Here is a 121,408-nt window from a genome sequence, read left to right as displayed (position 1 = left end):
TCTGCCTCAGACGCCGGCCCCTCCGGGAGCCTCCCTGCAGCCACACTGATGAAGGACCCAAACAGAAGGAAGCCTCTGGCTGCTATTTGTGGTGACTTTCCTTCCACCCCAAATCCATTTGAAGTGTGTTCAGTTCCTTAGCGAATAAGTTATCTGAGCCACTAAATGGAAAGGAGAACATCTTCTAGTAGGCTTTGCAAAATGTCTCTTTGACACGTAGTCGTGTGGGGCAATGGATGGGAATCAGAAGCTGGCGGCAGGCCGAGGAAGTGTGCATCAACGGTCATCCCACGGAGCGGTCACTGCCGTGAAGCGCAGAGCAAACCCCACGAAGTAACGGCAGCGTTTCCCGTTGTGAAAACATACGTCTGAGCCAACTCCAGGACTTGCCCAGCAAATGTTTTATCGGCCGGAGAGGAAAATGTTTTCTGAAATAGTTACAGTTCCAGACGCCCTAAAAGGTAACCTTCCATATTATGTACACTTATCTACACCTCCAACACAAAAAGCTTTTCTTCTAGAAAAGGGGCATCTGTTGCATTTTGTCTGCCTGGCGCTTTGCCTTTTTGGAGCCCTGCCCTGCCCTGAAGGGCTGAGAATCCCACAGCACGTTCCCCGCTGGAGCTGTGCACACACACGGTCAGGAGTAGGGCTGAGCCCGCCTGCCGAGCCCCTGGTGTGAGGACGTCACCTGCACTGGCAGCGCTCTGTCCCAGCCGCTCACACAGGAAGCATTTACTGCATGCAGGAGAGCAAAAGGCCCAGTCATGGTGTGGCCAGACCCTGAGGCCAGCACAGGTCTGAACCGACCAGTGACTGAAACCAGGACGTTCCTGTTTGCAGGGCGTCTGTATGTGCAGGAACACAGCACTGAACACTGACGAACACAGCACTGAAATGAACAAGTCTCTGGGCAGTCCCTGGGCAATGACATTACAGGGCTGGTGCTCTGTCCCAAATGCAGGTGCATCGGGTTACCTTGGTCATGCTTGCTTTCAGGGCCTCCCTGGGCCCGCAAGTCACAGAGGAGATCCCACCTGGCTGTCCTGGGCATGACACCCCCTGTCTGTCCAGCTGCACCCACACCCTTCCCAGGTGGTCCTCAGCTCCAAGGCTCCCCCATCAACGCCACTTATACAGCAGTTCTCCTGAGCTGGGCCCACTTGCCTGGACCGCAGTCGCCCCTGTAGCAGCAGACAGCTAACAGAGAGTGTTGTTCCTCTCTCCCCTCCTAAGGCCAGGAGGGAGTCTGGAGTGGCAGCGGCAGGGCTGGAGCAGGGCCAGGGCACACAGGCAGGCCGTCAGTTAGGACCTGCTGAGGGGCTCCCACCCACCATCTCACTTCCCTGTCACACTAGGCACCAAGAGTCAGGAAGTCTATGCTGCTTGCAGATGAGGAAAAATTTCTTAAAAGTAATCTCTGCACCCAACATGGGGCTTGAGCTCACAACCCTGAGATCGAGTCACACACTCTCCAGACTGAGCCAGCTGGGCGTGCCACAGAGAAGGAAATTTGTGGTGGAGAAAAGTGGCCGAAAATCGCTCTAAGTGGAGGAGGTAAATGTATCTGTCCGGCTCAAGGTCCCTCTTCCCACCTCCCCGTCTGTCTTCACTGCAAACTCAAAAAGACCAGGGCCTTGGACTCAGGTGAGTATAACTCCTTTCAGATGAAGGAGGAGTTAACCTGGCTAGGGTAGGCACCCTTGACCGGAAGCAGACACTGTTCTACGTAAAGATCCCTACAGCATTCCACAAAACCATTTATATGGGGGTGTTTGGCACAACACCCCTTGTAAGTCACAGGCTGCAAAGGTGCTCCCCTAGGGGGCCAAGCAGGGGAAGTAACCATCTCGGTAGCCCCCAGCTGAGGGGGTCTAGGATCTGGGACTTTTGATTTTAAAACTGGGAACATCCTTGCAAAGCTAGGGAGGAGCCCAGAGGACTTACCCATGGAAGGACTTTCACCTTAATGAGGTCCCACCACCTTCATTCACGACAGTAAGTAGTGTTCTTCAAACTTTCTGAGCACAACCCACAGTAATAAACATATTTTACATCACAACCCAGACCACATTCACAAAAATAGATATTAGAGAAATAAGGAACTCAAGCCAATAAAACTCTGATATCTTCCTCTGTTCTAACCCACATCATTAAAAACCACTAGTTAACAAAACACTAACTTTTGCAAAATTAAAAACCCGACTAAACCAGTGGGTTGCAAAACATGCTCTTAAAAAAAAAACAAAACCAAAAACCTTCATTAAAGTGTGACTGGGGGTTTCTGCTTCTGGACAAAAGACAGCAGCAGAGACCAGATTTACCTCCCTACCTAGAACAACTGAGCAAGCAGACATATATATAAAATAACAGTTTTCAACACACTGGACATTAGGCAACAAAGGAGTGAACCCTGGGGGACAGGAAATAAGTGAGGTGGCCCTAGGATTGCCAAGGTCACTGCCTAGAGGGAGAGACGAGGTTGCCATGCATGGAGGACACACGCAGAGCCAACTGCCCAAGTAGGAGAGGGCGATGCAGAGAAAGAACTTCAGAGACCTGCAGAGACCCCCTCCAGTCAGCTGATCATCACAAGGAGACAAAGGGCAAGACGAAGCTATGATGTTCGATAGGTTAGGTATATTAAATGCACTTTTAACTTACCATACTCTCGATTTATGCTGGGTTTATCAGGATGTAACTGCATCATAAGTCAAGGAATGTTTGTATTAAAAAGACATAAGACCTCGTCAATGACCTCAGCTTCTATCCTAAGAAACTAGATGAAGAAGAGACAATGAAATGCAGTGTAAACAGAAGAAAGAAAATTATAAAAATTAGATGGATAATGATAAAATAGAAAAAAAAATAGAGAAATATCATTAAACCAAAAGCTGGTTACTTGAAATAGAAACACTTGTTGAATCTCTAGCCAGAAGGATTCAGACAAAAAGAGAGAAGACACAAATTATCAATACTGCGAATGAGAGGTGTCATCACTACAGACCTACAAATATAAAGGAATATTATGAATAACTTCCTGCCAATATGTTCAATACCTTGGATGAAAAGGCAAATGTCCTCAAAGACACAGACTGCGAAAGTTTACTCACAAAGAAACAACCTGAACGACCTCATTTATATCTGTGAAAGAAACTGAATTTATAGGTGAGAACCTTCCCACAAAGACAATCCCAGGTGTGTATGGCATCACGGACAGCATTTGTCAGCCATTTAAGGGAAAAATAACACAAATTCCATACCAACTCTTCCATTATACTGAGTAGAAGGAAGCACTTAACAACTCATTCGATGAGACCAGCATATCTTGGGTGCCAAACCAGATAAAGGCAATTCAAGAGGGGCACCCGGGTGGTTCAGTAGGTTAAGCGTCCGACTTCGGCTCAGGTCATGATCTCAAGGTTAATGGGTTCAAGTCCCGTGTCGAGCTCTATGCTGACAGCTTAGAGCCTGGAGCCTGTTTCACGTTGTGTGTCTCCCTCTCTGCCCCTCCCCTGCTCATGCTCTGTCTCTGTCGCTCTCAAAAATAAATAAATGTTAAAAAAAAATTTTTTTTTAAAAAGACAATACAAGAAAAGAAAATACCCTCATTAACATGGTTGCAAAGATTCTTTTTTAATTTTTCTAAACATTTATTTATTTTTGAGACAATGAGGGACAGAGCATGAAGTGGGGAAGGGGCAGAGAGAGAGGGAGACACAGAATCTGAAGCAGGCTCCAGGCTCTGAGCGGTCAGCACAGAGCCCAACTCAGGGCTTGAACTCATGAACCATGAGATTATGACCTGAGCCAAAGTCGGACACCCAACCGACTGAGCCACCCAGGGGCCCCATGGTTGCAAAGATTCTTAACAAAATACTACATCATGACGAGGCGAGGTTCTTCCCACATTTGAAAATCAATCAAGGTAATTACATATTAATGAATGGAAAAAGGAAAAAAAATGATTGTCTCAACAGATGCAGAAAAAGCATTTAACAGAATCCAACATCCATTTCTAATGAAAAGAACTCACAGAAAATTAAAACTAGAACCTCATCTTGATAAAAAGCATCTATGAAAGCCCTGTAGCTACCATTACACTTAATGGTGAAAGACTGAGTTGTTTCCACGTGGGATCAGGACTAACACAGGGATCCACTGTCACCATTTTCAGCCAACATTGTTGTGGAGATCACTAGACAGTCAATAAGTCAAGGAAAGAAGCAAAAAGTGCACAGCTCTGAAAGGAGATTTGCTGTATTTACAGACAACATGACCATCTATGTAAAAAATTCTACCGAATCTATTAAAAAAAATTGAAACTAGTAGTTTAGTTAAGCACAGTTGTAGAATAAAAGATAAATGTACAAAAAACCAAATATTTAAATACTCAGAAATTGAAATTAAAAAGATTTACAATAAAACAAAGAAATGTAAAATATGTGGGAATGAATTCAAAGTGGGTCATAGTTCTAAATGTAAAATGTAAATCTATAAAACGTCTGAAAGAAAATATCGTGACCTCGGAGTAGGCAAATATAATTCCAAAGCAGAATTCATTAAAAGATAAATAATAAATTGTACTTCAAAATTAAGAGGGAAAAGAGCAGTGTTTCATTGTTTAAAATAATGAAAAACCAAGTCCAGACTGGACTAAATATTTGCAAATCACAGTCTGATACAGGTCTTGTGTCCAGAAGATTTAAAGAACTCTTAAAACTCAACAAATAACTCAATAATTGGAAAAGTACAGAGCCCAAGTAAAAGGAAAAAAAGATGATAAAATTAAAACAGACATTTCACCAAAGAATATGTTTGGATGGCAAAGAGCACATTTAAATCTGCTCAGCATCATAGTCCTAGAAAAACGCAAATTCAAGTCACAAGGAAATACCACCAAACACCTACCAGAATGGCTAAAATTAAGAAGACTAGGGCACCTTGGTGGCTCAGTCGGTTGAGCACCCCACTTGATTTTGGCTCTGGTCATGGTCTCAGGGTCGTGAGATCGAGCCCTGTGTCCAGCTCTGCTTTGACAGCTCAAAGCCTGCTTCTCTTTCTCTCCCTTTCTCTCTGATCCTCCCCTATTCATGCCCATGTGCACATGCACATTCTCTCTCTCTCTCTCTCTCTCTCTCTCTCTCTCTCTCTCAAAAAAAAAAAGACTAACCTTAGCAAGTGTGGGTGGGATACGCAACAACTTGAAACTTTCATATACTGCTGGTGGAAACATAAAATGGAAATTCACTTTGAAAAAGTTTGTGAGTTTCTTAAAAAGTCAAATATCTACCATACAGTCCAGTGTTATTTCCTACATATTTCCTCAAGAGAAGCAAAAGCTTATGCGCATACAATAACTTATACATGAATGCTCATAGTCCCTTTGTTGGTAATAACCAGTAACTGGAAACAACCCAATGTCCATCAACAGGTGAATGCTAAAAAGACTGTGGCATATCCACATGACAGAATACTGGTGAGAAGAAGAAGGAGAAGAAGAAGAAGAAGAAGAAGAAGAAGAAGAAGAAGAAGAAGAAGAAGAAGGAGAAGAAGAAGGAGAAGAAGAAGGAGAAAAAGGAATAAAAAAAGAATAAACTATGTGCAACAATGTAGGTGAATCTGAAAGTGAATTTGCCTAGTGAAAGAAGCCAGACAAAAAAGCACATTCTGTAGGATTCCTTTTATGCAACATTCCAAAAAGAGCAAAGTAGTCTGTAGTGACAAAGTGGGCCAGTGATTTTGCCTGGGATGGAGTGAGGGTGGGGCAGGGACACTCAGGAGGGAGGGATTACCAAAGGGCATGAGGAAGTGTTTTCAAAGTATGGGTATGCTCTAGAGGAATGTGGTGGTGGGTTTACAGGTCTGTACGTTCATCATAGATACCACAAAACTTATTATGTAGCTTATTATATTTCCATTATGCCTCAATAAACCTGCTTTAAAAACAAAGAAAACCCAATATGACTGGTTTGGTCAGCGCCCAGCACACTGCCTTTTAAGACAACACAGCAAGTACTCAACTCACATTTATCGATTTATTGAGCAGATTCATAAATGAACAGCCTCAGCACCTTGAAATCATCACCCACAGAAGAGATGGTGGAAGGAAATGCAGAATTTTTCTCTCCCCACCAACACCTCGTTTCTGACACCCGCACTTTGACCCTAACCCCCACACTTTCATCCCACTTGGCCTTGGCAAGACAAGCCCCTGACTACAGCCTGGCTGACAGTCCATACGAGGTGTCCACGGCACTAGGTCTAACCTGCCCCTTGTAAAAATGAGCTACTTAATCGTGGTTACTTCGAGGTGTATAACACAGTGCCTGACGACTCTCCCCAATTTCAGAAAGCATTATCCAAATTGTTGCTTATCCATTTTCTTTCTCTGCCTTAAAGCAAAGTTTCTGCATTGGTCTTGGGGTTAGCTTGGGTCAGACACCCTCCCTCGCTCCCTATATTTGCTTCCTGTATTCTACAGTTATTCAGGTGAGCAAGTGTGTGTGAATGCATTTTATTAAAGCAAGTCTCTTCATAATGGGTGCTGTTGGGGTTATTGTGATACCAAGTCAACAGAAAGGATAAACCGGGAAAAGCAGCGAGGGGCTTGAGGTCCAGGCTGACAGGTCAGGGGGCCTGAAAGCCTCCTTCCAGTTGGGATCATGCTAACTAACGCCTGGTCACCTGAAGCACTGAGCCCATACTCAGCACGGACCCTCCCAGAAGGACATGAAGAGGCCATGACACTCACTCTTACTGGGATCCAACTCTGAGAGTCCCACGAACTCTATAAACTCTCTTGGGCAAACACACACAAATAGGAAAGAAGAAAGCCACTGCAAACAATGTGTAGGAGTTTGCATACTTCCTGAAATGCATCTCGGGCCACCTGGTTCAGAATCCTAGGAAATAAGAGACGCACGATTAATTAATTAAGGATCTGTGTAAATACACACTGAAGAACTTACTGCCCCACCCAGGTTCTTGAAACAGGTTCTCCTTAAGAAAATTAATGTAGTAAATGCTCTTTCCAAGCCCAAGGCGTCCAGGCTGCTTTCATCCATTGCTGGCTGAGGTGGGAGAGCAGCTCAACTGCAGATCACAGGTGCAGAGGACTTACCTATTAAATCATGCATTCCCTTTGAAGAGCTTTCTCACCAGTGTTCATTCCCCCGACTTTAACGTGTTAATGCTCATTAGCCCCACCTTCAAACCACGACCTCAGGGAATCGACCAGCATCAACGCTTCATTCTCCCACTACAGCAGGACAGGGGAATCTGAGGTCAGGACTCGGGCCTAGAGCCCGCGGCACGACGACCACAGTGACCCACCACGCGGGGTGGGGGTTGGGGGGGCTGTGTCCAGGCCCCTGCCAGCCTCGCTGCCGCTTCAGTCCCCCGGGGGAGCCCTCCGCTTCGTTTTGGTTTTGTTTGTTTGTGTGTTTTTGGCCCCTGAATTTGCGAAATACTCCGGAGAGACAGACAGAAAGTCTTACTTGGTCTCTGAGAAGAAGCACAATGTTGCTTTCAGCCTGAGTATTTACTGGGAAACCTCAATGTCATTCATCATTATGGAAGACAGAGGTTACAAAAGGAAATAATCTCCTCTCGCTCCCTGGACCTCGCTGGGATTTGGTCTGGCCTCAGTTTATCCTTTCTTCCGGGGTTTTAAGTCTTGAGAAAATGTGCTCGGGAATGGGGAATCCAAAAAGGGTGCGGTAGATTTGGGGTGCGGGTGGCGGTGGTGGGGCGGGACGAGGGTTCAGTCTGGTGAGCGGCACCTGGTCACCTGGCACCTGGCTGTTTGTTGCTTCCTTTTACCCGCGACCGGGTCAGGCTCGGCCATCGACTTGAATCTCCTTCTCCTGGACGCACCCGCCGCTCTAAGTGGCCACGTCGTCCGGGTGGGGTGACGGGTCTCCCCGGGGTCTTTGATCTCCGCGGGGCTGGGGTGGGGGAGGGGGGGTGCTGGGAGCCGGCGTGGGTTGGGTGGGCGGGTGCTGGGAGCTGGCGGGGCGGGGTGGGGTGGGGGTGCTGGAAGGCGCGGGGGGTGGTGCTGGGAGCCGGCGGGGGGGGCGGGGGGTGGGTGCTGGGAACACGCGCGCCCCGCCCCCGCGCGGCCCCGAGCCGGGTCCTGCCCGCGCGCCCCGCCCCGGCCCCGGCCGCGAGCGCCGAGGTGCCGCCGCCGCCGCCGCCGCTGCCGCCGCCGTCGCCGGGATGTGACCTTCAGAGCCGCCTGCACGGGATGAGCGGAGCCACCGCCCCGCGGCGCCCGCGGCTCGCCACGGCCTCCCGGGCGCTCTGAGAGCGCGCGCTCCCGGCCCGGTCGCCGTCCCCGGCCCTCGCCCCGCGCTCGCCCCGGCCCGGCCCCGCCATGCCGCCGCCGCCCGCGCTCGCCGCCGCCCTGGGCACCGCGCTGCTTGTGCTCCTGCTGGCCTCCGAGTCCGCGCACAGTGAGTACCGGGCCGGACCCCCGGGCCCCTCCCCAGAGCCCCCCCTCCCCGCGGGCGCCTGCTCCCCGCGCCCCCGCTCTCCCCCCCCGCCCCGGGCGCCTGCTCCCCGCGCCCCCGGGCCCCGCACGCCGCAGCCGCGTCCCCGGGGGGCTGGCGGCCGAGAGGACGGCGCGTGCGGGGCGGGGTTGACGGCGTGTCCCCGTTCCGTCCCCGTTCTCTCCCGGCGTCGTTCTCCCGCCCGCGTCCGGGCAGCTGTGATGCTGCGGGCGCGAGAGGCGGCGCAGTTCCTGCGGCCCCGGCAGCGACGCGCCTACCAGGTCTTCGAGGAGGCCAAGCAGGGCCACCTGGAGAGGGAATGCATTGAGGAGCTGTGCAGCCAGGAGGAGGCCCGGGAGGTGTTCGAGAACGACCCCGAGACGGTGAGCGCGCGCAGTCCCGCTGCTGGGGTCTGGGAACATCCTCCGTGCACGCTGCTGGGGAGCCTCACGGGGACGCCCCATCCCCGCTGCGCAGACAGCCTTGGTGTTAGGGGTGCCGGGGCTGCAGTCAGGTCTCCCAGTCAGGAGTGCTGGAGGGGGGGGCGGGGGGCCCTGGGTCCCACCGTCAAGGCTCCTGCACACCTTTTGGGCCCCATCTCTCCTGGTGACCCCAGGTACTCCCACAGCTGTAAGCAGGTGCGTGAATGGGTCCTCTTGAGACCCCATTACCTTGGTCAGCAGGCCTCTGAAGGCAGCCGCCTTCAGGGAAATGTGCAATAGGCAACACCTCCTCAGTGTTTAAGATGTAAGAGGAATACAGTGGGTAAAAGCCTAAAGGGCTTCCTGCCTCCCCCCTTAGATGGACCGGAAGTGAGGCGTGGGCTGCCCGCAGCCCCTAGATCTTCACCAAGGGGTATGGACTGTGTGCCTGAAAGAGGAAATGAAAGACGTGGCCTCTGGGATCGCTTGCCACAGCAGGTCCCGAAAGCCAAAACGGAAATAGGACCAGGACATCTGTGGGAGGGGTGGGCAGGAGGGCTGGGGTCAGGGGGCCCCCCTGCGAGGGTGCCCTGTGGAGGCCTCCTTCAGCAAGGTGCTCTTTACAAGCAGCTGGTGACTTTGGGAGCCTGGCTGTGCTGGCTCAGGACGTGACTCTATTAATAACGTCCTTGGGGGGTGTGGGGCGGCAGGCAGCCAACAGCAGGGAACAGCCCGTGTGGACTCAGCATCTGTGCAGGAGCCCTGCCCTCCCCGGGAGGGGACCCACGGGACCCTGCGTGTGTATCGGTCCTGGGGCAGATGCCCTTGGAGAGTGCCAGTGTGCAAATCGGATGGGCTTTATACCATGAGGTCAGGGTGACTTCACAGACGTTTTTGGTTCTACCGGAATGTTTCTTCTAAAGAATTCTGGGATAAAATAAACACTGTGTGCAATAAATGGATAGCTCTGTGGGGCCCACAGAGGCTTTGTCTTCCCTGGTATTTCTCATCATTTGACCTGACAACCCTTTCCAGGCCGTTGTGAAGCGAGCTTTGAGGAGATGGCCGGCCCCCAGCAATTCTTGTGCGAGTTGCTGCCGTGGGGTGGGCCTGAGAAGGTTGTTTTCTCCAGGGCCGTTGCTTTCCACGTCAATAGCAGCACCGGTTCAATCTTCCTGTAAGGGCAGCACTGCTGGTCTTTTCTGGCCTGTTTTCCGGTTTCTTTAATGACGAACCTGGTGGCCCAATGAGTCATCCCCTGCAGAGGATTTCTGAAGGCCTAGCAACAGGGCCATGTGCCTGGCCAGCAGGTCCCTGCCCGGTTGCAGGACTGTGTGACAGGTGCAGCGGGGCTCCCCAGCCCCCAGACCTTGTACAGAGACCCTGGGAGGGGGCTCACAGGTGAGAAGAGTTGAAGCTACTGTCCACCCCCGGGGCCACTCCCGGCTGTGCTTGCCCAGAACGACAGGGCCTGACCTGGCTTTTCCTTGCTGCCTGGACACACTGTGTGTTAGCCACAGTATCCTTCTTCCCAGAGCATTAATCCCCTCGCTGATTTTAATTGCTTTTATGTTTTAATCGTAACTTTATAAACATCTGACACAAAGGCAAGAGAAGGAAAAGTGTGTTTGCTCAGGACCCATGATTTTTTTTTCAACGTTTATTTATTTTTGGGGGGACAGAGAGAGACAGAGCATAAACGGGGGAGGGGCAGAGAGAGAGGGAGACACAGAATCGGAAACAGGCTCCAGGCTCTGAGCCATCAGCCCAGAGCCTGACGCAGGGCTCGAACTCCCGGACCGCAAGATCGTGACCTGGCTGAAGTCGGACGCTTAACCGACTGCGCCACCCAAGCCCCAGGACCCATGATTTTAACTCAGCCAGTGCTCTCTGGGCGCATTCCTGCAAGGGAGGTCATGGCCGCCCCAGCCTCCAGGGGTCCTCGTCCCTACAGCAGAGACTTGTGAACTTCTTTCATAGGAAAGCAGTCCGTGGTTTTCCAGGATCCTGTCCTCCTCGCCAGTTCCTGGCGGCAATAGTAACTACATCCTTCTCTTCATTTGCCAGTTTCCCAGGTTACACCAGCTACTTCGGGGTCGTCCCAAGGTCAGCTGGGTTGCAAACCCTTCACCTGAACCTGTACCTTGCATCTTGTGTAGACCGTAGTGAAGACTGTTTGGCCGTTGGCTTGTGGCATGCTGGGAGGAGCCAGGCTAGGGTTAGGAGTCACCCTCACCACCATGGGGGCACTCTGGAAGGGGCCACCCTGTCCTCAGGGTCGGGCTCAGTGGCAGGCATACACAGCCACCTGGTCCTGCTCTGGCCTGCTGGCAGAGAGGGCACCACTGCCCTCCGGTTCTGATCCTGCGGTTCTGGGGGCGCACTAGTGAGCGAGCCCCAGGGAGGGCGTGCGGGAGCTGGGCCCTGCCCCCCAGGTTGGGCGGGCTTGAGCACCTGGAGGGCCAGCTCTGGGCTGCAGATGTACTTTCTGGTGTTTGGAGGCTTGTGCTGGAGTGCTGACTGCTAGCTGGGTGGGCTGTTCCTGCCTGATCCGGATTGTTCCTGACTAGGCTGTCTTTCTCTTGGGAAGGGAAGTGACCTTCACAGCAGGTAGCTGCTAGCACAATGGTTCCTTCCTGATTCCAGCCTTATCACACACCTGTGCTGGAAAGGAAGGGGGCCTGGGGTGGGGGGCTTCCTGACATCCTGGTCACCCTCCTGCTTCCCTCCTGGGAGCAGACAGTCCTCCCCCTCACGCCTCAGGCCCCTGGGGAGTGTCCCAGGCTCCCCATTGTTGCCAGAGCTAACGTTCCTCTGCAGGGCTCAGGGACAGTTGATTCCCTCTCTATCTGTTTCCTCTCACATGCTACGCTCCCCGCTGGCTCGCCCTCTCCTTGCTTGTCCTCAGTATCGCTTCCCATTTACAAGACCCCTTCTGTGCTGGGATTCTCCTAAGCTCACCACTGGCCAGCCCAGCAGAGTCGCCTTCTACTTAAATCCTTTAAGGCTGGCGGGTTCCAGACGCCGGAGGCCGTCTCAGTAATCGGCCTTCGCTTCCGGAAAGGGTTCTGGACAAAAGACTTAGCCAGCCCCACCCTACCTGCCTCCCAGCTCCTGGGAGCCCTCCCCTCTTGGGAACCCGCTCTTGGCAGCCACAACCTGGTGCTAGGAAAGAAACTCCAGGCCCTGGCCTTGACCCAGCACTTCGTTAAATTCGAGGGCAGACAGTATTCGCAGCACGGCCAGCAGCGCACCTGGAGGGCTTCACGTCACAGGTGCATGACCGCCGGCCAGTGCTTGAGCTCACATGTGTCCCCCTTGTCCGTCTCTCTCCATGTCTCCCCCTCCCACCTCCTCCATGTCTCTTGGATGTGGGGGAGCCCGGTGGTGCTGGTGGAGGGTTTTACGGGTACAGTCAGCTTCAAAGCCCTGCAGTGCTGCTGGCCTCCAAGGACACTGTCTTCCTGAGATCCCTGTTTCTTTCAGGACAGCTTGGGGACAGGTACCCCTACAGAGATGAAAGTCTTACCTTCCAGCCTAAGGCCTAAGGGGTCTCACGAAGACCCCAGCAGGAGGGTGGGAGGGAGGAAGAGGGCACCTGGTCACCACTCCCCCCAACCCCTGCCACGACTTGCCTCTGCAATGCGGGTGCCCTGGCTGGGGAGGTGACATACCAGCTGTGACCTCCAGGACAGCCACCGGCTGCCCACCTGCCCCCACCACCACCCCACCGCTGCCTTGCAGGTGGCCTGCATACGCTGCCCCATGCACACACTGCCCATCTCCTTTCTTAGGGTTCTCAAGGGAAGCAGCTCCTGCGGACCGTGGCCTCCCCTCCTGGACCCTCTCCTTCTTAGGCTTTCGCCCCTAGGGGCCACAGGGAAGCTGGTCACGGGCTGGATTCGCCATTGTGGGGCTGGTTCTGCTTTGTCTTGAGGTGGCTGCTGCTGAGCTGAAAGGCCTGGGGCAGGGGTGCCGCTGAGGCAGGACCGGCCCTACTTGGCTGTCCCACACTGGGTTCTCTCCTGGGCGTCTGCAGGCACTTCAGCTGTGCTGTTCAGCCTCTACAGACCAGGCCCAGTGGATGACACTTGGTCCTTGCCAGTGGGCCCAACATCTGCCGAAAGCCAATTAAAGACATTTTGGAAAACGCTGTAGAAGCAAAACAGCCTTCTAAGACTCTGATGCTTATGGTCTGTTGCTTGAGATTCCAAGTAGCTGGGGCCAGGATTTTCCAGACACTTCCCGGGTCATCCTTGTGTTCCAGTCATGCTGACAGGTGACCCACTGTCTTCACACTCGATGCCCCTCTTCCCTGGGGTCGGTGGGTTGGCACTGGGAGCTGTTTCTGTGATGCAGCATCTGTTGAGGCTCAGGGGTTAGTGCCTGACGTTGGGAATGCTCTGTGCCTCTACAGTGCTGGTCCGGGGGCCCCACTGTGAGCTGTGTTCTTGCGAACTTGGACCTTGATGGGGTGCAGTTCATTGGAAGTTTTATAATAACTTTTCAAGAGAACTTGAAGTTCCAGAACAATATCCGGCCTGCTCCCAGTGATCGCACGATGACAGATGTGTTGTTCAAATGAGATAGTTTGAACCCCATACTATCATACTTGTTTCCTCAGACTTCTTTTGTCAGATTTGAGAATTGTTTCTTTCTGGTATCAGTGCCCATGGTAATACACAGTTTTCCACATCTATCCCCCAAACCTGCCACATAGACCTGGTTTGCGCAGGGCTTTTCTTGAAACACTGCTCTCCATGAAAATCACACAGCTGGAATCAGCCAGCCCCTGGGGGCGGGCCTCTGCTTCCACCCGGGGGCCACTGAGGCTGTGCTGGGGCATCCTCCAGGACTGGCATGACGTGGCTGCAGGTGCAGCCGCCTTGGTGACTGGTTTGGACACATGCCTCTATAGTACGATGCTTCAGATTGAAACGGAAGATCCTGTTGGCAGGTTGCTATTGGCAGTTGCCAGGGGCCGGGAGTAGGAGAGGGTGCTTCCCACCTGCCCTGTCTCATAGCAGACCAGCCATTTGTGATGGAAGAGTCACCTTGGGCCCGCCCCGAATGATTGCTGCGGCTGCATTCCTCAGATGCAGGTTCTGGGTTGTCCCACGCACACCCCAGGCTTACCCCGTGCCAGATGCGCGTGGAACATCTCACGTGCACCTCACGTGCACGCCATGATGTAGCATGTCCGGAGGGGCATCAAAATGCACTTAAAATTCCTTTCCCTAAGCCAGAAACAGACAAGAACATTGCAGTAGTGTTCGTCACAAGGTCATAGGACGTGGTGGCCCTTATTCCAGATGCTTGTGAACTGAGGCTCAGGTACCTATGTGGGGACTTGCCCAAGTTCACTCTTCACTGGGAGGACACAGATGGAAACTCAGGTCCCAGCCTCCAAGGTCAGCATGTTAACTCTGAAGTGATTGACCTTCCGAGGCGAGAAGTGTCTACACAGCCTGCTACGTGGTGACGCGCACATGGGCACTGATTCATCCTAAAGCTGGTTATGAAAAGGGCCCAGAAAACCCAGCTTTCCAGCTGGCTCTCACCACTCCCCGGGACTCGGCTGGCTCAGCCCCTGTGCTTATCTCGCTGGTATGTGCTGGGCACCAGGGGCTGGTTCTGGGGGCGTGGGGGTGCGTGCAGCTGCAGGAATCCCACTGCACAGATCCACAGAGCTGCAGTCCCCAGCTTTTATCTGTGCACCTGCGTGTTGTCCCCACAGGAATTTTTAACAACACACGTGCACATTAGCGTCTCAGGAAGGAGGGGAGCGCTGTGGCCTTGGGGGTGTTTCTGGGGCCTGCTCCCCTCCTTGCAGGGCTGACCTGGAGGCCCTGTGGGCCTGGCAGGGGTAGGTAGGGGGTGTCCGTGTTTCCTTTGGTCTCATGGAGTGCTTAAACAGACCCCTGGTTTGGAGAATCTTAGAGGAGATGAACTTGGGAAGACGACAGAGGGATTTTGTGTGAACCACGCTTAGAAAAACATGCACAGACTGAGTGATGCTGGCCTGGGGGACTGAGAACCTGTCAGGGTCCCTGCAGGCTGAGGGGCCAAAGCTTGCCCGTCAATAGCTGGGAATCTCTCCGGAAGCCGTCGTAAAAACTGTGAGACTGTTGTTGTGACTTCCTCCAGCTACCGCAAAGCAGAAGCCTCCATAATGATGATTCAAGTTGATGTGACTTGGATAGTATTTCCCTTAGAAGTCAAGTTTGCTAGCAAGACAACATTAAGGTTAAAGCATTAGTCAGTGTTGTGGACCGCTTCTCAGGAAGACACCTTGTATTTGTATCACGTAAATAAGCAGTTATTGTGACGCTTGAGTCTCAGCCCACTTTGTCAAATAGCGTAAGGAGTTTTGGAAACAAAATTTCGGGCAGTTATTTATTAAAGGAAGTAAGAAATTCTTAATTTCCTGTTTGAAAAGTAACGACCATTTGTTATGCTGCGATGTGTGCCTCCTATTATGTCGTGTGAACTAGATCAAAGTGCTGGGTACTCCACGCCAAAAACACTTACGCACTGCTGATGCTGATGTGTTTGCAAAGCAGTTTCCACGTCCATTAACACGCTGGTGTCTCGGCCCTCCTGGCAGTGAGCCTCCCATTAACCTGCATATGCGTCAGAGGGCAGGAAGAAGGCAACTGCCCTGAAGGTGAGCCGCAGCATCAGGGCCGGAAGCTGTCTGGGTCCCCCTGGCTTACCCCGTCCCTGCAGGGACTGCGCCAGCCTGGGAGGAGCTCGAAGAGTTAAAGTAGTTTGGACATGAAGGCATGTACGAGGTGTCAGTTGCCAAATTCTAGAACCTTCCCAGCTGCATGTGGTCCTGTTCATGAGCTACAAGAGGGCAACTGTGCTCAGTTCACACTGTGAGCCCAGGTGATGTTTCTGTCTTAATAATGTGCATTTTAACCCACTAGGCTTGTGTGGTTTTTGACCATTTTTGGAAGGCAGATTTGCTCTCAGAGCGTCAAGTTTATAGAGAGACCACTAAGAACCCCACCAAGCCTCAGAAGGCCCCGGGGAAGAGGTGCACAGGCTGGGTGCTTGGAGGGCATTTCAGCAGGCTGGGCAGGCTGCCGGGCAAGGAACTCATCGTGGTCACAGCTTCTGGAGTTCCAACTCCAGAACTGACTGTCCCGCGGTAGGAGAGGGGCGAGTGGCAGGTGGACAGCCCACACGCAACCTTGCCTCACGGGGAGGGTGGGCAACTCCCTGATGCTCTTGACTGTTGCCACATGGGAGACTCTGGAGGCACAGACCCCGTGTGGCAGACCAGGGTTCCGGTGGTCAGCATGGGGCAGAGGCAGGTGGGAGGTTCTGTCTGCAGATGGGACTTGTCGAGGATTTCACCAGCCACCTATTTGCTGTCCTTTCTGGTGCTCCCCTTCTTAGCGAAGGGGCCAGATGGGTGACGGCACGATTAAGGAGCAGACGTGGAAGAGACCGTCTCACCGAAACATTGTCCTGTGGTTTCAGAGCAAACTGCTAGGCCTCACGTTAGATGCAAGTGGACCGAGCCTGTCGTTGGGTTCAGGCCTTGAAGATGCTTTGGGCACAGGTTCCTGTGTTTACAAACCTTCAGGGAACAGGAGCATGGGAGAATGCGTCCCAGGGAAGGCCAGGTTTGTTGGAGCACCCAACTCCATTTACGTGAGGGTGTGCGGCCAGTGGGCTCTTGGCCAAGACCAGCACACTGATCCTCCCAGAACCAGGTGCTCCCCGTAGGTGGGGTGTGAGCTCTACACGGGGCCACTTCACTCACGGGCAGTCCCTACTAGTAGGAGTGACGACTCAGTTGTTGAATCACACATGCACCATGTCTCATCGCCTCCTCAGAGAGTAGCGTCCTTGGAATGAATGGTGGAAGAAGAGGTTGGCAAATGGCAGTGCATCTAAGGATCTAAGTTCAAAAATGCATTGGCAGTTTGTAAGCTTGAGGAAACTTAGTACTGATATTTCTGAGTTTTGGAAGACACAAGCTGAGAGCACCGATTTAGGTATTTCTCCCAGTGTGCTTAGCTTTGTTATAAATAAAATCAACAACTCAGTGAAAATTGTAGGACTCTACGTTTGCCTGTTCATTCATTCATATACCCAGCCATCCATGCATTCTTCCTTTGATCCATCCATCCGTCATCCAGCCAGCCAGCCACCCATCAACCACCCATCGATTTACTCATTCTTCCATTCATCTATCCATTCATCTATCATTCATTCACCCATTTAGCAATGGCTCCTGAGGGCCTTCTGAGGGATAGTCAGCACCAGGCCAGGTATCGGGCATATATCTTCCCCTCTGGGATCTTCAGCTCACAGTTTAGTGGCCTGCAGTTTTGCTCACTTCTTTGTATCTTTAGCTGTTTAAGTAAAGCAGAAGCAAACTCCTGAGAAAAATGATTGCCAGGTGACAGACGGCTTCATTTCCAACCTGGGTGGCCCTGGCCTCCTGCTGGCTGGTCTGCCCATTCCCTGCTCCTGACCCCAGCCAGGCCCTCACACGCCTCCTTGTGTGGTCAAAAAGAAAGGGTAAGTTTGTAGGCAACAGATCCCTGGTTCTGAATCTGGCCATCTGAACTGTGGCCTCTGCTCCGTGGATCACTGGGAGGGTGATGCTCATGGGAGTCAGCCCAGCTCCTGAGCCTCAGGCCACAGTTTATGTGTGGCCAACTTGTGGTGCAGGTGGGGCCGGCTCTCTGTTCTGTGTCCAGTGCCCTTCATTCACTGAGATTTCCATAGGTCTTCCTCTTTGGTCAGAACGTTGAAGGACAATTAGAAATGTCTCTTTCTCTTGGGAGAGCGCATAGTGGTTTTAGGTGCATCTGTCTTAGCTTTGCTGTTACTCGGGGTTAATCATCTCTGTCCTAGATTACCAGCCAAATGAGCACCCCTCTCACCCCAAATAAATCAAGCACACAAATTAAGATAAATTGTCACCAGCTTATGGCCCAATGGTTTTGGAAACCACATTCCCATGGGTGTAATTAACTTAAGGGAAGGGCACATGGCTTTTCGGTCAGCGAGGCTCTTCCAGAACAATACAATCGCTGTCAAAACACATGACACATAGCTAGTAATAGGGCTTTGAAAAATGTAATACAGCTTTCTGGATAACATATAGAACAGCTTTCCTGTGGCAGTGCCAAGTTTATGACCATACAGAACAGCTTTCTTGTGGCAGGTGCCACATTTATGACCATACAGAATAGCTTTCCTGTGGCAGGTGCCACGTCTATGACAACTGGGAACTCTGCTCACAGATCCTCAGTGTCTTTAGTTCCTTCGTAGTCTAATTCTTGGTTTTGTGAGTGGACACATCGTGCATCCTAAGTCTTTTCTTTCAGAGCCAGAGCCCCTCCCTTTGTGACAAAGTCTGTGGCCTTTGCTCTCCCTCTAAACCCGGCAGATGTCCCTGTCTGCTTGCCCTCAGCTCTGGGGGCTTCATCTGAGTGCGCCTGGCCTCACTTGCCTTTCCTGTCTGGGAGTGGCCAGTCCATGACTGAAAGCAGCACGGGGAAGTGAAACCAGGCCGTCAGGGCCCTCTGGATGCTGGTGGGGAGGGGTGTCCCCGCCCTGGCTGTGTGGCTCTGCCTGCCAGACCTGGCCTCTGTCACACCTGCCTGAATGTCACCTTCACAACCGTGATACAAGCTGAAATACAAACTTGCTCTGACCATTACTTTTCTTTTAAAGGAGTTAAGAGTCTAAGCCACGTCTTTATCAGAACATGACTTTCTGATGGGTGTCTTAGCAAAGTGTTGTAAACAGCGAGGGAAAGGGACAGGTGAGGTGCCAGACCATGGCGTGAGGCCAGCTAACTGTGGGGGCCCATCACTGCAGATGACACACCAGCTCCTTTCAGTGTGGTTTTGGATCCCAGTGTGCTGTCGGGAGCCCGACCTGGCTTCCTAACCTTGGTTGAACTCCACGACCCGTCATGAGCCTCGGTTTCCTCCTCTCTGATGACGGGGTTAATTGAAAAGACCTTGGAGCGGTTGTGAGGGTCAGATGGAAGGACATACAATCACAGCACCTGTAGTGGGCACCCCTCCTCGGTGGGTGCTGCTGTGTAGCGACCTGGTCCCGTCCAGGGGAGCATCTAGGGCTAAGCCACGCTGTGACTGACCCTCAGTGAGAGATGATGGTGGACGGGTGGGGCCAAGGACCCTGGGGACAATTCCAGCTGCTCTCTGCTGCTGGCCAAGACAGGGCAAGTGGTCCTAGTATTTGGCAGACAGCTGGTATGGTGCAGAGCTCTTAGTTCACGGTCACGGACGGAAAGGACCTTTGCTTCCCTTGCACCCTCCACACCTCGCCCAGCACCAGTTCCTTGTACAAACACAGTCAGTGCAAGTCAGCGCCTGCGTGTGGATGGCCCCACGGGGTCTGCATGCTTCTGGGAGGAGCCCGGTGTCAGCGAGGGTCCAGACAATCTTCCTCCCGGCCCTCCGCCTCCTGTGAGACAGTGGGTCCCTTAAATGACATCCCCGTTGCCGCTTACAGAAGGTCCAGGCAGACATCATTCTGCAGCGGCCGAGACAGCGGCCTGGGCCGCACCCTCCCTCTTCTTCCTCACGCCATGGTCCTTGAGGTGTAAAGTGGCTTTCTGGGTGGTTCTGCCCTGCTGTCACTGAGCCAGCTGTGGAGAGTTCCCCGCCTTCCTCACGCACGTGCCCCGCCCAGGTGCCTGTCTGTGCCCACTGGGGAGGAAGGCGAGGCCCTCCGCCAGCTGCTGTGGGCACTGTGTGGGGAGTGCAGGCCACGCCAGTAAACTGTCGCCCCTTCTTTTTCTTTTTCCACAGGACTATTTTTACCCAAGATACTTAGGTAAGTTTGCATCGCTGCTTCTGTAGTTGTAGAGGAACAGAGGTGGACATGTCACCTGTCAGCTGGGCCAGCCCGTCCCGCAGGTGCTCCCAGGGAGGTTGCTTTACTCACACGGTGAGCTTGGGACTCTTGGAGCATGCGGTCACAGCGCCTGTGTCTTTCACGGCAGCACGATCCGCGTCAACCGCGATCCAGTGCCGTTATTTGCAAACCGCTTCTCTGTTCTGACACCGCTAGCTTGCTGTTTGGGAATGTGGCTGATTTAGTGAGTCTCAGACCTGTTGGTCTCGGGGTGTCTGCACTCCTGAAGTTACTGAAGATGCCGAAGAGCTTTTGCTCCGTGGACTATGGTGGTTGGTATTTGCTGTGTTTTTTAACAGAACTGAGCCCAGTAAGAGATGTTTTTGTTTAATTTGAACAAGAGGAACGGACAGGCAGGTGCTCCTGTCTGCCCAGCAGGGGCGTCACCAGGCAGCGTGGCCCCCAGAAAGCTCCTGAGTGTACTTGGGAGAGAAAGTAAGACGCATGACAGCCAAGTGACCAGGGACCGTCAGAAAGAGGCTCTGGACTTTCCCTGAACTACTCCTTTAATTGATGCTGTTCTAAGATTTTTCTAAGATGTACATCATTATGAGACAGACCTACACCAGGGTCTGTTCCTTCTTAAGTATGGTGAATTTCCTGTTGGCCTTATGTCCTCTTAGCGGTATTCTCTGGGTCTGTGCCATAGTGGACCCTGAAGAGCTGGGGACCTGCCCACTCCCGGGCTCCCTGTTGGCCTCCGCAGGCCTTGCTCCTAGGTGTCTGGGATTTGTTTCCAGGGGCAGAGGGTGACCAGCTGTCCCGGGAGCTGCCTCCAGGTCACCTGGGCCCCAGTCCTCCTGGGCATGACCAAGCACCAGGGACCTACTGAAGGTCCAGGAATGGCTCAACACCCGTTCTGCATGAGTTCCAGTGTCTGGTCCCCTCCTCCAGCTCCCGTGTGAACCAACCTGTCAGACAGCTCGGGGAGGGGGACACTCAAATCATGACTTCCACATTCAGGGTCCAACGGGGGTTCTGCTGGAGACCAACTTGAAATAAGGTTCACCTCTCTGACTGTGGCCAGAAAACCCAGTGACTGTTCCTGGTCCTTCATGCCACCAGAGAGGCCGCAGACAGACCTTTGGACACAGTTCAGCCTTTTTGTGGGAGGCCTTTTCTTGCTTGCCAGCGTTAAAATCTCTAATAACAAAAGCTGGAGCACCTAGGGAATGTGAATAATCTCCTCTTCCAGAGGTGGCTCAGAGACGACTCACGAGTTCTGAGGTCTGTCCTGTCGTCTGTCACCTGTGACAAGAATGACTGACCTGCTTTCCATCTGTCTTACAGACTGCGTCAGTAGGCATGGGCCCCCGCACAGCAAGAGCCCAGCTTTCGCTGCCTGCGTTCAGAGTAAGTCCGCCTCCCTGCTGTTCCTCTCAAAGCCCCGCGGGTTTGGGTAACTTCAGGCTCTGCTGTGGTTTTCCAGGGACCTTGACTAGCCCCATTACCTTAAGGAGCTGCAGCCCCGGCCTGAGCTCTGCTCCTTTTCCACTGAACTTGCCCTTTGCAGCAAGTGAGGTTCGTTTTTCTAAATAAGCAAGCAGTGCTCGCGGTATAAAATCTAAGCCTTTCCTGGGTGTGAGGAGCGAGCACTTCGCCCCCGGCTGTGCCTCCTGGTCAACCGGTGAGGCTCCAGAGGCCCCGGTTACCAGATCTGAGAATATCCTGGGGCCTGTAAACACATACGCACAGTCTCTTGTTTTGCACAAATGCCAGCTTACCACACGGGCGTGCCAACCTCTCTCTGCCCTGAGTGCAGCTCGGCACACATGCACGTTCACGGCAACACCGGCTCGGGTAGGTAGCATTAACTGTGAACTGGGGACTTCTAGGCTACCTCCGGTTTTTGACAAGTACAAACAAAATCTCACATGCATCTGACAGTGTCTGCAGGACAGAATCCCAGGGCGGGACCTACAGCACCAAGCCCAGTGTCATTTCTCATCTTGGGCCTGAATTACGCCAGGAGCGAGCAAGCGCAAGCAGGAGGCCCACCCACTTATCTCTGCCAAGCTGGTGCATTTTTTTTAACTTTTTGGTTTCACCCAGTATAAACGATGAAGGGTGACTCCCAGTCTTTGTGTTTATGTTTTTCTCACCGAGTCAAGCTGAGCTTTATGTGTTAGCCGTTCGCACAATTTTCCCTCTGCTTATCATGCATCTTTTGTATTCTTATTAACATCATGTAAGTGATCACTCAGTAACACTGACTTTTCGCTGGCGAGGAACGCTGTAGCCACCTCAGCTGGGACTGACTCTGGGCCCGGCTCAGGTCTGAGCTCCTCACGGCGAGCTGGCTGGTCGACCCTAAGCCCAGGTGTCTGTGTGTTCGCCGCACGTGCTGGGCAGTTGGGCTCTGGGCGCGCAGCCCCTGCACCTGAGGCCAGGCCTGCCGCCCCCGGGGAGCCCAGGAGGGGAGGACCCAGAGCTGCTCATGGACTGGCTGGCCTGGCTTGTGGTGCTGCTGCGTCCAGCCACCCACCTGTCCATGTGCCGGCCAAGGGCCTCACCCCACTCGCCTGGCCTGGGTAACGGGCCCAAGCCCTGGTTCAGGGGAGCAGAAGAAATGATTGATTTAACTCAGGAAGGCAAGGGAAGGGTGGTGAGGCCGCGTGGCCCCTGCTCCCCTCTGACCCCAGGACAGCGGCACAATAGCAGGTGCAGAGCAGACTGGCTTCTGTCATTTTGGGTACAAGTGCCTGTTAACTCAGGGTGGTCAAAATCCATGCCCATGCATCCTTGGCAACCTGGAGCAGGCTCCCTCCCTCGGCCCCCTGGGGTCAGCTCATGACCTCGGCCTCCTAGGGGTCAGCCCGTGACCTCAGCCTCCCGGGGGTCAGCCTGTGACCTCAGCCTCCCTGGGGTCAACCCGTGACCTCGGCCTCCCTGGGGTCAGCTTGTGACCTCGGCCTCCTGGGGGTCAGCCTATTTCCTGGGATCAGCCCATGACCTTGGCCTCCTGGGGGTCAACTCGTGACCTCAGCCTCCCTGGGGTCAACCGTGACCTCGGCCTCCCTGGGATCAACCTGTGACCTCGGCCTCCCTAGGGTCAGCCCGTGATCTCAGCCTCCCAGGGGTCAGCCCGTGACCTCAGCCTCCCAGGGGTCAGCCCGTGACCTCGGCCTCCCTGGGGTCAGCCCGTGACCTCGGCCTCTCCAAGGGGCATGGTCATTGCAGTTTTAGTTTCATGTCATGTTGGCTTTTTGTTTTTAGCAATTTTTTTATTGTTGTTAATTTGCTAAACCAATTTTTTCTTTTAAATTATGTCTCCAAATTGATGAGATTGCTTTATTTTTTTAATGTTTATTTTTATTTTTGAGAGAGACTGAGCATGAATGGGGGAGGGGCAGAGAGAGAGGGAGACACAGAAGCAGGTTCCAGGCTCTGAGCTGTCAGGACAGAGCCCGACACGGGGCTCAAACCCACAAACCGCAAGATCATGACCTGAGCTGAAGTTGGACGCTTAACTCACTGAGCCACTGTACATCCCCGTAGATGTTTAATTCCTGGGTTTTAGGCCGAGCCCCCCGGCACCCCCGTAAGTATTTAATTCCTGGGTTCAGGCTCCCTTTTCTGGAAATCATAAAAAGTTACCTAGTTATCCATGCTTCCTGACACAGCGTGAAGATCATTGTTTCCAGAGAGGTGCACCCTTGTTCCAACAGCATTTATTTAAAGTCATTGAGTCCTGGGCCATGTTGTACCACGTGAGAGATTTTGTGGCCTTAGAGGGACCGGAATTGTTTGAATAGCAAAGATGCGTTCTGAATGGGCTTGAGGCTCTGGGTTCTGGTGGCGGCTGGGGTGAGGAAGGAAGGGGGGCTTCCTGAGCTGGCACCAGGGTCAGATCTCATGCAGTGGCGGCGCTACGCCCCCCCATGCCCAGTCTCTCTGGACTGTGCGCTATGGTCAAATGTGTCGTCCTCCGTGGGTGCCTGACTGCACACCGTCTGTGCCTCTAAATTTTCCGAAATCTGGGGCAACCTGCAAATACAGTGCGTCCTTATTGGGGTGTGTATGAAGGCAGCTGGGGACAAGGACCCAAGGCCTGTCACTTGGGAAGGACACACGCCCTGCCTGCACCCGCACCCCCACCCCCTGCGCCCCCGGAGTGGCTCCTGCAGGCCTCTCCACCCGCAGCACAGTTCGGGCAACTTTAGGCTGTTTTCATGGTTCCTTCCCGACAGCTGTCTCATTTGGTGACCGTGAGGCAGCAGAGCTGAGTGCTTGACTGTCCATTATTGTCGGAATCGAAGCAATGTCCCCCCAAGAGCCCATGTCTCGGTTTGCCCAGGTGCCCGTGTCCAGCCCTGCTGCGCTCCGGGCCTGGGGCTTTCTTCCCGCCGACGTCTCCACCTTCCGCCCGCCGTGTCCGAAGGGCCCCTTCCCTTTGGCCACAGTGGGCCCTGCACTGAGTGTGTCGTCCAGCTTATAACTCATCTTTATCTTCATTCCGAGATGGAGAGAAAGGCCTCCTGTCGAGGGATCACACGGCTGCTCAGAGCAGCAGGGCCGCGTGGGGGCGAGGGGAACCCCATGTTCTCAAGGCTCGTTCTCACTGGAGGCCCGGCCACAGGGAAGCGGGTGCCCTGGGTGCCTGCAGAGGCTTATCCTCACCCGTGCTCTCAGGTGCACGCCCTCGATCCCACGGGAGTTCGCTGGGCCCCTGCCCGGTGTCAGATGCTCAGATACCACCCCTCCCCCTTCCTTGGGTCCTGGGGCCGTTGTTGTGGGGTCCTGTGGGAGCCCTGCTGCGGTGTCCCCTGGGGAAGTCTGTCTCCACCCTGGACTGTGCGTCCCTGAGGCGTTTTTATTCAAGGAGCTTTAGCCATTTCAGGCAGTTCCATGTGTCAAATGCACACTTCTGAAATAACTGAATCTTGAACCAAACGCGTCAAGTGGAGACACCCTTCTGCCTTTGGGGGCCCCACTGGGCTTGTGCTGTGAGCAGGCAGGCCAGGCCCTGGCACACGGCACACAACCCTCCTGCCCTATCTGCCATCTCTGGGGCTGGTGTTGGGCCTTGCCCTCCCCAGCCCTCCTGCCCCTCCCCACGGGCAGCGTGGGGTCTGCAGGGCTGACCTGCCAGCTACTGGTAGCTGTGGGACACGCCGTTCCCAGGCCCCGTTTCCTCATTCCTGGACCCGATTCTTGCGTGCTTACGGGGAGAAGGCATTTACCTTCCCTGCCAAAAACAACTGTGCAAGTGTCATAAAGCATTTGGGGGTGCTGTGTCCGGTCAACACTTGCCAGTGAGTGTGGCAGGGCCACAGGAGGAGCCCAATGCCAGACTCAGGCCCCAGTTATTTGCACACAATTATGCGGATTCCCCAAGAAGTGGGGCCCTGGTGACAAGGTCACAGACCTGCATGGGACAAAGGGACGCAGCTTGGCAGAGTCTGGAGTCCTGCCAGTGAGGGCTGACAGGAGGCCCAAATGGGCTAGGGGTCACTTGAGCCCCAGGCTGGTGAGGCAGAAAAGGGCTCTACTAGGAATTCATTGCTGGTGACCACAAGCAAGGCCTGGGGCAGAAATGCTGTCCCCAAACCTGGCGTTGGGCTGGAAATGTCAGTCATTTTTTTTTTTAATTTTTTTTTAACGTTTATTTATTTTTGAGACAGAGAGAGACAAAGCCTGAATGGGGGAGGGTCAGAGAGAGGGAGACACAGAATCTGAAACAGGCTCCAGGCTCTGAGCTGTCAGCACAGAGCCCGACGCAGGGCTCGAACTCACGGACCGCGAGATCATGACCTGAGTCGAAGTCAGCCGCTTAACCCACTGAGCCACTCAGGCGCCCCTGAAATGTCAGTCATTTTAAGGAAGAAGTGATAAACAGTGGCCTGTGCCCACCTGGTCAGTCTCCCAGCAGGACAGACACCTGAGCTCTCGGCTCTTGGGGGCCCTGTTGGCTCGTGCAAAGAAGAGGCTGGAAAACCCTGGAGTCTGACGAGCCTCTCCACCTGCCCAGCCGCCACGTTGTGTGGGCTACTCTCTCCATAAATAATGAGAAGTGGGGCACCTGGGTGGCTCAGTCGGTTAAGCGTCCGATGTCATCTCAGGTCATGATCTCACGGTTCGCGGGTTCAAGCTCGACATCGGGCTTTGTGCTGACAGCTTAGAGCCTGGAGCCTGCTTCAGATTCCGTGTCTCCCTCTCTCTGCCCCTCCCCTGCTCGTGCTGTCTTTCCAACACAAATAAATGTTAAAAATATGTATATACATGTAAATACAAGAGAAGTGATTGACCTGATCAGAGAGTTGTGGGGTGCATGGCCCTGGGAAGGGTGACACAGTGACCTGCTCTCCCCTGCGGGCCTGGGGATGGCTGTCAGCTGGCCAGCCTGGAGCCCACAGTCCCCAGGGCCACAGGGAAGCGGTCCAGAGCAGCAAGGTTTTGTCCACACTGCTGAAGGATACCTGCCTGAGGGACAGCGAGTTTGCTGCGGGCACTCTGGGCATCTCCCGCCCCGTCTACCAGCCCTGGCCCTGGGTTTGGACCTCAGCCACAGGCCCAGTGCTGTCCCCAGGCCGGAAGAGGCAGGTGTCCATGCTGGAAGAGGGGAGGGGAAGGCTGGCCAAGGTATGTCGAGGAACCAAGGCGAGAGCTGACCCACACAAGGGCTGCAGGGCCGGAAATCTCCTGGGCCTGCCAAGCATAGGCACAGTGAGAGCGGCAGAGGTCAGCCTGGGCCTCAGTGCTGAGATCCCCTGGAGACCCCTGGCCAGCCCCTCCCACACAGCATGGGCACCCAGGCAAGCCAGGCTGCTCGTGGGCGGGCCCTGCAGCTATGGCACCTTGGAGCTGGGCTTCAGCGGCCTGTGAGAAGTTGCTCACATGCCAAGTCGTTGGAAGGCACTCCCTGCGACTGTCTCAACTAGCCTGTAAAGCAGGTGGTGATTGACAGTCTTGGCCGGCAGACCACCCCCTGAGCAGGGGCCGGCCGGCACCCCTCTCTGGGAGAGCCAAGGCAGCCTGCGCCTGGGCAGTCCCGCATCCGGCCAGGTGGTGTGGGGGTGCTCCTGTGGCCGCCAAGCCCTGCGGGGAGCATGCTGGGGTTTGAGTGGATGGGGCGCCTGGCCGGGGACGGTGGAGATGTCGGCCGGGATGGAGGTTCCTCATGTGACCCTTAAGGTCAGCCAGGGGTCTGTGGGCCTGCTCCCTGGGAGGCCAGAGCACAAGGGGCCCAGCCAGGCCCACCCCGTCCTCCTCTGCTGCCCTTGGCCCAGCGGGCAGGTGGACACTCCCTACAAGCTGACCCAGATCTCCCTGGAACAGACGAGGGCCTGGCCCACCTGCTCCATGACTGTTCTCCTGCCCAGAACTGGGGTCCATGCCTCTAGTCTGGGCCCGCCTCGGTGGACCTGCCCCCCGGCCGTTCCCTCCCAGCTGAATGTTTTCTCCTTTTTCTCAACATAGACTTGCCTGACCAGTGCTCCCCAAACCCCTGCAACAAGGAGGGGACCCAAGTCTGCCAAGACCTCATGGGCAACTTCTATTGCCAGTGCAGAGCTGGCTGGGGCGGGCGGCTCTGTGACAGAGGTGAGGCCCCTCCCTGTGCCCCCAGCCCATCCGGGGATGTGCAGGGCCTGTTCCAGAGGAGGCAGGAGCCCCAGACTGTCCGGGTACCTGGCCCCTCATGGCCGGCCTACCTCCCTCCGGCTCAGAGGAGAAAGGAGAGGAGGGGCCCCTTGGCCCCTCACGTCCCCCAAGAACATGGAGAGGCACTGCTTTCGCCTCCAAGGACAGGGCGCTGTCCAACCTTTGAGAAGCTATCAGGTGCTGGCAGTGGCCTGGCTCAGGCAGGACTGGAAGAAAAGCCACCGTAGGGCTACCCCTGGGGACCCTGGGTGGGGCCTTGTCCAACCTCCCTGTCTGCAGTTTTGGGGGGCAGCAAAGAAGCCGCAGGAAAAACGCCCCAAGACCTGGTGACCTCGGGGACCCCTTCACTGCTGCTCCAAGCCACCCCGGGGCCCTGCCCTCCTCCAGTGCGCACTCGCAGTAGACGAGCACCGCCCTTGGCACAGCGGGGTCTCCTGTGGGGACAGGCGTGCAGGTGCTTGTGCGTCACCTCTGCATGCTCTCCAGCCTCTCTTTGCTCTGTGCCCAGATGTCAACGAGTGCAGCCAGCAGAATGGGGGCTGCAACCAAATATGCCTCAACAAGCCCGGCAGCTTCCACTGCACCTGCTACAGTGGCTATGCGCTCACGGTGGACAGCAGGACCTGCCAAGGTAACGCCCGGGCCGAGCCTCCCCGAGCCCTCCCCGTGCCCTCCCCGTTGGTCTGTGCAGCTGCCAAATTGCCAGAGTCGGCACGATGGCCAGATTGCTGAGGCTGGTGGTCACCTCGCGAGAGGCTGTGGGTCTCTGCAAAGGCGGGAGGGGGGGAGGGGCCTCCGCAGAGCACATGCCCGGGCATGTCAGTGGCCACGGGAGCTGCCGCAGCATCCAACCCGGGATGAGTCACCGGGCTTTCAGCCACTCCCTCTGACCCAGGGGCGGCCCCCATCCACACCCACCCGGCTTGCTTCCCTCTGGCAAAGGCTCAAGCCGAAGGCAACTGCAACTCTCGTCCCTTCTGTCTCGGGCCCCCTGCGGCCCAGCATCCTGCAAGCTGTGGCCAGCCTACTGCACAACAGGGGCACCCCGCTTCACAGGGGCAGCTCTCCGCCCACCCCACCCCACCCTCCAACTCGGACCTGCTGACGTCTGTCACTGGCATGTCCCTGGGAATCTGGGACGTTTCTTGAGTGCTGCTGGCTTGCCCCGGAACAAGATGGAGGTACTGAGGGGGAAGCAGCCTCCGGAGCAAGGGCCCGTCCGTGGCCCGCGCACCTCTACCTGCTGGGGCCGAGGGGCAGGGTTCTCAGGGCCGCGGGCAGATGGTCTGTTTGGACGCCCCCAGGAAATGTGCCGTGTGCTATGGGGGACGTCCTGCATTAGCCTCCTGAGAAGTCCCTGAGTGACCAGAATCTCCCTCCCACCCGCTCGCCAAGTCTATGATGTGTGAGGACTCTAGGGGTCCCAGAGATTCCCTGCATCCTTGCCTTTGCCCCCAGAACAGCGTGTAGGGTAGTGGGACGGGACTCTGCACCTGCTGGGTCAGCGGGCTGCAAGGTGCTGTCCTCAGCATGACTGAGTAATGATTAGCATGATGGCAGGCGCCCCACCTCTGCTGCCAGGTTTCAGGGTGTGCCTGCCGAGTCCGGTCCTCACATACTTCCCTTTCTCTTGGCCATCAACTATTTCTTTGGGGACCTTGGGACCCCCAGATGCAGGCAAGGGAGGCTGTGGGGAATGGGGATCCTTATCACTGTGGAGCCTGGACTTTCCATCTTGTTCTACTCAGTCAGAACCCGAGATACTGGGAAGGAGGGAGTGGGATCGCTGCACCCCACTTCAAGGGCCCCCCAGCAGCATAGGGAATGGGACCCAGGCCTCTCCATCATCTGTCCTTGGCTGCAAGGAGGGGTCCCCAGCCTGCATGGCTGGGAGGTGGGCTGGGGGCCCCCGCAGGGGGAGGGCGATAAGAGCCTGTTTTGGGCCCAAGGACCTCTTGGCCGCAGTGCACACAGTATGGTTGGGCCTAGGCTCTCTGCCCCCCCGTGCCAATGCTGCACACTGTTCACCTGCTTTGGCTCCCAGTCACCGTGCTCTGTGACCAACTGCCCAACAGTGGCATCTCCAATGGGCAGAGTGTTGGCAGGATGTGAGGTGTAGGGAGGAGGGGCCCAGAGGCTGGAGCTCAGCTGTCTGGGCCCCCAGCCCGGCCCACAGTACTGCCAGAGGCTCTGTGGCTGTGGCCAATGGGCACTGTGGGAGAAGAAAGCAAGGTGGCAAGGGGCCACGTGGACGCGTGGGGTCTGGAGCTTTGTCCGCTATTTCCCATGGGGAGGCTTCCCGGCCTGGGGAGTGCTGGTGTGCGGGCACAGGGCCAGGACAGGGGAGCCCTTTCCTGATGCTGCCGCGGGCTCTCGGGTCCTCCCGCCCCGGCCCCTCCGCTGTCACAGGCCCCGCAGGGACTCTGCACACCTCGAAGCCCAGGTCATGAGCTTCTGTAGAGCAACAGAGGCTGCGGAGGCTGTGGGGGGTCCCTGTGGTTTCCTTGGTACCATGGTAGGGCCTCATGGGCCGTGTTCAGAGAGAGCCTGTGCCAACGAGGCATCCTGTGTGCGGAGCGGCCCGGGGCCCTGCAGCCAAGTGTAAGTGCAGAGCAGGGAGCGCGGTGTCCTCCCTGGTGCGGCTGGCATGCCCCACGTACTAAGGGGAGCTAGGTTCCTAAGGTTCTGGACGTGGGGTTGGCCCTGCCTGGCTCCTGAAATGAAGTCCAGGCTCAGAAGCGTCCACACAGCTGGAAACGGATCGGGTGCAACCTGGCAGTTTCACACACCATCTCTCGGGGGACGTTGCTGGCTCGTTCTTGGGGTCGGTGAGCGATGTCTTCCTCATTCTGCACCTGCAAGCCTGCGTTTAGCTGCCCTCGTGAGGAGTCGTGAATGGCGTGGGGCTCGGAGACACACGTGTCGTGTTGCTGTGTAAGGACCCATGGTGTTTGAAGTAGCAATGACACGAGCCACCTGTTCCTTCTGACTCTGGAGGAAATGGGTTTTTAACTGCAGAAGTTTCGTGCTGGTCGTTTGCTGGAGGGGCAAGATGGACGGAACCTCAGGAAGAGCCTTGATAACTTGTCAATACTGTGGTGTTTGAATTCCGGTGGAGAGACCCAGGGTGTGAGTGGAGGCCGAGTTGGGAGATGCAGGTGGCATCCCGGGGGCATTGGGGGGGAGTTGCTCCAGGGACGCAGGGTACCCTCCGTTCGGAAGGCCCCTGGGGTTTTGCTCCTATGCTCCAGTGCTCAGAGCCCTGTCCAGTGTCCAGGACACCGATTGGAACTGCCCCCCATGGCCCCAATGCCTGGGCCTGGGGCTGCAGAGTCGGTGGCTGGGCGGAGGGGGCGTGGGCCTAGTCTGCCCTGGGGGCTGCGCCCCCGATGCGCGGTGCTCCCGCCACAGCATCTCCCCATGGCGGTCAGAAAACCCCCGGTCCAGCATGCTGGTTTTCTTGCAGACGTGGACGAGTGCGCAGACGGCAGGGCCTGCGGGGAGGCGCGCTGCAGCAACCTGCCGGGCTCCTACGCCTGCCTCTGTGATGAGGGCTACGCATTCAGTCCCCAGGAGAAGGCCTGTCAAGGTACCTCTTCCCAGCCGCCCACCAGCACCAGGCGCACACACACGTGCAGGCATGCACACACAACACACCGCACCCACCTGTGAGCACGTGTGCTCGTGTACACATGAGTGTGCGTGCCGTGTGTGCACACATGTGTGCGTACAATACACACATGCATTCGTGCTGCCTCTGAGTGCAGCTCGGCACCTTCTCTGACCTGCCCCAGACCGTACGCCCTGTGCCGCCGTAGCAGATGGGCTTGTGTGTGGCCCTCAGTTCCAGCTACTGTGTCTGGGGACAGCTGGGGATGTGCAGCCGCTCACACCCTCCGTGCCCCGGGGGTGCCTGCCAATGGCAGTGGACCCTTCAGACGAGGACGTGCTTTGTGGCTGACCAGCTGGCTTATTCCAGCGGCTCCTTGGACCTGCCGGGAAGCACTGTGGGCGCCGTGGGGGGTTGGTGCCTCCTGAGTCACATGCTGTGGAGCCCGTAGAGAGCACGCCGCACGTGTGACCAGACAGGTGAGGCTTGCCCATCCCCCTTGTGGCCACAGATGTGGACGAGTGTGCTGAGGGGCGCTGTGAGCAGGCCTGTGTCAACTCCCCAGGGGGCTACACCTGCCACTGTGACGGGCGTGGGGGCCTCAAGCTGTCCCCGGACATGAACACCTGCGAGGTAGTGTCCTCGGGGCGGCCGCCCACTTCGGGAAGACCGTTCTCAGGGAGGAGGGCTGGTGACCCAGGGCAGTGGCGATGCGGGATGGGGGGGGGGGGGGCGTGTCTGTCCTGTGCGTGACACCCCCAGGGCGGCTCCCTACCCGCGGCCCAGCAGGCAGCCTGCACCCAAAGCAGGCCCTGCCCAGTGCGCGTGCAGCCAGAGCCCCCAGACTGGGGGTGCACCCACACCCGCTCATCCCACTCCAACATCTGGGGGGCCCATCTGCCTCCTGCTTATGCACCTGGGTGGCAGAATGGCTGAGGGGGGCTCGACCTGCGACCCTGACAAGCCCTGTGTGGCCAGGAGGGGTGGAACCAGGTGGGCCCCACCTGACACTCCTCGCCCCCGTTCCACAGGACATTTTGCCCTGCGTGCCTTTCAATGTGGCCAAAAGCGTGAAGTCCTTGTACCTGGGCCGCATGTTCAGCGGGACCCCCGTGATCAGACTGCGCTTCAAAAGGCTGCAGCCCACCAGGTGGGAGGCAGCTCGCAGCCCCCTGCGGTCCTGGCACATCCACGGCAGCCCGCTGCCAAGTCCAGGCTTTGGGTCAGCATGGACACCCACCACTGCGGGGCCTGCTTCTGGCGCTGGGGAAGGAGTCCCGGGGTGCCTGCCCGCCCGTGTCGGTCTGGGTCCTATGGGGCCTGTGTGTCACCTGATGATTCTCATGCTGGCCCTCAGGCTGCTCGCTGAATTCGACTTCAGGACCTTTGACCCCGAAGGGGTCCTGTTCTTTGCTGGAGGTCATCAAGACAGCGCCTGGATCGTGCTGGGCCTGCGGGCTGGCCGGCTGGAACTGCAGCTCCGCTACGGTGGTGTCGGCCGAGTCACCAGCAGCGGGCCTGTCATCAACCATGGCACATGGCAGACGGTGAGCATGGCCACCCCCGCCCCTGGCCCGGGCGGCGTAGGGACTCCTGGGGAGGGCCTGGGGTTTGCTCGTGCCCCCAGCCCAACCGGCGTATGGGACTCCTGGGAAACGGCCTGGCCGGCATAGGGACTCCTGGGGAGGGCCTGGGGTTTGCTCGTGCGCTTAGGCACCCGACAGTTGGTGAACACTACACATGGTGGCATGGGCCCCGGCCCCTGGGAAGTTCACACTCTATGGGCCATTCCTCCTGGGACACCTGGCTGTGTCCCCGAGACCATTCTGTCCATTACAGCAGCTCCTGGTGGGGCCAGGGGCTGCCGGTCACCCTGCAGTGTACAGGACACCCCACCTCAGAAAACTATCCAGCTCAGGATGTCCGTGGCGCTGAAGCTGGGGGTCCAGGGCCGAAATCTAGGCACGGCTCCTGCCCAAGTGTCCGCAGCATCCCGGGACCTGCGCCCTTCCCGCCCAGACCCAGGCGCACTCACATACGGGTGCCTCCCTCTGGAGAGTGCCCTGAGCACCCAGAGCCCCAGAGGCAGGTGTCCCACCACTGCCCTGCCTGCACCCCCCTGCACAGCAGCCTGACACACAGGACCCTTCCTGAAGTTTGGAGGGCCCTGGTTGGAAGTGGGCTCTTAGTAAGCACCTGGGAGAGAAAAGCATCCTTTTGCCCTTTAAAAGCTATGTTAAAATAGGACTTTCTGAATAAAAACACTGGGGACATCTGCTAAGGCGTCCACCCTGTTAAGTAAGGCCACCTTCCTTCTTTCCCAAGCTCTCAGCACAAGGGTCTCCGGAGCTGCGGGAGGGGTGCCGACAGCAAAGCCCAGATAAGACCGCGGAGCCAGAGGGACGCGGCCTCCTTCAGGGCCCAGGGAGGCACGTGCTCCAAACGGGCAGCCTGGCCCCTGTGGTCATGGGGCGTGTGGGGTCCAGGGGGGTGGGCGGCACCCAGGTGAGAAAGCTGGGGCATGCAGGGCCTGTGACGGGTGACTGGCACAGCTGCCCCCGCCCGGTGCATGAACTGGCCGCTCAGGGTGGGGTCAGCGGGGTCGGCTCATTGGCAGGCCCTGCAGCCGCCCCTCCTGACCTGCTTTTGCCCCTGCAGCCCCCTCACGGACACCGTGTCCTCCTGACCACACTCTGACCCAAGTACCGACAAGTTTCCCGTTTTAACCAAAAAGGAAACTGATGGACCTCTGGAGGGTTAGGAGAACACAGAGTGTAGAGAGAGGTTTCTACATTCTCCTGCTTGGAAAGGAGGAAAGATGCAAACTTCTGGAGTCCGTGTGAATTCACGCACAGCATCCGGTCCGTGCCAGACACTTAGTTACCTGCTGGGAGTTAGAAACGTGCCCCCTGCCTTTGATGGGGCCCCTGCGGGTGGGAGAAGTGAGGCACCAAAACAGTGATGTCAGGCGGGGTTCCTGCTCCCAGGAGGCAGCTCCCGGCAGGGCTTATAGAGGCGCCAGGATGGGGCAAGGGACACGGCTTGAGGGGCTTCACTTGGAGGAGGAGGAGCGAAGGGAGAAGCCAGTGCTGGGGGCCTTTTGGGAACTGGAGCCTCACCCCGGCTGGAGGGAGGTTGTGTTGGCACACAGGGACAGGGAGGTATGCAGGTGAGCCCCGGGGCCGGGGGTCCCGGGTGAAGGTGCACCCCGCCTCTCCGGCCCTGGTTTCCTTCAGATCTCTGTGGAGGAGCTGGACCGGAATCTGGTCATCAAGGTGAACAAGGATGCCGTGATGAAGATCGCGGTGGCCGGGGACCTGTTTCAGCTGGACAGAGGACTGTATCATCTGAACCTGACCGTGGGAGGCATTCCCTTCAAGGAGAAGGACCTGGTCCAGCCAGTAAGTACCATCATCAGCCTGGAGTCGGAGTGCAGGACCCATCAGGACAGGCGAGCCCACGAGCTGCTGTGTTTAGTGCTTCCCAGGCTTAGGCGGTGGCTTCCCAGAAGTCAGCAAGCATGCGTGCACCGCCTCTCCCTGTGAGAGTAGCTTTAGTTTTCATCTAAAGTGATGATAAAAATGCCTATTTCGCATGAAAAATGAGACACAATGAAATTATTTTTGAGCAAAAAGAACGCTCAAGGGGCGCCTTGGGTGCCTCAGTTGGTTAAGCATCCGACTTTGGCTCAGATGTCACGGTTCGTGGGTTCGAGCCCCGCGTTGGGCTCTGTGCTGACAGCTCGGAGCCTGGAGCCTGCTTCCGATTCTGTGTCTCCCTTTCTCTGCCCATCCCCTGCTTGTGCGCTGTCTCTCTCTCTCAAAAATGAACGTTAAAAAAAACCTTTTCTCTAATTAAAAAACACAGTCAACTTTTTGACAATTTCCAAGAACATTTGGGTTGTTAGTCCTGCTGGGACTTCCACCCAAGTGGAAGAGGTCAGTACTAGTCCACCTCGAAGCTCTGCCCAACCTCACCCTTCCTGCACCACAGCCCACACCCTGGTCGGTAGATATCTCCCGTCACTCAGCGCGTGGACGTAAGTGGCCGGAATCCCGGTAGGGGGTGCCAGTCTCCATTCCACGGGGTCCCACAGTTGCTTATGCCTCCTCATTTTGCAGATACAGGCAGGGGTGACCCGATTTGCTCCAAAGCGTGTAGCACATGCCTGGTGCACTGGAATTGGCACTCCCAGCCCCTGGACTCAGTTTCATAGGTACCAGGTACCACTGCTCACATCACCTCGTCCCATGTCCTCCCGGGGGTGGCCAGTGCTCTGCTCTGGGAGTGAGCGTGCGACCACAGAAGGTGGGCGTCCGTGCACGACGCACAGCAGGAGGACCCGCCGCGAGTGCTGGGCCTCCTGCAAGGAGTCATCGTGTCCAGTGTGGAGCCCTTTAGGGAAATAAGTCATCTTTACAAGTAGGAATTGTTCATCTTTTGGCAGATTTCCACATGCCTGAGCCCAGAGGGCATCCCACGCTCTGACCACGTGGCCCCTCGTCATGGTATCTGGGAGTCTCTGTGGTCCCAGGAAGCCATGTGGATTTCTCTGTCTTCCCAGATAAACCCCCGTCTAGATGGCTGTATGAGGAGCTGGAACTGGCTGAGTGGCGAGGACACCACCATCCAAGAAACGGTGAAAGCAAACTCCAAGATGCAGTGTTTCTCCGTGACGGAGAGAGGGTCCTTCTACCCCGGGACCGGCTTTGCCTTCTACAGCCTCGATTACAGTAAGTGTGGGCTCCCGGGCTGGGGCTGGGCCTCCAGACAACAGGCAGTGAGAAACACACGAGGCAGGAAGCCACCTCGCAGGTGGCTGCTCCCACTCTGGGTCTCATGTCAGCCAGTGAGGAGGACGGGACAGATGGGAGAAGACTGCGGCCGTGCTGGTACCGGGGCAGGCAGGAGGACATGAAGGATCTGAGAGGATGCCTACAGACGGTTCTTGGATGAGATGAGTGAAGGTGTGTCCACACCGGCTGTGGGGAACATGGCTGACTCTGCAGTCAGAGCATCCTGAGGAGGGATGAGGGGCAGCACCCCAGTCACAGGGACCATCCAGGGACCCCGAGGGGCAGCACCCCGAGGTCACAGGGGCTGTCCCGGGGACCCTGAGGGGCAGCACCCTGGAGTCACAGGGGCCGTCTCAGGGCCCCTGGAGAGCTCTAGTGTTAAAGGAGAGAAGAGTGGCACAGCCACCTTGGAGGGCCACAACACAATGAACAACCCGCTCATGCTGACAGAGGAACAGTCTCAGAAACAGACTTTACCTGGGACTGAAGTTCTAAATCTTGTGCGTCCTTAATCGCCAGCTGGTGGGAAAAGAGCTCAGGGTGCCTGCATGAACAGCGTGGGTCAGTGGTGACCGCTGAGTGGTTCTGTTTGACCCTGGGACCAAGGGATTTTCCCTCCTCTCTCTTACTTAGGTTTAAAATTAACCTTGTTTCCTGAGCACATGCGACCTGGAGCCCTAAATTATTGTCACTGTGCCCAGAGAATCAGGAGAGCCAGGTCCCAGGCCCAGGAAAATGCACATGCACGCGACTGTGTGGACCCTGTTGGTGGGTTCATGGGCCCAGGTGCCCCCCCGCCCACCCCACGTCCACAGCCTGTGTGTCTGGTGGCCTCACAGGTGCCTCCCTGCTCCCAGCCAACACTGTGGTCCAGGCGGGCCCCCCCCCCACCCCAGTGCACCCTGGCTCCTTCCTGGGGTCTGGCTCTGTCCTCCCTGTCTCCACGGGCCACCTGCAGACCCTCTCTCCCCAGTTGGCGAGCTGGTTATGTTAGGCTCCCGTCTGCCACCCCCACCACAGACCACATGACCCCTCCCACTGGGAGGCCACGGGGGCCCACTCCTCTGCCCTCAGTGAGGCAGGCTGTCCTCTCAGGACCTTGGGTCACCCCCCACCCGTATCTTTGCTTTCATTGTCGAAAGTACTAGGTGTTTCTGAGGAAAGAACCAGCCAGTAACAACATACACGTTATTCCTTTGGTCTCATTGTTAAACAGGAAGATGTAGAACATCATCATAATGTTCAGGGTAAAATCTGGTATCAAAACATTTCATTACTTTTCTTCTGAGTATCACAGACGTTTTCTGTTGTAACACAGACCTGTGCATACCACGGTCTGTGCACTGTCCACACGGACTGGTTTGGGGCAGTCAGTTCTATGACAGCAAAGGCCAGATGGCCCTTAGAACTCGATGCATCTCTCATAACCTCAGACAGTCGCATCTTAGAACAGAGAAGCCTCCCTGAGAGTCACAGCCTCTGCACCAAGCAGCAGTTCAGGGGGAGACCCTCTTCCCCAAGGCTTCTCAGCACAGCCGTGGCTCCAGTGCCTTGGAAGATTCCGCCCCCACAGTGCACCGGTCCCGTCTCGGGGAAAACTCAGGGCCAGGAAACACTCCTCTCTTCCATCAAGAATAAAGGTGAAACTTGGCCACGGAGAAGATCACTGGTTTTTGTTTTTGTTTTTTGGCTGCTTTTTCCAGTTCTGCGCCCTTTGGATTCAGTGAATGATTATCAGGAATGGACTGTAACAAGCCCCACTTAGGGTCGGGGGACGCACAGATGATTTGCAGTGCTTGTAGTCCAGTGGAAGCAGCCAGGAGCCCAGGTCATGGTTCACTGTGGTGCCAGCCGGCCTGTGGCCAGGGCGCCCGAGCTCCGACAGATACGGCCCCTGCTGCGGCACCAGAGGCCCGAACGGGCTCCTTCATCAGGACTTGGAAGATCTTCTGAGACAAAGGCGCTTACAACCACGGAGCAAAGGGGCTTCTGGTCGTCAGATGATTCAAGTGTAGGGAGGAAATGTGGTGTCATATTTGTCCTCACACAACCACAGTCCAGCCCTTTCTACCAAAATATGTCTTCTGGAACTGTCCACGCAGGACACGTGGGGACATTCGACACGCCTTGGCTCAGGCCCCCGTGCATCGTTTCTGCACCACACACTTAGCACACGTACGACGTCACGTAGGCCGTGTATACATAAGGCGCCTAAGTGAGGAGCCACTCAGCTGAGCTGGTAGAATGGCAGCAACGCTTCGCCTCACACGAAACCGTGTGGTCTGTGGGGATGGAGCTCGGTGCAGCATCTTCCAAGCACCTCTGACCTTGTCAAACCGCCTGAGGGACACAGGCGGGGCGCGGTGGGGTTGCGGGCGATGCTCTGGCCCGTCCTGGGGGGGAAAGCGGGCAGGGAGGGGCAGAAGCCGCTCCTCAGGGGCCCAGAGCCCGGGTCAGGAGCCCCCCATGGGGACGGCCCTCTCGTGGTCACCCCGCCTACCCTCCGCGGCCACCCCCACTCACCGCGTCCTGCCCCACCCGGATCGCCTTCTGATGTGCCGCCCTCACCGCAGCTCGGACGTCCGCGGCCGTCGGCACCGAGGCAGCCTGGGAAATAGAGGTCGTGGCTTGGATCCGCCCCGCCACTGACACAGGGGTGCTGCTCGCGCTGGTGGGTGGCGACCGCGTGGTTGCCCTCTCCGTGGCCCTGGTTGACTACCACTCCACCAAGAAGCTCAAGAAGCAGGTACCACTCGCTGCTGCCCAGGCCTCCCCTCCTGGGCGAGTCCCCTGCTCCTGCCTCGGGAAGCCCTGCCCCGGCGTCACACAGCCCTCGTGAGTCCAACGGCCACACGGCCAGGGCCGCTGTTGACCTGAGGTCACCCGACACAACCTGTGGTCAGAGCCGTGTGGGCCGCGGCCTGGGAGCACTTGTGTGGCGGGGCCACTTCCCACCAGACACTCGGCCGACTTGGCCGTTTAGGACGATGTGCATCAGTCACTCACACTTGTGACCACTTCACTAACAAACTCAGGCTTCCAGTTTCCCTTGCCAGCTCAGATGTGCAGGCCCAGCCCAAAACTCTGGGGGATGCAGGCCAAGCCCCGGGTTCAGCCAACCCTTCACACCCAGCCACGCTGACTCTTGCCATGTGGGACCCACTGTTTCCTAGGGAACAGTGAGGAGGCTGTGGAAGGAGCTTTTATTCTCTTGCCTCTATCCAAAGCATGAGGACCCAGCTGACCAGGAGGGTGCGTGCACACCGAGCCAGCTTGCCTCCCCAGATGGTCCAGCCCTAGGCTCCCAGGACCGGGCAGTAGCAGGGCCACATCCAGACCCACCACCACTGAACACCAGTCCACACACCAGACCTCCTTCCCCAGCCTGCCTGCAAACAGCTTGGCGCTCCCACACAATAGTGCTCACTGTCCGGGGTGCAGAATGAGAGACACCAGGCCAAACTCTGCTGTCACAGCATGTTTCTGTTCCCTGCTTTCGGAGCGTGTCTGTTCCAAGTGTGTTTCTGTTCCCTGCTGTCAGAGCATGTTTCTCTTCCCCGCTTTCGGAGTGTGTCTGTTCCGAATGTGTTTCTGTTCCCTGCTGTCAGAGCGTGTTTCTGTTCCCTGATTACAGAGCGTGTTTCTGTTCCCTGCTTTCGGAGCATGTTTCTGTTCCCTGATTTTGGAACGTGGCTGTTCCAAGTGTGTTTCTGTTCCCTGCTGTCAGAGTGTGTTTCTGTTCCCTGCTTTCGGAGCATGTCTGTTCCGGGTGTGTTTCTGTTCCCTGCTTTCAGAGCGTGTTTCTGTTCCTTGCTTTTGGAGCATGTCCGTTCCAAGTGTGTTTCTGTTCCCCGTTACCGGAGTGTGTGTTTCTGTTCCCTGCTGTGGGAGCGTGTTTCTGTTCCCGGCTGTTGGAGGCTGTTCTGTCTGGTGAGAGCATCCCCATATGCATAGGGCCAGCTGCCTTCTGGTATGCTTGCACTTACTGCCCCGTACCTCCCACCACTGCGTTGTGGCCTATGGGGCAGTTTCACGTCGAGGAAGTGGCCACGTCCCACTTACGGATCATGGCCGCACTGGCAGCACCCCCACTTGGATGACTGGAGGGTGTGGCGCCCCCCCCCGCCCCCATCTTACACACTTGGAAACTGAGTCCCGCACCAGTGGGCCGAAGAGTGCAGGCTGCAGGGACACTGCCTCCTCCCCCACCCCCCCCCCGCCCCGCCCCAGGGCTCGAGTGATGGGAGACGGGGCAGGAGGCCAGCCTGCTCAGGTGCATGTCTCCCCATAGCTGGTCGTCCTGGCTGTGGAGGGAGTCACCCTGGCCCTGATGGAGATCAAGGTCTGTGATGGCCAGGAGCACCGAGTGGCCGTCTCTGTGCAGAAGGGTGAGGTCACCCTGGAGGTGGACGGCACCAGGGGCCAGAGCGAAGTGAGCGCCGCGGGGCTGCAGGAGAGCCTGGCCGTGCTCGAGAGGCACCTACAGGGCTCTGTGCTCACCTTTGTTGGCGGACTTCCAGGTAGGGCTCCTGGGGCTGCACACCTGGGAAGGGGCACTGGGGGGGGAAGGGGTGCTCTGGGAGGGAGGGGTGCTGGGGGGAGGGGCACTTGGGGAAGGAGGGGCGCTCGGTGGGGAGGGGGAGGAACACCAGCTGTCTGACCGTCCTCAATGTGCTGGCTCTAGACTGGGCCAGGGCATTTCTGTCCAGAAAGAACTTGTGTTTTAGAGGAAGAGAAAAATGCAGGTGCACCTCTTGACGGGCGTTGTGATGGCTCTGTGTTTATCAGCACCAGCTGGGCAGTTCAGGGGTTGAGTCCGAGACCATGCTTAGTGGGGACGGGTGTCAGCCTGAACATGCTGCACCTGTGTCCTCTAAGAGTACCCACCTGAGCATGCGTCAGACAGAGGCTCTGGCCAAGGCCCTCACCAACCCGCCTCCTTGTCCTAACATGCAGCTTCTGGGGACAGAGTCCTCTGTGCCCCAGGAAGTGCTGGCATACGGCCACCTCCTGCAGACTGGGGACCCGTTCCTGACCAGGCAGAACGTGACTGCCCGTGGCCGTGAGCCAAGTGATCGGGGCAAAGTGGTAGAAAGGTGGTTGAAAGGCTGATGTGCGCCCCTGCACAGCCCAGTGCAGGTTCTCCTTTGTGCAGAACGCACGATTTCTGCCTTGGCTGCCAAACACACACTCCATTTAGTTTTAACAAACAAGCTCTTGAAGACGATGGACTGGGAACCCCGCAGCCTGAGTGACTCATTTGGGCCAAGAAGGAGATAACACTGATTTACTGATGTGACTGTTCGTGTGCACTTCCTGGGGACCTGGCCGGGTGTTCAGTGGTGCCTGTGGGCATTGGCCGAGCTGGTGCTGTTCTGGGCAGAAAGGAATCCGTGCCCTTGAGGACAAAAGGCCAGGACGGAGAGGGGCCCAGGGGTGCCTGGGAGCAGCAGCGAGGCGGGGGACGTGGTGGGTGGGCCGCCCAGGCTCCAGATGGACGGGTGGCTCGCCTGCTAAGATGCTGTTTGTTCTTTCCCCACTGGCCCAGACGTGCCTGTGACCTCAGCGCCAGTCACGGCCTTCTACCGCGGCTGCATGACCCTGGAGGTCAACCAGCAGACGCTGGACCTGGACGAGGCCGCCTACAAGCACAGTGACATCACATCACACTCCTGCCCCCCCGTCGAGCAGGCCAGCCCCTAGAGCAGCAGGAAGAGAAGGCCGCGGTGACCCCACCCACCTGCCCGCGTGAGCCTCTCCGGACCCCGCACCCCTGCAGGCCGCTTTCTCCGAGACTGTTCTTTGCCTTGTAACATACGTGTAAATAGTTGAGGGGACTAGTATTAGTGACCCGAAGCCGCAGCCCCAACCCCCAAAGCCTCCTAGCGGGAGGCCGGAGGCAGGAGGCTGGCGCTCACCGGAGCAGACCCAGGAAAATAATTCTGTTATTTTTATTACCAAATGCTTCTTTCTGGCCTGAAAACATGGAAAAATAAAACATCTACAGAACCGTTTCTAACTGTGCTGCCAGCTCCAGTCTTTGCCCATTAGTGCCTGGCAGCCAGCATCAGTGGCACAGGGTCCCGAGTGCCAGCCTCTGCCCCAGGTGCCCTCTCCGCCACCCCTCAACCGCCCCTGGCTCTGGGAGCTGCCATCTTGCTCTCTGTGCCGTGGACGCAACCCAGGCAGAGGCAGGGGGCCCTGGCCACTCCTCCAGCATCAAGGCCGGCCAGCACCTGCTGCTTTTCCCCCAGACAAACCCATTCACCTCTGAGCCTCCCTCTTTCTCTGTATGTAAAGGGAATCCCTGTTTTCTCTATTCCGGGAGGTCCCTGCTCTGCGGTGGGGCTGCTGGAATCGGCACCAGGAGATGGAGTGGAGGCGATGACCCCTAGCCCACTGAGCCCAGGAAGACCCCCCCTGGAAAACACACTTGGGGCCCCAGAGCTGTCAGCACGCACCAAGGTCACTGAGGCCTGGCGGGGGGTGGGGGTGCGGAGAGCAGCGCCAAGGTTAGGGCTACAGCATGTCTGCCCAATGCCATGGTCACTGGAGGGCGCCCGCCCCGTGGCCGGTGGCCATGTGGTGTTCATGCAGAATGTGCCAGGGACGTTTTCAGTGTCCACTGGGCGTCGTGCTCAATGACAGTCTCCTCAAGACTGAGATTTTTTTTCTTCAAACACCAAACACCAGAGAATGTTCTGGGCTGCGGGGCAGGTTCTGGGTTTCCTTTTACATGTTACCCTGCAGATGGCGGCCGAGGGTCCCCCAGCCTGTCATTCCCCGGGACAGAGTGATCCCTGAAAGCTCTATCAGCCGAGCACCGAACGGTCTCTTGTGTCGAATGAGTCTAAGTCACCACCTGACCCAGAGAGAAGCAAGAGAAGCCGGAGGAAGCAGGGCTCAGTGATCCTCACACGAGAGGCAAAGTGAGCCGTGCACCACTGGAAGCAGAGAGGCCTCTTTCCAGATTTCTAGAAAACGTTATGGCCTCGAGCACTGTGCCGGGAGTCCCTGCTGGGCTGGCAAGCCGGGTGACCCCCCACTGCACCCTGGTGAGGGCAGGGGGAGTATCCCTGTGCACCCACAGCTGGCCTGCCCTTGGAGGGCTCTCCAGGACTCAGTGAGGGAGCTGATGGCCATCACAGACACCTGCCCTCAGGGACCCCTCCCCGGACCAAGCTCACCTTGGAGGTAACTGCAGAAGGCCGCAGGTCCAGGGCAAGGACGCGGCAAGGCCCACAGGCTCTGGCAGGCAGGCCTGGCCACATAGGGTGGCTACTAGTCCCAGCACATTCACTGTGTCCCCGGGACCCCCCGGCCCAACCACCACTGCCCTCCCGGCTGCGTCCTTTCTGTTGTTTTCCTGAGTGGCAGCATCAGGGCGCAAGTTCTGTTGACTCAAGACTTGAAAAAACTAGTCTGAGACTCTTCAGTTAGGTTTCCACACGGGAAACAAGGGATGCGGGAGAACCGTGACCTTGAAGGCCACATGTCCACGGGCTGCTCTGTGGTCTGTGACCAGGGTGGACAGGCATGCCAGCTTGCACCATATGGGGACCCCAAGTCCATCCGCGGGCTCTGGAACGGGCAGGTGGTCGGGTGGGGTTGAGCTGGTCAGGCCAGGACTTGGAGACACCGTCCATCTGGGGGGTGAGAGTTCAGTTCCTGGGGGTTTGGCATTGACCAGGACAACCAAGGCTTGGACGCTGCCTGCTCAACAGGCAGGAAGGCCCCCACCACCACCACCCCTGCAAGCCAGACGACCCCAGCACCAGCGACTCTCAGTGTGGAAAATGAGTTCTGCCTGTCGCCCCCAGGAGAGCCCCATACTGCCCACCAGCTGGTCTCATGTGGCCTCGGGAGCCCAAAGTAGCTTTGGGGCCGGATTGGCTTGTCACTGCACCGTTCCCCTGGTGCTGTCTGGCTTCCCTCACCGTGGAGGCAGCTCTGGAATGTTCCTGTGGAATGCTTCCCGAGCCAGCCCCAATCTCTTGAGAAGACCAGGGCAGCCAGAGCTGAGAGCACACAAACAGAGGCCATGGCTCAGGGGGATTCTGACCACCACGGAGTCCTCTTCTGTCCAGGGAGACATGGGCACAAATGTGTTTCCTGAGACTACACCAGCAGAACCCCTGCTGCCGAGAACAAGCCCATAGGTAGCAGCATGGAGCTGAGGGCAGGGTGCATTCCCCAGCTGTGCCGGCAGACTGGTGTCCTCACCTCTGCCCAGTCCAGGCGGGCCAGCTGCTGAGGGGTCTGCAGCATACGGAGCTCCATCCTTCTGACTGTGCGCCACCGACACGAGGCTGGGGGGACCCTGACTGTGGGCCGTGGACGTGGGGCTGGGGGGACCCCGACAGTGGGCTGCGGACACGGGGCTGGGGGGACCCTGACAGTGGGCCGCGGACGCGGGTCTGGGGGGATCCCGACTGTGGGCCATGGACGTGGGGCTGGATGAGCCTGAATCTGCCTCATGGAGGAGGATAGGACACACTTGATTTTGCACCATGGAGATAGAGTGAGGAATGGATTATGCTGTCTACACATTTATGGTCTAAGGTGCTTTTTTGCTTTTAATGAGAAGAGCCACAATAATTTTGTTTTTTGTTCTGTGTGTTTAGGATACTATTGATTGGGAGTCTTATTTACGAGCAGGGCTATTCTGGGTCATTTAGTGGCATCCCTGCCGTCTGGGAGCTGGCTGCACCCCCCGGCCTGGCCACAGCACTCATGACCATCAAAACCCTCTCAGACACTGCCACATGTCCCCCAGGTGCAAAATCATCCCTGTTGAAACCACTGCATTAAAGATAAAGGAAATTTTTACCTCCATCTCACATAACACAAGGTAGAGAGTATATTTAAATCTAAAAGTAATTTATAAAGCACTTAGAAATGTGAAACTACAGCCTGTGGGCCCAGTGTGGTCCACCCCTCTCTCTCTGTTAATAAAGGTCACTGGAACACAGCCACATGTCTACACCTGCTTTTGCTCCCCAATGGCACTGCCGAGTGGTTGCCACACACCTCCTGGCCCCCTAAACCAGCAATGTTTACTCTGTGGCCGTTTACACAGACTAGTCTGAGCCTTGTGACAGAAGAGTATTACCATGACCTGAAGTAGAGAACTATTTCTTAAATAAAACACAAAATGCTCCAATAACAGGAAAAGATGTAAAACTTCAGCTACACTAAAAATCAAGAACTTGAAGAAGCAAGTTAGAAGGCCAAGGCTATCTGACTTCAAAACCTGTGCAAAGCTGCAGCGGTCAGTACAGGCTGGGTCTGCCGAAAGAACAGACAGGTGAGTGGAGCGAACAGAGAGCCCATGGACAGACCCACATCAGCACAGTCACTGGTCTTTGACAAAGGAGCAAAGGAACCCATATAGACATATAGACAGTCCCCTCCACAAATGGCACGGGAGCGTCTGGACATCCACGTGCTGAGAAATGAATCCAGACACAGACCTTACACCTTCACAACTCAGAGTGGATCACATACCTACACGGAAAAGGCAAAAGTATAGCGCCCCGGATGGGGGCACAGGAGACAGCCTGGGTGGCCTGAGCACGGCGATGACTTTGTAGACACAGCACCAAAGGCACCATCCGTGAAAGACAATGGACAAGCTGGGCTCCAACAGAGCAAAGACTTCTGAAGAAGACAGCATCAGAAGAAGGAGGAGACAAGCATAGTTGGGAAGAAGGTATTTGCAAAAGATACATCTGGTAGGGGACTGAGATCCAGAATATACAAAGAACTCTCAAAACTCAACAATAAAACAACTCGTTAAAAAATGGGTCAAAGACCCTAACAGACACCCCAAAAGGCACGCAGCTGACAGCTGAGCACACGAGAAGCGTTCCTCGCCGTCCGGGGACAGGGACGGCACACGGACATGACCAGGAGACCCTGCCGCACACCCACGAGGACCCCGCTGCACACACAGCGCCCTGAGGAGCCCTGCTCTGTGTTGCTGGGAGTGCGGAACAGTGCGGCCGCCTCGTCAGACTGTCCAGGGGCTTCTCACAAAGCCAAACACGCTCTTAGCACCCAGTCCAGCAGTCACGCTCCTTGGCATTGACCCAAAGGAGTTGGAAACATGTCCACACAAAATCCCGCACTGGGGCAGAGGAGGGAGCAACTGGGCTCTGGGGCGCCTGAACTCCTGGCCCGTCTCATTATCCCTTCTGTGTCAGCAGCACCGCCTTATACGTTTGTGTTAAGCATTCTTTCGTGTATATTAAATTCCATAATTCAATGGCTTTAGGTAGGACACGGGAAGAGGACACACCTGCACATGTAACGTGGGCACCTGGGAAGCCACGACTTGAACGAGGCCTCTGCTCCTAGACCTTTTCCTCTTTCTGTAGGGCAGATGTCAGCTCGGCCGAGCATTTCCCCTGCAGCTCGGAGGGCATCTGCTCAGCCAAGAGTCGTTCTTCATGGTGATGAGGGTTTTGTTCTTGTGAACCAGGCACGTGCCACACTCCTGGCTCTGCTCCGCGTGCTTCGCGTGGGTTGATACCGTACTTTTCTGCCCCCTTTTCACTGAAATACAAGTCACATGCCATAATACTCCCCCTTCAACAACATACACGTCAGTGGGTTTTATACATTAACAAGACTATGCAACCATCACTACCATCTGGTTCCAGAACGTTTCCATCACACCAACAGGGAGCCCTGTACCCAGCCTCCAGCTGGGGTCTGCTGAGTGCCAACAGCAGTCAGTGTTCAAGAAAGTGTGGTAGCTCAGTAGAGGGAGGGGCTGAGGGAGAGGCCCCAGCAACACCAACCCCATCAGAGCTGCCAGGCCAGGTCCCACGAAGCATCTACGCTCAGGCAGAGACTGGCCAGGGTCTGTCCACGTAAAGGGAAAGACTTTGGCGGAGGTGGGTTCTCTCAGGGGATGATACCCAGAACGCACTGCAGGCCAGGCACCGGCAGGCATGTGCAGGGTTGAGGAGGTGTCCTGGGGACTGGCGGGGGGGGGGGTGTCAGGTGGGGACACATTCAGCGTGCAGGGGTGAGGCGCTGTCCTGGGGACTGAGGGGCAGCCTGAAGCCACCACCAGGCTGGGAGTTGAATTGTTCACATTCTTTGTGGCCAGGGCCCAAGATGAAGACATTCCTGTGGGCAAGAGCCAGACTGCTGGCCCCGGAGTTGATAGATTTTATCAGTTTAGGGCTCACAGGGCAGATAGAAGCTGTTTGGGTGACGCTGGCATCAACAATATTGGGAACCAGTGACACAGCCACGTGGCTCTAACCGGGTCGAGCGCAGAGGTCACACGCTGTCCCTGTGTCTCATGGCGCCTGGACGCCGTCTGGAGCTGGCGGCCTGGCTCCAGTCGACACCGGCCTGCGGCCACATGAGCCACCCAGTGGCTCTGCGGCCTCCAAGCAGGGCAGGTCCTGATGAGGCAGGAGCCCCAGGCCCAGGGAGGCGCACATGAGCCCGCAGGCCCAGCGGGTGCTGGGGGGGAGGGGGGCAGGGCTGGGGGCTAGCCTCTCTTCCCCGTGCAGTCACCCACACGGCAGAGAATTCACCAAGTGGGTCCAACCCCGCAGACTGCCAAGGCCCCCCGACTTGGCCAGACTGTGCTGGCTCCTAAACTCCAGGAAGATGAGGGGGGCCCCAGATGCAGCAGCTGCAGAGGCCTGGGGTTCAGGCCTTGGTGCCCGGGCCCCCGCTCTGTGTCCGTTCCTCAGATCCCCCAGCGCAGGCTGCCTGCGGGCCAGGACGCGGCCCTGTTTCCTGCCTGCCACTAATAAGCGGGACTTCCTTTGAAGGACAAAGCTGTTGTTTCCGGGGTGCAAACCCCGAGGGTGGGCACCGCCTCCCCCCTCCAGGAGGAAGTCTGCGTAGGGCTGTGCGGGGCCACCACCCGGTCAGGGTGCAGGAGCCTCACTTCACAGTAGCCAAAGGCGGCTCAGAGCAAACTGCTGTTCTAACCAAGCCAACCAGCCAGCTCCGTGGCCTGGCCCACCGTGTCACCCGCATGCCACACAGGTGGCACCTTCCGCAGAGAAAGCTTTCCGTGTCCTCAGACAACAGGATGAGGCGTTTCTGCACCAGGCTGAGGATAAGGTCTGTTCGAATTGCGTTCTCAGCCAGCAGGGGGGGCCAGAGACCACGGCTCCTTACCAGCCTCTCCTTTTTTTCCTTTCTTCCCTCCCCCTCTCCCTCCCCCTCCTGTCGCCCCTCCCACACACCCCCCTCCCACTGACTTATCTCTTTTCCCCAGTGACCCAGGACTGTACTTTAGGACTCGGGCCTGTCACTCAACCAGGATTTGGTCATTTCCCAGGGGTGTGCCCACCGGCTGCACCAGGTGCCTCGGTCACTAGTGCTGGTCCGTAAGTCAGAGCTCACTCCAGGCTCTGTGGAAGGGCCTTAGGAGCTGCGCACCCCAGGGGTCACTCGGAACACAGAGGCTGGAGTTAGAGGCATCTGCCCTGCAGGCAAGGGGGACCCCACATGTGGCAGCCGGAAGTCCGGATGCCTTGAGTAGGAAACAGGTGGCCTGGGATAGCAAGCCTTTCTGCAGGTGGGACGGCGGGTTTGGACACGGAGCGTGCACAGACCTCAGCGAACACACACTTTACAAGCAGTGCTGGAATTTGAGCCAAAGCATCTTTTTATCCCCAGCAAGTAAATGCCGAGAGAACACAGCTCTGAGCATGGAGACCATGCACTTCTTGAGGACACCATATAAACATGTGAACATACAACACATGTCCTTGAAACATGATCCTCACACAGGGTATGCTGAGCCGTATTCCCTTTGCAAAATAATAACTAACTCATTAAGAGGACAGTGAGGAAGCAGCTTTTTAGCGAGCGATGACAGAGGACCAGAGCAAGGGGGCTCCAGGTGGACACGCTGGATCTGTCTAGTGTCCAGCTTACACTCTGGGCTGGGTGGCCGAGCAGAGGTGCAGCCTGGGGGGTCTCAGTCACCTGGGGTTCCGTCCCCACCACTGGTCCTGGCCTCTCTGCCCATGGATTCGCCCAGGAGGGGAGAGAGGGTGTGGACTTCTGGAACATTCCCCTGACGTCTCTAGGAGGTTGGCCACAGAAGCAGGGTTTGTAGCGGCTGCTTTTTTAACCAAAAACCTATTTTTCAATCTACCCCCTGTGTGTCAGGGAGTGTAGGGGGGAGGCTTCTCTCCTGGAAGGAAGTGGGCTGGAGCACAGAGAGGGGGGTCGTTAGGAGGCTGCAAATCCTCAGACAGAGGAGGGTCCCTGGGAGTCGAGGCTGGGAGATGGCCACAGCGCTGTAACAGAACAGAAAGGCGTCCTCAGTCGGCAGAGGGGCCAGCCCCACACACAGTCTACACAGAGCCTTCCTGGGGCCTGGGCTCCTTCCACACCCAGGGCCATCCGCCTTACACAGGCCCCCTGATAGGACCACAGGGGCCTCCCGGGCACACACTCTGCACCTGCAGCCACCTACAGGGGTGCCCATCTTCCGAATTCCTAGCTCCTGGCCACGCAACGTCCAAGGAAGATGCTGCCTAGAGCATCTGGGGAGGGGAGCGCGGGGGGGGGTGGGCAGTGCTCTGGGCTCCCCAGCACTTCGTATTTGAAGGAAAAAATAAGACATCAACATTTTCATCACAGCCCAACGGTTAATTTCAGGTGTCCATTTGGTCAGGCCTTCGTGCACAGATGCTCAAACACCAGTCTGGATGTTGTTACGAAGGTATTTCCAGATGTGATCGACATTTACATCAGTCCAATTGGTTGAAGGCTGGATTTCCCTCATAAGAGGGAAAGACTGAATTCCCTGGGAAGAGGGGCTCTGCCTCCAGATTGACCAGACGTGCAAGATCTGTTTTCCCCTGGTCTGCAGCCTACATCTGTCCTGGCCTGGACGTTCAGGGCTCTGTCTCTCTGCCTGTGTCTGTCTCTCAGTCTCTGTCTGTATCTGTCTCTCTGCCTCTTTCTGTGTATCAATATCTGTATCATCTGTATATGCACACAATCCTATCCGTTCTGTTTCCCTGAGGAACCCCTACTAACACATAGACTCAAGTAAAAGTGATTCTGAGAACAAAAATGTTGGGTATGGCGCATATTTTAAATCAATAAAATTTCCAGTTTTTCTCCACCTACCAACAAAGCTCTTAAATTTTCCCCCTTGAATTCTAATGGTTAGAAATGCCTTCTTAAGGGGCACCTGGGGGGGTGCTCAGGAGGTTAAGTGTCCAACTCTTGGTTTCGGCTCAAGTCATTATCTCACAGTTTGTGAGTTCCAGCCCCGCACTGGGCTCCATGTGACAGAGTGGAGCCTGCTTGAGATTCGCTCTCTTTCCCTCTCTATCTGCCCCTCTCACTTTCTCTCTCTTTCTCAAAATAAATAAATAAACCTTAAAAACAAAAGAAAATGAGTGTCTACTTAAAACCAATATGTAAATAAATAAAGCTAGAAGTCCCCTCTATGAAATACCCAGGGTGTGTAAGAGCCCTGATCTCCTGGCCCTGCTGTGGCCCCTCTACTCCCCACCCACCAGTGCCGGGGGCTCTTGAGAGGCCAGCCTCTTGGACTGTGGCTCCCCTTCCCCAGGGGCCCTGGGATCTCAGGATTCTGGAAGAAGAATGCCCTCACAGGCCATAGCTGTACCCAGGAATACCACCCTGCTCAGAGTCGACAGCATGGGCTTCAGAATCCAATGGGCAGGGACCTGCCCACCTCTGTTTGTCCCTTCTGACTGTGGGGGGACAAAGCAAACTTCTAGAGAACATTCCCTGTGTTCTGCTGGTAGCTCCCAGTCTCTCCCATGCCTATATCCACTTGCCCTCCACTGGAAATGAGCAGCTCAGAGACCACAGAGTAAATCACCACGAGCCACAAACTAACCCATCACAGGCCACAGACTAAACCACCGTAGACTACAGACTAAACCACCACAGAGCACAGACAAAACCACCACAGACCACAGACTAAACCACCACAGACCACAGACGAAACCACCATAGACCATGGACTAAACCACCATAGACCACAGACTAAACCACCATAGACCATGGAACAAACCACCACAGAGCACAGAAAAAACCACCACAGATCACAGACTAAACCACCATGAACCACAGACTAAACCACCATAGACCATGGAATAAACCACCACAGAGCACAAACTAAACCACCACAGACTAAACCATCATGAACCACAGACTAAACCACCATGAACCACAGACTAAACCACCATAGACCATGGAATAAACCACCACAGAGCACAGACTAAACCACCACGGACTAAACCATCATGAACCACAGACTAAACCACCACAGATCACAGACTAAACCATCATGAACCACAGACTAAACCGCCACAGACCATGGAATAAACCACCACAGAGCACAGACAAAAGCACCACAGACTAAACCACCATGAACCACAGACTAAACCACCATGAACCACAGACTAAACCACCATAGACCATGGAATAAACCACCACAGAGCACAAACTAAACCACCACAGACTAAACCATCATGAACCACAGACTAAACCACCATGAACCACAGACTAAACCACCATAGACCATGGAATAAACCACCACAGAGCACAGACTAAACCACCACGGACTAAACCATCATGAACCACAGACTAAACCATCATGAACCACAGACTAAACCGCCACAGACCATGGAATAAACCACCACAGAGCACAGACAAAAGCACCACAGACTAAACCATCATGAACCATAGACTAAACCACCTTAGACCATGGAATAAACCACCACAGGCCACAGACTAAACCATCATGAACCACAGACTAAACCACCACAGACCATGGAATAAACCACCACAGAGGACAGAATAAAGCACCACAGACCACAGACAAAAGCACCACAGGCCACAGATTAAACCACCATGAACCACAGACTAAAGCACCACAGACCACAGAGAAAACCACCAACAACAACGGAGTAAACACAGACCACAGACTAAACTACCATGAACCACAGACTAAACCACTACAGATCACCAAGGAAATTGCTATGAGCCCTGAGGAAGACCACTGGCAGACAGGCCCCACTGGGACAGCTCTGTCCACACAGACAGCCCCATCAGGGAAGCAGACAAGCCATCCTGCTTGTCCTGGCCAGGCAACCTGGGGAGCAGGGAGGTGGGGTCCCTTTAAGGTCTTCCTTTTGACGAATGGCTCCAAACAGCCCTGACTACCGCTGCTCCTGACCACCGTCTGCTCCCTGCTACTGCGTGGGGTGTACTTTGCTGCCAATGACAGCACTTGGAGCACCCCGTTTCCCTCTCCATTGGTCACGGAGACCACTTTGGCTCTGCTTCTCTCCCCGGGGGACACCTGGAGGCCCCTGACCGGTCATCTCCCCAGATCTCGGCGTGGGCACATATGTAATTACGCCCCCGCGCACGCTGCAGATGGAGGCTGGAGAGGCAGGGGGGGACCCAGGCCCCCCGGGGCAAAGAGAGAGCATCTGTGTTCGCGACAAGCCAGAGGCCCTGAAGGCGACTGGGGGTGGAATGTGGCACAGAAATAAAGCCGACACGTGGAAGGCCACTGACACACGTGGAAGGCCACTGCCACACGTAGAAGGACCCCGCCATGCCCAGGTCCCACAAGGAGCACGTCTGCTGAGGAGACGCACCGTAACTTGTAAGAGCAGGACACCTGCCCCGGGGCCTGAGGTCAGGACACAGACTCGGCAAGGGCCCCCCGCAGCTGCCTGCCCCAAAGACCGGCAGGCCCCCAGGGCAAGTCAGGCCTGGCATTTGGGGTGCTCCCGGGGCCAAACTTGTGGGAGACGTCGGACGCGGGCCAGGGCCCTGGCAGGACTGCCTCCCACCCTACAGCACGCACCACAGCTCAGGGCCACGCCTCCCCTCCCTGGAGCGGATGAGCCACACCTGGGCCAGTCCTGCCTACACTCGGGTGGATGACACGGCACTGTGGTTGGTCACCAAAGGGGGCCCAGAGCCCACGGGTCCAGCCTCCCTACAGCTGTGGGTCTCACGCTCTGGGTTTGGCAGACTAAGGGGATGGGGAGGCAGAGCAGAGCCTTCAGGACACAGGCCACGGCCAAGGCCACGTGGTCCTCACCATGGCGGGGACCAGAGGGGATACCCAAGGGCAGATGTGGGCGATGCTCCTGGGAAGATAATGCTGCCACGCGTGGCCCCCTGGGCATCTGGGAAGGCGGTGTCCGGTGCCTCAGGACGGTGCCTGTCCTTGGGGGTGAGCGCTATAGGGTTGTGGGCAAACACTGTCGTTTCCTGAGCCCTGATCTCATCCCTCCCCGTGTCACAGATGTGGAGAAGACGCTCTGGACCCCCGAGGAGGGTCTCACATGGACACAGCAGCGAGCACCCTAGTGTCCCCATAGGACCAGGGCCTGGCGTCACTCAGGACCCGGCCGATGCTTCCTGGGAGGGAGGGGGTGCCACATGGCATGTCCCTGCAGAGACCAGAGGGGGCTGGGCTTTGGGGGTACTGCTGGGTCGGGTCCCCTTCGGGATTTGAAGGCTACACACACCCACTCCCAGAGAGCATAGCCACCAGCCTCATGGTCAAGGCACATGGAACAGGGGCCCGCCCTGCTGGACCAGGAGGCCCGAACACCACTCAGCTTGCCCCCAGACGGCCCTTCCTCTGCGTGATGCACTCCACGTCCTGGGCTCCAGAGAGCCCCCCGCACCCACGCCCAGCTTCTCATGCTGGCAGACTGTGCCCCAGGATGGCCAGCTGGCAGGCACGTGGGCTCCCCAATAAAGCCACGACTGGAGCCCCAGGGGAGCACCCATCTGGGGACAAGGGCTCACCCCCACCACACAGCCCCAAGGCCCGCGTGTCCTGCTGGGTTTGCCCTATGAGGTGGCCACTTCTGGGGGTGAGGTGTGGCTGGGGGCAAGGCTCACGGCTCCCCCTAAATAAGTACTCACAGGCCTCTGCGGCTGGCTAGGACATGGTGGGAACTTCTGCAGGACCCGGGCCTGGCTCAGAAAAGGCTCACAGCCCGGGCAACACCAAAGTCTGGGTCACCAGGGCCACAAGGAGCAAAGGAGCTCAAAACGTCAGGAAGGGTGGGGACAGTTGGAGTTGTCCACCATGCCCCCCTCACATAGTTCCCAGCCCTCTCGCCAGTCCAGGCTGGCTTCACCACCCCGTTACTAAACTGGGGGCAGGGAAGGCTGTGGGCCCCCATCTTCCCTCAACCTGAGCCCCCATTCATGTCTCATCTGATCACGGCTGTCCTGGATGACCACTGCCCACAATGTGAGCACATGGGCTTCCTCCAGGAGATACTGAGCCTACCTGCAGAGGCAGAGGGTAGGATGAGCAGGTGGGGAGGGGTGCGGATGGCGGGCAGAAGCCCGTGTAGGCCAGGACCTGCTGGGCAGGGTTGCAGAGGATCTGGGGTGCAGCGGAGAGGCTGTAGGCCAGCTGGGACAGAGGGACCTGCTGAAAGAATGGAGAGAACGGACACGTGTCAGCGGCCCTCCGGAAGGCGGGCGCCCCTGGCTTCAAGCCTGCAGAGCCCCATCCACATACCATCCCCATCTGACACATGCAAGTGAGAGACCATGCCCTCAGATCAAAACTAAACACCTAAAAGTAGGGCTTATTTTTCCTTTCTATTTGTCCCAGGGACCCACCAAGATGCCAGATGAGGCCACGATCTCTTTGGTTTCTATTTGAAAAGGCAAGGAAAATGCTGGCTTCTCCTCTCCAGAGACCTCGTGTCCCAGAAGTCTCCGCCCAGCTGCAGCGGCAGGAGGGCTGACCCCCCACATGTGCTCCCCAGGCAGCATAGCACAGGGTTAGACCACATGGTCGTGGGGATTTCCAAAGATGTGCAAATAACACCAGAGCGTCCCAGCCCCTCAGGGCCCTGCTCTTGTTCGCTCACCCAGATGGTTCCAACTCTCCAGAGGAAAACAGGACTTGGGCCATCCACCACCTGTGGCCCCAAGGGGGGGGGCCGTAAGACAGACCCCTCCCCAGAGGGAGGCTCGAGGGCTCCCGGACCTGAGGTGCATCCCTCCCACCAGGACAGACCTGGATTCCCATCTGACACCACGGGCAGGCCCCATGCTTCAGGAAGGGGCCTCGGGAGCCGACAGCGTATCTGGAAACTAACCACCCCCACTGATGGGGAGCGGAGGTAGGTCCTGAGCAGTGGGAGTGCAGGGCACGAGCAGAGGGGAGGGAGCAGTGGAAGCAGAGAGGGCACCCAGGTCTGCCCGCACCTGCAGGCCCCTGGAGGTGGAGCTCCAAGGTCTGGCACCTGCCACCTCCCGGCCCCGCCCGCCCAGGCCGCCTCTGCACACTCTGAGGGGCGAATAAGGGTGCAGAAGGAAGACGGAAAACTCAGGGCTAGGTTCACGGGCCTGACCGCTCTGCTGCCACGTCCATGAACAAACCCTACTGCGTGCCTACTGTGTGTGTTGGGTTGAACTAAGGGCTGTTGGGGCAGACCGGAGCTGTGCAGCATGCTGAGGGGCACGCAGAGCATCACAGGACCCAGGCCTGGTGTTTGGGGGGGGGGGCAGCGCAGAGCATCACGGGATGGAGGCTTGGTGTGCTGGGGGGAGAGGGTGTGGGCAGAGCATCCCAGGACCAAGGCCTGGTGTGCAGGGGTGGGGGGACATCCGGTAGGAGGAACAGCTGCCCCTGGTGGCCTGGGGGCTTGGGCCCACAGGGCTGGTCACAGGGTAAGGGGTGCAGATGATGCCGTGGGCTAGAGAGGGGCTCGCTGGACCTTACTCTGTGCTTGTGCCATTTCGGGGTTCGGAAGGGTGGGCAGGTTGGGGTCGGCATGGGCAGCCCTCTGCGGGGGACGCTGGGGGCCCAGCCTGGCCTTGCTCTCTCTCCCGTGCCTGCCGGTCTGGCCCCGGTGGGCCCACCCTCTTGCCCGGGCCGGCCATGTGTGAGGACTTGCCGCCTGGGCTGCTCATGAAGCTCCTGCATTCCTCAAGATGATTTCTAAGCTATAAAATCCACTAGACGTATAAGACTACTCAGTAGGTGTAAACCTCTAAGGAATCACCTCCCCTCTTTCATTCAATGCCCCAGAGCTGTGGGTGTGCACGAGAGAACTGTCCGGAGTGTAGACACAGCTCTGTGGCCCATTGTGACTGGTGGCCCTTCCGAGGCATCATTTTATTCTCGACAAAACACTCCAGCAGCTTTATTGTGGACTCTGATGAACTCCAGTCCCTTCCATAAAACCCGTGGGGCTGACGTCCCTCCTGGGGCGGCCCATCAACCTTCACCAGGTTTGCGGGAATGACAAAGGTCTAAGCGGACACACCCCGCTTCCCGTCTACGATCTAGCCCTCTTTAGCCAGAAACCGGCAAGACTGAACACTTTGAACCGGCTACACTGGGATGCAGTGGGCTTCCGCAGAAATATCCATGACCCTGTGCAGACCACTTCCTGCCAGCATGGAAGGCACGGAACACTTTCCCAACTCAAATGGGTGTTGGGTGCTCTCTGGAGTCCGTGACCTGAGGTGGGGCGACCCCATGGCATGCCTCCACGACCAAGGACGACCCGCCCCAGGAGGGGCCAGCCGAGCAGCGCAGGAATTCTAGTTTGGAACAAGCAGTCTCAGGGAGAAGAGTGGACAAAGGTCCTGCACTGCCCAGCCCCACGTGTAAGCTGCTTCCTGCAGGGAGGCTCCCCACCCCTGCCAGAGCACCCAGCCCTAAAGCTCTCCCATCACACTTCCCCATCCCTGCCGGGAGCACCCGGCCCTACAGCTCCTGGACGGCACGCCCCCACCCCCGCCCCCGCCCCCACCCGCCCTAGTGCCCAGCCCTACAGCTGTCCAATGGCATGTCCCCACACACCCTAGAGGCTGCCTAGATGGCAGCACATGTCCTAGAGTAGCTGCTTCTGGACGCGACCAGTGAAGGCTTGCTGTTGCCCTAACAGACAGTTGGCAGTTTCCATGAGCCTCCGTTTCCTCCTTTGTTAGTGACAATAAGGAGGCCCGCCTTGCCCACCTCAGAGGACACAGGCCCCAGAGCCCCGACCTGTCCATAGGGCCAGCACCAGGGGGCCCTACTCACCATGTCCTTGAAGGCCCCCAGGATAGCTGCTGTGAGGATGCCCAGGAACACACCCAGGACGTTCAGCACCGCTGAGGCCCAGAGTAGCCGGTACAGGTGAAGCACGTCCTGACAGCTGCTCACGCCCACGAACTCGTAGTAGGTGGGAGAAGGTTCAGCGCTGCAGGTGGAGGGGAACAGGTCACAGCCAGTGCCACAGCCTGCGAGTTGCTCCCAGACAGGCTGTAGTCTTTGGTCATAAAGGCCCCGCGGGCTCTGTTGGTGCTGCAGGGGACGGGTTGGGGGACACCGCCCCTCATGAACCAGCCCAGCTGCACCCTGAGTTCATGGTGAGAAGGCTGTTCCCCAGGGCATCTGGACATCCCTCCAGGGAAAGAGCCCAGGCCTCCCAAGAGCAGGCCTGGCCCCCAAAAGAGCAGGAAGGCCCCCAAAGAGCAGGAAGGACCACCCAAGTCCACTCCCCAAACACGAGCGCAGACAGAAGGGCACCCTCAGAGCGAGCAGGCCTGACACGGAGCTCTCTGTACCCGGCTGCCTTGGCAGGGAGCACAGGAAGGTGAGCCCACAGGGGATTCATCCTGGCCCTCCCCACACGGGACTGTGGCCATCTGTGCGTAGCTGGACCACGGTGCTGTGGCCGAGGGCCTGCAGCCGGGCCCTCAGGACTGCGTGGAGACGGTGACCCACACACGTGCTGCTTTAGCCGCTCTTGCTTGGAAATGGGAAGGAACCATCTTTGGGGGAAGGAGGTTGTAGCTTAAAGCCCCGGAGTTTTCAGCAATTCAAGAGAGGCATCCCCAAGGAGCAGACGTGAAAGCCTGCTGGTTTTAATGTAGGTGTTCAAGCTATTAACACAAAACCAGTGCCCAGGGCCTTAGTAGGAAGCCCGACCCTTAAGGATGGACACCGGCGGCTCCATGTGAGCAAGCCTGAGCGCCAAGAACCCAGGGCCTGTCCTGAGGAGGCTCTCACAGTCCACATCACAGAAGAGTGTCCTCCGCTGCCCGCAGATGAAGAGAAGGGGGACCTTCTGCAGCCCGCCCCGGCTGCCTGCCCCAGCCAAGCAGGGAGGAAGCACTGAGGAACTTGGGCGTCCAGACACACAGGCTTGAGGAAGAGCTGCAACCATGGGGCAGGAGGCCGTGTCCCTCCCTGTCCCTCCCCCCCACAAGGCAGCTTCAGTTTCCCATCTGTGAGATGAGAACCCCTCCCTCACACAGGCGTGGGGCAGGGGCCAGGAGAGGGACTGCTTGCCGCCCAGTTGGGCCCCAGCCCTCACCTCTGACAATTGTAGAGGTCACAGCAGTAACAGGTGCTGCTTTTCACCTTCAGCAGGCACTGGCCGTTAAAGGAGTGACAGGTGACCTGCCAGCAGAGAGACCTTGTCAGGTGTCTGCCCTTCCTTGACCTGGAGTGGGCAGGGCTGCCTCCCCGGGGACCAGGGCCCGGCTACTGCGCCTGGGTCAGTCAGGATCTCCTCCTCCCGAGCCAGATTTCCTGACCCTCCACATGCTTGCAGGTGGCAGGACCTTCCCCTGCTGGAGGGTCAGAGGACCAGGCTTGGCCACCAGGGAGTCCAGGCAGCCAACATCTGGTGGACAAGGAGAGAGAGAGGGCTCTAGGCTCTGTGCCTACAGGTGGGGACACCTCCAGGTGGGGACAGGTGGGTCGGCTCCAGGTGGGGACAAGTGGGAACGTCTCCAGGTGGGGACAGGTGGGACAGGTGGGGACACCTCCAGGTGACCACACATAGGGCCACAAGCTCCCAGCAGCCCGACCTTGCCACGCCAGCCCTGTGTAAACCACGTGGAGGGCTCCCCTTGGGCACCTGCTGCAAAGACACGGCAAGTGGTTGGGAGACTTGATGTTAAAAGAGCAAAATTAGGCAAAACCATGTGCCTTCCTCCCTCCCCCAGGGCTTTCAACACGTGACACAGCCATGCCGCCCACACGTGGGAGGTAACCGGGGTGGAGACCACCCCCCTTCAGAGGGAAGATGGTGCCATCTGGGGAGGAGACGCTTCTGAGGGAGGATGGTGTGCTGAGGGTTGGTGGGCCAGGCTCTCATCAAGGATTCAGCTGGCCCAAGACAGGTGAGGGAGCGGGGCCCCACCCCAGAGGCCCTCGGACCGTCCCCGGTGCCCCGGCCCCTCTTTGGCCACACCTCCAGAACCACTGGACTTGTGGACTTCCTTTCAGGGTCCTGTGGCTGCAGGCCACGGGACGCTCTGGTGTGTGCAAGCAAGGGCAGGAGGGAGGCTCACTGGAAATGAAAAAGGGCCCTGGGAGGGGCAGGGCTGGAGGCTGATGGGGAGGAGGGGAGGGCTGCACGTGCCTGGTGGGAAGGTCAGCGCCACAGGCCGGGGATCTGGAGGTCAAGAGGCCTGACCCTAAGCGTCCCCTCCCAAGAAGTGTGCAACCACATGGGACAGGGGTTAGAACTGGTCAGCCAGCAAGGGTCTCCAGCCCAGCCTGGCCCACTGCCTGCTTTGCAGGCGAAGCTCCATATAGCCACGCTCCTCTGACAACACCTTGCCCGTGGCCACTGTCACACCAGAGAGACAGGGTCGAGTAGCTGGGACAGAGACCACTTGGCCTATAAACCCTGAAATATTACTGACCTTTTATGGGGCAAGCTGCCGGCCCTGGTTTAGAGCCATGCGGGCAGCGTGGGTCCCTGAGTCCTCAGGGAGCTTTGCAAATCCTGTGTCTACTGAATCAACAACCTGAGGCAGGACCCAGAGTCAGGATTTGCTCAAGCCCCTGGGCTGGTTCTAAGAGACAGAGGGTCGGGAGCAAGGGGCAAGCCCCGGACACGTGGGCCTGTCCTCAGAAGCCTGACTGATGGGATTCAGGAAGGGGTCCTGCCTCTCCCTGACGCCAGGAGTAGAAGGGAGCAGGAAGGAAGGGCGGCCGGCTGAAGTGTCTGTGGATGGGTGGGGTGCACGGGTAGGGCCTGGAGAGCCCCATGATGCCCTCGGACAGGATGAGTCCCCGGGCTCCCCCCACCAGGCAAAAGGCCAGGAAGGCTGGGGTCAGCCTTTGGAGAAAAATGCTGCCCCCTTGGAGGGGCAGCAGGGACCCTCCAGGCCCCGAGGTTGAGGAGCCTGCACAAGCCACGTGGGGGCCTGGCCAGGTGTGTGGTCCAGGGTCTCAGCTCCTCCTGGACATTTGCACAGTTTGGGAGGCCGTGCTCAGTGCAGCTGATGCATTCATGCAGAGCTGGGGCAAGACGGCTGCCGGGGCTGGCCTGAGAGGGAGGGCATGCCGTCCATCCTGCACTCTTGTTCCTGGAGTCTCATGCATGGGGAGTGGCCCAGGGACCAGCCTCTCAGCCAAGGTAAATGCAGCCGACCCAGCTGTGCTTTGCAGCTGTTAACAGTGCCATACCCGCCCAGACAGGGCTGCTAGCTTGCTGTGCGTCCTGCACGGGATGGCCAGCAGCTGCGACCCCCCAGGGGTGTGATGCATGAAATGCCAGCGCTGGCTGGAACAGAGCGCGGGTGCTCACAGAGAGTGGCAGTCAGGAGGCTGTGCATCCAGACCCCGGTCTGGGGCACAGAATGCCTGGGGGACCCGGATTAGCACAGCGAAAGCTCACGGACCCCCGCCTTACATACCTCTGTCTGGTAGGCGTCGTGCACGTAACCCACCTCACTGGCGAAAAACTGACATCTTCCCGCAGCCAGCGGCCTGGGCTCCTAGACATAAAGACACACGAGAGCGATAGAGGAGGTTCATCCCTGGGCCAGTGGTGGCCATTGGCTATTTCAGACCCATCCGCCCCAGGCTCTGAGCCTAAGGAAGCCACTGGAGTCTTCCAGGCGGAGGCCACAGAGTGGGAGATGCCATGGCTTCTTCCAGGGCAGCTGGGCCACTGTGTCCAGGACACCAGAGCAGATGCCTTGGGGGGCACACACCTGCCCGGAAGGCTGGGCTGACACGTCCCCCTCCCCCTGCCACCAGCATCGCATGGGCAGCCGAGAGGAGGCAGCTGCCGGACATTTTGAGGTGCAGTCCTCTGCCCTGAACAAGGACACCCCTTGGTGCCTGCCTCTTTCTCTAAAACAAAACATTTGTTTTCTACTAGGAAGGGAGAAAAAAGGATTCTTGTTAATTCACTCACCCACCCAGTCCTTGACCTGACCATCCATTCAACCATTCCTGCCACCACCCCACCCCCTTCTCCCCGCCCTCCCTCCACTCTTCCCTCCTTCTCCCTGCCCTCTTCCACCCCACCCTTCCTCCTCCCTGCCCTCCCGCCCCCCCTCCCTGCTTCTTCTCTCTGTCCCTCCATCCTTTCCTCCATCCACCAACCACTGCATACATGCCTACCTACGGCCCTGTTCAATTTCCCATCCACAAGTCCGTTTCCAGCATTCACAGAGCAGATGCGGAGCCAGACTTTGATGGTACTGGGGTTAGACACAGGCCCCGTCCCCAGCTGACCGCTGGAGGAGACACACCCTCCAGGTGACAAGGCACCTGTACCCGCTGTGGCAGAGACCGGTGAGGCCCGGGAGCCTGTGTGACTGGTGAGGTGCACAGTTAGGGCCTCACACCCGTTCTTACTTCCCAGTGCACTCCCATCTCTGACCCAAGATGAGCGTAGAAACCACCAGGGACCGCACTGCAGGCAACAGATGAGGACGGGGCCCGCACACCAGGCCCGTCTGGACGCACTGAGCAGCCCAAGGGAGACAGACACAGAGCACGGCAGATGGGTGCTGGGCAGACGATGGGGCTGTGCAGGGGGCAGGGTAGAGGGGCTGGTGCCCTGAGGCCCGCGGTGAGCAGCGGTGATGGGCCTGCAGCCCCTGAGCCCCCCTTCACCCCCAGGCACCTGCCGATTCCGCTCGGCCCCTCCCTTTGGGATGTCATGCCAACAGGGCCTCGTTCCAGCAGCTTTGGCTCAGTGTCCCACTGACTCTCAGCACCAGCAGCACCGAGTGACAGTGGCATCCTGCCGGCTCTGCTAGACCGGTGCCTTTCCTCCCGCCGACAACCACAGGGAAACGCCCTTTCTGAGTCTGGAAGGGTCAGACACATGGGCCACCCTGTCCAGGTCCCAGTCCAGCCCCCTCGAGGCCTGGCCGCCGGCCTGGGGACATCCCACCATTGCTCCTGCTTCGGTCGGCTGGGCCCAGTAGCAAGTCGCTGAGGCTTGAACAGCAGACATTTGTTCTGACGGCCCTCGTGGTGGCAGCCTCTTCCCACCCTGTCCTCACCAGGCAGGCCGTGGGCTCTGGTCTCTCTCTGCAGACAGGAATCCCACAAGGGGGGGCCTCACCTGGCCCTGATCACCTCCCGAAGGCCGCCTACTGAGGCCGCCACGCACAAGGGCTCCAGGGGCACAGACTCCCAGGCCACGGCGGCTCCTGGCTCCGCACCTCATTAAGTCAGACACGGAAAGCTGGTGTGAGACTCGGAGTTGGCCGCAAATCCTCTTGCTAACACAGAAGCACCAGTGGCTGGTTTCATTTCCTGTCTGACCTTCAGTGTCCAATCAGGGTGAAAAAATTCTTAATAGTTCAAATTAAATACAACTGCGACCATTTTAGTTCCACCTGCCACAAAGACTTCTCCGAATTTACGATCACACTGGAAATAGCGTTTCTCTGGGGCCAGAGCCCGGAGTCAGCGTCATTCTGGCCCAGGAAAAGGGGCAGTGGGTATTCAGGAAGACCACTGAGAGGCACCGGGTGGCTGTCGGTTGAGCGTCCGACTCTTGATTTCAGCTCAGGTCATAATCTCACGGTTCATGAGTTTGAGCCCCACATCGGGCTCTGTGCTGACAGTGTGGAATCTGCTTGGGATCCTCTCTCTCTCTCTCTCTCTCTCTCTCAAAATAAATGAGTAAACTTTACAAACCAAAAAAGACCACTATGACACGGTTTTTATTTCTTGACCATTCTACGTAAATTAGTGTTAAGACCCTCCACATACTAACATGAGACTCTAAGTCACTAAAGTTCAGTTAAAACCCCGTGAGTCTCCTGTAGGGGGACACGGTGGCCTTCAGGCCATGACTGGCCCACCACCTGATTTTGTAAATAAAGTTTTATTGGCACGCAGCCATGCACATTTGTCTGCATATCGTCTGTGGCTGCTTCTGTGCTGTAGCAGCTGAACTCAGTAGCCATGGCAGAAGCCACATGGCCACAGACCTAATGCGCCGCCCCAGCCTCTAGCACGCCTGGCAGGGCAGGACTTTGGTGAGCAGCTGTGGACAGAGGCACCGGGGCCAGCAGGAGGAGAAGGACACCACGCCCCCTACCATCAGCGCAGTGTGTCCAGTCCCTGTAGGTGTCCCAAACCAGCACTAAACTAAACACTCTGGGGCAACCGCAAAGTGGCTGTGCTAGAGAGAAGGCTGTCTTGACCCCATTATCTGCCATGGCCCCCGTGGTGGACCGGAGCCATGAGTCCAGCAGCCCAGAAGACCTGCCGGAGGCCCCTCTGGGTAGAAACAGGTGGGCTGACGGCTGACAGATGTCCTGCCAGGGGCGACCTTCCAGAAGTCCCACGCATCTGAGAAAGACAGAGACCGAGGGAGGACATGCCTTCTCTGCTCACGCCTGCAGCTGCATAGAGAGCCCCCCTCGGGAAGCAAGTGGTTTTGAAGGGACTTTCTCTCCAATGAGTGCCGAGTGGGAGGCGAGGCCGGGAGACTCCCATGCACAAGGCAGGGCTGGGATTTTCACTCAGAAACCGGGGTTCCAGAAGCCATCTCCCGCCCCCAAGCCCTTGGGGCTCAGCTCAGGAGCAAGAGCGAGTGCACAGGGAGAGAGCCTGCAACAGAGAACATGAGCCAGACGTGGACCGAGGTGAGGCTGCGTCCGACCCAGTGGTGACACCAGTCCCCAAGGTCCAGTCACACGGTCACTGTTCATACGTGTGTCAGACCAGACGTGTGCCACGCGGAGGAGCCACAGCGACCACGTGAGTCCTGCAGGCCTAGTGCCGCTGGGCCTCTGCACCACACCCAGCACCACATCCTGTCATCCTGGTCACGTTTTCCCCACATTTTGTCCCCCAGTGTTGGCATCTCAAAATCATAATTTTGAGAAGTGCTGGAAGCCAGTTACAAGTTTCTAGGAAAGAGGGGCACCTTGGGGGCTCCGTCTTGATTTCAGCTCAGTCCACGATCCCACGGTCGTGGGTTCGAGCCCCAAATCAGGCTTGGTGTGGAGCCTGCTTAGGATTCTCTCTCTCTCTCTCTCTCTCTCTCTCTGCCCTTCCCCCACCAATGCACATGCCCTCTCTCTCTCAAAAAAAAAAAAAACAACCGGGTAGGAAAGAGCCTTTGGTGAATTGGTTTTTTCACCTGTTAGCCTGTTAGACAATCACTCTCCACCCTGCAGAGTCAGGCTGGACATTTTCAACCTGGAAACTCAGCTCCTTCGTACCCTTGTTCACGTCTTCCCCGGTGCACATGTCCCGTGAGGGGGGACGGGCCGGCCCTCAGACGCTGGCCGTGTGCAGCCAGAGGAAGGCAGGAAACCGAGCTAAGGAATAAATGAGCAGGAGTGTGTGAGAGAGGCTGTGGGGAGGAGGCCCTCACGTCACGTGCGGGGGGCTCAGCGACCCCTCAGCGTGTGGTGGAGCCCGAGCTCTGCAGAGGCTGGGACAGCCACACCAGACCGGGACAATGAGGACGTGCACCTGGTCCTGGCGTTTTTGAAATCTTTTGTTTGGAAATAATTTCAAACTTGCAGAAAAGTGGAAAGAACAGAGTTCTGTAAGGCACATGTGGGATAGCCCAGGATTAACACCAGGTGCGGCAGTTTAAAAAAAAAAACAACTAAGAAACCTTAAAATGTATGTAGGACACACTGAGGACAGAGAATGCTGAGTGCTTTGCCTTCTGAGGGCGGAGGTGAAGGTACTGAGTCTGGACCCCTGCCCCCCTCCCCAGCCCGTTCTGCCCCGCAGGGAGCTGGGGACCCAGAGCCATCCGTCACACTGCCTGGGCTCCTTTCCAGACAAAAAAAGGTGTGTCCAGCCACCCTCACCACGCTCCCCTGGCCCCACTCTCCCCCGGGTCAGCAGCCAGGCAGGGACTGGAGCCGAGGGAAGACACCCATCTTCAAACACCCGTAACCCTTCTCAGTAAAACCCAGCTTTTACTGGCTTTGTTTTTAATAGAGGGAAAAATAGAGGGAAAAAAAGACTGGTCACGTGAAACCCTCTGGCCAGACTCTGCCTGTGGGTTCCGAAATGTCCACACCTTGTTTCAACGGAAGGAACGCAGTCTGCCCAGGAAAGGGTGGTCCTTCCTTCACGTGGCCCTACCAGGACCCATGATTCTATTCATCCTCATCCACTCCCTGGGAGAGGAGCACCCTCCTCACAAGTAGGAAGCTGGCCGGACTTCCACCGGCTCGCCCTCTCGGCAGAGGCTCGGGCCATGGGGGTGCAGTGCGCTGGAGGGGGCCCAGGCACCTGGAGCCCCCTAGGGCCAACCTCGGGCACAAGACCCTTTCCACCTTCCTGAGTCGATGCTGCCTCTTCTGACGGCAGGAAGGCTGAGCTGAGCTGCCCCTCGGGAGATGGGTCCTCACTGCTGGAAATGGACGTCCCATCGCACAGAACAAGCACAGAGAGTGTCCCCGTGTTGGGCCTCAGGCAGAAATGTGCTCCCTGCCACCCAGGTCAAGGCTTTGGGGAGCCCTGTTCCTCAGGATGGAGGCAGGTCCCGCATGGCGGGCAGGACTCAGGCAGGCCAGAGGGTCCCCCAGCTCCTAAATTTCCACTTTATTTGCCTTTATTATTAAGCATCTGCCTCTGGGTCTTGTTTTTCTGTAAGGACGTGCCTGAAGATTGCATGTAGGGCAGGGATGGGGACAGCCGCTTCTGTGTCACAGTTCAGGCCGTGACTGGGGTCCTTGCCACGGTCACACATCCTGCTGCCGTGAGGCTCTACTTTCTGTTGTGTTGGTGACTTGGGCCTATGGCCAAGGGGGCCAAGTGCCAGCCTCCGTCTGCCAGCATGCTGGCTCATAGGATGGGGTGGTTGCCTCTCAGGGTTCCCTGTCCTTCCTGGAAGCAGAGGGACACTCACACCACAATGGGATCATCACATCTTCTCAAGAGATGTTAATTGTGCATTTTTAGAAGGGAAAGAACTTTGACAAGGGGATATTTACACTCGGGACGCTTCCACACACACTCCTGAGGCCTCCAGGCTGGTAGCACCTGGCTTAGTGGGCAGAGTGGCACACTGACCCGCCAAGGCCTGCGGAGCGGAGAGCTGGGCCCCGCTGGGGAGGGCGCCCTCACAACCACCCGGGCTCTGCACGAAGCCCCCCGCGGAGGCCTGCTGACCCTTCCCTGGCATGCTCTGCCCTCTGCCCCATGAGGGACGCCGTTCTCCACAGCATCAGACATATCGCCCCCTGTCTGGGCCTACTGAAGACCTGACCCGCCGACGTGCCAGGAGAAAACTGCGATTAACTCTTTGTACCAGATGCCACTGTGTGAATGGGCCTCATTACCCAGGAAACACCTGGAACAGAGAGACCAGCACAAAAGTGCGGCCAGGCCCAGACAGACACCACTCACTCCTCTGTCTGCCCCAGGGTGGAGCCCATGTTGAGAAGCACTGTCTGCTAGACGTTTCTAAACTGACCGGCTTGTCACTGAGCAGATGGGCATCTGTCTCCAGGGCACTCCCCACAGAGCTGCATTCTGAGGGCACACGTGGGGTTTCCTCCTGAGAAGGCCTTGAGACGATCACCCCCTGGCAGGCCTGTTTTGAGCCCCAAGAGGCTTTCTGTCCACCCATCCCTGCGTCCTGGCTTGGGGAGCCCTCAGTGGGTGCTGATGGCTGGAGGGCATTGCAGAAGGCCAGGTCTCCCGTCCAGCACGACCTGCTGACATCAGCAACAGGCTCGGAAATGAATACTGGATTTGCATCGGAGGATACGCTTTCTGTGCTAACCAAGCAGCACGCCAGAACCATGGCAGCAAATACTGGTCAGGGACTCACAGTTCAAGTGACCTTTCCAGAAATAAAAAACAAGCAGAAGTCTGGGACAAAGTACGCATACAGAGACCCCCTAAAAAGTGCTATAAATGTAAAGACCTAACAAATGCCGGTGAACACCCGGGGCGGGGACGACCATGGGGCTCTGGTCAGGCTCCGGCCTGTGCCCCTTCCAGGCACCAGCGGGTCCTCACGGCCCGGGGCCACTCAGGACCCACAGATGCCTGGACACCTGTGCAGGCCAGGGCTCTCCTGGGCGGCTCCGCCATGATGCTCTCTGTCTCACTCTTCCTGCGCCTGCATCTGACGGCAGAGGCACAAACGTTCCACAGATGCCCAAGAGGGGCCACCCCCCCACCACCACCCCTCCAGGGGCTTTGTTCGGCCCTGGGGAGCCCCCCAGCAGCACACCACTCTTGGACCAATTTTTGTTCATCCACGCGAGCTGCTACAATAAAATACTATAAACTGGCAGGGAGGGGAGGGGGTAAACAATAAACAATTTGCTTCTCACAGCACAGCGGCTGGAAGTCCACGGTCAGGAGGGGCTGCCAGATCCAGTGTGTGGGGGGGCCCCCTCCGGGTTCAGGGACAGCGTGTGCTCACCCATGAGGAGGAGGGGCCGGGGAGCATTACAGGCCCCTGTACAAACGCTCCACCTCGTGACCTCTCAAAGCTGCACCCGAACACCATCCCCCTGGAAGCCAGGTCTCGACATGAGAATTTATGGGGACACGGCACTCGGTGACAGCACCGTCATGGGGCTCACCGAGTGGGGGGCTTACTGGCGAGCTCAAGGCAGCCAGGCAGAAGGAACGTGAAGTGTGTCTGCTCCCAGCCCATCGCCCTCAGGCCATAAATGTGTCAGGGGTCCTGGGGGAACAACCAGCTGTTCAGAGTCCTTTAGCAGGACAGGGTGCCAGGAAGGTGGACGGCTTGCCCCGCAGAGGTCAACGCAGCACCAACCCACCACCTCCTGAGTCCAGAGTCCAAGGTCAAAGGCAGCTGCCCATGACAGGTGTTCAGAAAGAAATGCAGGTCAGGCTTCGGCTGAGGGTATAACGCTGTCTCTGCTGGGCCCCCAGGTTGGCGGAAAAATCTCACTTCCACCTGCCCAGTTTGAAACAAGAGCCATTTCCTGACATTGTAACAAAGCTTTTCTAAACATACAAACTGGTTAGGAAAATGTCCTACGTAATTGGACAACGGATTCCACATTTGCCTTGGCCGCCTTGACTGACTTCAGCATACTCGAGTATTTATTTCTATGCTCCTCGTTCCGTGGCCTGGCTCTCTCCCTCACTTGGAACCTGCTTGCTCCAAGTAGAACAAGCTGGACTTCCCAGGTCCCAGGGCGTGCGCCTGGTGTGGCCCTGTCCTCAGCCACTCCCAAGGACTCTCACACTCGGGCCCTCAGCCCCTATGAAGGACTCGCCCACTCAGGCGTCCACACGGAGATGAGACAAGCATAAGGGTCTCACAGCTACAGTGCCAGTGAGAAAATGCCAACATCACCCCTCAAGACACATACTTGAACTACTGCACATGAGTGTGTGAGGGCACTGTGTGTGTACCTATGAGTATGTGCACGCACCTGAGTGTGTGCACGTGTGCCCACGAGTGTGCATGCATCCGTGTGCATGTGTACGTATGTGAGTGCATGCGTGTGACCATCAGTGTGTGAGTGTGCATGCACATGTGTGTCCATGAGTGTGTGCATGTGTGTGCGTGTGTCCATGTGCATGTGTGTGCATGTGTGTGACCATCAGTGTGTATGCATGCACATGAGTGTGCATGTGCACACGTGTGTGTTTGTCCGTGTGTGTGTGCATGTGCTGGGTCAGTTTTGCAGAGAATGAGGAAAAGCCAGCAAGGCAGAGAGTGGTTGGCAGATCCAGGGAGGGAGGACCCAGAAGGTCAGTGAGCTGAGTTCTGCAACATGAAATTTTGCTTCTGTAGATATTTTCAAACCCCGATAGTGACGGAGAACAAAATGGAGGAAGGGACACTCACTATGTGCCGAGCAGCAAACACGCCGTCCACGATGGCGCAACAGAAGGCCGCCACCACGCCGAAGCTGATGAACACGATGGCCGCGACCAGCTGGGGCAGAGGGCAGAGAAGCGAGTGGGCGTTACACGCTCCTGATACAGTCCTCCAGATGCCAGCTGCCCGAGTCCCACCCCGCCGCCCCGGGCCCACCGCCGCTCCCACCGCCCCATGACTCAGCCTGGCCCGCGGGCTGCGTTCTTGCTGGTTCTTCCACGCTGTGGTGGGAGACGGGCCCTGGGTCCTCCACACACCCCCTCATGAATAATCAGATTATCAGACCGTCTGCAGCTTTTTGCTATTACAAATTCTGCCACAACGACCCTAAATAGGATCCGTGTTGAATCTGGGTTTCTGGGTGGGCGTCTCTGCGGGACAGACCCCTCACGTTCAGACAGGACACATTCACGTCTGCGCGCCTTATGGTCTGAGAAATGCCACCTCGTCCATAACGAGGCTTTGCCAGTTTTCATTCCAACGGACTAGCACCTCCTTATACCCAAGCAACGCCTCCATTTCATTTTCTAAGTGTCAGCCATCTGCTGGCTACCACAGGCTCGCTGCTGTTTCCAGCCACGTCTCTCTTAGCTGAAGAAACCTTTCTTCCCATTGTCGGCCACTTTCTCTACATATTTTAAACTGTCTTTGTGAAATAATTTTAAACTTCCCATAACAGGTAGCAAACACAGTACAAAGAATTCCCACATGTCGTTCCCCTGAGATTCCCCAAGTATTGTCACCATCCAAACCACTGCAACAGCCTTGTCACCTGCAACTCCTTTCCAGCAGCAAGAACCCCGCCCACATGACCCACGGCAGCGTATTTATTTCCTGGGTCCAGGACTCTGCATAAAGCAACTTGGAACCACCCACCCCTTGTGACCGGCAAACTGTAAGCAATGCCCAGTGTTTGTGAGCAGTCCTCTGGGTCTCCAGCCTTGGAAACAGGCCCCAGACTGTCCCCCAAGTCACTCAGGGTGCTTCCTCCCATGCATCTGAGCTGCTTCTGGGCAGCGCAGTCAGGCTCACTGGCCACGGCTCCACGCAACCAGCTCCCCCTCTGTCCTTGTTAACCTGAGTTATTTTGTTCAACAAGGCGCAGGGAGCTGGCTTGACACTCCAGGGGACAGTGTGGCGGGGTGCCAGGCCCCACCCCCCACAGCTGCTGTTCCGAGGCGCAGGGAATTGGGCCCGCTCTCAGCCGCCAGCCCTACCAGAGCCCGGTGGAAACGGTCCCCTGATGTTGCAAATTGGGGCTGTGCCCAAGTCCTTTGGGGGTCTCTGAACTGGTGACTGTTTGGTCCTCAATTTCCCCACCTGGACTCAGAGGTGTTGGCTCCAACTCATTCTTGCCGTGCGTCCTCACAGCCTGCCTCTCTGGTGTGGCCGGTAGACGTGACAAAACCAACAGAGGTCCTTGGCTGTTCCTCACGGTCTGACACTTGTGACATTTTGTGATGAACTGACAGAGAATTTGAGGCCCCGAGGGGAGGTGTGCAGAAAGCCCTGCCTGCTCATCTGCACAACGAAGAACTATTACCCCACAGAAGCTGCAGTGTTAACACCACTGTTCTGCACAACAGCTCGGCCGTTGACTCAGCAACAACCAGACCACGGTGCCTCCCCCGCGCTGAGAACTAACCACCCCCCCTCCATAGTACCAGGCGTCAACCCAGCACCCTGGGGCATAGACAGGGAGGACTCGCCTTACCCTGAGGGCACTGGAAGGCCCTGGAAAAACAAGCCAAATTCTGGGGGGGCGGGGGGAGGGTGTGAGACCAGGCAGGGGCTGCCCACCTGCCACGCCCACCGCAAAGGTAGCCAAAGAAAAAAGCACTTCCTTCATTCTGCTGGGGAAGGAGAAGACACTGGTCGCTTCCTTGGGGAAACCACTGCACACAAGTAAAAGGATGGGTGTGTAAAGTCACGTGAACATCATTTGCAGAAACTGTACTGACAGAACTCTCCTGCATTTGTACTGCTGTTGGGGAAAATGCATTAAAACATATATAAACGATTCAGATGGCAGCTTTCAAATTTCCCAGCACCTCACTTTCCAAAAAAAATGAAAAGCTTTCACCTAATTTGGCTGCTGAGTCTTCAAGCTTTGACAGTCCTGCCGCCCCCAGAGGGACGTCCTGGCCCTTGCCCAGCTAGGGTCCCTCCTAAAGGCCTGAACCCCAAGGCTGCATCAGCCGGGAGTCCATCCCTGCCACTTGCTGCCTCCAATTCTCCTTGCGCAGAATCCCCGGCCAGGGGGCCAACGGAAAACAGACTCAAAGATGAACAGGATCACCTTAGAACCCAGAGTCACTTAGCACATGTCCTCCCAGTCCTGACATCTGTGACATTACTGTCAGCTGCAGGGAGGGCTAGCCACGCTGCAATCCCAGGATGCAGCCTCCTACCTGCCTGCCAGACCTCCTGAGTGGCCGGTGAACTCAGGAAGGGGTCAGACTCTGACAAGTCCAAAAGCAGGGAGAGCCGCTCCACCAGCAAATGCCTCCCAGGCTCCTGCTTTGTCCCGGACACCGAGCTCTGCTGGCCCATGGCACTCTGGGGTCCCAGGCAGCCTTGGCTGTCCCCACAGAGGACTCTCCTAGAGCCCGGCAGGGTGTGTGGTCGGGAGTGGGTGTCTGCCTGCCCTGTGCACCCACACTCCAGCTCCAGTGCTGGCCCAGGGCATCCACCAAGCACTTGCCCATTGTCTGAGAAGCTTCCAGAAGTGGCCCTGCTACTTCTCTCACTGTGCATGTGCAAGCAAAGCATTGTGGGGACTGCTGTCCCAGCAAGCTGGCCATGCACCAACTTTATGGCCCTTCAGAGAACATCACACTCCCCCTCCTGGCCATGCGACCAGCTCTGAGCCAGCAGCGGCCTGGCCAGAGTCCTGGACAGCTGAGAGGCCTCCCTGACACCCCACCTGATTTCACCCAGAACTTCGCAGAAGCACAGGATGTGTAGTGTCCTCTGACATTGCCTGACTTCCCTCAATCATCCAGACTTACAAAACATGGTTTGGTCTTGTACAAGCTGTCCCCACCATTTGAATATCCTCATCACCTTTCAACTGACCTTGTCTTTCTGCCCACTGCTCCTGAAAGTTAAAATTCAGTGCCAGCATGATCACACACACTCGGTAAGTCAAGTGCTAGCGTGACCACACACAGGATAAAGTGCAGCGAGATCAGGGGGTGGCACTGCCTGAGATCCTCTAGTGCGTCAGCCCCCAGGTCCAGGAGATCATGGTGGGAAAGATGTTGGACGTTCTCTCCTCCAACGTTCGGGCTGGAAGTAGGAAGTGTTCCAGAACAGTGACGGAAGAGCTCTCTTAGGGATGCCCTGTGGGTCTCTGGTCTGTCAGGTGCCAGTAAGGACAGGGAGGCAGAACTCATCACGCCTTGGGGGGACACAAGCCACATCACTCTCCACACTGTGTGAGGCCACCACACAGACAGACTTTGCATGGAAGCTGTTACTCCCTCAGGGACAGAAGGGAACAGGTCTCACTGCCCTGCAGGGCCCTTCTCCTGGGAAGGGGGAGGTCACCTTCACATCTCCACGGGGCTCTGAGTTTACGTTGCAACAGGGAAGGCAGATTAAAAACCAAATACCAGTAGATAAGGTCATGTTGATAACATGGAAATCGGGAAAACAGTGGGTGTGAGCTTGTCACCAGGTGGGAAGGTTGTCACCAGGTGGGCAGGCCTCTCATCCAAGGATAAGACAGACCCAGTGAGTCAGGGCTGCCAAGGGAGCAAGGGGTCGGGGTCTCGCCCAGAGGATCTGAGAAGGCCTACCCTGGGGCGTGAGAGCCCTCTGGCTGTGGGGGTTGAACTGGGGCAGGTAGAAAGGGGACAGTTAGCTCCTGGTGACAGCGACCCAGGCAGGTGATGACCAGGGTGGGGCCTGGTGCAGGGCAAGGGTCTGGTCTGATGGTGGCACCCAGGGGACACGGGAGAGGCAGAGCCATTGGGCCCACGGTCTGGGAGAGACATCTGCACTGGCGGAGGGGGCATTAATGACAAGGGCCAGGTGGAAGATGGCCCCCAGTGCAGGTGGAGGGGCGCAGTCTGACGCCCAGGAGCATCACATGGATGCGGCTGGCAGGGACACCATCTGCCAAAGAGAATGTCACCAGGCCTTCACCAGGGAGCCCTGAGGCAGTCCCAACACCCCAAGCAGGGAGTCAGGACTCTTAGGCTATCCCTCACCACGGGTCCCTTGTCCCCACGTCCATCCTCCCTGTGTCCCTTGTCCCCAAGTGTTCCTCATCCCCAGGTATTCTTTGTTCCCACATCCATCGTCCAGGTGTCCCTCAGCCCCTTCGTACTGTCTGCCTCCAGTCCTGACTGGGGTCCTCCTGCTGGGGACACCGCAGGCTCCAGTGCACGTCACCACGCAGACCACCCTGCCTCCCCCATGACCCCAGGCTGGACTTCATGTGTCCTCCATCCATACTCCTGCTGTCCATACCTTCCTCCCCCAACCACGTGGATGGGGTAGAAATTAATCATGGATGGAAAGTCCAAATATGTGGAAACCAAACATCATACCCTTAAACAACTGATGGGTCAAAGAAGAAGTCACCAGGGGGACTGCACACCAGTTTGGGGTGAACAGGATGAAATGAAAGCACACCGGGGCCCCACTCCGGTGCGGTTGAGGCTCTCCGGGAACTCACAGTGGTAAACACACACACTGAAAAAGAAGACAGCTCTCAGATCAGCTGCCTCCCGCCCTAAAGAACTAGAAAAAGGAGAGCAAACGAAGCCTGAAGCCAGCAAAAGAAAGGAAATTATAAAGGTTAACACAGAGAAAAAAGACGCAGGGGGAAAAGAAAGACAATCAATGTTCTTTGAAAACATCAATAAAGTTGACAAATCTTTAGCTAAACTAAGAAAACAAGAGGAAAAAGCAAGTGACTAAAATCAGAAATAAGTTTGGGAACAGTATTACCAACTTTACAGAAATTAAAGGATTATAAGAAGATACTGTGAGCTTTTGTGCACCAACAAAGTTGATCATCTAGATGAACAAATTGTAAGAAACACACAAAGTACCAAAACTGACTCCAGAAGAAATAGAAATTTTCCACAGACCCATACAAATAAGACTGAATCAGTAACCAAAAGCCTCCAACAAAGGACCAGATAGCCTCCTTGGTGTGTGCAGGGAGAGAGGTGGGAGGGTGCAGGACCTGGGGCAGAGGTGAGATCAAGGGGACTCCCTGTCCTGCAGCTGCAGGGAGAGCCCAGGGGGTCACAGCCGCCACAGGGGGCATGTCTGCTTGGCGAGCTGGCATTCCGGCCCTCACCCACAAGCGCCCCAACCTCCCCATCCCAGCCTCGGGACAGATCCTTCCGGGCCTCCCTGCCTGACTGACACTCTCCATCCTCCCCACGGCTCCTCCCATGCACCCTGGGCAGTGCTCTCTGTGCATCCGCGGCAAGAGATCAGGGCTCCCCACCGCGTGCCTAGAAGCACCGTGCACAGGACGTGTGCGCTCAATGTTTCTGGGGGAGAAATGGACACATAGCAACACACACACAGGGCACGGGAAGCTCGGGAGAGGCGGTGCCCCAGAAGCAATAGCGACGGTCCCAGGCGGTCATGCTGGGGGCAGTCAGATTACTTTGACGCAGAATCAGTAACTTCATTTTCCTACGACACAGGCCAGCGTGCACCAGCGTCTCTAGCACATGCTGAAGGTGCTGCAGGAGAATGTCATTCTCTGGGGAGCGCAGCTTAGACAGCCCAGGGTGTGGCATCCCATCAGAAAGGCCCCAGGGCCCTATCTAAACACGGAGACACTGGGGTCTGTCCTGAAAACAGCTCAGATATTCCAAGCAGACGTTGTGTGGACTCGTGGCAACTGAAACATAAGTTCCAGGCGGTGGTTTCAGACAGAGCCCCTCCATGAGCACCGAAATCTGTAGAAACTGAGACCCAGGAGCACCTGGTCCTGTGAGAATCCTCCCCGTGTAATCAGTGGTCACTAGCTGTCGGCTCCCAGGACCAGTGAGCGAAAGTCACAGAGGATGAGGGCAGGGCACAGTGCTTTCACACGCTAGCTGGCTCCCCACGCCACCAGGAGTCGGGCTGCAGGACCACTCCCTTTGGAGCAGCACACCGTGTCCCGGCACGCGGTGCACGCGGCCCCAGCGTGACGGCTCCGGGTAGTGCCGCGAACCACGCTGTGCCTCACACCCAGCCTGCTGGCCTGGGGACTGCCCCAGCCCCCGCTGCCCAGATTCCTGGGCAGAAAGGAACAGGAGGGTTCGTACCAGTCACAAGGCCATGGACGGAGGCCGGCCTCAGCGGCCAGACAGTCCTCACGGTTCCCGTGTCAGCAAGCGACAGGGCAGGGTGTGGCTGGTGGCCCTGGTGGAGCGATAAGAGGACAGGGCCACCCGCCAACCACAGTTTTTATGTGACTGGAGCTGCTGAGTCTGCTTCCTGCATGGCAGCTACTAACTCTTGTGGGCCTCCAACCTTGGGTGCTTAAAACCCAGAACGGTTTTCCTATTCCAAAGCCACAGTCAGCCAGATGGCAGGGAGGGTGGTCATTCCCGTGGCTTCTTCACTCACCTCTTCCACCACTTTTCTCCCGAAATCAACCAGACTTCCGGAGGGTGTAGGCCATGGTGTCTTCATCCTGGGGGAGGGTGTCACCCAGAGCCCCTAGTCCTTTAGACCCCACAGGCATGGCCCCAGAAGGTTGAGAGGAGAAGCGTGAAGAAGCCATGAACTCCTGTCCCCAAAGTGTTGCCGGCAGCCTGTAAGACGCTGCAAAGAGGGCTCGCCCTCAAATGCCCTGCACGTGGCTCCCTATGTCTGTGTCCAGGCTCCTGTGGCGGAGCGAGGGCATCCAAGGTCAGGCAGCCTCCAGGACACCAGTCACTAGTGAGACCTGCAGAGGGGACGTGGGGTCCAGCAGGCCCCGCACCCTCCACCCGCTTCTCAGGCGTTTGCTGTGGACGTCGGCAGGTTTCCTCCCGATGACCTCTGGGTCCCCAGTCCAGGACCTTGGAGTACTGTGCCTGGAGGCCTAGGGTCCCTCCTCCCCCGCCCCTCCCAGGCTGGTCTGGGGGGCACAGGCCACCTCAGCTTCTGTGTGACGAGGTGAGAGGCTGGACACACCCCGTCAGGGCCCCCAATGTCCAGACCCGCAGCAGAAGCAAAGCAGGAGAGGAGGGAGGACGCAGCCGGGACCCCATCACACAGCACAGGACGACAGGCTCCCTATGGACCAGGCACCTGCGGGTTCCTGGTGGTTCCATTAGTTCAGCTGACGTTTTTACACCACGTTCCAGGGTTGCAGGGTCTCATCTCTGTCTGTGTGTCTGCATGTCTGTATGTGTCTGTCTGTGTGTCTGTGTGTGTCTATATGTGTGTCTCTGTGTGTGTCTGTGTGTGTGTGTGTCTCTGTACATCTGTATATGTGTCTGCATGTGTGTCTGCGTATCTGCATGTCTATGTGTGTCTATATTTGTGTCTGTGTGTGTGTCTCTGTGTGTCCTTCTGTCTCTGTGTGCGTCTGTGTGTCCGTGTGCACACACATGGAGGCAGGTGGACAGTTTGCACACCGCTCTCAGCGCCTCCCCCCCCCCCCGCCCCCTGCCTCTGGGGCTGTGTGGATGGCTGGGCTGATATTGAACTTGATGATCTGTGCGTCTGTCTGGTGAGGAGAAGCCAGCAACTCACCATCAGTGGGAAAATAGGAAAAGCTGACTCACTCTGGGGCATTTTTTGGACATCACAGGAAGCCAACGTGGTGATGGGCGGAGGTAATGGTGCAGCCACTGTAACAATTGTATCCCACCCCTCAAGTTGAACAAACCATTTACAGATGAAATGGCGCTATCTGGTAATTGTTCCAAAATAATACAGGAAGGGAAGAAATGGGTGAGAGATAACTGGCCATGAGATTCATTGGGCTCTAGGGCCTACTTTTGTATATGTTTAATTTTTTTTAATGTTTATTTATTACTGAGAAAGAGAGAGAGTGCCAGCAGGGGAGGGGCAGAGAGAGAGGGAGACACAGAATTGGAAGCAGGCTCCAGGCTTTGAGCTGTCAGCACACAGCCTGATATGGGTCTTGAACACACGAACCGTGAGATCATGACCTGAGCCGAAATCAAGGGGTCAGATGCTAAACTGACTGAGCCACTCAGGTGCCCCTAAATTTCTTATCGTAAAAAAAAAAAAAGAAATCAAGAAAGAAGAAAGCATTCTTACATATGTGGATGCACTTGAAATGCATTCTCTCTTTCTCTGACATTTTCTCAGCTTGCTATTTACAGACTCCTTTCGAAGCAACCGCACAAGGGGGGCTCAGGAACAGTGAGTGACATTGGCACCACCCCCCCCTGCCCCCGGACACCTGCTCCGGGCCAACACTGTACTGAACCTCCTCACACAGGTGTTCCCGGCAGCCCTGGAAATGGGGAAACTGAGGCCCAGAAAGGTCAAGTAAGTTTCCCAAGATCACACCACCCTAGTAGTGGACACAGGTCTCAGTCTCCATCAACATGAAGTCAAACGTTAGAGTGCGGTGCGCTCACCCTACAAAGTTAGTCCGGAAGAGCCCCTCCTCACCAGGGGAAATGGGGCTGCACAGGGTCACAGACGACTCCCGTCCGCAGGCTCTGGTCTGGAAGCCGGGGCCCCATCTTGCCAGGCACACAGAAGCTTGCAGGTAAGATGGGCCCCACATTGCTCTCTTACTAAAGCCTCCGAAACAGACCTCCAGCATCCAGACTGGACAGGAAGAAACAAAACTATGTCTGTCTGCGGGCGACATGATCTTACGGATGGAGAGCCCTAAGGGATCCACTTGAAACGATTAAAACAAATGAATGAGTTCCACAGAGCTACAGGATACAAGATCAGCATAGAAAAATTTATTGTATTTTTACACCCATTTAATGGACAATCCAAAAATGAAGTTACGGGAAAAAATCTATTCCTAATACCCTCAAAAAGAATAAAACACTTAGGAATAAACTTAACAAAGGGAGCGTGAAACTTAAGACACTTAACAAAACATTGTTGAGGACAACGTAAGAAGATCTAAAAAACTAGGAAAACATCACAAGTTCATGGGTGAGGATACTTAACATCTCTCAGCCAGATACACTCCCTAAGCTGATGTACAGGTTGAGCAGAATCCAGCTGACCTCTCCGCAGAAACTGGCAAGCTGATTCTAACACTCGTGTGAAATTGCAAAGACAGAGAATAACCAGAACAGTCCTGGAAAAGAGGAACAAAGTAGGAGGACTCGAGTTCTGGTTTCAAAACTCACTACAAAGCACCAGTGACTGAGACAGCACACATCGACACGAACACTGGCCCGTGGAGGAAAAGCACTGTGGCTGACAAGGCCACCAAGACCATTCGGAGCAACTGGTGCCAGGACAACGGAGCAGCCACCGGCAAAAAGATGGAATGTGGACCCCATCTCACAACATATGCAAACACTGACTCAGAATGGACCAAAGACTTAAACGTAAGTGACAAAACTCAAAAACACAGGGCGCAAATCTTCACAATCTTGGAACTGGTGTGGGACACTTAGACCAAGAGCACAGGCGACGAGAGAGAGAAAATACACACCTGGGGCTTCCTCGAAACTGCAAGCTTCTGTGCTCAAGGGAGACAATATTGGCAAATCACGTACCTGACAAAGGACTGGCCTCTGGCCATAAAGGGTCTGACCCCTGAAGGAGAGGAACACAAGTCACCCAGTTTAAACATCTGCAAGGGACCTGAATAGGCGTTTGTCTAAAAACAGATGTAGAGAAGGCCAAGAAGGTCACGGAAAGAAGCCCAAGGTCACTAGTCACGGAGGAAATACCACAGTGAGATACCACGACGTTCCCACCAGGGGGGCTGGGAAGGGCTGGGGACACTGGAGACCCCCGAACACGCTGGCGGGCATGTAAGACGGTGGCCCCACGACAGCAACTCCACTGCTAGCACCGTGCCCCATGTTCACACTTGCCTCGAAGCCCAAGGCGGCGGCCTCCCCAGGGACCAGCACTGACGAACGGACACAGAATGTACCCCATCCATTCGCTGGAACATGACTTAGCCATAAAGCACTACGGTCCTGACACAGGCAGCCACGGGGATGAACCTGGAAAGCACTATGCTGAGTGACAGATGTGGGCCAGGCCGTGCACACAGTCCAGACCAAAAGCAGGTTAGTGGTCGCCCAGCGCTGGACACGGGCGCCCGCGGGGTGGTTTCTGTTTCAAAGGACGAAATGTCCTCAAATTGGCTGTGGTGGTGGTTGCACACACCCGTTATATGCTAAAGCCACTGCATTTTACACGTTAAAGGGGTGAGTTATGTCTCAATAAAGCTCTTTTTAAAAGGTAAAGAAACAGGCGTCCCCGGACCAAACTGGGTCCTCACCACCCACGTGGCAGCCGCCTGGCCTCCGGCTTCACAGCCGGCTCTGAGCCTTGAGGAAACTGCGTGGAAAAGCAGGTCAGGAGGCTCTCAGCCTGCAGAGCCAGGCAGGAGCACTGACAGAGACCTCAGCAGGAGGGGCGATCAGGCAGGGAGGGGTCACAGAGGCAGGGGCGGGTCCGCAGGGGGGGCACAGAGGCAGGGGCGGGGCCGGAGGGGGGGGCGCGCACAGAGGCAGGGGCAGGGCCGGAGAGCAGGCAGGGAGGGGTCCAGCGGGCAGGGGCGGGGCCGGAGGGGGGGGCACGGAGGCAGGGGCGGGGCCGGAGACACCAGAGGCTGCGGGAGGGACCTGGTAACACCCCTGACAGCGGGGTTCCAGCTTCTCCCCACCCCCACCAGGAGGCCCTCTCTATCCAAAAGCAGCGTTTGCTGCAGAGAACGAGCCTTGTGCTTGACTGCTCCTGGCAGCCCTAAATCCCTGACCTCTCCTGGGGACAGCGACACTTGAATGTGTTAAAGCTTGGGAGCAAATCGCTTTTCCCACTGCAGACTCCTAACCATGGCCCCAGCGGGGGCACAGAAAGACCTTGGCAAGAATCTTCAAGGGCACCACCTCCAGGGCTCCTTCTGGATTCTGGACGCCTCCCTCCTGCAGGATATCCACCCAGAGGCCAGGGCTTCAAGGACCCCGAGGGCTGACCCCCCAGATCCCCCTACACCAGCACCAGCCAGGCAAGGATGGTGGGGTCACGCACCGCCTGGGGACCTGGCAGGAACGTGGGGTCCCTCTGTCCCCCTCTTCTTAGCCAGCGGCCCAGGGTGGCAACCCACCCTTCCTCTCCCCCAGACTCAGGGTAAAACACTTCTTGCTGCCAGAATCCAAACCTCTTTGTCATGCTTCCTCCCCGGCCCCATCCCAGGACCACCCTCACTTGGCCAGGCTCCTTCTGCCCCAGGGGCCACTTTCTCATCGTGCAGTTATGACAGCGGCCACCACAGCCAAGCCACAGGCCTTCCCTCTCAGCCAGGGAATGGGGGGCACATGGGGTCATGTACTGCAGCCCCTCACACAGTGGACCCCAAGGCAGGTGACCGCAGATTTGGGAATAAGTAGGATGAAGCCAATGCAGGCAGGCGTTAGAGGTGAGTGGGAATCGGCCATGTGGCCCCAAGCCCCCCTGAACTGCTGTCAGAATTCAACACCAGCCCACAGTGAACTGGCAAAATTAACTGCTTACCCTTGGGGCTGTGTCCCCAAAGCAAACAGATCCCAAATCGAAATCATTGATAAAAACACCGCGTTCACAAAACCGATCGAGGCTGGCGGTAGCCTACTCCAGGACGTGGGGGACAGGGGTCCACCAGGGACCAGACATGGGGGATGAGCGTGGGGGCCGGGCAAGGTCTGGACTTCCTCTCTGTCAAGTCTGAGTGAGTTTGGCTCCTCTGGCCTTTGCATCTCCCCCCTCTCCTTGGCCTGCGGGAGCCTATACATCATCCTTTAATTTGCTAACCCCCAACCCACCCCATACCCCAAACTCTTCTTTCTGTGCCTCAACTTCAGCTGCCAGGACCACCATGTGAGTCTGTAGGTTTCACCCTACAATCCTAGAAGCAACTATCACTTAGACTAATTGTGAAGGACGCCCATAAGCCCTGAGGCCAGAGTTGTACAGTGCACAGCCTGGGGAACCTGGGCCCGGATCCTCGGTTGCTGGATTGGGGCCAGGGGCTTCCCCAGGAATACTAGCTGTAGCCATAACATAACACACTCTTACTGCCCACGTTTGAAAGAAACAACGTACATTCTTACCATCTGCCTCCGGTTCTCCACCAGGTTGATGCCGATAATCCCCAAGAAAGCTCCAAAGCCCAGCTAGAGGGAAACGGAGAAGGTGCCCGGTTAGCACACGGAGGCTTAGAACTCGCAGGGATCAGCTAATCGGAGGCCGCCCCCTCGAAAACATCTTACCAAAGGGGCAAAGTCACCCCTCCCCAACCACCTTCACCACCTAGCGGCCTACAGGCTTGTGCCCGTCTGGGTGGCATCTCGGGCTCCACCAAAGCCAGTGGTAGGAATACAAGCCACTGAAATGCAACCCGTTCAAACAATTTAACTCTTGATCACAGAATAGGGCAGCACAGGCCCCTCACCTCCGGCCTGAGGGACAGCCCCTCACGGTTACCCAGAGGGTGAGGGGCCCACCTGCTTTCCCCCAGACCTGGCGGCAGTCCAAGCCAGAGGCCGGCTCCTCAGGGAAGGTGTGGGGACCAGGCGCCCATAGGTGAGCCGGCAGACAGGTAATCATGGGAGGGGAGGAGGTAAAAGGAGGGAAGGAGGCTCCAGCAGGAGGAGGATGCTGAGGGGCGTCTCCCTATCCTGGAGACAGCCTCAGCTCCCAGCCTCCTCACCTCAAAACCAGGGACCCAGGGCCAGGCTGGACCCTCCACTGAGTGTGGTTCCCTCAGCTTGAGCGACGTCGGACAAGGGACAACGGAGGTGAGCGGCTGGGTAGGGGCCCCGCCTGCCCTTGAGTTTGGGAGGCACCTCCGTGGGCGCTCAAGTCCACGGTGTCAAATTTAATGCCCTGAAAGTCTGACTGCCTTACGGCGACAGAAGCCTGTATCTGTAATGGTGAACGGTGCCTGTGGAGACGGACACATGTGCACAGAGGAAGTTTCCACCTGTAACTGAAGAACTCTCAAGGAGGAAAGGTGAACGTTTTCTTCACGTCCAGCTCCACAGCTCAAAACCATCAGAATTCCAGGCCAACATAATGTATTAAGGTGTTTCCGTTAAGTTTCGCCAACTGGCATGCTCTTTCCAAGATGTGCCTCCAGCCGTGGCTTCATCCTGAGAACTACTGCTGTCATGCCCACGTGGGACACAGGATCTCCTAGGAAGGGACGTTTACCCACATCGTCTTCAGGTGGATTTCATCTGGTCTCCATAGCTCACCTTCAGAACTGGCCACTGCCCGGGAACCTGGCTCTGCCAGAGGCTTGACCTTGGGGGGGTCGTCCTCACAGCCCTGGCCCCATGTCCAGGGGTCCCCCCACAACACCCGGCAGGAAAGTAGGGCCCCAACATATTGGCAGCTCTTAACATTTTACTGATAAAACTTTTTCTGCACAGACCCTATGTGTTTACTCATAAACAACACATAAGTAGATAATATAGGTTTATAAAACATAGACAAAAAATAAAAATAAAGTATTAATATAAAGATGAAGTGGGAGCGCCTGGGTGGCTCAGTTGGTCAAGCATCCGACTCTTGATCTCGGCTCAGGTTATGACCCCAGGGTCGTGGGATCGAGCGCCGTGTCGGGCTCTGTGCTGACACCACGGAGCCTGCTTGGGATTCTCTCTTCCTCTGTCTCTGCCCCTCCCCTGAGCTCTCTTTCCCTCTATCTCACTTAAAAGAAATAAATAAACTTAAAAAAAAAATTTTAATAGAGATAAAGTGAACAATGTATGTGAAATATTTTTAAATATTTAATGTCAAAACCTTTCCATCCTTGCTAAAAATGTTACTAGTGTTATTACTAATCTTGATACTTTTAGTGACAGTAATGTGATTAAAAGATCTTCATTAAAAAAGAAAACCTTGATTTAGCATTTTTGACACAGCAGCTCTGGGTTCTCGTGCATTTTAAGGGCCTCATAGCTGATAAAGGCCCCTTCCAGACTCCTGTCCAGTGTATGCCCTTGAAACAAATTCTACTGCTAACAACAGTGGATGTGAATTCATAGTTCAAAAAAATCTCCCTGATAATTCTGAATCTGGGTGGCCCTTCTTGCCAGATCTGATTAGGCTGTCCCCAACTTGCCGTGTGGCGTTACTGCCCGAAATATGAAGTTAGCGGTTGGTGATGCCCTCTGCTGCCGCCCCCACAAGATGGAGTGAGGAACACTACCCTCCGCAGGGGGGGTCTTTGCAGGACTCAAAGCTGTGGTCAGAGCGCTGTCTCGGGGCTGGAATCCGGCCGTCAGGGCTGGTCTCTGCACCCCCTCCCGCCCCTGCTCCAGGCCCCCGTCAAGACCAGTTGACAGCAACCACCACCCACACAGGGCCCGGGAGGGGACACGGGTGCCTCTGGGGACAGACTCTGCCGGCCACAAGCCCCAACATGGCGCAGCCCTCCCGCACACCCCTGGGGGTGGCCGCACTCACAATGACCCCTGGGTAGTAGCCCCCCACGGTCACGTTCTCTGTCCTGGTGGTGGCCGCGAGGCCGATGGTCAGGATACAGACGGACGCCACCAGCAGCGACCCCACAAACCAAAGTGAGGTCTTTCTTCTGGCAAACCCTTCTGGAAGGAAGACAAACAAGAACCGTTAGCAAGGGGATGGGCTCAGAGCAGGGCCCAGCAAACAGCACCTGCCTCGCCATGCTGCTCTCAGGCCACAGGCTCCGAGGACCCCAGACCACCCGCACATGCCACCCCCTCTTCCCAGTTGCCCTGTTTCTCTGGGTGGGGACTCGGGGTCTCCCTCGTCACCTGCCAACCCACCCGAAATGTTTCATCCCCGCTCCTCGACATCCGCCACCCCTGCCCTGCAGCCCCTACTGCAACCAGTGACCCTCACTCCAGCATTTAGCGCCCAGGTCCCAGAACCCAAGACGATGAACCTCATGCGGGCAGGTGGGGGTGTGATTTCCCTGCTCCCTGACACCTGACACCGTGCCTGCAGGCTAGGTGCTCAAGGGTCCATGCCACCAGGCCTCACCCCCAAACCAGCGCCCTCCGAAGCCTTCATCCTGGCAGCCCACACAGCAGAGGTCGTGCTCGGCCACTTACTGAGCACCCACTGTGTGCAGACCCTCCCCCGTCCTCGAACCCCACACTCCTGCCCTGCTCCAGACTGCAGGGGGGACCTTGCACTCAGCAGGCCGCTCTGCTCCGTGCAGCACCACCCAGGCTGTCCCCACCCACCATCCACCCCCAGGACCCCGCTCAGTGTCAAACCCGTGAATGGCTACATGATGGGGGGCAGAAAGGACTCAGGAGCGCATCGGAGGCTGCCACTGCCCACCCAGACACCCATCCCCTTGCCTTTGTTAACAGCCTGTTATGGGATGCGGAAGTGTGAAGGGCGCATCCTACAGCCTCTGCTCCAGCTGTACGGTTACATTCTTGCCAAATAATCGTCCATCTGCCCGTCCGTCCGTCCGTCTGTCCAAGCAAAGGATGCTCCATAGGCCCGGCAGACATCTCTTAAAGAAGCCTGTCCCTTGCCTTTCTCCCTGTCATCCTTCCCACTGCCTGGAATATGAGCAGAAAGGCAGAGCCCCAGGCAGCCATTTTGGGCCATGAGGGAACCTTGTGCACAGAGGCAGCACTTGCAGAATGGCAGAGCAGGAAGACGGCCCTGGTTGTTACCTTGGAACTTGAGCAGCAGGATAAAGTCCCTGGACTACGGCTGCTACCTGGGATGTCCCGGGGCTTGTAGACAAACCTAATTCCAGGTGGCACAGAACTCAAGAAGGCAGCCAGAAAGGAGAACTTGCCATTGCCTGGCCCTCCCTCAAGTCTCGAATTCTGGGTTTCTCATTGCCCTAACTTTCTTCCTTTTGGTGTGTCTCGGGGAGGCAGGGAAGCCCCGTTTACAGCAACCACCCTCCTGCCCCGTGCCCCACCAGCAGCAGCCACACCACGGAGACAGTTTGTCAGGAGAGGCCAAGGCAAGACTCCACTCCGAGCCCAACCAGGCTGTTGGCTTGTGTTTTGTTTTATGATGGTTTTTTTAATTTTAATTTTTTCAGAGATAAAGAGAGATGGGGGAGAGGGGACGGGGGGGGGGAGAGAGAGAGAGAGAGAGAGAGAGAGAGAGAGAGAGAATCCCAAGCAGGCTCCTCACCATCTGTACAGAGCCCCATGCAGAGCTCGAGCCCACCACCCTGGAATAGTGACCTGAGCTGAGATCAAGAGTCATACACTTAGCCCACTGAGCCACCCAGGCGCCCCAGGCTTTTGCTTTCTGGAAGCTTAGCCATCTTGAGCCCTGTGATTCAGAACCAAATCAGGATGCAAGGAATACAGGTCTTTGCCTGCACTGAAGTTCTTCTGTCAACACTGTGTGTGCTCAGTGGGGGGCCAGCTGCACGCAGGAGTTTGTGCATGTTCTCTGGAAGGTTTGTGCCTGAATTTACAATTCTGTGGCCCTGCCAGCAACGCTCAATGGCCAGTCAAGTAATGACCAGGTGGTCACACGCTCAGACATGAACTACACAGACAAAATCACTGTGCAAGCTCAGGCAACGCGCTTCTCTTGTGCCATTTTTCCTAACTGGAGGCATCGCATATCTTACGCCCAAGACCACCAGCCAGATGTCTCAGCGCCTGTTCCCACCACAGCACAACAACCCCCGGGGCCTTGTCCCTTAGCCCCTCAGTGGCACCAGTGGCACCTGCCTACAGGAACACCGTCAGATCTGCTAGTGATACTCGGACACGCTGATGACAGCAGAGCAAAAAGCTAAACACGTCTCCTTCGGGATGGTGGTCATCCCCCTGAGGCCCATTCCGTCATGGTCTCCCGAGTCCGACTTTCCCTCCAAGGCTCAGGCCCTCGAGATGCTGTCACCCCACGGCATTGCGGGGACAGTTAACAGGAGGCCGAGGACAGCGGCCCCACTCATGCAGGGCGCCAGAAAGCGTGGCTCCGGCCAGCTGTGGTGTCTGGACTCGAGAGAGGCAGAATCCTGACCTTAAATGCTTCTTATAAATACGGGAGATGGCATAAAAACAAGGGAATGAGAAATAAACTCAAGAAGAAGGCAGGACATCTTTACAATTAGCCTACAACACATTGTTAGATCAGGTTTCAGAGACGAAAGGGTTGTGCACTACAGGAAGCCCCCAGCGCCCCGTGGACCACCCCCGGATCCTCCTACCCATCAGCAGGGCCGTTAGTATGTGTGGTTACAAATGGCGCACCCTCAAGACAAACATCTGTCCAGTCTGCCACACCCAGGCAGCCTCCCGGACCGGCCGTGTGGTCTCGAGCTGCCCAGAGGAGAAGCCCATGGGGTGGGGTCTGTCTGGCCCGTCTGCCGCTGGAGCGCATGCCTGGCTCAGACAGGCAGATCTGGAGGCACCAACCTCAGCTTCCCGATCTGGAAAGTGGAGACGATGGCAACGCCTGCGTTAGCCGCCTCCTAAGGGCCGTGCGGCCCCAGCGCGAGGACCTCGGGGAAAGCCCCCCCACTCCCCACTGAGGTGAGCGGAGTGAATCCATCAGCCAGGGTGGAGGGAACAGTAGCACAGTCCCGGCTCTAAGCCAGCTCTCCAGCTTGAGGGGAAGGCCACCAGCCATCTCCGCGTGGTGCTCACGTCTTTCCCTGCCTGTGTGTCCATCCCTCCTAGAGCATCTGAGCCACATAAGCCCTCCCTTGCCCCGCACCCCAGCCCCAGCCCTCTCCCGAACCATGGCTCCCGTAGCAGTCTGGCCACGTCTAGACTGGATGGTCTGCAGTTCCCGTCACCAAGACGGTGTCGGGGGTGGGGGGAGCGCTTGGAAGCCCCCCTCCCCCCCCCCCGTCACCGCCTTCCTGCCAGCAGGGCCTTGGTGTCCCAGGGAGAAGAATGTGCTCACTTCCTCACGTGGGGACACCCGATCACAGAGGCAAAGAGATGCCCCTGTAACTGGACCCAGGCAGAATGGTGTGACTCAGCCATCACTAGGAAATACCTATGAGGCCACCCCGGCCACACTAAGGTTTAGAATTTTTAAGTAAGAGACCAACTCCTGGTATTACTTTCTTAGTTTATGATTTCTCATCAGAAGAACCAACTAAGTCCAAACTGTTTTAAACCATCACGTCCCATTAGCGTAATATGTGATGATGGCTAGTTAGACCATTGCGTCCCGCTAGTGTAATACATGATGACGGTTAGTTAAGAACAGGCATCATTACCATCACTAGTGAGAAACCTGTCTGGAGGACGAAACGCGTGGGAATCAGTCTGCCGCAGAGCACTGTGCCTTGGAGACGGAGGTGCAGGGCTGTTCTTTCAAGAAGCCAGATTCCTTGGCTATTATTCAAAACTCAAACACCACTAACTCATCTGGTTTTTAGTAAGACTTTCCGAAGATGCTGGAGGCAGCAGAAGCCACAGAAGTGTGTGGGTGGGGGGGACAGGATCACCCATGGGGGGGAAACAGCAGGAGGTGGCTGGTGTCCCCCCCCGCCCCCAGCATCTCAGGGAGCCCTCCTTTCTTTTCTTTCCAAACCTTCCCCTCCCCCCTCAGGAAAACACACCCGCATCCTTCCAGGCCTGGGGCCTGTCCAGATGCATCTGGGCTTGGTCCGGCCAATCAAAGAACCCGGGGTTCCAGGACTCGTGGGCCAGAGGATGCAGGGGATTGGAACGGAGCTGCACCAAACCATGAGAAGAAGCCACCGGTTGTTGAAACAAGTTCTAGAAATGTGTGCAGGCTGAGCTAGGGCAGGGGAGGCTGAGGGCAGTGTGGGTGTCAGCTGGGAAGTGGGAGCCTGCTGTCTGTGGTAACAGACGTGGGAACAGACAAGGGAGACCCAGAAGCTGAGACAGGCAAGCAGGGAGAAAGGGCAGAGCCTGGCCAGGAGAGAACCCGTGTCAGGACAAGGTCCCAAAGGTGAAGCCCCAGGGTTGCTGGAAGGAGCTGTGGACCTGGCCTTTACCCCCCCAACCCCCACCCCAGCCCACGACCTGCCTGCATGCTGGTACCCCCTCACCTGTGTTGTCCAGCAGGGCCAGGGGCCCAGGCACCGGCGGCTGCATCTCGGGGGAGAGCACTGGCTCTGTCTGGCCGTGGATCAGTGAGGATCAGTGTCCAGGAGCACCGCCCCTTCTCTGTGCTCAGACCGCCTCCTTCCCACCTGTGCTCCCTCCCTCCCCCCTCCTCCCACTGGTCCTGCATGTGTGTGTTGGGGGGGGGGGTTTGCTGAGGGCCTGAGGCAGACCCACTGGATTTCTGGTCCCCCTGGATTTCTGGTCGGTGCACACAGGTCACAGGCTGCAGAGGGGAGGGATGCAGGGAGGCCACACTCAGCCCCCTGTTGGCCCACCTGCCCCAAGAGGGCTCCTGGGGGCAGCAGGGACCCACTTCTGCTCTTGCCCAGGGGTGAGCTCTGGAATGAATGAATGAATGAATGAACGAACGCATAGGCGCTGCAGGCTCCTGTCACGCCCCCACCCATTCACCTTGGCCTGCATCACACTGCTGCAGAGTGAAATCTCCAGGTCGGATGGGAGCTGCTGGAGGAAGGGGTCCCAGGACCCAGTGCTTCACATGGCGGTGAGGAAACAGTCTTGTAAAGACCATTCATGCCATTTTCAAATGGTCCCAGCAGGCGTGAGAGGCACCCAGCCTCCCCGGGAATTAGGAGAAGGTCATCAAAAACAACTGTGTGTCGGGGCACCTGGGTGGCTCAGTCGGTTGAGCGTCTGACTTCAGCTCAGGTCATGATCTCATGGTCTGTGAGTTCGAGCCCCGCGTCGGGCTCTGTGCTGATGGCTCAGAGCCTGGAGCCTGCTTTGGAGTCTGTGTCTCCCTCTCTCTGCCCCTCGGCCCTGCTCATGCTCTGTCTCTCTTTCTCTCTCAAAACTAAATAAACATTAAAAAAAATTAAAAAAAAAAAAACAACAACAACCGTGTGTCTTTTCACTCCCATGTTGTTGGCAAATTGTTGACCGTCAGGCAGGAACTTCGCAGTAACACCGAGTAACATGGACAGGACGTGGGGCAAGGACCCTCGTTCCCTGCTGCTGCACTGACTTGCACCATGGCCCCTTGGACAGCGACAGGCAGGAAAACAGCAGGTTTGTACCTACAACAACAGGGCAAACAGGGTTCCCTGCCAAAGGACCTGCCCAAGAGTCAGTTTCTGGAGCCAGGACACCCGATCCAATCCTCTCAAGGCGTGTTTTAATTACTGCGGTCCTGAGCTCGACCCCGACCAGTGACTCCGAATCGGTGGGAGTGCGGTAGCTGTGAAGAAGGCCACTATTCTACAGGGGCCGTCGCCGTGATGGAGAGACGCTGCACATGTGTGCGGCTCGATGCCCCATGTACATCAGCACAGCCACGGGCACAGCCTAAACGCCTACACCAGGACAGGGCCGTGCTCTGATGCAGACGTGGCACCCCACTGGTGGTTGGGATGGATCGGTACGAGGGCTGTGGGGCAACAATGAGGGCTCACGGGGTTGTGGTGAGTAGGAAGCCTTTATGTGGTGTGTCTAAACCTGAAAAACAATGGTCTTCATTCACTGATCCTCTCAATACACATTTGCAGAGCACCCACTGTATGCTAGACATGATCTGTGCACTCGGGAAGCACTGATGGGCCAGTAGACAAAGATCCGAGGGAGCTAGCGTTCTCCTGGAGAAGAGATGCCAACTGGTACATATGGGAAAGGAGGCAAATGCAGAGTAGAGTAGAAGGCAGTACCCGCTTTGGGAAAGGGGAACACAGACCAAGCAGGGAAGAAGCAGTGGCAGGAGTCAGCAGCGATTACGTGGTCAGAGTGGGAGGTGAGGGCCAGACCCAGACACGAAGGCTGGGAAGCAGTCAGCATTTCTGACACCCGTGCAGAGGCCACGGTGAAGTGGACAGGCCTGGGGAGGGGGTGGGGGTGGGCAAAGACACCAGAGGGCTTACGGGCCAGATGGAGGGTCTCAGGCATTGCCAGGCCCCAGGCTCTGCTCAGAGTGACATGAGGGCCACCAGCCAGGTGTAGAAATACCACCGCAGGGTGCCGTGCAGCATGGCAGGTAGAAGCAAAGGGCCCAGTTTAGGGGGCTGAATCCGCTGAGACGTGACAGCAGTTTGGGCAGGTGGGGAAGTGCAGGGAACGAGCCACGGCCATAGCAGCCTCATGCTGTGGACGTGCAACACCATGGCGTCCGTGTACATACAGACGTGCCAGCCCGAGGAAGCGTGGACGTGCAGATACGTGAATGCCACGTAAGCAAGAACAGCTCCAGAGCAGTGTCCCCACTCGTGTGGGAAACAGATGGCTTTGGGAACCACGTCTAGAGGCCTCTGACTCCACTTGCAAAATCATATGTCTTTAAAAGGTTGAAAGAGGGGCGCCTGGGTGGCTAAGTCGGTTGAGCATCCGACTTCGGCTCAGGTCATGATCTCGCGGTCCGTGAGTTCAAGCCCCGTGTCGGGCTCTGTGCTGACAGCTCAGAGCCTGGAGCCTGCTTCGGATTCTGTGTCTCCCTCTCTCTCTGACCCTCTCCCGTTCATGCTCTGTCTCTCTCTGTCTCAAAAATAAATTAAAAAAAACATTAAAAAAAAATAAAAAATAAAAAATAAAAGGTTGAAAGACTTGAAAACAATATGGCCTCCCTAGACCCCAGTTGTGAGGGACGGCTGGAAAGGTTGAGGGAACCACGACATTGCCATCAGAGGCACAGAGGGAGAAAACGGGAGCTGCCAGAAAAATAAAGAAATTCAGAGACCAGAGAGTGAAAGGAGATAACACGCTTTTACTGACTTCGCTAAACATTCTGCAGTAAACATTGACGAGAAAAAATAGCCATTTTTAATGGCGTGATTTACTGAAATATAGAAAGATAATCAGAGGAAGGTCTGCCCTCAAGTGGGACCAAAAGGCACGGGCTCCCCGGCTTCCGGGGCCACGAGGCACACGGTGCTCCCACAGAAAGAGAGCCCCCCACCCCGGGGCTGCAAGCGTGAGCTGCTGCTGGGGTTGCCGTTTTAAGTGAGGCAACTGAGGCCTAGAGAGGTGAGGCAAGCAGCACGCGACCACACAGCTGGGAAGTGGCGGAGCCGGGAGCAAAGCCTGTGCCCACCACCCTGCAGGGCAACACACTCCACGGTTTGCTGAAAATATATTTAAGATGTGTGTGTGCTACCAGACACGATGGCATTTTCCGATTGACGAGTCTATACAGGCAACTTTGGATGCCGATTGGAAATGGGCAGGTGTTTGAAGTTCTTTCACGGCTGCAAGAGCACGGCTAGGAAGGGCTCTGGAAGGCGCCCCAGCGCTCAGCAGACTGCAGGGCATCCTGGGATAACCCAGGGCTGCTCCCTTTTGCAGGTGGAGACACCAAGGTCACAGGAGGCTAACTGGGTGACCACAAGCGGATGCAGAATTCTTCCAAAGGCTGCACGCGTAACTGCAGGGAGGGTCAGAATTCATTCCTCAGACCCCTCCCCACCGGGAAGCATCCACCAGTGTGACCACCCAGTGTGACAGGTGCATTAGCTCCTGTGCTGACTGCACCAATGACAATTGTTTACCTGCCTCGACCTGACCCAGAGGCCTGCAGCAAGCCCACCTCTGCAGGGAGCGACAGTCTGGGATCCGGGAAGTTTTTGATTTTTTGTTTTTAATGTGACGGAAACATAGAGCGCGAGCAGGGAGAGGGCAGGGAGAGAGGGAGACACAGAATCCAAAGCAGGCTCCAGGCTCCGAGCTTTCAGCACAGAGCCTGACGCAGGGCTTGAACCCACAAATCATTACCCGAGCCGAAGTCCAACGTTTAACCCACTGAACCACCCAGGTGCCCCTCAATTTTAGCTTTAGAACCACCCTGTTTGTGTTTTTTTTAATGTTTATTTTTTAATGTTTATTTATTTCTGAGACACAGAGAGACAGAGCATGAGTGGGGGAGGGTCAGAGAGAGAGGGGGACACAGAATCTGAAGCAGGCTCCAGGCTCTGAGCTGTCAGCACAGAGCCCGGCGTGGGGCTCAAACAAACAGAATAGAAGATCATGACATGAGCCAAAATCAGGTACTCAACCGACTGAGCCACCCCAGCGGCCTGGAGAGAAAGAATCTTAAGCAGTCTCCACGCTCAGCAAAGAGCACAACTGGGGGCCTTGATCCCACAACACTGGGATCATGACCTGAGTGGAAATCAAGAGTCTGATGCTCAACCAAACTGAGCCACCCCGGCATCCCAGATCAGGGAAGTTTTTAAATGTAATTTAATTGAGCTCTCACTAAGACAATTAAGGGGAAATCTGTCCTCTTCCTGTCTGAAGATAATTAAGGGACTGGACAAATTAGTAGTGATGTTAAGAAGATAATTTAGACACATGCACACACCCACCAGGAGCTCTGAGTCCTAGGATGTGGCCATGCCCTTGAGGAAGACCCAGGGCAGAAGGTGGGGGGTGGCAGCCCCACAAGAAGGCGAGGACAGGGATGTCACACAGCAATAACCGGGTGACAGTGATGGTGAAAGGGAAGCAACAGAGGAACAGTCAGAGAACCTGAGAGCCTGGAGTGCCAATCAGCAGGTGAACCGCCCAAACCACAGGAAGGGCCCTGAGTCAGCACAGGCGGGTCCGGCATCGGCAATCCAGTGCATGGGAGAGCCACACCGGCTCCACAGCCTGGAGTCCCTGAGCCACAAAATCACACGTGTGAAAAGGCACCGTATTGTCCCAGGTTTTTGGAAGCCATAGTTCAAGATGTGTGAACTTCATTGGACGTGGGGGTCTTGACGGAGACTGCCTTCGTGGGCTGTTTGCCGTGAAAGCCGGAAGCCAGGAAGCCAAGCCCAAAAGAAGGAAGGTGGGATCCCCAGGGCAGGGGGAAGGGGCCCCCAAGGCCGCTCGCAGCTTTCTATCTTCTGCGTCTTCTTTGTTCCCCAAACGCTTTGGATGCACAGCACAGCTTCCTGTCCATCCATCCTGCCACCCACCACCCCCAGAACCATGGTATCTTTTGCCCTTGACACTTGGGAGCTAATGTGGGAACAGGGGAACCTGGGTCAAAACTGGGAACCTTGGGGGAGGGGGGCACTCGGGGGGTGGGGAGAGAGGAGGGGACTCAGTCAGCTGAACATCTGCCTCGTGGTTTCAGCTCAGGCCATGATCTTGAGGTTCGTGGGTTTGAGCCCTGCTTTGGGCTCTATGCTGATGGCATGGAGCCTGCTTGGGATCCTCTCTCCCTGTCTCTCTCTGCCTCTCCCCCCCCCTCAAAACAAATAAATAAACATTTTTTAAAAATTGGGAACATGGTTGCCAGCACGTCCAGGTTTACAAACTCACTCCTGCTAACGTAGCTGCTGCCGCTGAATTGGAGACAGAGGCACAGGCTTCCTGGCCTCCCCATGCTCCCCTGCCCCTCCTCTACCTCGTGTGTCTTCAGGGTGAACATGAGGGTACTAAGTCCAGGGGGCGAAGGCCCAGCAGCTGAACAGCACTAGCTCCGTACTGGAAGCTTCTGTGACCAAGCGGGAAGAGGTGAGCCTGGCCAGGACGGCAGCCCCAGCTGTGGACTCTGGTTCCTAAGCTCGGACTCTCCTTTGCCGGGCGAGGGAAGCGCTCAGCCAGTTTCCTGTCCCTGAGGAAGAATAAAGGATTTGTTCCCCTGGGCTGCAGACAAGCAGCATTAACAGGTTGGCATTTCCTCTCCTTTGTAATGCGCACTCAGCAAACCTCCCCAGTTGACTATGGTTTGGTAAATTGTTATGTTAACAATTATGACACCTGCAGTGTTTCATAAAGCAATTAACTTGGGGCACCCAGGTGGCTCAGTTGGTTTAGCAACTGACTTCGGCTCAGGTCATGATCTCTAAGTTTGGGAGTTGGAGCCCCGCGTTGGGCTCTGTGCTGACAGCTCAGACCCTGGAGCCTGCTTCGGATTCTGTGTCTGCCCCTCTCTCTGCCCCTCCCCTGTTCATGTTCTGTGTCTGTCTCCCAATAATAAATAAACGTTTAAAAAAATTTAAAAAATAATAAAAAAAAAATAAAGCAACTAAATAAAATCACTAACATGAGGGGAAAGATCATGTAGGAAAGCAGCTATGACACATGCAGCCTATTCTCCCCAACACCAAACCCCCTGCTCAGGGTGACAACGCTGTAGTGTCCCCAGACCTCCCCGATATGGACATGGGTCCGGTGAGCGTGAGAAACACACACACCTCTCCAGAGCGCCTTGCCCAGAGGTGCCATGGCCCCTGCATGTGTCCCTTAGGACTGGTTGGGGAGGGGCGGTACGTGGCTCTAACAGAGCACTGACCACACACCACCCACAGTGTGGTCACTGCTTTGTACCCTGTGGCCTTATTTAATTTGTACGATTTTATTTCACAGATGAAAAACAGGCCCCCAGAATTTAGATAATTTTTCCAAAGTCAAGTATTTGGCTAACTGCAGAGACAAGATATAAACCAGGTCAGCCCAATTTCAAAGCAGTTACATCTTCTAAGTGGGAAACACGTATTTACCTGAGTGCAGACATTTAAGCTTACATTCACGAAGCAGCCAGAGAATATTTACTAAATTCCTCTGTGCACGAGACACATGTGCCGGGCCACGGACAAGCCACACAGACCGGCCCTTTAAGAATACTGCAGCTAGAACTGAGAAACAGAAGTAAACATGCAGTTAGAATCCAGAACTAACTAACTAACTAATGCAGAACTAACAGGAGTCCCCACGGGTGGGCCCAGCCGGAGGGAGACCCAGGCCTCCCAACAGCCAGCACGGCCTCACCCCCCACAGGCACCACTGGGCCCGGGGACACTGAGATCAGAGCTTCTGGCCCATGGGAGGGCGGGAGGACATCGGCTGCCACAATTCTGGACCGTGTGACACTTCTCCATCATTCCAGCCAGCAGGAGCCCTGGGCCTGAGGGCCCCCCCGCAGCACATAGGACACACGGGCGCACACACGCAAGTGGGGGACAGTGTGGGGCAGGGGTGCATCTGGCCATCAGTGCTGATGACTGCCCCGGATGCCCACCTCCTCCCTACACTGGCCCAGCACCCCCTTGTCTTACTGCCTCTCAGGTTTCCAGCTCAGGCTTTGGAGGAACCGAGATGGAAAGACGCAGGGATGTCTACTGTCCTGCTTGCCACAGGCCCCCCTCCCTGAAGCCACTGAACAAGGAAGGGAGTAGAAGAGTCTGGTGCACCAGCTGGAGGCCCCACACTGCAGCGGGGTTGGGGGGGGGCAGCCAGGGCGGCAAAGTCGGGGAAGGGCCTTCCAAAGGCTCTAAGAACAAAAAGTTTGATTCTTTTGGGCAAGAGCAGTGTGTGAAGCAGCGGCGGGAAGGATGACCGTGATACCTGTCCATTCTACTAGGAAATACATTCTCTCAAGACAGGTGTTCCCTCGTTCAAGCAGCGTCCAACTCCAGGCAGGCCCACAGCACACACGTGTTAAAGGAGACTGCATACACTTGACTTCCCAACACTGGTCAGCACCTGCTCCCTGCCAGGTCAGGCACCTGCTGGGCACAGCACTCCTCCCCTGCCTGTCTCTCACCCTCCGGCCCCATCCTCTGCAGGACTTGCTGGGGGACCCATCACATCAGGAAAACCAGTTTATTTGAGCAGACAGGGGCAGCCAGCTCTGGGGACAGGGACGTGGGGGCTCCCAGCTCTGACAAGAGCAGGACTGGAAGAAGCAAAAGTAGCCAGGAGCCACCTTAGTCATCCAGAGTCTGTTTCCTTTGTTTGTTGGGGAACCATGGGCCTCCTGGCCCCCAGGCAGGTGCAGCCAGGCTCTTGCTCTCAGGGGAGTGGAGTACAAACTGCAAAACATGACTCCCTCCTGTAACCAAATGACCTTGAAATAAAGCTCGGGGAATAAATAATGTAGACAAGCAACCGGAGAAACGGCAGGTGGCAGCCCCAGCCTATCTGTCCTCACCAGCGAGGTGGGGTGGGCCAGGAAACGGTCTTGGAGACATGAATTTTTTAAGTTAAAAACACTGTCCAGCTTTGCCAGAAGGTCTTGTAAAAACGATCTCTCTATTGAGCCGAAGCAGAATCAGCCATGTCCCAGATGTCTTGTGTTTCCAGGTCCCTGGGCTCACGCACCACTCACCCCCATAAGCATGAAGCCCACCGTGATTCCCTGGAGCAGGAGCCCCTTCCTGGCCTTGGACTCCGCAGCCGAGGGCTTGTCCGATGTCTCCGGTTTCCACCAAACCGCCTGCCAAGTGCAGCCTGGACGCTGGCCTGCTGATGTGGAGAATGCACCCCTCGCAGGCTCCCGCACCCACGACACCTATTAAATATTAAGTGGTGACGCTCCAGGGAAAGGCAGCCGCCCCCAGGCGTCCCCGGAGTCAAGGGGGGCACCAGGGCACCAGCACCTTGAGCCCCCGGCCAGGCCCGGGTGGGTCCAGCGCCAGGCTGCAGCGCCCCCCACTACTCCCATTCAGCCCTGCGTGTCGCCCTCACCCGTGCATCCTGCAGGCAGAGGGCTGAACTTGGAAACACGTTTCTAGCAGAGGGCTGAACTTGGAAACACGTTTCTACGGTAACCGCGGAGGTGGGGTTTACTTTCCACACACTCGAAGCCTCTTTGTCGTCATTTTACTTGGTCTGGGTGGTGCCTACGAGCCCAGCTCACATTAGTGATGAAGTTCACGTTTCCAAATTGAGGTCCACTCCGCGAATCGCCTGCTGGCAGCGGGCCTGCCCATCGGCACGGTTTCCAGGTGAGGCCCGGCCTGCGGGCGAGGACGGAGCAGAGCCCAGGAGGACCGTGCGGGAGCGCGCCAGCGGGCCACAGCAGCGCGTGCAGACGAAGCCGGTCCGGGGGCGGGGGTGAGGGTTGGCCAGCTCCCCTGCTATCCCGCGAGCACGTCTCTGTCCCGCCGTCACCCAGGCCCGCGTGGGCTTTCCCACGAGCCAACCAAGACGGCGCGTCCCCGCATGTCCTGCCCGCCGCGCTGGCTCAGTGCCCTCGCCCCGCGCCCCGCCCTCCGCTGAGAATTCGCGCCGCATCTGCGCACACATTTCGTACGTAACTCCTCCTGACGTGTGGCGGCCACGGCAGCCATGGCGTCCCAGCCGCGTGCTGCTGGCTGGGGGGCGGGTTTCCTCCCGGGGGAGCGGGTTTCCTCCCTCTGTCCTCATCAGAAGAGGGGACGGGGAGGGGCTCATACCCGGGGGGCGGAGGGCAAAAGCTCAGGCCCACAGTCAGCGCCAGGTCACGGCCGAGGGCAGGTGGCGGTCAGGACCCACTCAGCTTCGCGGGCCGTGGGCGTCCCTTGTGGACGGGCCTTGCGTCACCGGGCTGGCTCCTTCACGCCCTCCTCCCAGGGCCGCGTTCCTCTTTGCCGGCCAGCGGCCCCTCCAGCACCGGCCTGGGTCACCCACAGTCCGGGGCCAGCCAGCTGCGTCCCCCTCCCCACCCCAGTCTTCCTCGGTGCGTCCCGTGTGCTGCACGCGCTCCAGCCGTCCTCACAGGTGGCGCTGGGGGAGGATGGGAGTACACCGCGTCCGGAACCCGTGTTGGCTTCCTGCCTTCCTGAACTAGGAAGGTGGCTTTCGCTCCCAGGCCCCCAGGGCGACACGCAGTCCCAGTCTGAACTGCCCTGTGCAGGGTTGGGAAGAACGAGTCCCCATCGAGGTCCTTGTTGCCTTGGGGACGTACAGGAATGAACACCAGCCAGACCCACTGCTAAGAGCCCACAAGACATCCCCGCCAGCCCCCATGTCCTCCCTACTAACCTGAGCCCTGTTCATCCAGGGGCTCCTAGGACCCTGCACAGAGGATGAGCAGGAAAAGGGTTTAATCTAATTTACAAGGACTGCCAGGTCATCCAAGGCCATGGAGGAAGTGTTTGCTAGCCCAGGGGGACAGGTATCTCCCAGCATCTGACACAGATGTGGGCACAGCGGGGCATGACAGGGGCATGGGACAGGTCTGTCCCTGGGGCCACACGCAGGCCACCCGTGGAGAGCAGAGCACAAACAGGAAAAAGTCACAGTGCCGTGCTTCTCTGCAGCACCTGGTATGATACTCAGTACATGCACTTCCCGCCATGCACAGCAACTCGTCCTGCCCCGGTCTCTGTCAGCCACCGTGTCCGTCAGCACTGCCCCGCACAGCATCTAGTCCCCCTCATTAAATCCCAGGGCCTGCCCAGGGGGCCTCTGTCCAAGGCAGCCACAATGCCACTCACTTAGGCGGTGTCTCAGACAAGTGTGTGGTGCAGGTTTGGGAGAGAGGGGAACCAGACCTATAAAAACTAACTACTGAGTAGCAGAGTAAAACCACACTATCACAATGGTAGGGGACCAGGTTGAGGGTGTGTGTCCATGTGCTCAGGAATTCTCAGTCTGACAAGTAGAGACACTGCAAGCAATTTTTATTTTTTAAATATTTTTTAACGTTTATTTATTTTTGAGAGAAAGAGACAGAGCGGGAGCGGGAGAGGAGAGAGACACAGAATCGGAAGCAGGCTCCAGACTGCATACTGTCAGCACAGAGCCCGACGCAGGGCTCAAACCCGTGAACCTTGAGATCATGACCTGAGCCAAAGTTGGACACTTAACCCACTGAGCCACCCAGGTGCCCTGCAAGCAATTTTTAAATCTGGTAGTCATAAAGAGGTGAGAATGGAGGTAAATTGTGTATGTGCATGTGTATATCGTGGGTACGTGTGTATCTGCACAGGTGTGTATATGCATGTGTGTGCGCGTGCATGTGTGTATCTGCACAGCTGTGTGTGCATGTATGTGCACATGTGTGTGTATGCATAGATATGTGCTTGTGTATGTGTGTACATGTGTATCTGCACAGGTGGGTGTGCATGTATATGTGCGTGTATGTGTGTGCATGCATGTGTGTGTGTGTATATGTGTGTTTGCAGAGGTGTCTGTATAGGTGATTTTGAAAAAAAAGAACATAACTAGCGTTCATATTATAATCCAGAATCCATTATGTTTTCCCTTTTTGTCTTTTTCTGCTTAAATAGAAACTGCATTTTTTTTTTACAAACAAAAAGTTGTGCTGAGTCCTTCTGATCCCAGTACCCCCAGGGCCCCTCTGCTGCCTGGCCTCCTTCCATCCTTGGGAAAAACCCAGTGGGTGCCATCTTCACCATGATGTATGTCACACCCCATGACAGTGAGTCTCACCAGGCTGTGGCCAGGGTCACAGATGCCCAAGTGCCAGGCACCCTGCAGCAGGGGTCCAGGCTGGTGTCTGAAGACCCCTTGGCAGCTATGGTGTGGGACAAGAGGAGCGGCAATGAAGGCATCTCTGCAGGGGAACCTCATCGGCCTAGTGTGGGCAGCCCCCAAGACAGAGACAAGCCTGCAGGCTAACTAGATCCCTGACGGCCCCCAAGACCCGTGTCAGGGCCAGCCCCACGGTCCAGGCTGGAGCTGGGAGGAGGGCCTCACGTGTGGGGGACAGCCAGCCCCCTGGGAGGGTGCCAGGTTGGGGGACTGGGACTGGAAGACCACCCACAGCAGAGATCCCCCGAGACTATGAAGAAACCACTGGCAGGCACTGACCCTTCCCCTGCCCGCCACCGCCGGGACCCCCAGGAGAGCTGGGGGAGGGATGTCCCACAGGAGGTCGCAATTTCCACAGGCACTGGGCGTCCTAAATTAGCGCCTTGAGACCACTGTTCAAGTGTGTGCAGGGTCGCCTGTAGGTAGGGGAGCAGGGGGCAGGGGCACTGAGGCCAGCTTGAGTTTTATGGGCTTGGGAAAGACCTCTTCCGATGACGGAGAGACCGCTGAAGTCACAACTATGCCTGACAGACCTGCTGATTCAGAGGAATTAGTTACTTACACGTGAAGCATTTCAGCAACAGGCGCCAGATCACAAACTGGATAATTTGGGACACGCACTAAAAACAGTATTTGCTGTTCATCTGAAATTCAAATGCATCCGATGTCCTGTGTTTTATCTGACCATCTGGCCATCAGACGCAGGCAAATGGGCCCCCCTGGCAGACGCCAAGGGGCTTCAGGCCAGGCCTCCATCCACACAGCTGCTGGAATCACTCTTTGTTCAGGGCCATGAGAACCTAGAACAGATTAAATGGGTTTATAAAAGCCAGAAACAGGTCCTTGTTGCACCACAAGGTAGTGCAGTGACACATATGGCCATTACCTAGCCCACGTGCACCTTTCTGGAAAACAAAGCAAGACTGGGTGAGGGTGATTTGCCCGCCGACAGCCCCATGTCCCTGGTCCTGGGCGCCTGCAGAGATGCTCCAGGTCACACACCAGAAAGCGCTGGGCGTCTCTCCAGGCCCTTCCAGAACAGTTTTTGCCTCTGGCGGGCCACATGCACAGCCAGGAGAGAAGGATCTTTCTGGTCCAAGGGTGCTTTAAAGGCAGAGGCTTCATGTCATTCGGTCCTCGGAAGCACAGGCCGGATTTTCTCCACCACCTGGCTAGCCTCTGCACGGCCACACACGACACGGCCCTGTGCCAGGCAGGCGTGGGGGCCAGAGTGGCAACCCTCCAGAGCTGTTGGCTACAGGACCCACTGGTCCCCTGAGGGCAGAGAGCAGAGGACTGCACATGGACTTCTGCAGGCAACAACCCCCCCAGCACTCAGTGTTGACAGTCTGAGGGTAGGAGCACCCCAACACAGGGTTGACAGTCTGAGGGTGGGAGTTACTTGAACACGAGGATGACAGTCTGAGGGCAGGGATGCCCCAATATACTTGGGATTGACGGTCTGAGGATGGGGGCACCCCCTGAGGGTGGGGGTTCCCCAAACACTCGAGGATGATAGTCTAAGGGCAGAGATGCCCCAAATACTCAGTGTTGACAGTCTGAGGGCAGGGGCACCCCTGAATACTTGGTGTTGATAGTCTGAGGGTGGGGGTGCCCCAAACACTTGGTGTTGATAGTCTGAGGGTGGCGGTTCCCTGAACACTCAAGGATGACAGATCGAGGGCAGGGGTGCCCCAAACACTCGGTGTTAACAGTCTAAGGGCGGGGGTGCCCCAACACAGGGTTGAGAGTCTGAGGGTGGGGGTTCCCCAAACACTTGAGGATGACAGCCCGAGGGCAGGGGTTCCCCAAACACTCAGGGATGACAGTCTGAAGGCAAGGGGGCCCCTGAACACTTGGTGTTGACAGTCTGAGGGTGGGGGCACCCCAATACTCAGGGTGGACTCTCATGAGGTAGCTGGGAAAGGAAGCAGTGACCCCAGGACATGTGCTAAAACTAGGTAGGACTCCCTCTTTTGCAGCCCCTGGCAGGACCCAACGTCAGCCCCACTTGACAGGTAAATGCTGTGGTGTCTTCTGACACTCCCAGGGGGAGTCTTCCCACGTGACCCCCACACGCAATCCGGCATCTCACAGCCACGTCATGTGGCTCTCTGCATGGACCAGCATGTGACACAGTGTATGAGTTGCAGGGACTCAGAAGTTATTTCCTAAGGAAAAGTAGACCCTTCTGGAAACTTCAGGCCCTAAATCTCAGCTCCTCCCCAGGGGCTCGGCCCCACCTGAGCCCCCTGGGCAGTCTCGGGTTCCAAGGCCAATGCCACCAAATCCCAGCCCAGGAGTGAACGTCATCTGGAGGCCACTACAAAGACTGTGTTCTTCCAGGCAGGACGCACGTGTGGATTCTTGGGGTTAAAGGTGAAGCTGAAAACACGGACACAGGCCAGAAGGAGGGCATACTTGTGCTCGTAAGGGTTAGGACCCCAAAACTCCAGTGCTGTTGCCTCTGGGGATTCCGACAGGGTCTGGCCCTAGCCATCAGCCAGAAAACCCCATGTTGCAAGACCAGCCGGCCCCAAGCTTGCCCAGGACGGGAGCACGGGAAAGGGCTTTGCCAGGAGGCAGAGTCCGGTGGTAAGCTGTTGCTTGGGCCAGAGAACGGCACACCCAGATGCCATCGGCTGGAGATGTTCTCAGGACACAGAGAAGCTGAGGGGGAGGCTGCTGCCGTCGCCTTCATCCCCAGAGCCCCCGTCCTCCCTCCTCTGGGACACTGGGCCGCAGCCTGGGTGACGCAAGCCCTGGGAGACTGCGCCCCCAGAGCCTGGCAGATGTCAGCATGTCCAACATGCAGGTGGTGGGTATCTCAGGCCCTGGCAGCAGGCAGGTGGCGGGGGGCACAGTCTGGGCATGAAGGGGGGCACCAGGCCTCTCCACTGGTGTCCGTGAGCCTGCGGGCCATGCTCTGCCAACTCCTGAGCCAACAAGGAGAATGCCTCCCACCTGGGAAGGTGCAGTTAAGGTGCAGGAAACATATACCAAAACGCCAAGCAATGCTTTGCCCGGACGGCTGACCCGGCTGCCGGCGGGGACGTCCACAAGAGCCCTCGAGTGGGACGTGCCATCTGAGAACCACAGTGTGTCTCTGAGTGAAATGGGGCAGAAGAAGCAGACTATTTGCGGGCTGGGCTCCTGAGCTGGGCCGGGACATCTGGCCACTCCTTGCCTTTCTCTGGTGGCTCACAGAGGCCTTCTTGCCCCTGCACACCTAGGAAACCAGACACATCCCGGACTTGGACGTGGGGGCTGCCTCCTCCACGGCGACCCCCTTCATGTCGTCAGGCATCTGCCCGTCAGAGCGCCAGACGTTCAGCTCCGCGAACACGCCCGTCTCGATCATCTCCTCCTGCCAGGGAATGGGGCAGTTGCCGGTCGCGAACTCCTGGAAGAACTCGGTATCGGCTTTGTCGAAGGCCACGCCCTTGACCGTGGAGAAGGCGCCCACGTCCTGGATGTTCTTGGCATAGACTGTCCTGGAGTCTGGGACGAAGGGGGGTGTCAGCATCCCTGTGAGGAGACAGAAAACAGGGATGGGAAATGCCGAAAACAGAAGGAAACGGCCGTGTGCTCAGCGAGCAGGGCTGCCCTTCCAGGGTGTCCGAAGGCTCAGGACGGGTGTCCGGGTGCCGCACAGCACGCTGGGCGGGTGTGAGGGTCTTAGCATCCAGGCAGGATGCGCCTCCTGGGCGCCCATGGCAAAGGAACAGCCTGCTCTGGTCTGTGTCCTCACACCTGCCTCCCAGGGGGCTTCCTTGTCTGCAGGTGCAACACCTCGAACACCAGCACAGTCAGGCTGAGCATCTCGATTTCTTTCCAAAGCCGGCTTGTCTCCCAGCCCGCTCAGGAGCCAAAGTCCTTCAGTCACCAATATACAACACTAGCCATGTGACCCCCGTGGCCGCACCACCCGCCCTTCCCTTCAGTGTGGGCCCGGGGCTGAGCCACCTGCCAGACCGGTGGCATGGCCTGCGGAACCCCCCGCCTCAGGCCCCAGATCTCCTGGCTCCCATCTTCCCTACACCAACACCACCATCCAGCCACAGAGCCCCCCTCCCTGCAAAAGCAACTCCTCTCCTTTGGGCATCTGACGCTTGGGGCTCCCGTAGGGAGTCGCAGCTCACACGCCCTACCGTAGGCTTGGGGCTGGGGCTGCATCTGCACACGCTCACCTACACGTGTGTCCCACAAGGGACACCTGACAACACAGACTGACTGAAGGAACGAGGTTCTCCCAAGACGACGGCTTGAGGGATCCTGCCTTGTCTTGGATCAGGGGCTCCTTGAAAGTACAGGGTGTGGAAACCCACAAGCACAGGTGTGGATCTTCAGTTCAAAGGTGGGCAGCACCCCAAGCATCCCACCCAACACCAGCCCGAAAAACCTCTGTGTGGACAGAGAAGTGGGGACGGTGGATTAGTTGGGGACAGGAGGCCACGGGGCATCTCTGCTGGCATCACCGCAGAGCTCAGGAGGTGCCAACAGGGCAGGCAGAGCAAGCAAGGACCTCCCGCCGGACCTGCCCCCTGCGGCCCCCCAGATCCAAAGGCAAGAGGACAGTACCGGCCTCCAGCTGTCTCCAGTTAATGTCCTTAAAGAGGGGGTTGGCGCGGAGCCCGTCACAGGTCCCATCTCTGAACCCCAGGCGCTTCTCAGGGTCCTTCTCCAGCAGCGCCTCGCAGAAGTCCTTGCTGGCCTGGCTGAACTTGTCCGAGTACTTGACGGGCTCGGAGAGGACCCTCTGTCTGAGCTCCTTGTTCTCTACCTGCACAGGGGATGCGCCACGTCACGTCAGGCCTGTGGAGCCCATGCAGGCCAGCACACCGCCCAGGAAGACACCAGCCCAAGGTAATGGCTGACCCTGCGTGTGTGGTCCCCGGGCCCCCCAACGGTGTTGGTCAAGGTTAGGGCGCTCTGGTTGATGCTGCGGTGCCTCTACATAACCATTCCTTACCCACTGTGAAAATGAGAAAGGTAAGAGAAAGAGCCAACTTTGCAGACAGAGCTGGCAGAGACCTCCTGACTGGGTGGAAACTGAGGGCAAGTTTGAATCCGCTTTATGGAGTATAGTTTCCACACCACAGGACCCCATTCCCAGTGACCAGGGGGCCCTACGATGACCCCAGATGCGCCCCGTGCCCTTTGCAGCCCGTCTTCCCCTCCCAGCTCGGCAAACGCTGGCCGTGTGCTCTCACCACACGTTAGATCCGCCTTCCTAACACTGTGCAGACACAGGCTTACTCTTCATTTGCCATCGCAGGTCTGACGCCCAGCTGGCCACGGGCCGTGGGACACACAGTGGGCCACCGTGGGCCCACCGCACACTCTGTGCCTGGCTCGTCAGGCTCGCACACACGGAAAACAGGGCCTCTGGTCAGGGCCGTGGGGTCAGTGAGAGCTCTGTGCTGGGGCCCCCACTTTGTGCGGATCCCACAGCCCTGGCTCTTCTGCGTGGTTGCAAGTCAGGAGAGAAAACGAGTTAGTAGTGATCAAGGGCAGCCGTGCAGAGACACAGAGCGGCCGGCTGTGTTAGCTGTGCGAGGAGGACTCTGCTCCTGGAAGACTGGGTGTCTCAGGACCAGGGTGACCTGGGGACGGACACGTTCGGGACCCCGGCAGAAGAAAGTGAAAGGCGTGACCTCCAGGCAGGCACGGGGCCGCCTAAATACTGCTGTTCCCACCAGGCCCTGGAGACGCCTCCTGCCCGCCCTGCCTCCTCAGCCCCGGCTCGCCACTTGCCCAGCGGCCCACCCGCCAGAAGAGGCTGGGTTTCGAGCAGGCGGCGAGGCCCCCAGATACCATCTATGGGGGACGCTGCAGTGTTTACAAATGGCAGCAGACTTGCTGGCACCACTTCCCCAACAGCATTCGCTCCTACACGTCTCTGTGTCATTTTGGTGATTCTCACAGTATTTCAAACATTTTCATTATTGTTTTATTTGCTATGGTGATCAGTGATCACAACCCGCTGAGCTCCCAGTTAGCTGTAAGTATTTGTTAACTAAGGTACGTGGACTGTTTTGGACGGAAAGCCACTGAACACTCAGCAGCCTATAGCATGTGGACATGTGACCTTTACACACACTGGGAAACCAGAAAGTTCATTTGACTTGCTTTACTGTGGCATCTGCTGTGTCATGGTGGTCTGAGCTAGACCCCGGGTGTCACTGAGGTGAGCCTGTGTTTGTGGTTTGGGTGGGTTGGGGTAACAGCACCCTGCAGACTCTGGGGCAGACGGTGCAGGAGAGAGCGTGGGGGGCCAGGGGCAGGGCACAGAGACGTGAGGCCCACTGCCCTCTATTCAGAAAGGTTGCAGTGCTGGAGGGGGCGGCAGTGAGCTCGCTGTCTGCCGTGGAAGGCAGGGGGGGACGAGGCCGCACCCCCATCCCTTTTAGACCAGCTTGGCCCCAGGTGGGCTGAGTGCTGCTCGTGGGGAGGGGGATTGGGGAGGCCCAGGCACGGCTGGTCCTAAGACATGTCTCGGTGTGGGGAGCTCCATGACACGAGGCCACCATGTCCCCTCCCCTACCCACGAGAAGCCTAGTGCCCAAGATCTGAGCAGCACCTCCCCCCGCCACAAGCAGGGTCACCATGGGGCAGCTGCAGGACACCTGCTCCTACGACCCCCACGAGTGGGCCATCACAGGATGACAGAGTGACCTCCTACCTTCTCCCCGCGGGCGCGGAAGGGTCCTCTGGCCGCGATCATCTCGTACAGTGTAACCCCCAGGGCAAAGTAATCCACAGAAAAGTCGTACTCCTCACCCTGCAAGAGCTCAGGGGCCATGAAACCTGCCGGGCAACAGCGCAGACTCAGACTCAGCACGTGGTGGCAATCACTCACCCGGCCCCAGTGGGCACGGAACCGATGTCCCACGTGCACGACCACAGGCTTCACACGCAGACCTTCCCTTCCGGGCTGCATGTGCAACAGCACTCCTGGCCCACGGCCAGTAAGGAGTTAGAGCCCCCAGGTGTCACAACCCAAACTCTCTGGACACTGCCAAGTGTCCCCTCCCGGCAGAACTGCCCTGCTTGAGAACCACTGCCGTCCACATCACGTGAGCTGTGAGGCCCCATCTTCCCTGTGGCACACCACAGCAGATGAGCAGAGTGATGGTCCCTCAGAACCACAGCAGACAGACAGAGTGATGGTCCCTGAACACAGCAGACAGAGAGGCGGTCCCTGAGACCACAGCAGACAGACAGAGAGGTGGTCCCTGAGACCACAGCACACAGACAGTAACAGTCCTCGCTTGCCACTCAGGTACAAGTGTGACCTGTGGAGTGGTGGGTGTGTGTGGTCAGAGATAGGCACTACCCGTTGATTCTGGAAAAGGGCACAAAAGGACAGAGTGAGGCCCAGATGTTCCAAATCCAGATGCCTACCACTGCCCCACCTGTTCCCATGTCAGGTCAGCCACATTTGGGAAGTTGGGGCCACGTGGGGGAGCCCCACATTGTGAAGGTCCACATCCCTGAAAAGCAAGCTCTGGGCCTCCACTCCCTACCTGCCACTGTACAGAAGCCAGCCAGCACATGGGAAGGGTGGACAGGCCAGTTTCTGGGACCCACGGTCCACTCCCCGGGGACCAGGGGTCGGTGCTATGGTCTAGGTGCAGGTGGCTTCTGTTCCTGACCGCTTCAGACATTCCAAGGGAAGCAAAGCTAATGTGTCTGTTGATTTCCTGTCCCTCCAGGCCCTCAGTGTACCATGTTCATGGCCAGGTTCCAATAGGTGGTGTGCTCAGCAAGGCGGCCAAGCTGATATGACCAGAGATTCACCTGTTCCTGATAGGTTACAGGAGTCAAATCCCACAGACCCTCCGGGACCTGACACCCCTTCACCCCTTTGTAGGTCCTGCTTTTCAGGAACTGAAAAGACTCCAGACTGCTCAAATGCTATAAGAAAGATGTGTTTCACTGGCCACAACTTCTAGGTTGAAACAAGGTCTAGGAGAAAGGCCAGCCAGGCCACAGGGAGAGGATCAATTTCTGAGCAAACACCCCAGTGGTGCCTCTGCCCTGCTTCCCAACTTGGTCTGGGTGACACATCGTTTTGTATCTCCAGGACCTATGTGGCATCCGGGAAAGAGCAAGCACCAGTGAACATTTGTCACCTGAATGCACAGGTGAGTGAGTGAGTGAGTGAGTGAATGAGTGAGTGAGCGGGCAAATGAATGAATGAATGAGTGAACACTCCACTGTCTAGTTACTAATTCTTCCCCGCGTTGACCCAGCCCCGCGTCCATGGGGTCGGAGGGCACGCTCACATCTCCTCCACGCAGGGGTCACAGCCTGCTGACTGCGGCCATAGCAGGCAGAGTGCAGAGTGGCTGCTGGGGAGGACCCAGCAGGCGTCACCCCAAGCTCCACGGTAACCTCTGCTGGGCCTCTTTGTGGGTCACACCCTGCCCCTGCCCCCAAAGGCATAGAAGACAAGACCCTCTGCTCAGAGAAGGGCCGCGGCCACAGGAAAGCCTGCGGGGCCCTCTGCTGGCCGGCGGGGCCCTCACACATGGGCCTGCATACCACCAGGGCCTGGAGTCAGACCACTTGGAATCCAGCCTGCGGTGCCTTATTCTCCACAGCCTTCTCCTAACGATTTGAATCACCCCAAAATATGTGGGGTGTTTCCACTCACACACTCACACTCAGGGCTGGAACTTCATAGACTCTGGCCAAGGACCTGGAAAACTCAAGATAGGACCTTCCCTAAACAAAGCCACAGGTGAGGACAGACCCACTGTGGCAGCTCCTCTCCAAAGCCAGATCAACCCAGGAGAGGATCTGCTGAGGGTCCCTGGACCTTCCGGGACAGGGTGGGGCAGGGGGCTGACCCTCAGGTGCCCCTGGCCTGCCGGCACTGAGCTCCCCCTGCAGCTTGGGCAGCTGTGCTACGCCCGCCCCGCCCCTGTTCCCCTGTTCCCAGGGTCTCCTGGGTTCTCTGCAGGCCTGGGCTGGGGGACATGGGGGAGCAGCAGAATGTGTTGTGCACTGCACACACATACACACGCGCACACAGTGCACACACACTCATACACAAGCAAACACGGACACACATGTGCGTGCGCACATACACAGCCACGCACACACACAGGACGAGGGCAGCCCCCTCCCCTGAGGCCACCCTGCCTGCCTCACACCCTACCCAGGGCTCCCTTGGACAGCGAAGGCCCTGGTCACACTGCGGTGGGGGCTGGGTACCCCTCGGGGCTCTCCCAGGCTGCCCACCTCGGTGGGGGTGCAGTCGGTGATCCACTGAGCACAGACCCTCAGGGCTCCAGCCAACATGGTCGGGCTCCCCTCCAGACAAACACATTCCGCTGATGTCCGGAAAGCCACTGAAGGCAGAAGCTTCTATCTCAGAGGGTGTGACACGTCCGGACCAGCAGGCGGGAGGGGTCATCCCTGCGGTGGGTGCAGCTCTCGAGCTGCCGGGCGTGCCTGCTGGCCAGGCCCCGTGGTTTTGCTATTCACTATGACAGATGGGGGCCCCCACGAACCCCTAGGGCCTCAGCCCCCACCCTCGCTCTCAGGTGCTAACCTGGGGTTCCTGCATAGCCCTTGGTCTTGGTCTGCCCGTCCTTCAGCTCCACGGCCAGCCCAAGGTCAGATATTCGGATATTACCTGAAAGCAAACATGGACTGAGGTCACACGCAGCTCCACAGAACAAAGGCGCCTGGTATTCCCAAGCCTGCAGGAGCCAAGGGCAGCCTCTGCCCACATGTGCACACACACACAAGGGCACACGTGCGCCCACGGGCACACACTCGCAGCACGGGCCCACCCCAGGGCGCCGAGGCCAGACTGCAGGGGCCCCAGCAGATCTGCGGCTGTGAGTGGGGGCACAATCCACCCAAACCCCATTTTGAGAATGCCCACGTTTGCATGACTTGGTGACACAAAGGGAGGGTATCTAAGGGACATGAAGGAAACCTAGATCTCAATGTCACTTTCTGATGACAATCCCATAAAAGGCAGAACGAGTGACAGACTGAGGATTTATGATCAGGAACAAAATGTTAACCCTTCACCAAGAGTTCCACAGTTAACTCCTGAGTTAACTCCCTGTAATGCTCGGTGCCTAATTATGTACCAAATTTCAACTAAATCCATCAAAAACTTTAGAGACAATTGTGCAAAATGTGTGAAATGAACAACAAACTTAAGATGCCTTTGGTGCCGTTTAAAGTTATAACACTCATCAAAACCAGCCCATCTCCCTACCAATGACCTGTTGGGCCACAGAGGAGAGTCTGGTGAGGGGAGGTGTGGAGGGGAAGTCAGGAGGGAGATACTGGGAAGGGGGAGGGCGGGAGGGGAGGGAGGCCACCTCACCGTCATCATCCAGAAGTACGTTCTCAGGCTTGAGGTCTCGGTAGACGATGCCCCTCTGATGTAGGTGCTCCAGGCCGCTGACAATCTGGGCTATGTAGAACACAGCACGTGGCTCCTGGAAGCCAGGGCTCTCCTCGTTCACGTTGTAGATGTGGTATCTGGGGGCAGACCACGCAGATGCCCATGCTTCTCCGGCACAACAACGTGCCCCCAGTTTCCATAGGAAGTAAGATCTCAGGAAACAGTGAGAGCCTCAAAATCGTTTTGTGTTGGCAAAGCGGTCATTGTGGGGCCTCGGCACCAGCCCTCAGAGCCTGCAGTGCCACCGCCATGGGGAAGGGCAGACAGAAGAGTGCACGGCTGTCCCTGCCTCTCCCACACTGGCCTGCAAAGCTGGAAATGGACCCCAAAGCCATCTCACCCGTGCCAACCAAGGGAGGAAGGGCAGAGGGCGGTGAAGGAAGCCTGTGTGAGCGGCCTGAGGACTCAATATGGCGCCCCGGCAAGCGTGGCAGCCACCTCACCAAGCCCACGCACGCAGACTCCTGGTGGGCCTGCGGGACGGTCTCCTTCCTGCCTCCCCCCTCCCCATCTTTCCACTATCACGCCCTACGCAGAAGCAAGACCTGACGACCTACCGATAAAAGGAAACAAACTATTTATACCAGATAGCAACCAGGGAGAGGCAGACTCAGAAAACAAGAGAGGAAACCCCACGTGAGCCAGACCATGAGAAAGCCAGGACAACAAACTAAATGGCGTTTACATTGCACTGGTATCATAATATAGCATAGTGCACAGAGTAGTATAACGTAGTGTAGTGAAGTATAGTACAGAACAGCACAGCATCGAATAACGTAGCGTAACGTAGCGTGGTACAGCGTGACGTGTGTAGTATGATGTAGCGTGGGAGAGTTAAGCAAGCATAACGGAGTAATGGAGTATAATGTAGGATGGTGCGGTGTGGTGTGGTATTGTGTAGTGTGGTGTAATACAGTATGGTGTGGTCATGTACTGTGGCATATGCAGCGTAGTACAGTGTAGCATAGTGTGGCACAGTAGAGTACGGTATGGTGTAGCATAGAGTAGTATAGTGGCGTAGAGAGCTGCACGGTGTAGTATGGTGTAGTGTAGTGTAGTGTAGAAGGTGTCGTGTGTAGTGTAGCGTAATACAGAGTAGCATAGTATGGCGTGGCATGTTATGGCACAGTGTGGTATACGGTAGTGTAGCAGAGAATGACATGGCAGTATAGTGTAGTGTGGCATGGTGCAGTGCGGGATGGCGTAGTGCGACGTAGTATAGTATAATATAGAGCGGTGTAGTATGGCATATTATGGCATGGTGGGGCATAGTGTAGTATAGTATAGTACAGTGAGACGTATCATATCATGTAGCAGGTTGTGGTCTAATATACTGTGGTATAATATAGTCAAGTATAGCGTAGCACAGTATAATATCATGCAGTGTAGTTCAGTGCCATATAGAATGGTATGGCGTGTATCATACTACCGTGCAGTATGGGACAGTGTAGTATGGTGTAGTCTGGTCTAGTGTGGTTTAGTCTAGGGTAGAGTTGGGTTGTTTAGTACGGCACGGTACAGTGTCACGTAGCGTGGTATGTTATGGGAGTCTAGCGCAGCGCAGTCTAGTACGGCATAGTGTCGTAGTATGGTGCAGTGTGCTGTAGTGTAGTATGGTGTAGCGTGGTACAATAGCACATAGTGTGGCACGGTGCGGTGTAGTGTGGTACACGGCAGCGTAGTGTGATGCAATACAGTATAGTAGAGCAGCACAGCAAAGTAGAGGGCGGTGTGCTGTGATATAGTATAGCATAGGGTAGTATGGCATCGTATAGTACCGTGTAGAGTAGTACAGTGTGGCATAGTGTGGTGTAGCACAGGACAACGTAGAGTAGTATAGTGTAGCGCGGGGTACCATGGCATAGCATAGGACAGCATAGTGTAGTATAGTGTAGCACAGGACAGCGTGGTGTAACGTGGTGTAGGACGGTGTAGTAGAGGATGGTGTGGTGTGTCCAGTCCAGTCCAGTCCCGTGTAGAGCAACGAGCTTAGGACAGTGCGATGTCATACAGTAGAGTGCAGTACAGCACAATGTCATGACCTTCTCTGCGCTTTCAGTCACGTTGCCTGTACTTCCTCTTCCGTGTGGCCTCACACGGGTTCCTTACTCAAGGCTCAGAATCCGCACCCGGGAAATGCGGCCGGCAAACACCTGACAGAGCTTCAGTGGCGACGAATCCAGCAGGAAGAATGAAGGCAGAGGGCTTGCAGGCAACACCAAGAGCGATGGCCCTGTTTGTGTGCCACGTGACTCTCCCGCAGGTGTGTGGCAGTATTAACTTACTCCCCACAAGGCCCTGAGAACACTAGTGTTATTCTTCATCCCCGTTTTACAGACCAGCATGCTGAGGCAAGAGCGGGCAGGTTGCCCGACTTGCATCTGGGTCTTTCCCCACCGAGGGCCAGTGGTCTGACTTCCCACGGGAGCCCAGAGCCAAGCTGTCAGGCCTTCGGCAAGTCCAGGCACCAGACACGCTGAGAGCAAAGCCACAGCTCCTGAAGTCGGCCACGTCGTGTTTCCGTCTCTGCCGCCGTCCCCAAGAGCAGGGCCCTCGCTCACCTTCCATTCATCTGTCCCCCCAACGAGTGCTTGACCCACGGCACCTGTGCCCCACGCCCGCCGCCACACAAACCCCACGTCCACCGGCAACTAGAGAGCCGTGGGCCACCTCCCCACAACCCCGCGTTTCACCGCTTGGAGAGTCGGCAACCAGGGGCCAGAGAGGAGCATATTGATGGGGGGCAGGACTTCTCCTCGGGTGTTAGCATATTCTGTGCAGGTGGGACAGCCCCCAGGGCCCCAGGGCCCCTTCTCCAAGCCTGCCCCCTGCTTACCTCAGGTCGCCTCCGTTCATGATAGTTATCACCAGACAGAGGTCGGTTTTGGTTTCAAATGCATACGCCAGCGAGACTATAAACCTGCTGTGTACCTTTGCTAGAATCTTCTTCTCTACCATAGCACCCTGAAAAACAAGATCTCGAATAAGTACCCAGGTTTAAGCGGGAATGTGATGTCACCATAGAAGCCCAAGCCCCACAAGCCAGAAAACAGAAACAGAGTTACAAACGCATTTGAAGCAGCTTGCACAACACAAAGCAACCACAAGTAACCTACACACGTGTCTCACTCGCCCCATCCCCAGAGACAAAGTCCAGAGGACTCAGGCTTCCTGGAGCCTCCGGGAGGAGGTGGGAGTCAGACAGCCAGCCTTAAAAACGCCAGGTGAGGATCCCGCATGTCTGTGGCTGCCTGTTCGAGGCTTTCCTTCCAGTGCTTCCTTATGTCCAACCGGCTCGCCCCCTGCCACCCTGCCCTCCTCACCGGGCCACGGGGCAGCGGACGGCTGGGCACCCACCCTCGTCTGTTCATTTTCTATCTTCATTTTCAAACCTCACGATGTGCACTTAGAATGTCTTTTAAAGTTGTATTTGGGCAAGGAAAGCAGAGTTCCTTTTCCAAGGAGGTGCCCTCGATGGTTCAGGAGGCCCCTCTGCACCCACGCTGCGTGGACAGGTTCTGGGTTTGTCCTGCCGAGTGTTAAGTTCAGTGAGGACCCTGAACTTGGGACAGAAGACACCGTCGGGTGAGACCACGCCTGCTTGCTCCCGCAGCCCCAAGTGGGGAGTGCTGGCAAGAAACGCAGTCACCCTTGGTGGCTGCTGTTTACCCCAAAAAGCTGTGTCTGTTCTATGCAGCGGGAGAGGATGGGAACCCAGCGCAACAGGAGATGAGCTCAGCTTTCCCTGTCCTCCCTACAGGGAGTCTGACCCGAGCTGGGAACAGCAGACCCCAAGCGGCAACCCGCCATACCGTTGGCTCACCTGAGCCAGGAAAACATTCTAGTAACTGCCAGCTCTGGCTGGACCCCCCATGTGCTCCGTCAGGGCCCAAGTCAGGGCCCGAAGAGCCCCAGAAAGCCAGATTATGGGTCAACAGCCTCCCTCCAACACCAGCTCCTATATTTCATGGTGTTGGTGAAAACAAGAAGGCCAGCGGGATGCACGGTGCAGTCCACACCAACAACACAAAGCCCCCCTCTGAGGAGGGACCACGGCAACTCGCGTGTGTGTGCAGAGAGCTGGGGCCAGTGGCTCAGAGCGGCCACGCCGAGGCCCGGGCCAGAGGGGGCCTGTGCTCCGCTTGGGGCGAGAAGGCTGCCCACAGGGAGGGCCCAGCGTCCCATGTGGGGCTGGACGTGGTCCCAGGTGGCCCCCTGCGGGTCTCGGGGCGCTCCCTCCTGCCCGATGTGAGCGGCCGGCTGCCCACCTGGTACCCCTTCCTTTTCTTGAGTCTCTTTTTGTTGAGCTTCTTACACGCATACAACTTGCCGGTGGCCTTCATCTGGCACGCAGACACCTCCCCGAAGCCGCCTTTCCCCAGGACCCTGAAGTCCAGAAACCAGTCCTCCCCGGTGGGCTGGGCCTCCAGCCACTTCCACTGCAGGAAGCGCTGGAAGTGCAGGCTGTCCAGGTACTCCTGGAAGGGCGCCTGGCTCAGGTACACCAGGGTCTCCTGCAGCAGGGGCCGGAAGAGCCCGTCCCCGCCCGCCACGGGCCCCTCCCGGGCCTGCGCCACGGTCCCCTCGTCCAGGAAGCTGCAGAAGAGCTCCGCCTGGGGGTCCAGGTACGCAGCCAGGATGGCGCGAGCCTTCTGTGGCCGGAGGTCATCGTCAGCGGTGTCGTAGTCCTCGATGTCCTTCCAAAGCTCCAGAGCCGGCGCATGCCTCTGGTCGGCCCCCAGGAACTGCTGGAACAGCCGCTTGCCGATGGGCTGCTCTGAGCACACACTCAGGAACGCCAGGTCCAGGCTCTCCCGGAGGCCCTGGCACTTGGACAGCGGGGGCAGCTTCAGCTTGGCCAGGTACTTCCTGTCCCGAGAGGATGGGCCGCTGCTCCCATCAAAGCTGCCCCGGGCAGCGATGAAGGCTGAGTTGGCCACCACCGTCTCCAGGGACCCGAAATCCATCCTGGCGCTGGCCTCCCACCGCGTCGGGCACGAGGGGCCTGACCTGCCGCCCTGGGTCCGTGCCCCCTGCCCTCCCCAGATGGCAGGCGTCCCAGCAGGTGCAAGGGTGACTAGAGGCCGTGCCAGGAGCCCAGGGGACCCAGCTGACGCAGCTCTGGCCAAATCCCAGCCCGGGGTCACAGAGCAGGTGCCAGAAAAAGACAATCCCCTAAGCGGCTTCCAGTCGGATTAGACGGCCCGTCCTCGGGGCTCCCTCCTCCTGAGGGCCCGACAGAAAGGACAAACCCGGGCCCCGTTGCGTCTGGCTGAAGCTGCCCTCAGCCTAGGCAGGCGGGGACACGTTTGTTTTCTCTAGACGACAGGAGACCAAACAGAAGGCAGAGGGGCCCAGGAGAAACCCTGATTTAGTAAAGATGGCCGGTGGTTTTCCCACTATATTTCATTTTTGTCTTAAAAAAAAAAGCAAGTGGGAAGAAAAACAGGTGATCATAGAAATTCACGTAGAAAAGGCAGTGAGAGCTCACAGGAGAACAGCCTCCTGGGGTGTCCATGGTTCCTCGCTGGCAGGGCAACTGTGGCTGTGTGGGGACCGGGCCTGACACGGACAGAAGCCTGCCCCCAGGTCACCTGCCAGCTCTGAGACCTAAGGTAACCCCGGCACCTGCCCAGGGATCAGCTCCACATCTGCTCCCTCCCCTCTCCTGGGCTGTGCCAGCAAAGCAGAGTGCCTGTAGAAGCTTCAGGTGAGGTGAGGACCGAAGCAGGAGACCCCAGCTACACCCAGGGCTGAGGCCCCACACAGAAACAGGAGTGAGAGCGGGGTGCAGAGGCCAGCAGCACACCTGGGAGATCCTGGGGCACAAACCTGGGGGACATCTGGGACACACCTAGAGACATACCTGGGGGGACACACCTGGGCCACATACCTAGGGGACGTCTGGAACACACCTGGAGGACACACCTGGGGGACACATCTGGGGGGCATCAGGACACACCTGGAGGTGTCCCACACACCTGGGACACACACCTGGGGACACACCTAGGGGACTCTGGGGCACATACGTGGGGGACATCTGAGACATACCTTGAGGACACACCTGGGACACACTTGGGGCACACATCTGGGCACACACCTGGGGGACATGTGGGACACACCTAGGGGACACACCTGGGAGACACAACTGGGGGACAACTGGGGGGCATCTAGGGGACATCTGGTACACACCTGGAGGTGTCCCACACACCTCAGCACACCTGGGGCACACATCTGGAGGACACACCTGGGGAACACAGCTGGTACACACCTAGGGGACACACCTGGGGCACACACCTGGGGCACACACCTGGGGGACATCTGGGACACAACTGGAGGACACACCTGGGGGACACAGGGACATCTAGGAGACACCTGGGGCACATCTGGGGATGCCAGGCCCAACAGAAGTGTCAGATTTGCCAAGGCATGGCCTTGTCTATCCAGTACACAACAGGTACTCAGTAAACGTGTGGGGAAGAAAAGGAACCAATTGGGGTTGGTTATAGTTTAAAGAGGGGAGGAAGTGAGGGGTTGCAGAAACAGGAATGCCTGAGCCCAGGGGCCAGGTTGCCCAGCCCACCCCCTGTTCCTCCGGGGAGAAGAGGATGTTTGGGAGAGGGGTGTGGGTGAAAGGCAGGGGAGGCAGAAGTGAGGACTTGTGTATGAGCAGAGCCCCCTGCCTTTAACCCCTCCCTGCCTACCCGGCAGGGTTCAAAGGACAGGGGTCACACTGCCTACCACACTTCCCAATCATGCCAGGCACACCAATCGCCTGGAGACCTTGCCAAAACAGACTCCGCTTCAGCGGCCTGGGGGTGGGGCTGCGACTGTGCGCCTCTTCTAAGCTGCTCGGGGATGCAGTGGGCACGTCAGCGTGGTCCGCTCTGCTCCGGCACCCTCCTCTCCGTCACTGTACGTGAGACACAGAACAGATGATAGGCTTGGAACTGAGTAAACGGAGCCTCGACTTTATTCTTTTTCAAAAATATTTTTCAAAAAACAATTTTTAAAACTAAGTATTCAAAACATGGAAGAAAATATTCCACTTCCTTTGCCTTTCTATAGAAGTCTTACAGTAGTCTTCTCTGTATCTACACAAAAAAATCTAGTTTGGACCTTGATAGGAATTAAACCTACATGTCAATCTGGGGAGAAATGACATCTTTACTACACTGAATCTTCCAACCTATGAATGTAATCTGTAACCTGTTTTCCCTCACCATCGTGAATATTTGAGCACACAAGTTCTGTATGTGTTGTATTGGATTAACACCTAAATATTCCTGTTTGTTTTGAGCAAATGTCAATCATAGTGTCGTTTGGGACCCATGTGCTCATTGCTAGTAAATGAAACACAGTTGATTGGGGGGTGTTAACCTCGTAGACTTTGCCTTGCTGAACTCATGTATTCTAGATTTTTTACAGAGTCTTTGGAATTTTCTACACATACAATCCTGTTGTCTGAAAATAAGGACCTTCATTTCTTCCTTTCTAGTCTGTTGCCTTTTCTTTTCTTGTTTATTCCACTAGCTGGAACACACGCCCAGCACAAGGCTGACACAGAGAAATGAGCGCAGAAGTCCATGCCTCATTATTGATCTTGGGGTAGACACCAGTCCTTCACCGCTAGAGAGGATGTTGGCTGTAGAGATTCTGTCAATGCTTTTAATGAAATTTCTGTCTATTCCTAGTCTGCTGAGAGTTTTTATCATAAATGAATGTTGAATTTTGTCAAGTGTTTTTTCTGCATCAGCTGGTATGATCACAGGATTTTTCTTCTTTGGCTTGTTAATGTGGGGTTTTATACTGATTGATTGTTTAATATCTAACCAGCTCCGCATCTCTAGAATATATCCCCCTTGGTCATGGTGTTTAATGCTTTTTATACATTGTTGGGTTCAATTTGTCAATAGTTGGTTAAGGAATTTTGTGTCTATATTTGTGAGGGATTTGGTCTGTAGTTGTTTTTGTTTCTTGAGCTGGCTTTGGTTTTGGTGAAGGGCATGCTGGTCTCATAAATCAGGTGGGGAAGTCCCCTTCTATTTTCCAAATGATACAGTACACAATTTGTGCTACTTCATTACCTGTTTGGTAGAATTCTCCAGTGAAACCATCAGGGCCTGAAGGGTTTTTTTGTTGTTGGGAGACCTTACATTATAAATTCAGTTTCCTTAATAGTTATAGGGCGATTCAAATTCTCTATTTCAAATGGGACAAGGTGTGTTTTTTGAGGAAGTGGCCAATTTCATCTAAGTTGTTGAGTTTACGTGCATAAAGTTGTGTGTGGCATTTCCTCTTTATGTCTGAAGGGTCTGTAGTAATATCTCATTTTATCCTTAATTTGGTTATTTATGTCTATTCTCTTGCTATAGATTTGTCAATTTTATTGACTTTTCAAAGAACCAGCTCTTTCACTGATTTTCCCTTTTGCTTTTGTTTTTAATTTCATTGATTTCTGATCTTAGCTTTTATTTCTTCCTTCTGCTTGCTTTCCCTGCCTCTTTTTCTAAATTTTCCAAGTGGAAACTGAGATTATTAATTTAAGACTCTCTCTCTTTTCTGATACATGCATTTGGAACTATAAATTCTTTTTTTTTAAGTTTATTTATTTATTTTTGAGAGAGACAGAGACAGCTTGAGTGGGGGAGGGAAAGAGAGAAAGGAAGAGACTCTCCAGAAGGCTCTGTGCTGTCAGCATGGAGCTCAACATGGTGCTCGAACCCATGAAACCACGAGATCATGACCTGAGCTGAAAGCAAGAGTCAGATGCTTAACCGACTGAGACACCCAGGAGCCCCTAAATTCTCCTTTTAACACTGCATTAGCTGCATCCCACGAATTTTAATGTTCTATTTTTGTCTTCATCAGTCCTAAGTTTTTTAAATTTCCCTCAAGACTTCCTTTTGACTTAGGAATTCTTTGAAATGTGATTTAGTTTTCACATGTTTGAGGATTCTCCTGTTATCTTTGTGTTATTTGTTTCTAGTTTGATTGTATCATGGTTGGAGGACACACTGCATGGTTTCAATTCTCTTAACTTTGTGGAGCTTTGTTTAATGGCTCAGGATATGCTCTATTCTGGTATATGTTCCAAGATCACTTAAAAAGAAAGTGTATTCTGTTGTGCTTGGGTGGGCTAGTCTACAAATGTCAATGGCATCCTGTTAATTGACAATATTGTTGAATTCTTCTATATCCTTGCTGATTTTCTATTTAGCTATTCTATCAATTATCGAGAGAGAACTGTTGAAGCCAGTTTTATTAGTTTGCTTTGCACATTTTGCATCTCTCTTATTTGGCGCATACACATTTAGGATTGCTATATCTTCTTGATGATTGACCCTTTATCATTACGTAATGTCTCCTGTAATTTTCTCTGCTCTGAAGTTATATGATATTAATATAACCACACCTTCATTTGATTAGTATTTATTTGCATGATGTATCTTTTTTCATCCTTTTGTGTTCAACCTGCCTACATCATTCTATTTGAGATAAGCTTCTACTAGACAGCCTATATTTGGGTCTGTTTTTAAATCTACTTTGTCAGTCTCTGTTTTGTTTTGTTTTTGACTGATGTATTTATAGCATTTACATTTAATGTAATTGTTGATGAGGTCTGGCATTTTTCCTGTGGGTTACTTTGAAAAATTTTTAGGATTCGATTTTGATTTATCTATAGTATTTTTACGTGTATCTCTTTATGCATATTTTTATTGGTTGCTGTTGGTATCATATGTACATAATTTATCACATTCTATTGCTGTCACTTTAGCAGTTCAAGTGAAGTACAGAAATATCACATCTCTTTATCCTTTCTTGTTTATAATTACCTTAATTATTTCATCTACATACATTTAGAACAATATCAGGCAATGTTATGGTTTTTGTTTCAACCATCAAACATAATTTAGAAAATTCAAGAAGAGGGGCTCAGATGGTTAAGCGTCTGACACTTGGTTTTAGCTCAGGTCATGATTTCACGGTTTGTGAGTTCAAGCCCCTCTTTGGGTTCTGTGCTGACAGTGCAGGGCTTGCTTGGGACTCTCTCTCTCCTTCTCTCTCTGCCCCTCTCCCACTCAAGCATGCATATGCTCTCTCTCAAAATGAATAAATTATTAAAAAAGAGAAAAGGAAATTCAAGAAGAAAAGGAGAGCTTATAGTATTTGCCCATGTTTCGCTTACCATGTTATTTCATCCTTCCTAATGCTCCCATATTCTTTCAACACCGTCTTTCTGTTTCGAGAACTTCCTTTAGCCATACTTTTAGGATAAGTCTGCTGCTGACAAATTATCTTCCTTTCCTTTTCCTTCATTTGAGAATGTTGGGGCCCCTTCTTCCCTGCTATTTGTGCTGGGTTCAGGATCTGGGTAACAGATCTCTTCTTTCAGCATCTAAATATATTTTGCAGCTTCCTTCTGACTCTGTTTCTGAAGAGTAATCTTTTGTAATTCAAATGTTTTTTCTCTGGCTGCTTTCTTGATTTTTGTGTGTGTATGTTTTCAATGTTCAGAAGTTTAATCATGATGCACTGTGGATCTGGGGAGTTACCCTATTCGGATTTCACTCGGCTTTGTGAACACACAGGTTTATATCTTTTGCTGTGTTTGGGAGTTTTCAGCCCTGTCCTCTTTTTTCTCTCCTTCCAGAACTCTGATGGCACAGATGTTACATCTCCGTTAGTCCCCAGGTCCCTGAGGCACTGAACATCTTTTTCCTACTGTTCAGATCACGTAATTTCTATTATTTTTTCTTCCATGTCACTGATTTCTTTCCTCTGTCCCCTCCTTTATGCACCTGAATCCATTCATTGAGATTTTTATGTTCATTATTGTATTTTTTATATTTCCATTGGTTCTTCTTTGTATCTTCTGTTTCTTTCCTTAAACTTTCTTTTTGTTGAGACTATTTTTTTCTTTGTTTCACAGGTTTATGATTGCTCCCTCAAGCATTTTTATCACAACTGCCTTAAAATCTCTGATTCCAACAGCCTTATCACTTTGATATTGGCACCCTTTGATTGCCTTGTTTTAATTCATTTTGAAATCTTCCTGGTTCTTGACTAAAATACATGATTATCAGTTGAAACCTGGACATTTTCCTATCATTTAATCCTTCAGTTTTAGCTGGCTTTTTTTTTTATTCCACCCCAGCAGCAGAAGGGGGTGGGCCCCACCTCTTTTCTGCCAGGTGGGGGAGAAGTCTGGGCTCCCCACATCGTCTGGAGCCCGCTCTTTGTGGGGCATCTGTCCCATGTTCTCAGAGCATGCTGTGTGGGAGCCTCCCTCCCCTGCCTCTCCTCCCCGCAGGCACACATCCGGAGGGCACTGTGATCATGTGTGTGCAGTTCAGCCCACACTTTCCCACATCTGGGACTCCAGAGACTAAATGTGGATGGTTTCTTTCAACAACTTCTGGAAAGGATTCACTTCTTGCTCATTTCAAGGACATGTCTATACTTCCCAGGTGAGGGTGGCATTTATTCTGTGGGGACGGTCGCTACTCTGTCTTCAGGCCCCGGCGGCTGGGGTCCCAGGCCCATGGGCCGTGGGCAATTAGCAACCTAACGTCACTGTGTCTTATTGACCTGAAATCCCCAAGTTGTGAATGAG

The 121,408-nt window shown here is 56.2% G+C and overlaps 3 protein-coding genes across 3 annotated transcripts; 1 reads left to right on the top strand and 2 right to left on the bottom strand.

Annotated features, from left to right (window-relative positions):
• Window positions 1-8,377: 8,377 nt before the first annotated feature.
• On the top strand, window positions 8,378-41,856 carry GAS6 (growth arrest specific 6). Its single transcript, XM_047082122.1, has 15 exons — window positions 8,378-8,456; window positions 8,709-8,875; window positions 19,729-19,753; window positions 21,125-21,187; window positions 27,254-27,376; window positions 27,945-28,067; window positions 30,903-31,025; window positions 31,558-31,679; window positions 32,078-32,196; window positions 32,404-32,593; window positions 34,283-34,447; window positions 35,611-35,779; window positions 38,416-38,588; window positions 40,134-40,362; window positions 41,391-41,856. Exons 1-15 carry the CDS (start codon window positions 8,378-8,380, stop codon window positions 41,543-41,545), a joined length of 2,025 nt encoding a protein of 674 aa, XP_046938078.1. The 3' UTR covers window positions 41,546-41,856.
• Window positions 41,857-48,247: 6,391 nt separating this feature from the next.
• On the bottom strand, window positions 48,248-88,145 carry TMEM255B (transmembrane protein 255B). The gene is made up of 10 exons (XM_047075417.1): window positions 88,100-88,145; window positions 83,551-83,690; window positions 81,189-81,251; window positions 68,920-69,009; window positions 60,539-60,619; window positions 58,198-58,283; window positions 56,919-57,078; window positions 54,156-54,299; window positions 52,944-53,085; window positions 48,248-48,309 (listed from the first exon to the last, which is right to left on the bottom strand). Exons 1-10 carry the CDS (start codon window positions 88,143-88,145, stop codon window positions 48,248-48,250), a joined length of 1,014 nt encoding a protein of 337 aa, XP_046931373.1.
• A 14,434-nt stretch (window positions 88,146-102,579) lies between these two features.
• GRK1 (G protein-coupled receptor kinase 1) lies at window positions 102,580-114,758 on the bottom strand. The gene is made up of 7 exons (XM_047086906.1): window positions 114,060-114,758; window positions 112,628-112,755; window positions 109,711-109,868; window positions 108,916-108,999; window positions 106,036-106,160; window positions 103,932-104,133; window positions 102,580-102,878 (listed from the first exon to the last, which is right to left on the bottom strand). Exons 1-7 carry the CDS (start codon window positions 114,756-114,758, stop codon window positions 102,580-102,582), a joined length of 1,695 nt encoding a protein of 564 aa, XP_046942862.1.
• Window positions 114,759-121,408: the final 6,650 nt, after the last annotated feature.

Source organism: Lynx rufus, unplaced genomic scaffold, assembly GCF_022079265.1.
Source record: "Lynx rufus isolate CCGP_SWC_20201006 ecotype Redwood Valley unplaced genomic scaffold, mLynRuf1.p SCAF_1, whole genome shotgun sequence".
Lineage (NCBI taxonomy): Eukaryota > Metazoa > Chordata > Mammalia > Carnivora > Felidae > Lynx > Lynx rufus.
Note: the sequence above shows the minus strand (reverse complement) of the source record. Positions and strands in the feature narration are given on the sequence as shown.

Bases quoted from the DNA above. Each gene is read 5' to 3' on its own strand.
- TMEM255B (XM_047075417.1), bottom strand. From the start codon at position 88,145: ATGCAGCCGCCGGTGCCTGGGCCCCTGGCCCTGCTGGACAACACAG. The intron at 83,691-88,099 runs GTGAGGGGGTAC...TCTTCCTTCCAG, and splicing joins GGCCCTGCTGGACAACACAG to AAGGGTTTGCCAGAAGAAAG. The intron at 48,310-52,943 runs GTGAGGACCACG...CCTTGCCTGCAG, and splicing joins CCCCTCTGGTCCCCGCCATG to GGCAGATGCCTCTAACTCCA.
- GAS6 (XM_047082122.1), top strand. From the start codon at position 8,378: ATGCCGCCGCCGCCCGCGCTCGCCGCCGCCCTGGGCACCGCGCTGCTT. The intron at 8,876-19,728 runs GTGAGCGCGCGC...CTTTTTCCACAG, and splicing joins TCGAGAACGACCCCGAGACG to GACTATTTTTACCCAAGATA. The intron at 31,026-31,557 runs GTACCTCTTCCC...TTGTGGCCACAG, and splicing joins CCAGGAGAAGGCCTGTCAAG to ATGTGGACGAGTGTGCTGAG.
- GRK1 (XM_047086906.1), bottom strand. From the start codon at position 114,758: ATGGATTTCGGGTCCCTGGAGACGGTGGTGGCCAACTCAGCCTTCATC. The intron at 112,756-114,059 runs GTGGGCAGCCGG...CTTGTTTTTCAG, and splicing joins AGAAAAGGAAGGGGTACCAG to GGTGCTATGGTAGAGAAGAA. The intron at 102,879-103,931 runs GTACTGTCCTCT...GTCTCCTCACAG, and splicing joins CTGGAGACAGCTGGAGGCCG to GGATGCTGACACCCCCCTTC.